The sequence below is a fragment of the Botrytis deweyae genome (genome assembly GCF_014898535.1).
Source record: "Botrytis deweyae strain B1 chromosome Unknown BDEW_015, whole genome shotgun sequence".
Lineage (NCBI taxonomy): Eukaryota > Fungi > Ascomycota > Leotiomycetes > Helotiales > Sclerotiniaceae > Botrytis > Botrytis deweyae.
In genome coordinates, this window is record NW_024066222.1 from 866523 (window position 1) to 981999 (window position 115477).

The 115477-nt window shown below is 40.7% G+C and overlaps 34 protein-coding genes across 34 annotated transcripts; 18 read left to right on the top strand and 16 right to left on the bottom strand.

Moving 5' to 3' along the window:
• Positions 1-362: 362 nt before the first annotated feature.
• On the bottom strand, positions 363-2460 carry EAE98_006968 (uncharacterized protein; the record flags this gene model as incomplete). Its single annotated transcript, XM_038954591.1, has 4 exons — positions 363-1367; positions 1417-2184; positions 2260-2358; positions 2455-2460. The coding sequence occupies 4 exons, from the start codon at positions 2458-2460 to the stop codon at positions 363-365; spliced, it is 1878 nt and encodes a 625-aa protein (XP_038809271.1).
• A 6478-nt stretch (positions 2461-8938) lies between these two features.
• Positions 8939-11480, bottom strand: EAE98_006969 (uncharacterized protein). The gene is made up of 3 exons (XM_038954592.1): positions 11207-11480; positions 9869-11147; positions 8939-9817 (listed from the first exon to the last, which is right to left on the bottom strand). Exons 1-3 carry the CDS (start codon positions 11286-11288, stop codon positions 9604-9606), a joined length of 1575 nt encoding a protein of 524 aa, XP_038809272.1. The 5' UTR covers positions 11289-11480; the 3' UTR covers positions 8939-9603.
• Positions 11481-13862, top strand: EAE98_006970 (uncharacterized protein). The gene is made up of 3 exons (XM_038954593.1): positions 11481-11860; positions 11922-12057; positions 12111-13862. Exons 1-3 carry the CDS (start codon positions 11760-11762, stop codon positions 13755-13757), a joined length of 1884 nt encoding a protein of 627 aa, XP_038809273.1. The 5' UTR covers positions 11481-11759; the 3' UTR covers positions 13758-13862.
• A 913-nt stretch (positions 13863-14775) lies between these two features.
• Positions 14776-15370, top strand: EAE98_006971 (uncharacterized protein; the record flags this gene model as incomplete). The annotated part of the gene is made up of 2 exons (XM_038954594.1): positions 14776-15204; positions 15278-15370. The coding sequence occupies 2 exons, from the start codon at positions 14776-14778 to the stop codon at positions 15368-15370; spliced, it is 522 nt and encodes a 173-aa protein (XP_038809274.1).
• Positions 15371-15910: 540 nt separating this feature from the next.
• Positions 15911-16655, top strand: EAE98_006972 (uncharacterized protein; the record flags this gene model as incomplete). The annotated part of the gene is made up of 2 exons (XM_038954595.1): positions 15911-15964; positions 16017-16655. 2 exons carry the CDS (start codon positions 15911-15913, stop codon positions 16653-16655), a joined length of 693 nt encoding a protein of 230 aa, XP_038809275.1.
• A 1225-nt stretch (positions 16656-17880) lies between these two features.
• On the bottom strand, positions 17881-19170 carry EAE98_006973 (uncharacterized protein; the record flags this gene model as incomplete). The annotated part of the gene is made up of 1 exon (XM_038954596.1): positions 17881-19170. One exon carries the CDS (start codon positions 19168-19170, stop codon positions 17881-17883), a length of 1290 nt encoding a protein of 429 aa, XP_038809276.1.
• A 2214-nt stretch (positions 19171-21384) lies between these two features.
• On the bottom strand, positions 21385-22047 carry EAE98_006974 (uncharacterized protein; the record flags this gene model as incomplete). The annotated part of the gene is made up of 1 exon (XM_038954597.1): positions 21385-22047. One exon carries the CDS (start codon positions 22045-22047, stop codon positions 21385-21387), a length of 663 nt encoding a protein of 220 aa, XP_038809277.1.
• An 802-nt stretch (positions 22048-22849) lies between these two features.
• On the top strand, positions 22850-23602 carry EAE98_006975 (uncharacterized protein; the record flags this gene model as incomplete). Its single annotated transcript, XM_038954598.1, has 1 exon — positions 22850-23602. One exon carries the CDS (start codon positions 22850-22852, stop codon positions 23600-23602), a length of 753 nt encoding a protein of 250 aa, XP_038809278.1.
• Positions 23603-23868: 266 nt separating this feature from the next.
• EAE98_006976 (uncharacterized protein) lies at positions 23869-26060 on the top strand. The gene is made up of 4 exons (XM_038954599.1): positions 23869-24412; positions 24480-24570; positions 24632-25027; positions 25081-26060. Exons 1-4 carry the CDS (start codon positions 24215-24217, stop codon positions 25470-25472), a joined length of 1077 nt encoding a protein of 358 aa, XP_038809279.1. The 5' UTR covers positions 23869-24214; the 3' UTR covers positions 25473-26060.
• Positions 26061-26650: 590 nt separating this feature from the next.
• Positions 26651-28029, bottom strand: EAE98_006977 (uncharacterized protein; the record flags this gene model as incomplete). Its single annotated transcript, XM_038954600.1, has 2 exons — positions 26651-27527; positions 27662-28029. The coding sequence occupies 2 exons, from the start codon at positions 28027-28029 to the stop codon at positions 26651-26653; spliced, it is 1245 nt and encodes a 414-aa protein (XP_038809280.1).
• A 1022-nt stretch (positions 28030-29051) lies between these two features.
• On the bottom strand, positions 29052-30592 carry EAE98_006978 (uncharacterized protein; the record flags this gene model as incomplete). The annotated part of the gene is made up of 2 exons (XM_038954601.1): positions 29052-29668; positions 29758-30592. 2 exons carry the CDS (start codon positions 30590-30592, stop codon positions 29052-29054), a joined length of 1452 nt encoding a protein of 483 aa, XP_038809281.1.
• A 459-nt stretch (positions 30593-31051) lies between these two features.
• EAE98_006979 (uncharacterized protein) lies at positions 31052-33763 on the top strand (the record flags this gene model as incomplete). Its single annotated transcript, XM_038954602.1, has 4 exons — positions 31052-31330; positions 31471-31705; positions 31791-32892; positions 32947-33763. The coding sequence occupies 4 exons, from the start codon at positions 31052-31054 to the stop codon at positions 33761-33763; spliced, it is 2433 nt and encodes an 810-aa protein (XP_038809282.1).
• A 622-nt stretch (positions 33764-34385) lies between these two features.
• EAE98_006980 (uncharacterized protein) lies at positions 34386-35642 on the bottom strand (the record flags this gene model as incomplete). The annotated part of the gene is made up of 4 exons (XM_038954603.1): positions 34386-34777; positions 34831-35244; positions 35304-35446; positions 35515-35642. The coding sequence occupies 4 exons, from the start codon at positions 35640-35642 to the stop codon at positions 34386-34388; spliced, it is 1077 nt and encodes a 358-aa protein (XP_038809283.1).
• A 1001-nt stretch (positions 35643-36643) lies between these two features.
• On the bottom strand, positions 36644-38712 carry EAE98_006981 (uncharacterized protein; the record flags this gene model as incomplete). Its single annotated transcript, XM_038954604.1, has 3 exons — positions 36644-37571; positions 37659-38462; positions 38552-38712. 3 exons carry the CDS (start codon positions 38710-38712, stop codon positions 36644-36646), a joined length of 1893 nt encoding a protein of 630 aa, XP_038809284.1.
• Positions 38713-39585: 873 nt separating this feature from the next.
• On the bottom strand, positions 39586-40749 carry EAE98_006982 (uncharacterized protein; the record flags this gene model as incomplete). The annotated part of the gene is made up of 1 exon (XM_038954605.1): positions 39586-40749. One exon carries the CDS (start codon positions 40747-40749, stop codon positions 39586-39588), a length of 1164 nt encoding a protein of 387 aa, XP_038809285.1.
• A 1356-nt stretch (positions 40750-42105) lies between these two features.
• On the top strand, positions 42106-44153 carry EAE98_006983 (uncharacterized protein; the record flags this gene model as incomplete). The annotated part of the gene is made up of 6 exons (XM_038954606.1): positions 42106-42158; positions 42216-42338; positions 42392-42605; positions 42654-42743; positions 42793-43239; positions 43287-44153. The coding sequence occupies 6 exons, from the start codon at positions 42106-42108 to the stop codon at positions 44151-44153; spliced, it is 1794 nt and encodes a 597-aa protein (XP_038809286.1).
• A 391-nt stretch (positions 44154-44544) lies between these two features.
• On the top strand, positions 44545-46275 carry EAE98_006984 (uncharacterized protein; the record flags this gene model as incomplete). The annotated part of the gene is made up of 3 exons (XM_038954607.1): positions 44545-45717; positions 45789-46181; positions 46240-46275. The coding sequence occupies 3 exons, from the start codon at positions 44545-44547 to the stop codon at positions 46273-46275; spliced, it is 1602 nt and encodes a 533-aa protein (XP_038809287.1).
• A 667-nt stretch (positions 46276-46942) lies between these two features.
• On the top strand, positions 46943-48413 carry EAE98_006985 (uncharacterized protein; the record flags this gene model as incomplete). The annotated part of the gene is made up of 5 exons (XM_038954608.1): positions 46943-47153; positions 47203-47222; positions 47275-47376; positions 47424-47809; positions 47864-48413. 5 exons carry the CDS (start codon positions 46943-46945, stop codon positions 48411-48413), a joined length of 1269 nt encoding a protein of 422 aa, XP_038809288.1.
• Positions 48414-49531: 1118 nt separating this feature from the next.
• EAE98_006986 (uncharacterized protein) lies at positions 49532-50884 on the bottom strand (the record flags this gene model as incomplete). The annotated part of the gene is made up of 6 exons (XM_038954609.1): positions 49532-49844; positions 49905-50000; positions 50062-50444; positions 50515-50594; positions 50740-50759; positions 50823-50884. The coding sequence occupies 6 exons, from the start codon at positions 50882-50884 to the stop codon at positions 49532-49534; spliced, it is 954 nt and encodes a 317-aa protein (XP_038809289.1).
• Positions 50885-52053: 1169 nt separating this feature from the next.
• EAE98_006987 (uncharacterized protein) lies at positions 52054-54606 on the bottom strand. The gene is made up of 3 exons (XM_038954610.1): positions 54076-54606; positions 52563-54022; positions 52054-52515 (listed from the first exon to the last, which is right to left on the bottom strand). Exons 1-3 carry the CDS (start codon positions 54541-54543, stop codon positions 52251-52253), a joined length of 2193 nt encoding a protein of 730 aa, XP_038809290.1. The 5' UTR covers positions 54544-54606; the 3' UTR covers positions 52054-52250.
• A 720-nt stretch (positions 54607-55326) lies between these two features.
• On the top strand, positions 55327-56896 carry EAE98_006988 (uncharacterized protein; the record flags this gene model as incomplete). The annotated part of the gene is made up of 5 exons (XM_038954611.1): positions 55327-55485; positions 55544-55913; positions 55966-56312; positions 56363-56809; positions 56858-56896. The coding sequence occupies 5 exons, from the start codon at positions 55327-55329 to the stop codon at positions 56894-56896; spliced, it is 1362 nt and encodes a 453-aa protein (XP_038809291.1).
• Positions 56897-57988: 1092 nt separating this feature from the next.
• Positions 57989-60017, bottom strand: EAE98_006989 (uncharacterized protein; the record flags this gene model as incomplete). The annotated part of the gene is made up of 7 exons (XM_038954612.1): positions 57989-58090; positions 58160-58484; positions 58727-58873; positions 58941-59073; positions 59140-59704; positions 59792-59896; positions 59958-60017. The coding sequence occupies 7 exons, from the start codon at positions 60015-60017 to the stop codon at positions 57989-57991; spliced, it is 1437 nt and encodes a 478-aa protein (XP_038809292.1).
• A 658-nt stretch (positions 60018-60675) lies between these two features.
• On the top strand, positions 60676-62763 carry EAE98_006990 (uncharacterized protein; the record flags this gene model as incomplete). The annotated part of the gene is made up of 5 exons (XM_038954613.1): positions 60676-60734; positions 60786-60960; positions 61017-61605; positions 61656-61738; positions 61792-62763. 5 exons carry the CDS (start codon positions 60676-60678, stop codon positions 62761-62763), a joined length of 1878 nt encoding a protein of 625 aa, XP_038809293.1.
• A 1766-nt stretch (positions 62764-64529) lies between these two features.
• EAE98_006991 (uncharacterized protein) lies at positions 64530-69030 on the top strand (the record flags this gene model as incomplete). Its single annotated transcript, XM_038954614.1, has 4 exons — positions 64530-64812; positions 64862-64955; positions 65014-67227; positions 67281-69030. The coding sequence occupies 4 exons, from the start codon at positions 64530-64532 to the stop codon at positions 69028-69030; spliced, it is 4341 nt and encodes a 1446-aa protein (XP_038809294.1).
• Positions 69031-74186: 5156 nt separating this feature from the next.
• Positions 74187-74575, bottom strand: EAE98_006992 (uncharacterized protein; the record flags this gene model as incomplete). Its single annotated transcript, XM_038954615.1, has 2 exons — positions 74187-74291; positions 74492-74575. 2 exons carry the CDS (start codon positions 74573-74575, stop codon positions 74187-74189), a joined length of 189 nt encoding a protein of 62 aa, XP_038809295.1.
• A 4173-nt stretch (positions 74576-78748) lies between these two features.
• EAE98_006993 (uncharacterized protein) lies at positions 78749-80451 on the top strand (the record flags this gene model as incomplete). Its single annotated transcript, XM_038954616.1, has 2 exons — positions 78749-78910; positions 78970-80451. The coding sequence occupies 2 exons, from the start codon at positions 78749-78751 to the stop codon at positions 80449-80451; spliced, it is 1644 nt and encodes a 547-aa protein (XP_038809296.1).
• A 7100-nt stretch (positions 80452-87551) lies between these two features.
• EAE98_006994 (uncharacterized protein) lies at positions 87552-89958 on the top strand. Its single transcript, XM_038954617.1, has 2 exons — positions 87552-88369; positions 88578-89958. The coding sequence occupies exons 1-2, from the start codon at positions 88355-88357 to the stop codon at positions 89643-89645; spliced, it is 1083 nt and encodes a 360-aa protein (XP_038809297.1). The 5' UTR covers positions 87552-88354; the 3' UTR covers positions 89646-89958.
• Positions 89959-90524: 566 nt separating this feature from the next.
• On the top strand, positions 90525-94864 carry EAE98_006995 (uncharacterized protein; the record flags this gene model as incomplete). Its single annotated transcript, XM_038954618.1, has 2 exons — positions 90525-92132; positions 92186-94864. The coding sequence occupies 2 exons, from the start codon at positions 90525-90527 to the stop codon at positions 94862-94864; spliced, it is 4287 nt and encodes a 1428-aa protein (XP_038809298.1).
• Positions 94865-95771: 907 nt separating this feature from the next.
• Positions 95772-96233, bottom strand: EAE98_006996 (uncharacterized protein; the record flags this gene model as incomplete). Its single annotated transcript, XM_038954619.1, has 1 exon — positions 95772-96233. The coding sequence occupies one exon, from the start codon at positions 96231-96233 to the stop codon at positions 95772-95774; it is 462 nt and encodes a 153-aa protein (XP_038809299.1).
• Positions 96234-97087: 854 nt separating this feature from the next.
• EAE98_006997 (uncharacterized protein) lies at positions 97088-98559 on the top strand (the record flags this gene model as incomplete). Its single annotated transcript, XM_038954620.1, has 4 exons — positions 97088-97104; positions 97156-97279; positions 97335-97425; positions 97481-98559. The coding sequence occupies 4 exons, from the start codon at positions 97088-97090 to the stop codon at positions 98557-98559; spliced, it is 1311 nt and encodes a 436-aa protein (XP_038809300.1).
• A 733-nt stretch (positions 98560-99292) lies between these two features.
• Positions 99293-100325, top strand: EAE98_006998 (uncharacterized protein; the record flags this gene model as incomplete). Its single annotated transcript, XM_038954621.1, has 3 exons — positions 99293-99493; positions 99634-99677; positions 99782-100325. The coding sequence occupies 3 exons, from the start codon at positions 99293-99295 to the stop codon at positions 100323-100325; spliced, it is 789 nt and encodes a 262-aa protein (XP_038809301.1).
• A 1314-nt stretch (positions 100326-101639) lies between these two features.
• Positions 101640-103418, bottom strand: EAE98_006999 (uncharacterized protein; the record flags this gene model as incomplete). The annotated part of the gene is made up of 1 exon (XM_038954622.1): positions 101640-103418. One exon carries the CDS (start codon positions 103416-103418, stop codon positions 101640-101642), a length of 1779 nt encoding a protein of 592 aa, XP_038809302.1.
• Positions 103419-103682: 264 nt separating this feature from the next.
• On the top strand, positions 103683-104960 carry EAE98_007000 (uncharacterized protein; the record flags this gene model as incomplete). Its single annotated transcript, XM_038954623.1, has 1 exon — positions 103683-104960. One exon carries the CDS (start codon positions 103683-103685, stop codon positions 104958-104960), a length of 1278 nt encoding a protein of 425 aa, XP_038809303.1.
• Positions 104961-104998: 38 nt separating this feature from the next.
• Positions 104999-107933, bottom strand: EAE98_007001 (uncharacterized protein; the record flags this gene model as incomplete). The annotated part of the gene is made up of 7 exons (XM_038954624.1): positions 104999-105570; positions 105620-105688; positions 105740-106058; positions 106118-106565; positions 106618-106745; positions 106809-107087; positions 107151-107933. The coding sequence occupies 7 exons, from the start codon at positions 107931-107933 to the stop codon at positions 104999-105001; spliced, it is 2598 nt and encodes an 865-aa protein (XP_038809304.1).
• Positions 107934-115477: the final 7544 nt, after the last annotated feature.

The following is a 115477-nucleotide window of genomic DNA, read 5'->3' on the forward strand; positions in this document are numbered from 1 at the left end:
TGAAAGAAAAAAAATAACAAGGGGTGATAAAGAAGAAGCGCCATAATGATAACGCCCAGTGCCTCCCTAATATTCTTATCCCCGATAGAATGTTTACGAAAAGGTAAGAAGAATGGTATTGTTAAAGAAAAAGGTGTTGATCTGCATCAAAATGAGTGTGGTTTTGGCTGCCAAAAAGTGTACCAGCAACTATTACCAACCCCTACAGAAGAATTGTCTGTACATCCGAAGCAGATTAAGAAAGTGTAAGCGCAAAAAAAGTAGCGATAGAACATTTCGTTCAGAGAATAGACGAGTTGTTTGTTCTCTATTGCCAGTGCAGTACCAGATACATGTAGATGTAAAAGTTATGATCAATAATACTATTGATATTCGACGTAAATAATAAGCTTGTCGTTCCGTTGTAGAGCAACGTCTAGATCATTGTCGCTCATAAGGTTGGGCTTTTCTCCGCTGGGCTCGTCCTTGTAGTATAGTGCAATTTCATCCCCTTGTGGAATCTTCAAGCGATCACTGATTTTCTCATAAAGCTGCTGGAACTGAATATCGGTAGGTACTCGAATGGCAATCAGGTCATCACCAAAATAGATCTTGACCTTCATAGCGGATGGAGATGGTTGTTGCCCACTGACATTATTGGCTGGAGATAATAATGAGTTGCTGGATGGTTGAGAGAGAGATGAGGTCTGACGTGTTGGACCTTGACCATTATTAACTGATAACGATGATTGTCCTCTTTGATGACCTGGGGCGGCTGTTAAGCCAGTAGGTGCCCCGCTCGAATAGTTTTCACCGCTCAAATCGCCCCTCGAAGATTGCCTGGATGCTGCTTGTGTTCTTGAATCGTTTGATGACTGTTGTGAACCACCCGATAGACGATATTCTTCTTCAACTGCGTTTGGATCCATCTCATAATCCCCTTCTCGAGGCGCAAAGAACTGCTTAACAAGAGTGCATCTGGAGATATATGGTGGTTGGGTCAAGAGGCTCTTGACATAGGCATCAAGATTATGTTGTCTTCCTTCGGTAATCGCGTCTGTCACATAGTTGACAGGTCCTGGCATATATGGCAAGCTTCTTTTCTGCGTACCAGTGTTTCCCGCCTCCGCTGGGAACTCTGTCAAGAGAGCAATCTGAAAATCGTAAAAGTCTTCGTAATATCTCGAAAGTTCCCAATGTCTCCCATCTTCCAGAGCAGCCTCGATCACGAACCAGTATTTATCTTCCGCGAAACAGTATCGTGGTATCCGCGCTGATATTGGAGCGTATAATTGGGACGTCGATTTGGATGGCACAGAATATGGGTTTTGCGGAACTTGTTGGACGGGTTGAGCCGCCGCTCTTGCTTGTTGTGATTGCCGTTGGTCCTGATATTGTGTTAGCTTTGGATTTCCCACTTCGCGTCTCAGTACATACATAGCTTTGACCATTCTGCTGACTCTGCCTTGAGTTCTGTTGTTGCAGACTCATTCTTTCCATGCCATTCTGGATTTGTTGTTGTTGCTGTTGTTGTGAAGAGCCATTGGGAACTTCGAATTTGCCCAAGGTAATACTGCTGTTCTTGTAATCGGCGGCCATTCGCTTCCATTCTTCCACTTTTGGCACACCCGCCCTCTGAACTGCCTCTTGCGCATTTGGCACCGCTTTTCCAGTGCCCATATCGCGTATCTCGATGAAATCAACTGGTATTAGTCCTGGGCCCCCAAGTCGCCCGATGGGTTTCGCGACAAACCATTCTGGATTCGATTGAGCAATCACGATGATTGCTTCTCCCGCCTTGGCTTCCAATTCATCGGGCCTTTCCGCCGCAAAATCGTACATAACCACTCCGTAAACCATCGCGCCGGTGCCTTTCATTGTCTTTGAAAATCTCTGACCTCCACCGCTATCTGGTGGACTCGCCAGTGTCCCTGAACCGGACATGTCGGAATAACCCGAATCATGATCCACCTTCATACCCATAGGCGACTTATCTGATAGAGATTGACCACTATCCCGCTCAGTCTTTCCTAACGCTTGAAAGTATGCAACAGGTACCAAACCCCTCGCATCTGGCACTGCAGGATTACATGCTTCATACCAATCCGTATCGTTTTCTCGTCCTATAACATGAAAGAAGTCGCCCCTCGTAAAACCCAATTCTTGATTTGATGTTGCCTCATAATCGTACAATGCGCGAATAACCTATAATAATTGCAGATCGTTAGGAAATGCGAAATTGATGCAGTTTGCGACTCATGCACACGAAATTCGGCATACCTTTTTGGGAGGGACAATTGCGACGGCAGATTTGGGCGTGAGAGAAATATGTTGAACTTTTGAATCGGGCTTTTCGCCTTTGATCGACCTACGAAGAGCCTGATAGACAAACATAATATGTTAGCGACGACTCCTCCCAACGAGGATTGTGAAAATCCTCAGATGAAGTAAGAAACTGGTTGGGTGGTTACTGACCTTCATTATTCAGATTGCTTTATCGTTATGTCGTACTCCTCGAGAATGCAAGCCAGGTAGGTGAGTAGGTGGGTGGGTAGGTAGGTAGGTAGGTAGGTAGGTAGGTAGGTAGATAGGTAGGTAAATGAATGAATGAATGAATGGACAATAGAAGGAAGAGAAAGTAAGAAAAGCTTTCGAATTTTGGAATTGTTGATATCGAGGGCAGTAGTTATGATTGTCGACCAGAATTGGTGTCAATAATATTATGGCTAGGTATCGATTGCTCTTGCTTCTTCTTCAACTTCTTCCTCTGCTTCTTCTGCTTCTGCTTCTGCTTCTGCTTCCTCTGCTTGTTTTCTTGAATACCTTTCCGTGACTTTTCCCGTTCCTTTTCCTTTTCCTTTTCCTTTTCTCAATGCAACCCTTCCAACTTTCTTTATGGCGGCGATAAAACCCCAAGCGCTACTCCGAGTCCACTACTGTACACTACGAAATAGCTAGCCTCGAGCTAGCATCCAAGAAGGGGGGACTGATAAGGTGGGGTGATTAAGAAGATGTGAATCCTGCCACGGAAAAAAAAGATGATGGAATGATGGGTTATGGTTCTGTTATATGTAGTGTGATGTGGGATTGAGAGGATAGATGGGGTGATGGGAAGAAGAAAAAATCCTATATCTTGCGCGCGTCGTATGTATGTGATGATATGAGCAAAAGTTGGTGGGAAGTGTGTCTGAACAGAATGGGATGAAGGCTGCGCCGGCTTTCTTGCTTGCCTGCTTGCTTGCTTGCTTGCTTGCAATAAACGAGGGAGGGGTGGTATAAAAGAGGAATAAGCTAGATGCCAAACGAGGTATATTTCTTCTTTTTTTGAGGAAATGATTTTCGAGGATCCGGTCGCAACGGGTTGAGAGAATCTTTTGAAGAGGATATCAACGGTAAACGGGAATGGAGGGTTTCTACTCGTGAATCATATCGTAGCTAGGATCGAGTTCAATATATTTTGAGTATCGAGATTTGATAATGCATTGAGCATCAGAGGATCGATATCGATCTTGTTGTAAGTGGCGGACTTTAATTTGGACCAACAAAAGACGATTTTGGCCCAGAAGCTCGAGATTTTGAAAGGTAGAGTAGATGATCAGGACAATAATACTAATAGTAATGGTTCGTTACGGTTCTACGACCTTTTCTTTGTTGGATCAAAGGATATCTAGCATCTATCTTTGGGTGAGAGAGGAGAGGGCAAGGGAATACTTCCACAAAAGGATTTGAGGATGCTTGGCTTGCAGTGAGGAAAGGAGAGTGCATGATGATAGTAAATGATAATTCCTTTAATAGGATGGGATTTGTGATATGTGTGTAGTATATGTGTACTAGGTATGTATATGTGTGTGTGTGTGTATACTCCAATACCTTTCTCTATTAGATATTGAATATATCGACGACAATATTGACAACAACATCGACGACAATGTCTTTACTCTTCTCATTTACTAGGTAGTTAACAAGAGATATCAGTCATTTCGATGTGAGTACTAGATATGTTTGGTAGATAAAGTGTCAGAAGAGTATGTAATGAACGATATCATTTCATCACCCTACCTACCTAGTACCTGGTATTTAGACTTAATACCCAGAATATCGGGACCGATAAAATCTAGAATTCTCTTAACTTTGTCTCTCTCTCTCTCTCTCTCTCTCTCTCTCTCTCTCTCTCTCTCTCTCTCTCTCTCTCTCTCTCTCTCTCTCTTGATTTCCTTCGTATCCATCTCCTACCCATCTCCTACCCATAACAAAGATCACTCCTTCAAATTACTCAATCCTTCTAGACTCTCTCCTTCCCTTCTGTCCAGTGTCCATCTTCATTTGGGGATGCTGGGAGGATATCCACAATTACCGTTACTAGAGGTTTGATATACACTCTCCTAAGTCAGGCTAACTGCCACTAGGAACGTTTCTTTAATTTAGATGCCGCTTTTTTGGCTGCGTCGTTTGGGATTCTGGAATGAATGGAAGATGGGAAGATGAATGATTAGGTGAATGAATGATGGGAGATTTTTTACACTTTTTACACTGTGTACACTCTTCCTTATATAAAAAGACTTTAAGACTTTGATATCACTCGAATCATTGAATTTCATTTGGGTAGTAAGAATTCTTTGTAGAGTAAGAAGTAGTAGATAGAGTAAGACTGTACAATCAATCAAATGAACCCTCCCCAAGGTTTATTTACACATGTCATGAATGAAGTCTTTCCATCTGTCAATAATTACCTTCCCGAGATGATGAGTAAAAGTATAATCATGAGTATCCGCCAATATTACCTACTACATACAATACATACAATACATTCCATTCCCAGCTCAAGAAACCCTTACTGCATCTCTACTGCATCTCTACTCCATCCATCCATTCATGTCTTCTTCTATCGTATTAATGATTAACCAAATTTCTTATCGATATCGATAACTCAATCACTCGTCACTCCTCCCTCGTCACGCGTCATTCCTTACTCATACCTCGTGCTTTGCCTCGTGCTTGGCCTCGTGCTTTGCGACTTCTCCAGGTTGACACGGACAGCTGGAGACACAGACACGGACAATTCGATTTAGAAGTTAATAAGAAGTCTCCATTTGGTGTTTCCAGGTTATTAATAAATTACAAAGTACATACCCATCATACATCATACATTATATCATACCTAAATACATCATATACAATACATAAAAAATCACACTTCAATTTTATACGAATACAATCCGATGAAATTTCTAAACATCAAATCAAATCAAACCCGATCAGTTCCCAATCCTCCATCCATCCATCCATCCATCCATCATCCATCATCCACCACACACCACACACCCATTCTTCTCTCCCCTTCCCTTCCCTCCCTCTCATTCGCTCTCCACAACAAATACCTACCTACCCATAGACCCATCATCCTTGAAATTCCTGCATGCATCAGGCTGAGAACATGCATACTACGATAGGTACGTACCTCGTACATTTACAATTTTCTCCTATCGTACACCAATTGATCAATATAAATATTGGCACTCCGTATCGTACATAACAACCTAAGCCCAACCCAACTTACCAATTACCCAGGGGGGGCTTCGGAAGCAAGTGAGAGTCCTCCGTATTCCATCCATCATTTTATGAGTACATAGGTATTCCTTTCCCAAAACCCCTCAAAAACCCCCCAGGAAAAAAAAAAAGAAAAAAAAAGAAAAAATAGAAAGCATAATCCATCTCAAATTAAACCTTTTCATCAATTATACTTTGACATCCCTATCTTCTCTTGCCAGAGTCGTCGTCATCGTGATCTACATCGTCGATACCATATTGTATAGTACTGGGAAAATGGAATGTAGTGAGGGGTACTAGGTATCTATAATAATGATGATGGAGAAATTGAGAAATTGAGTCGTAGTGTTGGTCTTGGGTTTTGTACTCTGTAAGATTATTTAATGATTGATATTTCAGTTCGAGTTGTTCGTTTTATATATAATAAATAGTACTGGTAGGTATGTAAAGTAGACTCGATAGATACTTGCTTATGAGATGGGTATATCTATCTAGTATTATCATAACTACATCTTATCTCTCTCTGTCTATTCTACCTTATTAATGTTATATATCCAAGATACTTCTTCATACATATATACGTACTCTACACCTCTCCTACCTAACAATCCAATTCCAATCCCATTCCAATCCCATTCCTCCCATTCCTCCCATTCCTCCCATTCCTCCCATTCCTCCCATTCCTCCCATTCCATTCCAACCCAACCACACACCCACAAACCCACACAATTCACCCACACACACAAATCCTCTCCCCCCCCAAACCCATCCAAAACTACCCACCCACACACATACACCCCCCCCCCCCCCAAAGCACCTGGGACCTGCATCACCACTCCTCACTCCTTACTCCTCACTCCTCATCAACATGTATATGTATATGTATATGTATGTCTCAAACACCCCTCCTCTTCCAATCACAATCACAATCACAATCCCTCTTCCATACTCTCCCCACTCTCTCAATGGCGCCACGCTTGATTCACGAGATAGCTGGAAAGTGGAAAGGAAAGTGGAAGGAAAGTGGAATCTTATTATCTGTTAGAACTTAGAATACTCGTGGAAGTACGTCGTGCCGGTATAGTATTTAGTATTTAGTAAATGCCCCATCATTTCAGGGCTGAGTGGGATGTTATTTGATGGTTTATTTGGATGTGTTTTGGTGTGGTTGTTTGGTTTGAGTGTATTTGTTTGTTTGGGTTTCATTCCTTTCGAATATATTATAATATTCATCTATCTATTTATTCATCGATCGATTATATCATATATATATATATCCCCTCATTCTCTTAATCTCACTATAATATCCATCTCAAAATACAACATTTTGACCCCCAATCCTCAATTCCTCATCTCAAAAAAGTAATCTCAATCCTAATCCCAATCCTAATTCCTTTAATCTCAATTTAAATTCCTCTATTCTTCTAAACCCCTCTACTCTCGTCTTTATACATACTATCAGATAAATAATCTTATAATATTATCGTAAAGTAAATCCACCTCCTCTATTACGTCTTAAATATACGAAGTAGATATTAGTATAGTAATACTATCTTTTTACTACGTCTAGATTTTACAGAGAGAGTAATTAATATATAAATTATTTCTTCTATATTTTATTAGACTTTTACTTTGTATGATACGGTGTAAGTATAAAAGAGAGACGAAGTTCTTATTTGTACCAGCTAAGACTATTTATACCTAGGTGCGCTAGTGTTTAGCGTACTATTGTATTTGTTTTATTTTCTAGTTTAATATATTATACTATACTTCTAGATTGAGATTAAGATTGAGATTAAAAGTATTTTATATATATAGATATATCTAATATATAAATTATATCAAAAAAATAAGAAAAAAGATATTTCAGAAATAACTTCTTATTTATATAAGAACCCTCCTGATATACATAATATATATATCCTCAAAAATCCCAATCCCAATCCCAAACTATAAACTATAAACTACAAATCCTAATTACAAACTATAAAACCTCTATACCTCTCACCTCTCACCCCTTTCAAATTCAAATTCATCTTTTTTACATCTATTTACTACTCTATATTTTCCACTCTACATTTTCCACTCCATACAAAATAGATACTTCTCCCCTGAAATTCTAGAAGCAAAAAAGTAGATATAGAATAAATCTGTATGCGATATATAGTATATAGAGTCTCGAACTCTCATATCTATCTAGATATTATATAAATAGCTTGAGAATGGTATTTAGCGAGAGGTATCTTATGATGTAATGTAATATATAGGATGAGTTGTTTTATAGAGAGGAGCAGAAGGGAAAGGGGGTTGATGATGAATGTTTGAAGGAGAGAAGGAGAAGAAGAGATTTTGTTTGTGGTTGTTGTTGTGATTGTAATATGATTTGGTATTTTATAGATAGATAGATTTCGATATTTATTTGGAACTATGATATCAGATTTACAAGTAGTCTATATATCAAAACTATACATCAAAAATACATCAATACCACCCCACCCCAATCCACTCCATTCATCCTCTACCTACTACCTATCTTCTCATTTCACACCATCTATCTTCACTAATAATTACACATTCGAACCCTCTTCTTTATTCTTTATTTTCTCTTCCCTCTCCTATCTCCTATCTCATCCCAACTTCCTTTCAACCCTTATCCTCAATTCTTATATCCTTATTACTCCCCCCTTCTAAGCTTTCCCTTCCTTCAACTCCTAACTCCCAACTCCCAATTCTCAACTCCCAATTCCCAACTTTCAATTTCTAATCCAATTTCCAACTCTCAACTTTCAATTCTCAACTTTCAACTCCCAATTCCCAATTCCCAATTCTCAATAAACTCACTTACTAGATTGCACCACTAAACCGCAAACCCCAATCCCCAAGCTTAAAAATGCAGGCCCCTCCATCCACCCTCCATCCATCCACCATCCACCCTCCACCCTCCACACAACACATATCATTCCAACATCCCAAAATTAACATCACCCAACGTCCAAGCAACCCTTTCTTCTATCCGCCTTCTCCCACCTTCTCTCCACCTTCTCTCCGCCTTCTTTCCATTTTCTTCCAAGCTTCTCAAGCTTCTCTCAAGCTTCCCTCAACCTTCTAGGCTTCCTTGAATCTCCCGTGACCCCTCACCACATCGACGCTACGACTCACTAAAAGCTCTATCTGAAACGAGCTATTTTGTCAAAATGACTAGGTATTGTTAGTAGTTGAGATAAAGTGAGCTTTGGATTAAAGCAGCTCTGCTTTTACATTCAAGGCATAAGGGTCCAGGAAAAGAATTTTCTAGGCATGAAGAATCGCTCTTCCTCGTATATTAATGGGGTCGTCGTGAAATCTACAATTATTAAAAATCGTACGATGGTGTTAGATACATACATGCACAGCTCAAATTCAATTGAAAAGACAGGGGAATAGTTTTTGGTTGATTTTCAATATTCATGAAATTTTGTATCCATCCATTGCCTCAAACTTTTGTCAGTACTACTTAATGTAAACCCTCGCCTCAAGTTGCAGTATGTACAGAGCTACGAGGGTTCTATAAGCCAACATGCGAAATAAAAGGCGGTATAAACCGCCTCGAGCACAATTTTGTGCAACGCCATGCATGCAAGATTGTATCAAACGCTCCCTCCACTGCCACCATGCAAGGTACAAAAGAACTTTGAACTCCTGTCCCCAATGTGCTTACCATTAACGGCTAGCACTCCACTCCGTCACTATACGCCAAAACCACAAACTCCACCTAGATATTCACCATGCATCAAAGAAGAGAAAGAAAGTAACAGTGCAAAGGGTTTATCCCATTCGAAACCGAAGAAGGGGGAAAAGAAAACTCGAGTGTGTTCTTGGTCGACTCGAAAATCCATTCTGTGAAAGGACAAGCGGATGAAGACGGAACGCGCAGTCATCTAGACCCACATCTCGTTCTATGAGGGGAGGCCAATCAGGAAAGTTAAATCATGTAGATTTAAGGTGAAGGGCGTCTTTGAATAACCATGGAGAGAGAAAAAAATGACGAAATGGGTGAAAGATGGCAATATATGAACCAATTCGGAAAGTACAAAAGTGTTAGATTTGGCCCTTGATATCAATCGCGCGGAAAGCTTCAGCTTTTGCAGTTTCAAAAATCTGACCGGCCTGGCCAGAAAGAAATCGAAGGTCGCCATCTTTCTCTACTAACAAGGCCTGTCCATTGTGGTCACAAATGAATTGGGCAGCATCGCCGTCGGATTCGAATCCTAGTTCTTCCGTGACGAACCTTAATTTGACCTCGGGTTTGTAACTACGATGTGTTAGTTGGCTCTTTAAATCGATTACCATTGGATTAACTTACGTTCTGCAAATTTTCGACAAAGCAGCCAAACGTTCTCGGGCGACAAACATATCCATGAGATATGCTCCCATATTCGGAGTATCGAGGTAGAGTCTAAAGAATTTGTGATAATTGCCCAATGCTAATGCCGAACGTACACTCAATGCGTGTATTACCGCTTCGGATTCCTTCTCTGCTTTTGTTAGATCCGCAATGACATCATTCAATGCCGTGCGGTTAGCTGTGTGAATAAAATATAAAATACGATATGCCTTAAACTCCACGGGATTACCACCAATCTTCTGGGCATAAAGGGCCCGAAGTTGAGTCTGGCATTGATTATACTCACCGAGATCCCCCTTCTCCAATGCAATACGCGCGTGAATTTCGTAGACAGTGACAGTAAATTCATTCTTGATACGCTGAACCGTGAGGTCCTGTCGCATAGATTTGAATTGGTCGCAGATATAAGAATAGTTTCCTTCCTTTTTCCACTTCTTTTTCAACAGATCTAGCGTTTCCCGTAAGATGTACTCAGGGCGAACCTGTGAAGCAACGGGTGCAGTAGTCAAACGGAAGTACTCTTTTTCTAACGTTGTATTCGTACCGATCAAGGGTCCCATCATTGGTTCTGGTGTCGGTGTCTTAGATTTATAGGTAGATTTGTAGCCACCATCAAATCGTTTTTGTCGCTTCTCTAGGTTTTTCTGAAACTTACTTGTACCTTTGTGGGAGAGATCGTCTTGGAATGGTTGTTGTCGCTTATCAAATCGTTGTTTGGAGGGTGTTAAATTGGCACGATCATCATTTCCCGCGCGGTTGTTAGCACGCCACGGCGGCATTGCTGCGAGGTTCTCATCACTGCTTCCTTCTATAGATTTCCTCTTCTTGGTCGAATTCGCGAGACCGGTCGTAGCTAGTTGAAAATTTAATGATTCCTGCTGCCATGCAGCGGCTGCCTTTGAACGTTCTCTTTGTATTAATTGTTGAGGAAGTGGATAATTATCCCAATCACGGGAGAAGAGTGTATCGGTATCGGATGCCTCGGTGATGGTCTTTTTCAACATGTTTTCCATGTCTGGACGCTCAATACCGGCGATGGCATGCGCGACGTCGAATGAACGTTGAACGTAATTACGAACTGACTGTGGCCAGTCTCTCTTCTTCTGGACAGGAGGTGGTATTGATTGAGGGGGTGATTGCTGGGGGATTACTGCTGGGTTATATATTATGGGTGGGGCTTGATTAAATGATTGTCGAACTTGCACTGGATGATAAGCTGGGGCAACTATCGGCGCGACTGTAGATTTTTTGTCAGAAACCAGAATATGGATTTTGGTAGAAAAGAGGATTGCTCACCTTGCTGATAGCCATATGAGCCTGTCGTACCTGGAGGCGGTGGAATATTAGAGTTCCATGGTGAAGCCATCGTATTGTACATATAGAACTTATGCTTTTACGCTCTTAGATATTAGTGATGCGATACAAGAAACGCGACTGGGTCTTTGATAAGAAAGGTTCTTGAGAAAATGGTGTGTAGAATGTATCTGAATTTTTCTAGAATAGTTTTCGAGGTTGTGAAGTGATGGAATGTTTTGTAAGAATGGCTGGTTTGCCCGGGTTGAAATGGACAATTAACCGAATGAGTTGTTCTACTATCGATCAGTCACGAGACGAGCTAGAAAAGGCGGAAAAACTTGCTACGGTAGTCCAAGTAGTCAGGATTGCCCAATTTACAGCAGTGATGATTGCATCATGATAAGGGTATGATAGTGAATGTGAATTGTCTTAACCTTCCACAAGGACCTGCAGATGCTGCAATCGTTTGTCCTCATCGTTCCCAGCAGATGTGCACTGCATTGTCCTTAGACAGATATCAGAAAAACTCTCAGTACATGGCTTGCGTGGACGAATGTTTTTAAAACATTTAGACCTCACGACTGCTTTGAGGCCTTTCTATTTGCCAGATGAGCTCAACCTCTTTGTCCAAGACAATGTTGGGCTTTATGAGGGGTAAGTGTTTGCTCAAGCAAGCAATATGAGAAAGAGGCATGCTTACCTAAATTGTAAATAGGAAATACAAAATTCCTGATCATCAGAATGGTCAGGTCTACTTGACATCTCATCGAATATGTTATGTAGACAATGATGATCCAAGAAGGAATTCTCTAGCAATAGATCTCAAAGACGTTGATCGTTATGAGTTTTACGTAAGAGCTACTAGCTATATTCTTGAGGCTATACATAGTTAACATTGTTACAGGCTGGTTTCTTGAAATCATCCGCCAAGATTACTCTTGTCCCGAAGCCTTCGAAACGATCCTCTGTCCAAAATCGAAGTGAAACATCATCTCCATTATCACGAACCGATAGTCCTTTCCATCTGCCAGCTTCCGAGCCTACACCCGCAAGTAGTGCCACATGGATTTGTCCAATCTGTTCTTTCTCGAATCCCGTCCCCTCGAATTTCGATCCAGTCACATCTAATGCAAACACGCCTTTGCCCCCATGCTTAGCATGTGGTATCAAACCTCCGTTTGCTCTTATTCTTAAGGCAGCTATATCGAGTGCGGGCAACAGACCAACTCCCACTACTACAACCCCGGTTAAAACACCCTTACCAGTGAGAGGTCGGCCAGATGCCCCTCGTCCGCAATCTGATTCTTGGGATACACCCTCAAGTCAATTTGGAGTTGACCAGGACGAGTCTCCTTCAGGTGGATCCAATGAGGCATCCTTTGCTTGTCCTAGATGCACGTTCTTAAACCATCCATCGCTCATGGCTTGTGAGCTTTGTGGGGCTCCACTACTGTCACAAGACCTCCCAACCGGAATAAGTCCCTCACAACGACGTATGTTGTCCCCAGGCCCTACATTGAATAATCTGCCAGCTCCTGGGACGGAAACAAATGAAAGCATCAAATTATCATTTCGAGGTGGTGGAGAAAAATTGTTCCTCGATCGTCTCAAATCATCCATGACACAGCGTAAATGGCTTCTTCAAAATGCTCCCCCGATACCTAAAACCAATCGTCATGTTAGGACAGACAGTGGATCAGGCTCGGGTAGTTCTACACCAAATGGTGAGCGGACGAAAACGGTTGGAATCGCAGGCCTGGAGCAAAGACGTCTTGAAGTCCGTAAGAATAATGAACTTGTTATAGGAAATGCTTTTGAGGATCTCGACGCATTGATGGCGTCGGCCAAAGAGATTATTGCTCTTGCCGAATCATTTGCCAGCAGTAATAACACGAATGGAAATACTGAATCTAATGCAGTTGCAAGTGCCCTTGGTTTGGTAACGACGAAAGATATGCTTGGTGGTGGGAGCAATTCTGAGTCATTGTATATTTCGGAGTTGTCAAGGAATCTTGCAGAATTTCTCACAGATGATGCTAGAGGAATCCTGCGCAAGACTGGAGGCATTATTAGTCTGGTTGATCTATGGGCCACTTTCAACCGTGCTCGGGGTGGCGTTGAACTCGTTAGTCCGTTGGACTTCGAAAAGGCTGCAAGATTGTGGGAGAAGCTGAAGCTTCCTGTAAGATTGAGACAGTTTCGTAGTGGAGTACTAGTGGTCCAAGGCAGTGATAGGACTGACGAAAAGACAATCAAAACTTTGCTGGCATGGTTGAGAGATTTGCACGTATTCCCACCGGAGAAGGAAGTGCCATGGGACTGGCAAGAATTTGGTCAGGGGGTTACATCACAAGACGCCGCAGAACGTTTTGGATGGAGCATAGGAGTAGCTGAAGAAGAGCTTGAAATGGCTGAGGAAAGTGGTGCTTTATGTAGGGAAGTAAGTATAGAAGGAGTGAAGTTTTGGGAGAATTGGATCGACTCAGCGCAGTCACCAGCACCCAATTTACAGCTAGCCGATGTTGGCAATCTTGCTGCCAGCTACATATAACACATATGGATTACATACTTTGAAGAGTAAATATATTAAGTAAAGCTGTGAGAGGTTTCTGTACAGCTTTCTAAAACAGAAGTCGAAGAGTTTTCAACTGATAAAGTATGAAGTATGAAGTATGAAGTGTTTCCCTCCTTCATCTCCAGTGGTGAAGTCTTCTCAAACTAATCTTCCCGCATTCTGTACACATTTCAGCCCGGCACAAGATTGCCTAACACTATTAGTCTCGTTTTGCTCTCCACTTTTCTTTTTTTCTTCAGAATTCCGGCCAAAATGTAAACCTTTCAACGATTCTCTTTTATCGATTTGTAGCTCTTTACAACAGCTGGGAAGCCCAGATTACCATACGGGTAAAGCAGATTAAATTCAACTTTCCATTACCATCTTGCATAGGTACCAGAATTTTGGATACAAATCTCCATCACAAGCGAGAGCACTTCCAGCTACCAAACTTACTAACATGGAGTTTCACGATTATTTGACGAGATCTATTTTAACCAAAACAATAGATTATTTAGGAACACATGAGCAAAAACACTTCCGTCGAAATTCACGCTCACTTACATAGTGTAGAGAGAATAGTGGAGAGTCAAGAATGATAAGCGAGGAGCTACATAGGAGGTAGGGTAGGAAGGGTAATGGATAACTAGCATTGATAGTACAACAATTATACGGCATCGAAATCCGATGAATTTGCTAGCTGGTTTGTTCTTCGTGTAATATTTCGTCTTGCAATGCAGTACTGACTTCGTACGGGCATCTACTTTGCAAATGTAGCCAGGTACGGCTAGTAAGACCATCATGTTTTTGTACAGATTTGTATTCTTCTATTTAGATCACTCTCTGTTTGTGATCTCTTACCTGTTCAAAATATTATAAAATATCTTCACATATCAAATCTTCAGAACTCCAGGCAAGCAACCGACATAACTTACATTATCCTCCATCTTCCGTCCACTATCAAAACATCAGCCAAATAACTTTTCTCTGTCCTGAAATACGCCCAAGAACAAAAATGGACGCAGATATGAGCACGCCATTCACCCCCTCATCATTATTAATGGTACCAGACTCGGATACCTTCTACCGAATCCCCCCCAACTTCGCCCCGTTGAGATCTCCAACCTCAATTTATAAACCACAATTCCAAGGTCCATTACCTTTACCCAGACAAGATACCCTGAGTCCTGAAAAGGAGCGAAAGAGCGATAGGGTCATGAAGGGATTCACTGGACTCAATTTTCGCCCGGGAGTGGAAATCGGCAATGGGGATAAGAATTTAAGTTCTGCACCGAGTATGAAACCAACTTCGACCTCCTGTCCAAAAAATTCGAGTTTAAATCATCTTTATGGGTTTTATTGGACTTGCTGTAGTAAGATAGCCGAAGAAGCCAAGGTTTTGGATAGCATGAGAAGTATGACGGAGAGTGCTGTTAAGAGACTGGTAGGTTATATTTCCTTTATTTATGGGAGGAATGGAGTGATGGGGCGAGCTCTTGCTGATTATGACTTGATAGTGTAAGAAGAAGAATTCGCTTGCGGAGAACAAGTGTGAAGAGTGCGGACACTTGGTTTGTCGAGAATGTGAAAAGGTCGCCGAGTGCGCGTAGGTGAAGTGTGGATGGGGAGTGCGGCATGTATGGCGAAGGATTGTGTAGGGAGTGGAGCAGAGAAGTGGATCGCAAAGGAAAGGCAACTGATTGACGATCAGTGATCATTTTCATAAGGTAGAATAATTTCAGCACTGCATTTTTACGAGGTTGCAGCAGTGATTCGCAGTATGGTAGAATCGAAGTCGGTATATTGCGTGTACAATTCTAATCACTACTGGAAGTAAATTGCAAAAGATGCGCTCTTGTATGACTCGAATACAACTTTTTTACTAGATGACTGTGTGTTAGGATAGATACTTAGATTGAGTCAGCAGAGAACTAAATCTTCTGACTCTGTGCATAATCATGTATGAATCCGCCAGATCAAATATTCATAATTCATATTATGCGAGCCAAGACTAACTGGTTGAATGTCCTTACCCTTCCCCAGCCCAGTCTGGAAACCAAATCAAAACCCAAACCAACAACTTTTCTAATCCAGACTTAAAACTAAGAACAAAGACCATAATTCAATAAACAAAAACCAACAGATCAACCATGCAAGCCTCTCACGAAGAAACATTCAAGTGCTCTCGAGGACACGTTCACAAAGTAAGTGACCATTGCCGCTTCCGCACAAATATCACTAACATCTATTGAACAGAAAGAGGAAACTAAAACTAAATACTGTATTCGTGATTGCCCTGACTATTGCAGATGCCACCGGCACATCTCTGAGATAGGTCACGACACACAAATGCTTGCAAGGCGCGAAAGAATGGTGTCCGAGAGGGAGATGAAAGTGGCCGAAGAGGAAGAACGAAATGCTTTTATGAACTTATATCTTGAAGGTCAGAAAGTTGAGATCTCAATAAGGAAAACTACGATCTCATTAAGAGAGGCTTCACTTGAAAAAGCGAAAGAAGAATTCGAGAGAGAGAAAAATGAGCTTCTTGCGCCCAAAAATTGGTTCGAACAGATCGAAGAATGGTCCCAAAATACATCGGAATGTGCTCAAGACGGCTCATCGTATGGCTCCGATGGAAGTAGGCCCCGTTCTAACAGTAATGGCTGGCTTGAACCAACCCGTGCGCTAGATTCGGGAGAGAGACCACGTCACCGCCGTTCATCCCACGGTGACCATCCAACGCGACCGCATGAAGAATCAAGTCGTCGGAGAAGATCCAGTTCCGCCAGTCATTATCGTCATCACCATGATTCGAATCAAACTGCTATACGAATAACACCTCCAGACCCCAATATACACTCAGTACCCAATAGCTGGGGTCGTTATGAGTATTAAGCCCCACTCAAGAAGATTTCCTCGCCACAGCAATCTGCATTGTTTCAACACATTTAAGTGATGTTTTCGGGTTTATGTTTTCTTGGAAGGGCAATATGAAGGATATGAAGGATATGAAGGATATGAAGGATATGAAGGATATGAAGGATATGAAGGATATGAAGGATATGAAGGATATGAAGGATATGAAGGATATGAAGGATATGAAGGATATGAAGGATATGAAGGATATGAAGGATATGAAGGATGTGACATTGGAGCTTTGTGATTGCTTTATTGAGATTAGCAATGAGCGAGACTTTATTAACACATTTAAATACACTACCCGCAAGTGATTGTGAGGACAGTTGAATCAATACTTTTGTGACTGCATTTAAACATATCGAGGCAAGTGATGCCATATCTCTTGCAAAGAACTGAGTATCGGTGTCATCAAATCACTGACTGACACGAATAGAATTTGGAAGTAACAACCTTAGTGATCGATGTTACTTGTATAACTAATGACTAAAGAAATCCAATAGAGGGCTGTTAACTTAGTATGAAACTTCTGGTATTCCAGAAATAATGATGCAAATCGACTTAAATGACACCCATACGCTCAGAATCGAATCCAGTGAATTCACAAGGATGGGGTGATTTTCCAAAGCAGCAGAAAAGATTACTTTCTGGATTCTGATCCTATACAAGAACTCGATGGTGTCTTATCATAATAAGATACGTGTAGTGGCATGTTTATGTTTCTTGTCGGTGTTTACAACTCTCCCACACGTATGTGGGCCTGTAAGTACTCTACTACAACGTCTCAAAGTATTGCGAAGACGAAAACGGAATCATGGAATTATTAGTCACACTTACCAAGAAACTCGGATTTTGGTTGAGTCATCGTTTCTGGGAAATTTAGAACTTGGATAGAGACGAAATGCAAGGGATAGAGTAGGGGCGATCGAGTTGAGGAAAGTTTCAAGCGAAAGCTTTGCGCTGTTAGCATTTCAAGCAAAGCTCCAAAATTGGGAGTTTTACGTTTCGGTAATGGGTTCATGAATGGAAAATCAATGGAAAATGCAGATTAGAAGGTGATTTGATTTCACTTGGAGTACGTATAATTAGAAAGAAAGTGTTTATTAGGAAATATGTGAAATTTTTTGGGTATTGTTTTACTGACTGTTTTGATAGAAAAGACTAATGAAATAAAACGAAAAGGAATGAAGGAGGTTCGACTTACTTACCAGTAGCGTCGAGAGTAGACCCACAAAGCCTTGTCTTTGCCAAATTTCTCAACCATTCTGAGATTCCTCTGTTTTTGCCGATACTTGTAGTCTTTTATGTTTACGAAAATTTCCCGGGCGAGTCTCTGTTTCTCAATGCAATGCTTACATCTTTTTGAAATTTTGGCACCAGGCAGAATCGTGACTTTTGGTATCTTGAATTTGGAGCCTGCTCTCATGGCTGCAAATTCATTATGGGAGGCCTCAACTCTGAACATCCTCATAAGATATCTACCCCAATGGTTTCGATTTATGGGCAAGTCAAACTTGTGGTAAAGTAGACAGTCGGCATCTTGAAGAATGAATTCATCAAGATCTTGGAAGATGAAATTTGAAAAAATCACAGGTTCCATTGGAAGAACTAAGCCATTGGTAAAGTCGTGCTTGGAAATCGACCAAAATTGTGATTCTGGTGTGATTTGAACTCTTTTGACAGCCCAAGGATGGATCAACCAGCTTGCCATCTCCTCATCTACGTGACGCCAAGGCTTCCAATCTGCAGGCAGTGGAATTTGGAAGTAAAGAAGGTTAGCTTCCGCTAGGTGATAATTTACCACGTCTACATCAAACCCGAGGATGTCAAAATTGAAGATATCTATATCTGGATTGAAAGGAACGGATGGCTGCAAAGGAAATGAAAAAGTTTCTTCGCGAATGCTTTCGAATTCACGGGTCTGTTTATCTATACGATAAAAGTCTGAGAATTTTGCAGGGCGATACTTTTCAAGTGTTCCTATTGGCAAATTTCCGTGCTTGAATTCAATTTCCTTGGGCACAACAGCAATGTTGTGATAATATGCAGCGATTGCGTTCCTACTTTCAAAGCAAGCCCAAAATGCAGCGGGCATACCACTGTAAGGTACAATGTTGAGAGGGCAAAGAGCTCTTGGAATCAACGGCAGTGGATCCCCATCATTCGCGTAGTTTGCCTCTTCCATAGGCAATAAACAATTCTTGGATGCAATCACACGCGGAGTTACAGTGAGTCCCCAGATCATTCGTCTAATTTCCAATGGGAGCTTAGGGAAGAGGTGGAATTTCGTGTGAAATTCTGTAGGACCTTGAGATTGTTGGGGATTGTTATTGTCAGTCTCGTCTTCGACATCTAGTGTCATATCCGCTAACTCTTGCCAGGCATTTTTGAACTGATCTCGCTTTCTGATAACCTCAGGCTCGCCGGGAGATTTGATTGTTGATTCAACTTGGAACTCAAGCGCCAGGCTTGACAAGTCTTGGAATGTATCCATCGTGTATAGTAAATTGCGGGTTTGTTGGGTAGAGTGCGTTGTGGTTCTGTGTATACTAATGATGATGCTTATTGTTGAGTATTGATGAAGTAACTGTGTAGCTGAATGATTCTGTATTAAAATGATTCAAACGGATACCCATTACTTTTATATTTCGTTTAAGGATTTTGTAGTGTTGTTGTTTTCGCGGTGAGCGATCTCTGTTCCAATTGCTTTGTCATTAACAATCCTTCATTCTTTGAGGACAGAAAAAGGAGAATAGACAGGAGAAGGAACCTTTGTTATGGTACACAAAGGAAGACCTTGGAGGATGAATCAGTCTTGAGGACAAGGCAATTGGAAACGTCCACTTGTAATTGAAAGAAAGATGAAGAAATGCTCATAATAGTCGTATAATGATGTTGCACAAAAATAACTCTCCAACTGTTGTTCTCTTTCTTCAGTTCGTTCCTTTCACTGTCCATTGCACCATCCGGTCAGCTATCTGCTAGCTTCAAATTCTGGCAAACTCATTGAGAAAAAAAAACACCTTGGCGCACTCACCGATGAGCTGCTAACTAGCGAAAGCATGAATCTTATGGTGGTAGTTGCCGGGAATGAAAATAAACTTTCCTATATCCGTTATTTTAAGGACTTCTTTGACGACTTCTTCTGCGAAATGGCCTTTGAAAGATAAAATTTCCATTTCCGTGCCCCTCGAACGCACCCGATTCTTGACATTCTGGAACAGCTGATTAGCTACTAACTGGTATGGAAAGGTACGACCTACCGATGATGTTAGATATAAACTTCCATTGCTGGCTCAGATGGGAAGATGTCCGCCAGTGCTGTCAAACTACTCACCGGTAAATTGCTCTCACGATAAACAATGTCATTATAGTGCTAGGCGACATGATAACAAAGATTAATCAATAAATCAACGAATAATCAATAAAGAACTGAAGGTATACTCAATGAAATAAGTCGCAGAAATATAGAACTTTGAATGTCTTTAATGAGGCAGTAGAAGTAGCTTGCTAGATAGGTAGAAGGTCAGATACCACGAAAGAGGATTGGAAACACCAACTTGTCATATCAGCGGAGGTTTAAATTGACATGAAAGTCTTGAGACACATTCAAAAGAAAAAGCTTGTAAATCAGATTGTGCATTGATTGGGTGACGGATGGTGTTGAGGCTCACAATTTAGTCTGATCTTATTAGTTGGGCGTCGAGGGGTTCTTATCAAAATCAACAATGCTGAGCATCATTTAGACTGTATGATAAGAGATTTATACCTTTTCTACAAGAACGGGATTTATTTGGTAGATGATGGAGATATAGGCGTGTAATGGTTGGCGTGTACAGATCCTCCTCATCCCTTGAGGTTGAGAAAGGATGAAGTCTACCAACTCATAAGAGAGAAGAGAGAAGAGAGGATAATGAATGAAAACAGCTAGAAAATGAGAAACTCCAAGCTGATCGAAATGGTAAGAAAATTGAAACGATAATTGAACCTTCATGGGGTAATATCAGATTGACTTCAGATGACATTACTACTCTTCGAAAATGGATTCGCAATTGATTGTCTTCCCCTTCCACCAGAAAGAGAGAGATTGGGCCACTTTTGGAAAGAGAGGAGAAGAGTCTCAAATCGCGAGTATTGAGCTTCGTGTGCTAATGGAATTGAAGATTGGGCTGTGATGGATTGGAGTCTGCGCGGAGTCTAGATGTATGTTTTCATAGTGTTCAGGCCGACTTTTGGATTTACTGGAATGAAAAGACTTTACAATATGCTCTGTCTGAATCAGTAATAATCCGCGAGCGAAGAGGTCGATTTGAAGCAAAGTTACTTTTCGGTTGATTATCTGACAGTATTTGTGAGTGGACGCATGTTACGTTGAAGACTTCGCGCTCCATATAAATTTTGAGTTAGAATTTCCTGCAGACTGTTCACATCTTACCACGCGGCTTCTGCTTAGGTGCAGTAACAGTTTTACTTCATATCAGGGTCACTAAGTTTTGATATACAGGAGGGAAAAATCAAGGGGAAAGAAAAGATTATAATAATGGAAAAGGAAATGGATTATGATTCAATGAAGCCAAGGAAACAGTAGAAAGAAATACTCAGAGCCAAGGAAATAGTAAGGAGAGATGCTCAAGGTCGAAACACAGGTTGATAGATCGGGGATTTGAAATATGAGACACAATCAGAAGATGGAATTACCTTCTTCTAACTAATGCCCCAACAATCTTCCTAGCCGTCTTCGTCTGACCTCTGCCTTGCAATCACTGCATTTGCCAGGTCCTGTGCGCTGGGTGAAAGCGGTAACTCTGGGAATCCTGACTTCAGGGTGTCGTCGATTCTCCTCTCGGAAAAATCCCACGACTTGTTTACGTACATATGCACAATGTTCAGATGAGAACAATCTGTGGCCTGTAACCGTGGGGTGGCAAGCAGGATCTTCAATGATACAGTGGGTCAGATTTTGAAAAGGAAAAGGTTCCTCGTGATCTTGATGCCATGCTCTGAGATATTGTATGAGGGGCATGTTGAGTCGTGCACCCTGGCTGAAACCAGGAATGATTTTGGATGGCATCGTGATGAATTCAATTTGATGCACGCTCTCACCGAGGGCTTCGACTGTATCGGTCGGATATCTTGCGTAGAGTCTGAAATCGAATTCATCTGTCAATTCTTTATCTTCTGGTGCCAGAATCTCACTCCAGATCGACTGTTGAATATCATCGTTTTGGGTGACGAAAAGACTCAGCTCTTGCTCGCCGACCTCGTCGACTTTGTTTTCATCTTGGCGTTGTAGTGACATTCTGAACAGGTCTTGAAACAAATCTGTGGCGATTTTCTCCTCTTCGTGTTCTTGTAGTATTCTGGAAGACATCTTGTGATAAATCTAGGTTGGTCCCTATTTCTGGTAGATTACTAGCTGATTGTAGAAATGGCGACTTGATCACTCTAAAATTGTATTCTCAAGTATCTGTTTGATAATTCAAATGTCAAATATGGACGCTAGGGATGCGGTATCTATAATTCTATAGCGAGTGTTGTTTCTTACTTGTTCAGAGAACAATATCGTGCTTGACCTCGAGTCGGACATAGAATCTCTTTCACATACAAATTTAGCCATTACACATGAATTCGAATTCTTTCACTCCCAAATCGTTTTTATTTCTCTTGAATATTGTAGACTGCTGAGTGTCCCTATATTGTTTCCTCAACTATCAAATAGCAAGCAGTCCAACCGAAGCCAGTTGGTCCAACTCTCACCAAACAATCTCTGAACAGAGCTTCTTTATGATGCCACTGGCTCAACTACTGTAATAAAATGCAGCCATGACGTTGTTCTGCCGAAGATCCACGGATCTTGCCTATGTAAGAGGAGATATTTCCTTGCGATGTATTAGATAAACCAAACCCTAAGAGGGTGTATTTCTTTATGCCTGGCGGGTTGCGATAGGCTTAACGACTAATTTGACTCCTGTGTCGTTTACGTGCGGGACCATATACGCCAATACTTTGAAGCCTGTTTTGATGTCCTAAACATGTGTTCTACAAGGAGATCAAGAAAAGAACAACGACTTTTTCTGTATATAAATACAATGCGTCTGAAAGCAACCCGTCTTTTCTTTTCCAGAAGATCATTCTGAACATACCGTAGAAAAGAAAAGATTAACCCATCAATCATGTCATATAACTTTGAATCAGATATGGACTCTCTCTGCGAAGCTTTTGCAAAGTTGACAATGAGAGACACGTTTAGCGCCTTCTCGAGGCTCTCAGATGAACTTCAAATTAAGATCTGGAAAGAGGCCATCGCAGAGCCTGTTGTCCATGATGTGACTTGGTTGTTGTCCCACGAAACCGAGATTAAGATTCCTGAGGTACTTCTTGGTATTAATTGGCTGAGCCATAATGAAGCCAAGAAAGTCTACAAGAGATTGACGCGCCTTGACTGTCCAGCGATCTTCTTCAACACCCAGCAGGACTCGGTATTGTTGAAAGACTCTGTCGACTTATTTACAGCAGCGTTGTACACGGACACAACAGTTGTCAATTCTGTCCAATGCTCAGCCAGAATTTGCGACGTTAGACCACCCTTGATCGATATAGAGAAATACTTGGAACAAGATCAAGGTGATTGGGTCGCTTTTCCATTCTGTCATCTGCAGACTTTCGTAGTCCAAGACCTGCAATGTTCGCGAAAGCATCGATTGCAAGATATCACGGAGCAAATGCTCTGTAAAGAAAGACTCAGGACATTCTTTGTAAAGCAAAACTGTAAATATCCTAGAATTATGATTCCCGAGATCATAATCAGAGTTCCTCCACAAGGAGACGAGTTGTGCTACGAATGCGAGGTGTTAGATGAGTGGTTGGCCATGGACCACGCATCAAGAATCCATGCGATTGTCAGCATCATTGAAGGAAACCAATAAACATAGAGAATGCGCTCAGCAGATCTTTTTTGTATGACTTGTGAGGTCTTTCAAGTATACTAAGCCCCCCGCCCCAAATGAAAGAAAATTCAAAGAAAATCCATTGACTAAATCGTCAAGTGTATCGTAATACTAGTGACTAGGTATATATCGTACCTGTAGCTTACCTAATCAGTAAACATGTGACTGCTGCTCTCTCTTCAAATTATCGCCATCAAATACCTAGCACCTCTTGATGCATGGCTTTCGATGTTAACCTACGTGTGCTCCATTGACATTCTGTTAGGATCAAAAGGACAGCGATCAAATTCAACACCTGCCGAATTACTAATATTCAGGGTCCTCAACACAGCGCTTGCACCATACCATACCATAAGCTTAACCTACGCGAAATTTCGACCCACCAGTCTGAGCTTACCCACCTCTTGGCACCGTTTCTTTGATCCTCAATTGTTATCCCGTTGTTCCTTACAAACGAAACAAACCTGACCAACCAAACCATTTCAATCGCAGGAGGATAGATTGAGGGCAGAAATTAATGGTGTAGCCCTGTACTATGAGTGCGGCACCCATTATCCATCGAAGAAGAAGAACATACCCCGCGGAAAGCCGATGACGATGAATGGTTATTCGAAGGGCAAAGAAAAGGAGAAGGACCGATATTTACCTGCGAAGAGAAGGGGAGGAGATTCGGGAAAATGGCTCGATGTGGTGGCATACGGAAGTTCTAGTGCCCTGTTGGCTTTGATTCTGAAATATGCTATCTCAGGTCAATACTGGAATTTGAACTTCTTTTTACTGGCGCTTCAGGTATGTCGGTTTGACAAAAGCTTCGTGCCTCGGGAAAATGCGCACACTGACATTGGGGTTTCAATAGTCAGGAACTGCTCTCGCAGTGATATGGTTATTGAAAAGGGGCGGATATCTCAAGGAATTAGCAGGGCTAGAGTTCCAAAAATTGAAGACTTGTATGCGTTGCGCGATCTGAACGAATTGGGGATTGCAGATGCTAACCAGAATTGTTTCCAGGGCTTCCTCTAGCTGTACTACTCCTCGTCTCAAATTACATATCTTATAAAGCGCTTCAATGTCTTTCATTACCTACGTACATACTTCTTTCTACTACGACCATTTTCACGGTCCCCTACGTCGACAGCATTCTGTTCGGGACACCGATTCCTCCGTTCGCATTTAAATCCTACCTTTTAATATTCTCCGGCATAGTAATATCAGTCATCGCGGAAAACGCGCATGCAGAAGCAAGCTATGGCGACCGACGACTCGAACAAACATTGGAACCTCAAGATCCCGTCATGATATTATTTCTTGGATATATTTTCATGGTCATACATCTTTTATTGTACAGCACATATGAAGCATGGAAGGCAAAGATTGTGCCGAATCTCAAATTTGGTCAATGGGATAGTATGTCTTCTCTCCTTGTAGGAACTTGAGGACGGCTGGCTGACATTTCTTAGTTTTCCTACATAACCATGTGCTTATATTTATCATCGCATCAGCGCTTTCCTTTCTCATCGAGGATTTCTCTGACGAGAACATGAACGATTGCTTCCCATCTTCGATACGAACATCGACCATCTGGGCCATAATTTATACCTGCTTTGGAGTCTTCCCTGTAATATTCTATTCCACCGCAATTGTTCGAAAATCATCGTCAAGTTTCCATTCGATTGTCGAAGCTTCGAGTAAAATGGTAATAGCCTTACTAGGAATGTACATTTATTCGAATCCGATAAACGTGGGCAGTGTATCCGCTATAGTGATAGGGTGCTCAGGTGGTATCCTGGGAGCGTGGTTAGAAGGAAAACAGCAGCAGGATGCGAAGGGAAAACGGGTATTACCTGTTTGAAGAAGAACTTTTTGAAATAGACCTCTGTACAAGAATTGTATTGACAAAATGGGAGGGGGAGCCAGGCGTTAGAGCACGGTGTTGGGTGCGACTTGTATACTTTCAGTACAAAATCACTGATTATATTACTTACATATTGTATAGAAATCACAAATAGAGAGGATTGGAAACGGCCTAGTTACTCGTACCTTCATCGTTTTGTGAAAATACAAAATTGGAAGGATGGGAAATACCAGCTAGGTATCTTTCATGCGCGGTAATAAATGTATATTTCATACCATCCCTATTTGTTACTTCGCCTTGCGTCGAGATAAGTGGACGGATATACTTATAGGAACTGATTGGGAGACGAATCACCACGTTCGAAAAGGAGGAAAGAATGTTGGATTCCATTTATTGTTCGCCCATATAGAAGAACATAACTTTCAGTTTGACACTTAGTAAAAGTCCTACTGGAGTATCTGAAGCACCTCCTCTATTATCTTTCCTCTTCAGCTTTAATATAACGTAATCACCGGTACCTCACCGGGGGTGTTCTTGAGTCGATAAAGTCAAGCTTCTTGAAGCCGGCTCGAGAAATATTTCGTTTATCTTTTTTCTTACTTGAGGTGGTTCTTTTACATGTATCGTTTCTATAAAAAAAACTGGTTTGAGGTTTGAAGGGTTATAGTTAGCATGTAGTTCTCTGATGCTTTTCTGTGATATTGAAAAGTACGATCAAGAAAGGGCCACTGGGAAGGTTGTACCTCGCTCGCTTATGCATTTTTCATTTGGTTGCAGTGTACTTGTGAGTTCTTCCTGAGTTAATGGGAGGTAATGAGGTTCTTGAGGTGCCGAGCTGTCATCCCATATTACCTCGTAATTGTAATTGTATTCACGATGTATAGGAACAATATATTCAGCTAATCACACAGATGTATATATATATTCTCCGTATCTATATAATAGTCCCACCACTCCAGACACACCCAAAATGAAAACACAAAGCAACGCTGAATCCCACGAGACGACAACACACGATAGCGCAAAACATTTTCGCGGCACAGTCGATCTCAGTCCAATACGCCAATCCCAATGGTGGCGTAACAGCACTTCCATTGTTCGAATACTATCTCCTTAGATAAACTCGAGATGATGAGCGCACCAAACGCCATGGGGTATCCAAACCAAACAAACAATCATGCAACCGTACCGGGCATTTCTGCCTTGCTTTCCTCCACTGGAATCTCTGTTGTCGAAACCGCAGCTGGCTTGTCGTTCTTCAAAGCATCGACTTCGAAACTTTCCATGGGTCGCAAGCCCCATCTGTTGAAGACAACAGAGTCGACTCCCCATCCAACGGCAGGTGTTGTTAACATTTTCTCGCCGGTGAATACGGCGTTGGCACCGGCCATGAAACATAGAACTTGTTGTTCTTCGCTCAATTCTCCTCTTCCGGCAGCCAAGCGTACAATGGTTTTTGGCATGACAATTCGAGCTGTTGCTACCATTCTCAACATGTTTTCAAATTCTACCTTCTTGTTTCCTTCCAGTGGAGTTCCCTTGATGGCCACCAACATGTTCACAGGAAACGATTCTGGGTGCGAAGGTAACGTAGCCACCGTCTCCAAAAGTCCAATATGATCACTCTTGTTTTCACCCAACCCCAAAATTCCCCCAGTGCAAACGTTAATACCCGCTTCCCTCACATTCTTGATTGTATTCAATCTTTCATCATAACTTCTTGTTGTAATGACTTTTGGATAAAAATCTCTAGAAGTATCCACGTTATGATTATAAGCAGTCAATCCTGCTTCCTTGAGTTCCTGAGCTTGCTCCGCGTCAATCATTCCAAGAGTTACGCATACTTCCATGCCCATGCCACGAATCTCGCTAACCATTGTTTTAACATTTTTGAGATTGGTTTTACGACCACGCATATCACGCCAGGCGGCGCCCATACAGAAACGGGTGCTGCCATTGTCCTTAGCGATGCGGGCAGCAGCGAGGACGGATTCAACGGAGATCATTTTGGAAGCTTTGAGACCGGTTTGATAGCGTGATGATTGGGCGCAGCTGGGTGTGAGGTGTTAGCATTATCGTCTGATAAATAACAGTGGATGAAAGCAAAAGAAGAAAATCCATACATCTACATGGACCGAGTAGAACAAAACGACGATTCAAAATCACAGAGAACAAAGTAGACTCACTAAGAACAGTCCTCCGAACAACCACCAGTTTTGATATTCAACAGAGTACACATCTGGATAGCTCCCGGTATATGGAATTTCCTATGCAAACTACCTGCTCCCCAACATAATTCCATCAATGGTTTATCATAAATGGTCTTGATTTCTTCTCGCGTCCAGTTGGTGCGAGGTTCAGTTGCATTGAGAGCTTCTTGGTAAACATCTTTTTGTGATGTAACAGTGTTCTCTGTAGCTTGAGGAGGAATAGATGATACAGTACCGTAGTTTTTGGAGTTCAGGGCTTGAAGACGGAGGGGGAGAGAAATGGAAGAGAGCTTGTGGGTGTTGGAGCGGAGGGGACGAAAGAGGGTAGTCCGGAGGGTTGCCATGATATTGGAGTGATTTAGGGATTTGACGTAGGTATTCACACACTCTCTTCACCTTATGAAGCAAGTAATACGGATTAAAGAAAAGAAACCAAAATCTCTGATAAATATCTACAACTTCCAAATCAAGCTACTGTCCAATAAATCCATCGCCATTACTACCTAATGTCCAGCTAAACCAAATCGTGACTCAACGAGAGACAAAAAGGAAGGAGACAAGTCAAACCTCGAAACCAAGCTAAGTGAGGGGTTTATTTACACAACTCATTCATGTAACCCCAGATGATCCAGCGGGGCAGCTCAACAAATTATGTATCCGGGAATTGTCCACTTATCAATTGTCTCGTCTGATTGGCGGGGAAAAGCGAGAAATTCCCCGCTGTCATGACAGCAAGGTGGATCGGCCCGTGCAGAAGCTTGGGCTGAGTGACCCTTGGCATTGCCGAGGTAAGAAATGGAGAAGATCTTCCGGATATCGCATCGGCGTTTGTAGTAGCACCGAGAAGGTAAACTCTGTTATATTGTTGGGAATTTGTTAGATAGCTGTCGTGGTTGATTAATGTTTCTTCAAATCGATGCAAAAGTAGTGCAAAATAGTATAAAATTCTTAGTAATGAGATTACAGTACCAGTGAGAAAATGCTAAGCGAGAATGAAGGATTAACAATCATGTGTGGGATCCGAGGCTAAAGTTCAGTGTGAAAGTATTGGCGTTGAGACCCGAGTGACAACTGGTAGATAAGAAGTCTTGGTCTATTATCCGTTGGTCTATCTTATTAATCACCCCGTTGAAGAAGCTCATAGATTTCTTGGGAAGTTTTAGATCCCAAGGTATTTTTTGCTCTAAATTTGTGTTATCCATTAGTTTGTTTCGAAAAATGAGACCTAGTTTGATAGCTGATTCGAGATCATACTTGGCTATATCCTCGGTTTCTCTTGTTTTGCTTTGCTGTATTGTGATTTTATATTGTTGTGTGAAGATCTCAATCTAAGTGTACGACGTGGCTTCTTCTTCACGCGATAGACCTATAGCTTTGCCCTCTCTGTTGAGGCCCTCCCTTTGAAACTTGCACCTACATCAGCGCTATTGATCTCATGAACACCCGCCGCTGAATTAGATATCAGCGGTGAAAAGGTCTCCAAAGTCTCATCCACTTTGCCCAGCACTTTATTTTCCATCACCTCAATCCACTCTTTAACACACTGTACCAATCCCCCCACCTCCTCAAAAGTATTCCCGGCATGCAAACAAACCCTGACTCTTTCACTTCCCTTCTTGACTGTTGGACTCATAATTGCCCGTACGTTATAACCCGCTTTTTGACAAAAAGCAGCTAGATCCTTGGGCTCAGGTGTCTGAAGAGAGAATATGGGTGTCCAGTTTAGATCCTCGGTGAATGGGTTGGGGTTTTGGTGCTGCGGTCTGAGGTAGAGAAAATGAGGCAGTTGGGAAAGTAAAGAAGTGAAATGATGTGAGAGAGAACGGACATGAGATTGAAGGGGAGCCGTGGAGGAGGACAAAAGAAGAGAGTAAGAGGCGGCGATTAGAAGGAGAGAGGGCGTGGAGAGAGAGGTGCTATAAATGAGAGGGCGTGCGTAGTTGAGGAGGTAGTGACGCGTTAATGGTGTGGTTAGGATGATAGCTATTTGGTGTTTTAGTATATTCATTATCACCTTGTGAGATTGAGTGCGCAGTGAGAAATCCAATACAAAGGAAAGATGGAGAACATACCACCATTTCCCGCAAGTGCCTTCCCAAAAGTATGCAACCTCACAAATATCTTTCCCTCCAGTCCTAGTTCACAAACCAGTCCCCGTCCGTTCGGTCCATAAACACCAGTCGAATGTGCTTCATCTACCACAATATATCCTCTTCCTCCTTCAGTAATCCCCCCTAACCCAAAAATATTCTCGACAGTGTCTACCACGGCGCGCAGAGGACATAAATCTCCATCCATACTATACAAACTTTCCACCGCCACGAATACATTTCTCTCTCCTCCTTCTCGTTTTACACTATCCAAGGCCCTCCGCAAATCACATACATCATTATGTTCAAAGGCAATAAATCTCCTAGAACGTGACCCTCTCATCCCTTCATGCACACTAGCGTGGATTTGTTCATCGTAGATGATGACATCTTCTTTTTGAGGAACACAGGCAAAAAATGCAGAATTAGCATCAAAACCTGAGTTGAAAAGAAGAGCACCAGAGCCAATATGCGGAGAGCGATGAAATGCAGAAATTTGAGATTCAAGATCAAGTGCGAGGGGAGAATTGCCGGTTAGAAGACGGGAACCTGTACTACCTAAAGTTGGCGGGTTTGATTTTGAAACTGGTGATGACACCACGCATGTTGAAGGTGATAAATGAGATCGGAGAAGTGAAAGATATTCATTATGTAGAAGTGTGGATGTTGAGAGCGAGAGAAAATCGTTAGATGAGAAGTCGATTGGTGTAACACCAGATGTAGTTTGTATGGTAGATGGTAACGATAGATTTCGGAGCGAGGATTTCAGTGCTCGGCGTTTCAGTGCCGAGGCCATTGATTCTTCCAGTGTAGGCATTTTTGGTTTGCTATAAGATAAATGTGTGATGTGTGATTAGAACCGTGGTAACATTGTACAGATGGATACAGGTAAAGAGACAATATGATTTGATTCGTAAGTCATGACTTCTCGACTCGGGTCCGATGTTCAAAATTTGTTGAAGTCTTGCCGAGAGTTCGTTTTGCATTAGCTGGTGACATACTGTATCCAAAGCCGATACATTAGCAGACTTGGAGAATACGTGCCAGCATGGATATTTCCCGCAGATCACATTAGCATGGGTTTAAGCTATTGTGGAGATAACTCAGGGGTATATAGGAAGATTGGCCAATCGGATAAACATTTATTAGTCATTCATGCAAGCGACCCCACCATGAATCACCCCTCATTGTTTGTTCGAATTTCAACCAGCGATTGACTCAACTCCGAGCTTCTTTTCACTTGTTCGTCTGTTTGCTTTCCCTCCCTTTGGTCAAAATGTATAAACCACCACCCTCTCTCCTTTCACGCTCGCTTCCTGTCTATCATCTAACGGCATCCAACACATCTTTGGGGAAGACTATCTTTTCAACACTTCTCTGTCGACAACTGCTAGCCAAAAAGCAAATCCCATATTATTTGAAGCCGGTTTCAACAGGACCATTGAGTGAAGCTGATGATGTACATATTGAAAAATTTGCAAAAGGATCGAAAATAGCATGCTTGTTCAGATATGGTGAAGCTGTCAGCCCGCACATAGCGGCAAGGGGTGTGAAGGTGTGTTTGGTAACTTTCATTTATAACTAGGAGAGACTAAATTTTGGCTCCATTTCCCAAATGTCGACATTGTTTAGTTTTGATGGTTGGAAAGACACATGATCGAAGAACCTTCCTCGCTAACTTGGAAACACGTGCAGCCACCAAATGATTACGAGATTGTTACTGCCATCTCAGATCAAGTTAAAAAATGGACAAAAAGTAATGAAAAGAGAGGAGAAGGAATGATCATAGTGGAAGGTGCTGGTGGTGTACATTCGCCAACACCTTCTGGTACAAGTCAAGTAGATGCACTGAGACCTTTGAGGATGCCAGTGTTTCTCGTTGGTGATCCAAAATTAGGCGGGATTTCTGCAACAATTAGTGCTTGGGAGAGTATGTGAACATTCCTGCTCGGATAAAATCTGAAGGAAACCGTAAAATCACTCCGGTTAATTGTGCTGGACTAATGATGAGACAGGTTTACATCTCCGAGGGTATGACATAGACTCCGTCTTAATATTCCAGGAAGAAAAGTACGGGAATTATGCATATCTGTCTAAATACTTCCAAGAAAGAGGTGTGAACACAACAGTTATCCCGCCCCCACCAAATCAATTACCAAATCTCCAGGAGGATGAAGAATCTATGTCTTCTTACTACTCGAATGTCGCTCAATCCGGCGAGATTGAAGCTCTACTAGAAGCTTCCCATCAACGAAATATAACACGAATTGAGGATCTGGAACAAATGGCCACAAAAGCTCACGAAAAAATCTGGTATCCATTCACTCAAATGAAGCATCTCTCAGCGGATAAAATACTTCCTATAGATTCCGCATTTGGAGATTACTTCCAAACTCTGTCGACACAAAATGAATCTAAATCTGGAGAGCCAGCCCGAGAGAATCTTCTTACGCCCACATTAGATGGCTCAGGGTCCTGGTGGACCCAAGGTTTGGGTCACGGAAATCCTGCCCTGTCATTAGCCGCAGCCTATGCATCAGGTCGTTATGGACACTGCATCTTCGCTTCCACCGTCCATGCACCCTCTCTGAAACTCGCTGAGCATCTCCTTACCAACCTCAAAAATCCTCGTCTCTCTCGAGTCTTTTACTCTGATAATGGTAGCACTGGCATGGAAGTCGCTGTTAAAATGGCCTTGACTGCTGCTAGTAAGCATTACAGTTGGGGAAACAATCCCGAAAAGAGTAGAGAGGTGGGAATTATCGGACTCAAAGGCAGTTACCATGGAGATACCATAGGGGCCATGGATTTAAGTGAAGGAAGCGTTTATAACGAAAAAGTACATTGGTACAAAGGAAGAGGATTATGGTTTGACGTACCAAAAGTCTGGATGAAAGATGGGAAATGGGTAGTTTATGATGGAACCGGTCAGAATATCGAGGAGACATTTGATGAATTGGGAAGTGTGTTCAGTTCTCAGAGAGATAGTAGCAAGTTGAAGAAAAAGTATGAAGAACATATTTTGGCTGAACTTCGAAAGGCCAATGAACAGGGGATGAAATTCGGTGCCTTGGTTTTGGAGCCAATCATCCTTGGGGCGGGTGGTATGTTGTTCTGGTAAGTCACACATATCCAGCTCTTTCTCAAACCCCCTTCTGACACAAATTAAAGCGACCCCCTTTTCCAACGCACCCTAACAAACGTCATCCGTAACATTCCTGAACAACTACTCGGTGAAGCCAATCCTCCTCTCGAAGGTTACAAGTCCTCGCCAAATCAATGGACCGGACTTCCAGTCATCCACGACGAGGTATTCACAGGTCTCTACCGTCTCGGACACTTCAGTCCCTCTACACTCTTACACACACACCCGGATATCTCAGTTCATGCCAAGCTATTAACCGGTGGTCTACTACCTCTTTGCACAACCGTCGCTAGCGAGAGCATCTACGAAGCATTCCTCGGCGACGAAAAAAGCGAAGCACTTCTACACGGACATAGTTATACCGGTCATGCCGTCGGTTGCGAAGTCGCACGTATAGGTCTCGAAACCATGGACAAATTAGACAGCGATAAAAATGGCGCATGGGAGGGATTTAGAAATGACTGGAATCCTGAAACCCAAGAATCTGTTTCTAAATCTGCAACCCAGGTGAAGAGTGCAAGTGGAACTAACCAGGTCTGGAGTATATGGAGCAAATATTTTATCAACTCGATCTCTCACCTGGAGTCGGTAGACGGGGTGATTGCTCTCGGTAGTGTATTAGCTATTACCTTCAAGGATGAGCAAGGAGGAGGCTACACCTCGAGAGTCACAGAAACAGTGAGAGAAAGTATGCTGGATGGTAAGGTGGCGGGCATAGATGGGGATTGGAACATCCATGCGAGAATACTAGGGAATGTGGTGTATCTTATGGGAAGTCAAGTAATGACACCAGAACAGGTTAAGAGCATTCAAGATAGATTGGGAGGGATTTTGGGGCTGTGAGTTAAGCAGAAGCAAAGTGGAATGGGTAAAATCTACCTAAATTAAAGATCAAATCAAAATTATAAGCTTGAGATAGATTGGAAAATCTTGTTCGAACACATATGGGAGTCCAGTGCTAGGTGAGATGCTGTGTCTTATCATACTTGGTGGACAACCCATTCCTTGGATCATGTAGCGCGAGCCAAATCTTGATATCATGTGCTGAGAGCTCGCGTAGGGAAGACTGAGTGAACAGTTATGTAGGTCGATTTATAATATTTTAGTCATGTAGACTTTAGTGGATGTTGATCCGTGGGATACAGGACTTGAATACTTGATGAGAATGTATGTTGTGGAAATAAGTGTGATATTGGATGAGGCTAGGAGTCGACACATCACATTTTCATTCCCCTTCCGACAAAGAACACCTATATGCTATTTGAAAACACGGTTGGAATGAAACTATCGTAAGAATGTTCAATTTTACCTCGGATATATTCAGAGACCACTGGTAAAGATAGAAACATCAGAATTTAAGACTTTCATATATATTGGATGTGTCTAGTCTGGTGTACGCCCAGTCAGACCAGGTTCTGGTAATCTCAAGGTTTGATTAATAAGATCTGACCCGCGAGTATAACAATTAGCCCAAGAGGTCACGTTCGCAAACGAAGCGCGTATCGAGCTCAATGCTCACTACGGTACCCAAGTCCTGACAAGTATTGTTCATCGTGGCATCACGTATTTCTTTGAAATTAGTGACTTGACTATGTTCCATTCGAAAGGCAATAATTGCAGCTTTAACTGCCGCTTGTGTGTTGAGTGAATGTGTCCTCATCTGAACTTGATACATCAAGTCCAGTGAATCCCAGCCCTGCAGGAAAATAAGACCAGAGAAAACGGAGTTTCTTTCGTGATAACTATTATCATAGGAGATATCTCTACATTCCTCTGCTGAAGTGACGAAGCATTTGGGAATTCGCTTCATCATTGAGATTAGAGTGGATTCTTGAAGCATCGTGGTAATTTGGAGCACTATCCGGTCATTAGTCATTGTACTAACAAATATCACCTCAGACTCTTCTTACCTTTCATTATTTTGTACATATGACGAATTCCGATCGAAGAGGGCTGTGCATGGATTATATCCCAGCTATCAAAACACGAAGCATCTGGGCAGCACTTCACCCACCAGTCTAATCTAATGCTTGTGTGCAATGGATTCGCAACTCCTGGCTCGCAAAAATTGCGTACGCTAGCAGCGAATAAACCTCCAAACATTGCGATTTGTAAATAGGGTAACATTTCTGTACGTTCGTGATATACTGCGCGATTCCGACGTCTCAAATGAATGAAAACAAGCGAACTGAGAGTAGACTTCCGATCAAACAGGTCGCGCATCTCGTCGAGGGTCAACTTTCCCCTCTTCTTGCAGAGCTCGAACAATCCAGAAATTCCTTCTGTTTTGAAGGATTCATGAAACTCAGTACGATTTTCGGGTGCTGTAAAACACACATAGAGTCAGTACAGACTATCGTTTATACAGCTTCGAGTCACATACTCTGAATAGCCCATTCACCAATTTGACGTGCGACACCAGCGATGAGGAAATGAGGCTTGGGTTCAAAAATCTCCAGAGAAGAAGCAGCAGCCAGCTCAAATAGTAATCCAGGTAATGGAGGATGTTCAGTGTAGATATTGTGCCTACACGTGCAAATAATTAGTCTTCATGGTCGTCCCTCTGCAATAAATATATCCCAATTGAAACTCACAAAGTTTTACAACTGGACGAAAGGTGAATGAAATCTTCAATGTTGTCGAGATAGTGTGGAAGAAGTAATAAAAGATCAATAGAGCCCTTCAAGAGCGGAAAGCCGTTGGCTTTACTCAAGTTTTTCATTGTTGCTGAGACTTGAAGGAGGTCTTGGAGAGTTGTTTGTTGGTCGTAGAGGATGAGAGGTAAGATGGGGAAATTTATGTGGGGGGTCTCTTAAATATGTTCCTTGTTTGATACGTGAAAGTGAATCTAATCTACCAAGTAGACCTCCACGAAAGCAATTTGGTGCTAGCGCAAAACTGAAGTGTCTCATTGGGTATGAAAATTCACTCAATCAGCAATATTCACAACATGAATCATGGAATGATGTGTAAATAGATGTCGTTCTTGTGGTACTGGGGCAGCGGGAGCTAGCCACAATCAGTATTAGTAAGAGCTCCCGTCCTCGTAGCTGACTAATACACTTAATTCAATCCATCTCCAAATGATCTCATGTTCAACGCTTACCGCCTTATCCTATAGACATTCATACTTGTAACATAATGGCACATCAAATATACTCTTGAACCGAGTCCGCTCCTTCGATTACGCGAATTTGACAAACATCTGTGTGAACATGATCATCAGAGTCATGATGAAGTATCTCGAACCGCCATGCTTCGAAGCGAAGTCATGTCAAACATACTCGTGTAAGGAACTAGACAAGCACGAATCCAACTGTGAAATCAATCTAACCAATCATCCCAGACTCACCTAAACAGCATAGCAGCGTTCATAATCAGCGAGATAGGGAAAGACATACCTTGAAGTTAAGGAATTTCGTCACTAGATACCGATTACACAAGGTTAATTTGCCAGAACTACCCGCAACATTATTCAAGTGGAATATAGTGCAAATCTAGAACAACTTTTTCAATGAAGAAGACATTGGAGATAGCATTCTTGTGCTGAATAATATATTATAAACTAGAATTTTTTGCTATCTCATTGTGAGACATCTACGCTGTGTCACAAAAGTGACTAAAACAATCAGAACGCTGTAGCCTCTCGACTGACTCACCTCAATCAACTCTTCGCCCTTTCAAACGCTAATCAAGAAGAATCACCAAAAACACCAAAGACTCTCAATCCTCGGGCCAACGACAATTATCCCTCATCCTCCCCTGTTCCATCCTCATACTCCTCCTCACCACAGCCATCAACCCCAACGGCACCAAAAGGTCCTCTCCTAACCCCGGTTCCGTCACTTGAACTCCATCAGAAGTCGTCCACGTATAATTCCTCCTCTTCACACAAACTTCCAGTCCCTTATTTCCACCATACCCAAAGCTCGCAGTTCTCATCACTTCCTCTCCATTGCTTTCTTTGCTCCAAGTATTCCACGTTTTCCGATTCTCGTCAGTTGGCCTTCGGAAAACTCTCATAAAACTTTGATACACACAATGTTTTTCAAAGAGTCCCCACATAGGAATATGCAGATCTAATTCAGGGAATTCAAGCTCCATATTCTCGGAATCGGTGGCTGTCCATGTTCCATTGCGTACTTCATGAAGATTTTGAATTGCAATCCCGAAATTAGGAACTAGATGAGAGGTCTTGTTTGAGTCGTAGATGTCTCCTGGTTTGAGGCGGTCGAATAAGACTCCTCCTTTGTAGAAAGAGGAACTGGGATCTTCAGAGTCAATGACTATAATTCCCTCCTTCATACGCCAAGAGCGATGCAAGAGATCGAAATCCAAATGCAGGGGTTTATCGCCATAAATCCCCATGATGCGCCAGAATTTGTCGAATGGCTTACTGTTCGATAATGTAGGGTTGTTTAGAGCTGTATTATTTATTCTGGTGACGTTGAAGAGATCAACGCCAGATTTGTAGGATTCGTAATCTTTCCAGGAGGGATATGGGTATAGACCAGGCGTTTGAGTGTATTGATGGTTGATGTAGATTCTCCCTTCTTTTGTTGTTCTGTTGTGAAGACCGAAGTAATCAACATATGGGTCAGAGAGTTTGATACGTGTGTCGAAGCTATCGCATGTGCCGCTTGTTCGACGACTCCAGTGAAGGCCTGGTCCGAAGAGTAGTCGGCGGGTGCGTCAGTTATAGAAGAAAAAAATGGAAGAAAAAAAAAATAATACTTACACGGCTGGAATACAAAAGACAAGAATGATGAATATAATCCACAAGATAGCAAGAATCACCCTTGCAGCGATGATTTTTGTCCTTCTCCATGAGATAGAATATGATGTAGGCACTCGTATCGATGTACTTAAACCTAGATAGATCCTGAAACACTCATTGATGTTATCTAGATTAGAGCCCCATGAAATCGAATTCAACACAAAGAGAACAGCAGCAGCTAGAAAACAAAGATTTTGCTCGTGCTTGCGATACTCCCCTTCTGTGAATTTTTGGTTTTCGAGTGGTGTTGTAAATCGCCGAATACGATTTACAGCCCAGAAAATTGCAAGGGAATTGAATATAAAGATAAGTATGAGATACCAGAGATTTTTTCGGAAATCGGCAATTGAATCAGCAAGTTGTTGCTGATCGTCTGGCTCTTGGGGTATCTCCTCTCCGCAGTTATCTGTGCATGTGGGTTTAAAACATGGTCCAGGATGACATATTGCTGAGCATGTATACATGGGGCAATTGCGCCGTTTACCACAACGCTTTTTTCTTGAACAAGACTGACCACAGCTACCTGTATTAATCTTCATAGTTTGGGAATTATATTTTTTGCACCAGCAAGAGGGTAGCGGGCGGCCCCTACGTTTAGTAGTATTACATCCAGGGCATCTCCACTCAACACTATTTGGTGATCCGGTCGAAGTGTCAACCCATCCCCTGATACACCTAGGATGAAAGACATGATGGCAGCAATGGTAGCTCCAGATCTCTGATATATCAGCTGCAAAAGTATCTTTGCAGATAGGACAGATACATCTGATAATTTAGTTTAGCTAATGAATGATTGCAAAAAGGAGTTGACTTTGAAGTTCAGAATGACCTCATACAAAGAGAGAGATACATACATTCCATTTTCAATCTCATCTAAAATCTCATTGGCCTTTGGAGAAATCAGTGGTCTTCCATTAGCATCTACTATGCCAAGTTCTATTGATTGTCTTGGTGATTGTGGAGCTTGAGGTGTTTTTCGAAAGTAACTCGTCATATATTTTGAAAGTCTTGACATCTTGAGAAACCGCGATTTGCCGCGTCGAATCGATAATGCAAAGATAATCCTATTTATTTGTATCCAAATACGTAAAAATGCAATATTTATATGTGGAGTTGAACAATTGATACAACGAATGTAAAGAAATTAGTGGTCAGAAGTAGGATTCGGGGAGAATTGAAAAGATAAATAGGGATAAACAAGCGATTAAGCGAAGGAAAGTGCGAAGATTGGGGATCATCCAAGAATTAATGATAGAAAACAGCAAGTAGATATGAATTGTCAGCCATATAGCACGTCGGTCGGTCCTGGCTAAACGATATTTTGTTCTTGCTTTCCGGACTTTCCAAGCCTCTGCTTCCTTTTTAATCACTTTGCAAGAACTCGAACATGAGAAGAAATGTGGTAATATTGTATGCTTAATCTCCACGAGAGATAGACTTTGGGACTGTATCTTTCATCGTTCTGAAACTGTTCTAGAACACACAAATTAGGTTAGACATTCACATAGTTGCACTTTCCGTATTTATCACTAGCACTGGGTTAAGTATTGAATAAATTAATGAGAATTTGACGTCTCAGTATGGAAATGGAAGGAAAGATTGAATTTAAGTAAATTATTAATTGACATGTACGACAGCGACACTACTTGGATAATGAAGTGAACGATTTTTGTTATCAGTTCAAAGATTTTTCATTACAGAAGAGAAAGGATATTTCAACGCAAAAGGAAACGAAAGTTGATTGGTCAAAATTATTGATTGAATTATGATTGATTGTTTAAATTTGTAGGGAAAGAACGAGGAACTGTTTGCGGATCAATGTGAAATTACCAGAACGGGGAAAACCCAGAGAATGATAGGCAGAAAGCTATCTTGATGCGCTTTCGCCTCAAAAGACCAATGATCCCGATTCTAATGTATCGAAGCTACTGTCTTGGCTGCTGTCGCTGCTCTCAACTATTTCTCCTGCAGCCCTGGCTGCATCTCTAGCCTTTTTCTTCTCCGCCTTCTTCTTTTTGATTGCTCTCTTTTCCTCAGCTTCCCTCTTCTCAACTTCTCGTAATTTTGTGACTTTTTCTCGGTAGAATTCAACAGTTGATTGTGGGAAACCAATCTCATTGAAAAGGTCCTCTATTGACGAATCTTTGGAATCAATGTGCTTTGAAAGAAAGATCTTTAAATCTTGACGGTTGATCTTGTGAGCCCAGCTCACTAATTCAACAACAAAAGATACCCAGTTCAAGACGGTCTCTGAATCCATACTTCCTTCATGTGCTCGGAACTCTATAGTTCTCTTGACAGGATTTGGGAAAGGTTGGAGAAGAAATTGAAGTTTAAAAGCCATGTAGCTGAAAAAGTTATATCCATTGAACATGGCCACGACTTCGTTGATGTCAGATGTACTGAAAAGAACATCGAGTAAATTCCCCTCGAATTTGTACACACCAAGATTGGAGCGTTTATGAAGGGATCCACAATAGCGACCATTGTTCCTTGACTTCCGAAGAAGGGAGAGAATCTGAGGTTCGAAAATCCAAATAGTTGCCATGAGGTATTGAAATGGTTCAAAAGATAAGCCTTTAGTTCCATTGCCAACATGAACGTGAAGACCACATGACTGGTTGACAACAACATCGAAATGTTTCTTGAAAGCAGTTAGCATTTTGTCAATTTCCTTTAAAGCTTTCGAACCAAATTTCATGACTGGTGTTACCACTTCAAGCTCGACGAACATCGAGGATCTGTCTGCATGTTCCTCTGCATGGAATGATATGGTGGCATCTGTACCAATGGCCCATGTGTTGAATAAGTCTTGCTGATGTATTTTATTGGGATCTTTAATTGGGTTGGAAAAACGGGGAGAGTCACCGTCAATCTCTGCTTCTGTCAAAATCTCAAGCCCGGTTTCAACAATCAAAGTCTCTTTGATAAAACTATAAACCTGACCCGGGCCAAGTTTCCTGTAGTCAGGAAAGGATCCTTTTTTGAAGCGAATGCCAAGCTCAAATTCTACCCCAAACGTGAAGTCAGTAGAGAGAAATGGTGTAGACATATTGACTAACCTTTTGATATAGCACTATTTTTGATCAACCTTTTTATATGATATGACACTATTGAGTGGTAGGCTTACTACTGCAGTTCGCTTGGTCATGAGTACGCGTGTGAATATTTCAGTCAATATGGAACTTCCTAAAATAGTCATCTATTGAAATGAATTACGGGAGACTTGAGAGAAGTTATCTTTGGATAGACGTTCTGTTCTGTTCTTATATAGGCTCTCTACTATGTTTGTTCTGTTCTTCATTCGACAAAATTTCAGAGAACAAGCGAAACAATCTTCAAGGACCAATCAAGGGCACAGTGTTGATAGATTTACAACAAAGAATACCTCTTGTGCCTTGTTTATCAACAATGCCTTTGTATTAAGTGTTTATTCTTACTTGTCGTCGTCGCCGTAAGGTTAACCATAAGCTGATGAGTTCAAACAACCTCAAAGCCAAAAAAGCTGTTGTGTTATTGTCATTTCAACAACATCTAGGTATCAAATCCTTAATCTCTCTTCCAAGACGGAGCCATCATTTTGGCATGGGCATTACCCTGTATGAGGGCTCTTCGACCTCGAAATCGTTTGTTTGTTCGCCTGTTTTGCAATCGATGATAATTCCAGAGCGGTCGTAATTCCGTAAAAGCACGTGCCGGGATTTCCGTGGCACGGATCTCTCGAACAACCCCGCATTTCCCCCGCGAAGATAGGATAGTTTACCTAGGTATTTCATACTCTTTTCTAAACACCATCTCATACAATCAACTCCTTCTTTACTTGGAGGAATAGATATAAATCATTGGCAATTAAGCCGGGTACGAGAGCGGAATGATTGCGCAGACACATGCTCACCTCCCTTGCCTCCCTTGAGCATGCTTGTCAGATGTCAATGACTTTTGATGATTCTCGTGTGTCAGCTCTCGAGTGATCTGTTTTGCCATAAGATCTAGAGGTAACCAAGCCAATATACACAGCCTGTAATCCACATGGATAGTGCAGTAATTACTCCTCGTGACTTCTCATTGGCCGAAAGGGCTGAACGGGTGATATTACATGCACAGTGATGACTTAGCACACGGCTGAAGAATGGATCAAAATGAAGATCATCAATTCTATTAAGGGTTAGCGTGCTTAATTATGAGGTACTAGGTGCCCCCACTCGCCTCATTATATCTTCTTCGTATTGAGGCGAGTACTATCTATCTAAGCTAAGTAAGCCTTAGTACTGTTCCAGACTCAAAATGGTTCATATAATATCGAAGATGGCACCTCTTCTAAGAGTTCTTTTGTTCCAACCTCGATTTTTGGTAACATCATCTCATTTTGCATCATTTCCCATAACACGTTCTAACGTTGAATTTCATCATGGTTATCACAGTAAAGCCAGAAGGTGCTGAATATGACTATATTATATGCGGGTATGCTCCGTCTCTCACTACTCGATTTAGTGGTCATCTCTGATGAACGTTCTTTAGAGGTGGGACGTCCGGCGCCGTTGTTGCAGCAAGATTGGCAGAAGACCCCAACAATTCTGTTCTAGTCATCGAAGCAGGAGAGCATAATTCTCTTCTCGAGAACACTATTATGGTCGGTGGATGGTAAGAGCCTTTTCTTTTCGTTCAATGAAGTTGAGCTCAAATATCATGAGTAGGTCACAGAATTTCGACACGGAAGCAGACTGGAACATTTCCACGGAACCAAATAGGGGGATTAACAATCGCCAAATCAAAGCCAGTCGTGGCAAGTTCCTTGGTGGATCGAGCGGAGTTAACGGTACATTGTGTATCAGGGGCACACCACAAGACTACGATGACTGGGAAATGCCAGGATGGAGTGGAGAGGAAGTTTTTGGATACATGAAGAAGGTAGAATCATAATTTACTTACTTTTGCCTCGTATTGACAGTCATATAGGCAGAGAACTTCCATAACAAAGACTGGTTTGAAGCAAATGATTCGGCACATGGTCACGATGGTTTGCTGGATGTTGAGCCTCATGATCTGGTAAGCGGCATCACAGGCGATCGTTGATACAATGAACTGATCTTCTTAGGCCCCTATATCTAACATGATTTTGGATTCAATGGCCGATCAAGGTCTTCCACTTCATCCAGATATGTTCTCAACTGGCGAGACTCCAAATGGTTGTGGCCATGCACCAAGGAGTGTGTATAAAGGAGATAGAACTACCTCGGCCAACTATTTCATCAACAAAGGATCAAACCTTGCGATAAAAACTAGCACAATTGTCGATAAAGTGATTCTCGAAAGCCATGCGTTCCCTCATGAGCTGAAAGCTGCAGCTGTAAAAGTAATCGAGAAAGATGGAACAGTGAAAGAGATCCGAGCCAAGAAAGAGGTCATCATTAGTGGAGGAGCCTATTGCTCTCCAACCATTCTTATGCGATCAGGGATTGGAGCAAAGTCCGAGCTTGAATCTCATGGTATTGACTGTCAAATTGACCTCCCTGGAGTTGGGAAAAATCTTATGGATCACATGGTAGCGACCCACTATTTCTCGGTTTAACATCGCTAACAGAATCCCAGATTGTGTTCATGTTTTACGAAACAACCAAGCCAAATGTTACCAATGATTACCTCTTGTATCGTCCAAATGCTTTGGGTGAAGCTTACAGACAATGGAAAGAAGAGAAGCGTGGACCTCTCTCTACCTTTCCTTTTGGTGCATTCGCATATTCTCGCCTTGATGAGCGTCTTGCTTCGGAACCAGCTTGGACTTCAGCACCACGACAACCAGGCCGAGATCCAATGGGACTAACCAAATCACAACCAAATGTGGAGTTCTTTACTACAGAATGCTACGGTGGCCCAAAACACTACACTCAATTTCCAGACGGAGAAAAATCCCATGCCTTTTCCATCATTGCTGAATTATTCGCACCTAAGAGTAGAGGTACCGTCACTTTAAAGTCCAAAGATCCAAAGGATAACCCGGTTGTCGATCACAATTACCTAAGTGAAGAGCTGGATATCGTGGTTCTCAGCGAGGCGTGCAGATATGCGAATGAGATTATTATGAAAGGGAAAGGTACCAAGGACATAGTTGAGGGAAGTTGGCCTAAAGACTTGACGCATCATGCATACACATCAAGAGAGCAATGGGTCCCTTATATCAAAGATAACGCTACAACCTGTTACCACCCTGGAGGAACAGTCAAAATGGGCAAGGCATCGGACCCAATGGCAGTTCTCGATGAAGAACTGAGAGTTAGAGGAGTCAGGAATCTTAGAGTTGCCGATACAAGTGTCATGCCACTTCTTAATCAAGGACATACTCAAATGCCTGCATATGCTATTGGCGAGAAGGCAGCAGATTTGATAAGGGGTGTCGAGGATTTAGATTTGGCGGCATTGAAGTTGGAGAGGTATGACTCAAAGCTCGATACCAATTGATTGCAAGATGATGCGAGATTGGTGAAGATAGCAGGGAGCGTGTATGAATTATGATCGTTCGTGGCTTTGGCACCATGTAGTTTTATTGTATTTGGCACAATTTACTACAACGTTCTCTTTCATTCAATGATTTCCACGGCTGTATTACATGGTTCGTTTCACTTGTTATTTATCAACTTCCTTGATTGATTTATTAATGGCAATGAAATCGGTAATCACAATCAAGAGAATGTTCTTTCCGTTTGAGGTGATGTAAGTGACGCTCATCTGACTTTCCTCGTGAATTGCACTTTCCCGATTCTATGTCTAAGATGGCTTTCTCAATTTCACTTAAGTCATCCCTTCTCTCAAATTTCATCTCGATACCATACATTCAACAAAGATCTCAACGATGTGTATCTCAGGTGTCCATCTCTCAACTGTCCTCCTCCTCCTCATCCTTTTTACAAAATTCACCATTGCCACACTTCCACCATTACACTACACCATCACTCGTCGCGGTGGTTCATTCCCCGCTCCCGATACTGCTAATCTTACTTTCCTCCAATCCACACTCGCAGACATAAATGCCAGATTCACAAATTCCGAAAGAATATTGAAAGGGAATAAAGTCGTCAGAGTGCCCAAGAGATGGCACGATGGCCAAATTACCAATTCCACAAATTTGAAACCCCGATCTGGAACACATCTCCAACCAGGAACTACTCTTCTCGGTGAAGTCGGCAATTCTGAATCTTGGTTTACGTCATTGAAAATTGGCGAGCCTTCCCAGAATGTGGATCTTGATCTTAATATGTTGACGGCGGATTTTGCGATTATTAGTACGCCGAGTGGGAAGGGAAGTTTTTATCTCGAAGAGAGGAGTGGGACCTATAGTGTTAGTAATGATAATGAAGAGGGAAAAGGGATGAATTTTCCGGGTTGTAGGCGTGGGAAGGATATTGTGGGATTACCGTTGGGGTTTGACATGCTTGCTGGCTTCAAAGGGGATAGATATATACCGGTCAATTTTGCACATTGTAGACCGCAGAAACAGTGGATTGGTAGTCTGGGAAATAGTGGTGCAAGTCTGGGGTTGGCTATAGGAGAGGGGCTGGGACAAGTTGGGGGTTGGAAGGGAGGATTGTTGGGGCAGATTGTTAAGAGTGGAGTTGTTGATACTGAGGTCTGGAGCTTGATGCTGATTAATGGACATGAAGGGGTGTTTAGTGTGGGAGGATCTTCTTTCGAGGCGGTTAGAGAGGTGGAAGAATTGATCGAGAAGGAATTGAAGAAACTCGAAGCAGGTAGGGTAAGTGAATTCCAACCTCAAAATGATGAGTTGAAGAGGGATGTAGATGCCTCACAATCTGGAAACGATGAGTTTAAGGGGAATTCAGAGATAGGATTGATGAAGAGAGATGAATTTTCATCGGATAACAATGATGTGATTTGGAAAACGAAGGATGAAAGTGTTTGGGAATGGAGTAAAGTTCGAGGTGCAGATGGATGGTGGGAAATTCTCATGAAAGGAATTTGGGTTGACGGAAATAAAGTTATTCAGAACCAGCCGATAGTATTGGATGTAAGCTCGAATACTTTACCTCCCATTTACTTCCTCATTTCGCATTTCTCACAACCCGCTAACATCCTAAGGTCAATAGTCCCTACATAATCGGTCCACCACATCAAGTCCGCAATTTATATTCTTCCATATCCGGCTCTCGTCAACTTCCACCACCTCATGATCAGTTCCATGCCTACCCGTGTTTCAATCCACCCCACTTACTACTCGAGTTTGGCAATTTGAGAGTCAAGGTATTGGATGGCAAAAGGGATGAAGGAGGGTTTTCACCCGGAGGAAAATTCAGCTTGGGGAGGATGGAGAGAGGTAGTGGGTATTGTGTGGGAATTGTAGTAGAGGGCAGGTTTGGTAATATGGATGGCCGAAGTAGAGTAGTTGAAAACGATGGTGTGGATGGGAATGGAATGGAAGATATGTGGATTTTTGGAGAACCGTTGTTCAGAGATGTACAAGTTGCTTTTGATGTAAGTTTCTTGAAAGTTTGCTTTTTCTCTGGGCTGGATACTGACTTTCTGTGCATAGTGGAAAGAGAAAAGAGTTGGCATGCAACGACTTTGAGTCTTACTTTGACAATACCAATACTATCTGGTCCTCATCGAGTTCTAAGCAATGTTAATCTCGATTAACATATTCATTTAACATGGTTTCCTCACTCGGGAGGAACTGTATATTTGTATCAAGCAGTAGTGGAAATTTTGGAAGATCATTAGCACAATGAGTACTTAGTATCACGGGAATGGCACGTGATGTAACCTTATATTATTGTCCCACCACTTTCATCTTCAACAACACAAGTAGATCAATATGATAGGTCGAGAAAGACACAATCCATATTGTGTCTGATTCTACGCCTTGAACAGTATACGAAGTTACATCAGTATTTTCTCAATCCCGACAAACGTGCTCTTGAAACGTTACAATGTGAACTCTTTCAGGCAGCTGAACTGTCGGATCGGGTACTCGAGCTAGAGTCCAGGTAGGGCTGAGATGTAAGTGCATGCAAGCCAAGAGCGAGAAATCATTTTGGTGGAATATCTTTTTTTCCCCCTTACACAATGCTTTCAAAAGGTGCACAGCCTTTCTCCTCAAGTCCGGTCATGACCGGGCTGATGTCAGACGAATTCTCAACACATTATCAGTAGCTTATGTGCCAGTCTTCAGTCAATTATTCACTTGCGATTCCTGAAATTGACATTTTCTTTCTTTCACGCGTGCCAAGTTTATTATGATGGGAATGTCACAATCCCAGATTGAGCTATTGGAAGGACCGGCTTTGACTCCTCCACCGGGTGTTACCTCGAATTTTGATAATCCTTATTCCCTTCGACCAGCAGCCGATGCGGTCAAGATAGTGACTACTATTCTAGCCACTCTGGCTATTTTCATACGTGTATACACTAAGTGGAGGATTATTCGAGAGGTACATTTGGAAGATTGTATGTATCATGATATATGATTGTTTGAATTCGGCGCTGACTTGCTTAGATATTGCGGTTGCAGCATGGGTACTTAAAACCTCTCTAGATACTCTGTCAGATGCTGAGTAGTGAACTACAGTGCGGTTATGTTGTTTTTAACGTAACAACCGGGTTTGATCCCAATGTCTTCGGACGACATCAATGGGATATTAGATTGAAGGATTACCAAACTTTTCTCTATGTATGTATAATATATCTTGTCATTTGATGGTAGCTCATAGTGACTAGGGTACTTACATTACATCCATATCATTCGGTCTTGCGATAATGTCGATTAAGATCTCGATACTGCTACAATATATCCGACTCTTTACTGCAGGAACACGAGATTTGATGTTTTGGAGTTGCCATGCACTTATGTGGATAACTATCGTATTCTATACGATCTTGTTGTTTATGACGATTTTCATTTGTACCCCTATACCAAAGTTTTGGAACGTACTGGATACCACGGGTCACTGTCTTGATGTGAATTATCTGTTCCTAGCGACTGGGACGGCGAATACTATAACCGATTTTCTTATTATATTGCTTCCACAACCCATCATTTGGAAGCTACAGATGAGCTTCAAGGAACACGTTGGCGTCTCCGCCGTTTTCTCAACGGGACTTCTGTAAGTTCATAGGTATTGGTACATACACGTCCCCCTTTACTAATTTATCTCCAGGGCTTGCATAGCATCCATGGCTCGACTATTCGTTTCATTAAAACTACTGAAGAATCCCGACGCTACCTGGTACACGAGTATCATGTGTATTCCCTCATATGTAGAGCTAGGAGCCGGTATCATCACAAGCTGTCTACCGACATTACCGAAATTCTTCAAAACGATGTCGCAGATACCCCGCGTGTCGAGAATGTGTAGTTTTGTCTCTTCGCTCTCGAAGTCTTCTAATTCGTCTGTCGAGTCTAAAGAGTCGAAGGAGAGGAGTGATAATTCTTCCTGGAATCAACATCGCAGGATGCCGTCGGGGACAAGGGGTGAGAGGAGGGGGTCAGAAAGCTACGATGTGTTAGAGGAGTGGGAGGGACATAATGCTGCTTTTTCGACGGTCAGCTTGGGGAATACAGCGACGGCTACGGGGATGAGAAATGAAGGGGGTAATTCGCAGATGAAGTGTGTTGATGAGGAACGAGGAATCTTGAGATCGGTGCAGATTTCGATTGTTCGTCAGGGTCCATTGAGTGGTGAAGGGAGGAATGCTCCTATGGTTTGAACGATTTCATGAAAGGCGTCTTTGATGGAAAAATATTGGGATTTGAGACGGCGGGAATAAGATCTGGAATATGAGATTTTGGCAGGGATGCCAATTACAGACATGGGATACATATGCTGTGAATTTTTAGAACAAGACTTTTGCAGGTAAAAGTAGTTTATTATCACAAAATAAATTATGACACGATACTTGCAAGACATTCAATATCCTATCCTGAACGTGAACCTATTTCTTTCAGAAAGTTGATTATATAAACTAACTTCGAATCTATCGTCATTCGACTCATGAATCCGTCCACTCATCACTTATTCAAAGTGATTATAAAGTGCGTTTGCTGAAATAATAATTAAATAATAATTGGAAAACATTGCAACGATGACTCTTTACGATGTCAGCTTTGTCTCCTCGGAGCTAGTAAATCGATGTTAGAAGACAAGAATCTTTTGCGTCTACTCGACTGTTTGCCAGTCCTCTTTTGTTTCGACTTTATAATGTGATTTTAGTGGGAAAAATGGAGTACTTTTGAGAAAGTAGATACTTCTACTTTTCGAAGATATGATAGATGGTTTGTATAGAGATTTCCCGAATTCAACCTAAAGCGACTGTACTTTAGGCTAGGGAGTTGTCTGTTGTGATACTTTGATGAAATCACTCAAACACAACAAATTGTAATCTTACAAATGAATTGATATTCATGCTTGTGCTTGTGCTCTTGGCGGATTCGAGTTTGTCAGTAGGACTGCATGCCTCCTCTCGTTTGAAGGATAAGGGCTTTCATTCAAAGCACTGTTGCTAACCTTGTGGTGCACGTTCAGAATTTCTTCTAACAGAACCTTTTATATACACCTTTCGCAGATATCAAGAACCTTCCGATGACATCAGAGTTTTCAGTCCATAGAAGGTAGTTGAAACTATCTAGAACATTGGACTAGGCAATCCCAAAGCTTCCCGTGATCTCTGAAGATTGCCTCACGCGAGTCCTGCGTCATTGTAGTCTATAGATCGACCAGAGCAGTCTGTGTTAACGCAGAAGAAGAAATTATGATGATTTTATCCATTAACAACACTCCATGGCAGCGATATTACCAACGAAAAATACGCGAACGCTTGGGACCCCATCACACGGCGATCACATCCAGTCCAATTCTATTCTCCATTCGCTTTTCCAAGGCGGTACGCTCAATGTCTCCAGGCGTTGTCAAGAAGTCAAGATCGGGGTAAAGATTTACTTCACCGGCTGGTGTTCGTTCGGAAGGATAACTTGAATACTGAGATTCCTTGGTTGTTGTATCTGACTTCCTGTGTCGGTCACAACGCAACCAGGACAATAAAGCCGCGCCCGCATTGGCAAAATGTTCGTAGTGTCTGCGGAAAAAAAGGAGCAACGACGGGAAACAAGCTATTATAATGCCGCAGAATAATTCGACAGATCTATTTTGAAATCAGCGCTGTTCGTCATTAGTGGAATACTCGGAGAGAGTGTGTACTGACGTTAAGACAATGACTGGGAGAGAAGTCCATGTAGTATCGGTACTCCAGTGATCGATGTAACGATACACAAAACTTAGTGCAGCACAAATGCAAGCGCTATCACGGCATTTTCAGTAAACAGACCTTTTTCGGTGGGTCGAAAGAAGTTCAGACTTACGATAATCCTATACCAAATCCTATCATCACAAAAATCTTCCTTCTCGTCGGTATACGGAGCTTACTGACCGCAATAAGCGGTAAGACAAAAAGGTATATATCAATGGCTAATGCAATACCAGTCACTGCAAATGTGATGCGTTTTAGTAGGGCAAAACGGGGCATGAATATCATCTTAGCAAATCTTCCTCCGCCGACGGGCGTTGCGGCGTAAAATTGTACAATTGTGAGCGCTAGATAAAAAGCGGTAGAGAATGTTGCACCGATGTAAACGCAGATTTGCATCCAGCGTAAACCCTGAAAGATTTCAAGGTACGTGATGAATATAGAGAGCTTCATAGTGCCCAAAGCGGGCTGAAGGAAAATGAGATTCATGTATAATGCCTAGGAATATAAGTGACAAGTTCGACAGAAAATGGTCATGCAGAAGTTGATGAAATAAATCAAGACATACCACTAAGTTCCGTTTGGATATTATATTCAATAACGATACATCCCATTGATGAAACCCAATATTACCACCGGGAATCACCACTAATTAGATGTCAGTGCATAGTTTGCCAAAAAGAAATAGAAGCGTACATATTGTCCATGTAATAAAAAGTATCACGGCAAAGAGCTGTAGGCAAATGAGATGTTAAGTTCACGCTGTGAAGCATAGTTATAGGATGCCACTTACATAGCAAACCAGTAGAAGGACTATGATTCAATCAGCTTCCTGAAACAAGATCAACAGACTAATAAGGAAAAGAGTAAACTAACAATCGCTCCAAGAGACTTTTCGCAGGATCGCCACTTTCGTATATACTCGAATGATGAAGCATACTGTCATTGCAAAGGTCATGATAGTATTAATAACGATAAGAATGTATCCCCTGCTTTCTGGATTGTCAGACAGAGCCGTTACGCCCGGCGGCGGCTCTAAAGCGGGGGTATTTGCAAGAACTTCGGGTGATAGGGCAAAGATTTCGCTGCCGTCACTCATATCGATGTTTGAAAAGAATGTCAAACTTTGGTGGGAGAAATAAATTAATGTTGTTGAATAATATAGTTATAAGAAGTTGAGATGTCTGAATGGATACGCCTGAGTAGGGAACACTTCTTAAGATGGCCAGCCATTAAACGAGCAGAAGCCTATTGAATATAGACAAAGATTCGTAAATGGCAAACACCACGATAGGCGGCTGATGCAACGAATCCCATACTTTCAAAGCAAAAACTCTTGCAAAACAATGACGACCTCGCGGAGATCTCCATAATCAAACACCCCCAATAATCCTAACATCAACGACTAGCATAGACCAAGCATGTCACTCAACCGAAAGCTTGAAATTTCCTCAAAAAGAAACAATGCTCCAAGAAAATCTCTTTGTTCTCATGTCCTCCTTCCATAGCTTGAATATGCGGCACTAGCCGTGATATTGTCTATATCGATAGCAAATGAAAGTTTGGATACCACAAGCGAAGATACCTCTGAGGAAATCAATTTAAGTCATGCGACTGCTGCGATTGTCTAGAGAAATTGAAAATATCCGCGTAGTCAGTTTTGGCCTGATCCTGACTCCAGTGATTCATGCTGCAAATCGCGACACCACCTGTAAAAGCAACTTGCCTCTTTATCTCTCACCCAGTAAGTAAATCTTCACTCCTCCTTCACTCCTTCAAAACATCAAAATCTCACAAAAACTCGATAACTTCAAATTCCAATCCAAGCATCTCGCCACACCCCAAAGCGAATGACATTTTCGCACTCAAGATAGAATCAATCATAATTAGCGTGTAAACTAGCACTAGCGTAGATATAACACGTGTTTTCAACAATGACATTGAAAATTCTGAGCGGTGATTCCCGTTCTCGAATCTAACTCCAATTCTCTCCTGGGTCACTTACCAAATTCTCCTAGTAACACATACCCAACTGTAAAGAGCAAGAGATTCTAGACCTTGATCGAAACCACACTTTGTATACACTCATACTCTTGCTCTTGAATTCTTCCATAAGAGAGTTTGTTTGTTTTATATTTGCATTAGTCAACAATGGTATGTTCTCAATCAAATCACCAATAACGGGTGTCAGATCAAGGAAAAAGAAGTCCACAGCGCCTCGCTAAACCCAAATCCATTATAACCAGAAGCCAACTCCAATATGAATACCATCATGCATGCCATAAAAATACACCAGACTAACATTTATACATTCGACAGGGCTTCTTGTATCGCTTCTCCTTCTTCGGGCGTAACCATCATCTCTAACATTTCTAATGCGCACCCAGGGATATCTGGATCAATGCCTGACTCGAAAACTAAATCATCCTCTGAAAAATTTAATCTAGCCAGACAAAGAAGATACTTTTGTGACCCGCCGCGAATGACTGACAACTTCTTTTGCATATCGAATTCATATTGAGTGACCAAGTGAAATAAAAGACGAGTTGCAAGACTAATGAGACGGGCGCTGGGGATTGTTAGTGATGTAGTCGCAAAATTTGAAGAATCTCGTACCTATCCTCACGACCTGATTTATGGTCATATAAGCCATCTAATTCATCGCTTATTAAACTGATGAGTCTACCGATCGCAGTTGGATGGGAAGCAAGTGCATTTCCAGCATAGGGCGATCGAGTCATACCAGTCATTAAGGATATGATCTGAAGGCGTAATTTAAGGACAACATCAGGATCAGCTTTAGCCGCACTGTTAGGTTGGCAAGGCACCTCGAATAGTGGGTATGTTAGACGTTCTATAATGTGACCAGCGTTTGTGGATGGTTTAAACCTCGGGTTATCGACTGGATTGCTACCAAAAGTATCTTTCAGAACACCAGTAGACAAAATTCGCAGCATCCACTCGAAATCTGCTGGTGGTTGATTTTGACTAAGCATAAGAAGAACAAAGTCCCATCTCATCAATTTCCAAAATCTGGTTATATGTTCTTGTTCAGGAACGCAGCCTAGAGCAGCGAGGTGAGTGAGAGCTAAGCAAGCGGATACATTAATGTCTTTATCATAAGGATCGCAAGGGTCGCCATTGAAACGAGGAATTGCGACAAGATCAGCTGTTTTCTGCGCCAGGGGAATGAGTTGATCAATGATATGCGGTACAATCGAGAGCGTTTTTAACTCAAGTGCAAAGGTGAGAATGTCAACAAATAAATAAATCGGAGTGTAACATTTTTCATCCATGCACTTAGACCATAATTGTATTAGGAACAAGCAAAACTCAGCCGGTACTTCGGAAATAGGCTTTTTCATACCGATCCTGGGCATTTCTCCAAGAATCAGGGATGAAAAAGATTCATCTGGGGATGATGGTAGAGAATGCTTGCCAAATGCTTCTAGAGTCCTCAAGTGATCACGGTTCGGTCGGTGATCTAGCATGGCCGCAAGAAAATCCGATCGGTCATCCTGTAGGACAAGTCTCTCTAATATCGATTCATCCAACAATGGAGCCTTCTGTGGTTCTGAAAGTAGATCTGGAACAGGTAGCATATCTAAAGCACTAGCTGAAGGGCTGTCATTAGCTTTGCGTTTCCGCTTTGCTGCTCTCGAAGGCGTGCCAGGTTGCCGTTTTTGAAATTTCAATGGGGATGTCTTGCTAGGAGAAAGGAGCTCAATCTCGTCATCATCAAAGCCGTCCCTAAATGGCATTGACTTTGTCTTCTTCGGGGTCATAACCTGTGCATCCTTAGGATTTTTTGCTTTATTTAACCTTTTGACTCTTTCGGTCTCTTCGAATAAATCTTGCTTCGTGAAATCACGCTCGATTGTAGCATTTCTCGCGGCGAGTTCAGCCGCTTCTCTATCTTTTTGTAGCTTTGCCAACTGTTCCGCGTGTAACTTCTCTCTCGCTGCTTGTGTGCGTTCATATTCCTTTTCTGATTTGTCTATTTTACCACGTAGAATTGAGATTTCGCCATTTTTCGATAGAGTCTCTTGCTCGAGAGCTTTGTTTTTTTGTTGTAACTGAAAAGTAGTCAGTGACCTTATTCAAGACGATAATTTGCGACCAGAAGTACCTCCTGCACTAGTTTTCTAAGTGCCTCATTGTCACCGTCCGCTACCGATTGAGTCGTCGGCCGAGAAAGGTTAGAGTTCTCTCGTGAGATTGGATTTGAAAATAGCTGTGGTAAGTGTTCTGGTTGTCGAGGACGAGCAGGCCCAATGTAATCTCTTGGCCTATTCAAAATATCTGTATCTCCATAGAGTTGCTGTTGAAATTGTTCTTGCCGAACAGCTTGATTGACATTGTTTCGAGGTATATAAGGCACAACCGCAGGGGCACTTCTGGCTTCATCTATAACGACCGCATCATCCAAATCATCGTCGTCAAACTCATCCCCATAATCAGAAGAAGGAGGGGCTTTAATCTGGGCTTGGGTAAATGCTATGGCATTATTCTCGAGTGCGTCTAGGGCATCTGCTGGTATATCATTGAGGAAATCATCATCGGAGAAGTTGTTTTCTCCATCTTCGTGAGGAGCCATTCCATCCCTATAATTATCAAACTATCTGAAAACATTGATGTGGCAATTATTTGTAGGTAATTTATCAATCCAAATGTTGAACTCGACTCGAATTAATATTACTAGAATACAGCCACAGCCTTGCGAGTTTCTGCCACCGCCTTTCGGAAATCGGAACTAAATTATCCATCTGCGCACTTAATTGTGGAGCAACAGCAATTTCTTTGAAATGCTGCTTTATTATTTTGCTAGTACTGGTACGGACCAGACTCGTAGACCAACAATAAAAGGTACCTGGTAAATAACACGAGTATTGATGGGTAGTATTGATGTTTGCATGAAGTGAATCTCCTTTGAAAATTTGAATGATACGAATGAACTCCCTCCCAATCCATTGTAAATAGAAAAATTGAACATTTTTTTCTTGCTTTCCTTCACTAGAATCAGGCTTCGATTGACGCGAATATCACAAGCAAACACTCTGATTTTCCAGGGTTTTTTGGCTGACGTAGGAGCAAAGAGGAGCCACAACTTCCTATCACTCCCCCAAAAAAGTACACCCACTTCAGGACCACCCCATTCTCAACTAATTTTACGAAGCTCACCATATCACTTGATTCTGCTTTCGGCGCAGTCCTACTTCAAGCATAACTTATCTTTATGAATGTGGAGTGGTGGAACTAGAAGACACTCTTGACGCATCCGGGATTTGGCGACACGGATAATTGAAAGGACGAAGAGGAAAATCGCACCGCCAAGACCTCTTTAGAATTTGCAAACTCGTACTTCTTGAGCTCTGCAAAGATGACAAAACCAAGGGGAATCAAGTTCAACCATCGAAATGGTCGCGCCGGCAGTGATGGTCGCAGAAGCAGTTTCTCAGATATCAGCGAGGCCGCCTCGGAGCCAAGCTCTCCAAAGATCTCGAAGACAGATGGTGCAAGCGATGAGAAAAACCAGGAGGTGAGATATGCGCATCTATCATTGTCTTGGGGCGCTGGCTAATGACTTTGGACCGCAGAGCAATGTAGTTGTGCCGTCAGAATACGAGAAGAAGAAGCAGACATTTATTACACGATCAATATGGACATTTGTGATGATTGGGGGTTTCTTTGCATCTATGTTCATGGGGCACATATACATCATTGCGATTGTCACCGCAGTACAAATAATATCGTTCAAGGAAGTCATTGCGATTGCAAACGTTCCCAGCCGAGCTCGTCGATTGCGTTTCACCAAGGCGTTGAATTGGTATTGGTTGGCGACGACGATGTACTTCTTGTATGGCGAGAGTGTGATTTACTATTTCAAGCACATTGTGTTGGTCGATAAAGTCTTGCTGCCCTTTGCGACACATCACAGATTCATCAGCTTTATGCTTTATACCATTGGTAGGGAGAATATCTTAGGAGAAAGAAATCGGGCAATGCTAACAGTGTGAAGGGTTTGTGTTCTTCGTCGCTTCTCTCCAGGCCGGACATTACAAGTTCCAATTTACGCAATTTGCCTGGACTCACATGGCCCTTTACCTTATTGTGGTTCAAGCCCATTTCATCATGAACAACGTTTTTGAGGGAATGATTTGGTTCTTCCTTCCAGTATCTCTCGTCATCTGCAATGACATATTTGCTTACATCTGCGGTATCACATTCGGTCGAACACAGCTCATTAAACTCTCACCCAAGAAAACCGTGGAAGGATTTGTTGGTGCCTGGATTCTGACAATCATTTTCGGTGTCGGTATGACTAATGTCCTCATGCGATACAAATATTTCATTTGCCCAGTAAATGTAAGTTGAGTCTTCACTCAGAAACTCGTACGGCCACTAACTCCCGACAGGATCTTGGCGCCAACCTCTGGACTGGTCTTGAGTGTACTCCAAACCCAGTTTTCTTGCCTCATACCTATCAACTTCCCATCTGGTTTCCAGTCTGGAAATCATTCTCCATGGCACCCATGCAGGGTCATATCCTTGTCTTTGGTACCTTTGCATCACTCATTGCACCATTTGGCGGATTCTTTGCTTCTGGACTCAAGCGGACTTTCAAAATCAAGGATTTTGGCGACTCGATTCCTGGACACGGTGGAATTACTGATCGTATGGATTGTCAATTTATCATGGGTTTCTTCGCCTACGTTTATTTTCACAGCTTCATTGCTATCTACAAAGTCTCACTTGGGGGTGTCATCGAAACAGTGATTAACGGTTTGACACCAGAAGAACAGATGGAGCTGGTTAAAGGAATTAGCAAGCATCTTTACAACCAAGGAGTCATTGCCGAGGGGGTAAGTTCATCAAAACTTTATCACACTGCACTTACTGACAGATTACAGGTATTGGATTGTCTTAACGTGGTTGTGAGCAAGATATGATGTGCTTCACAAATCATGTACTTCCTTCGATAGAAATTCCTTTCTTCCATTACGAATGATGAGTTTTAACAAAGTTTTACCAAGATGCATGGAGAACCTTTACACGTGTATAATATCCTTTTAATTTTCGGTGCATACATATCCATGTTTTGGATTCTCTATTTGGTGTATACGAACTATGGTTCATGGTCGCAGGAATTCGGTAGGAATGGTGGGCCTATCTCTTCCTGTGTCATTATCAGATGGTGAAGGTATTTAATCTGTTGCAATTGAAGAGTAAGCCAAAGGCATAGCGTTGGTTATAAAAGTGTTTATGTGGATGGATGAATGGATGGATGTATGGAATGAGTGTATTGAACTACATTTTTCACTAGCGACAATGATACCTTTTTTAAACAAATCTTCTGGAAGGCTGAGATGTGAATGCTGTGTAATTCTGTGATGATCATTCCTTCAATAAGAACTCCCGATCAAGTGAATGGGAGAAATATAAACGAACTGTGGATATTTTGTTGACTCGAGAAGTTTCGCGGGGAGATTTCAGAATACAACGATTAGGACTCAGTCGTTCAATAGAAAGTGGCCTCATTAAGATCTCCAGCAACTCGACGGAGGGTCGCCGACTGAAGCCTACCTGGTGAGGTGGAGCTTCAAAGTCAGGTTCTTCTCGAGACTGTGTATTCGCATCCAAGGTAATGTTCTAGTGCAGTTCTCCAAGTGAACAGTCAAGGCTGCAACTGAGAAATCATTAGCACATGTGCAGAAACTTGATAGAGGATTAGGTGGCTCCATGGGACCTACATCCAGAAATTCCTGGTCAAGCAGCGATGAATAAACCGCCCGCATGCCATATGAGATATTTCAACGCATTCAGAACTTCCGTTATTAGTTTTTCCACAGGGTAGGAGTTTTCAGGGAATTACCTTAAATTTAGGAAATTTAGGAACTTTAGCCTGGATTGTGATACTTATAGTCATTCATAATCACCGTAGCTCTGGTTCAGCCATTGATGAAGCTTTCACGTATACCGTCTCGGATATTTTTGGATTGAATAATGAAGGCAATTATATATATATACACGTGTTTTTGATATCATAATCTAGCATCTCGACTTTCTCGGTCGTTCTTAGCCTCATTATTCATCCCGATTTCATCCTCAGCTTGTTCTCTGAAAGGGACCCACAGTTTTTCAACCTGAGATAGATTATCAGTCTTTCATTCCATAACTCAAACTGAAATGAAGCCAAAATCAGAATCACTCACCGCATCCGAAACCCGGTATCCCAACAACCATGGCGCAAGCCCCTTATCTCTCCATGCCAAAGCTTCTCCCTCTTCTTGCTGTCGCATCTTCCGATCTCTCTCAATTTGTTCGGGGCCATCTGGAAGATGGTAGAGATATTGCTGGATGTTTCCTCGCTCGACGACGGTTTGAGTACGAGGTGCACGCAGGGCTTGATAAATGGGGAGGGTATGTCGGAGGAAGGATGACTTGAGGTTCGATGTAGTAGGAACGGTGGAGGAGGAATTGGGATAGTGGGAGAGGAGCTCACCGAGGACAGCGGCGTCTTCGAGTGACATTCCTGCGCTGTCGAGGGGTTAGGTCTTTGATGGCGATAGAAAATGAGATGGGATGACGAAACAACGATTGGGTTTTTGAAGTTCAGATCATGCACGGAAGAATTTTGGTAGTGAAAATCAGATGAGTTTCTCAACTAATAAGAGGCTAGAAGATTCAAGTGATCATTGCAAATAGACTATATTTGCAAGAACACACCTCCAAAGAATCACGGCAATACCGAGAATTAGAAAAGGAAAAATTTAAAATACCCAGAAGCAAGATAAGGAAGCGTAGCATGGACCGCATCCCCAAGAAGAGTGAAATGGCCGGAGGGATGGCTCCAGTTGTCGAGACCAGGGCGAGTGCAAAGACGCCATTTATACACAGACCCACACATGCCGAGCAATTTTGGAATTCTGGGCCAAAGTCAATGAATGAAGAAGTATCACCAAGGGCAATATCTTGGGAGAAGCCGGTAATTACCTTGGGTCCCAATCTTTGAATAGTGCACGCATCTCCTCCACGTTGCCTTCCAAGGTTGTGGCACCAGCTGGCATATCGTCTGGAACGAGAAGAACCATATTGAACAATTCCCCGCCTCGAAGGACATAGTTCACTAGTACACATGTCAATTCAATGGCATCCCAGCAAATTCCGAGATGGAATAGAGGAAGATGTTTACCAGCATGCATTTTTGGACCCATCCAATAATTCACTTGCGGGTTCTTTACGAAATCCGCCAGTTCTTCGTCGGCTAACATATCCTTAGTAGATAACAACAACCTGTAAGCCAAGTCTCCTGTCAAATGTGGCTCGTCTTCTCGTCCTAACATCACTTCTCGCAGTTTACTGAATATTCCATCCGCACCAACTACTAGATCCGCGGTCAAATCTCCCTCCTCTTCCTCCTCTCTCTTTTCACTTCTGCGTTTTTCAACAATAACTCTAGCCCCATTCTCTAGAATCTCCACGTCTACAACTCTCATTCCTACTTTCACTTTAGCTCCTAATTCCAACGCTCGTTCATACAGTCCTCTATGTAGATTCGCACGATGAAAATCCCAATACACGGAGCCCGGATATTGTGCCGCACTCTCTCTAAAATCCATGGATGAAATTAAGTTTCCTTTCCACGAAATCATGTTGACTTTTGTTGGGGAGGTACTGTGAGCAGAGAGATAAGGGAGCAATCCCCAGTCACGGAGGATCAGAGATGTGGGAGGGAGAACTTGGATGCCAGCACCCACCTGTAAGCCCCGAGGTGGAAATTAGTCAATTGATACGTTTTTGGGCTACGGAATGGTGGTTTTGGGACGGAGGAAATTATAATGTACCTCTCCTATCTCATGGGCAGATTCGAGGACGGTAACTGAATGACCGGCGAGAGATATTGCAATTGCAGCGCCTAAACCACCGAGACCAGCGCCGACTATTATCACCTTGCTTTATGTTTAGTACTATCGACAAATACTGAAATACAGGAGTCAAGATGGAAGTCACCTTCAGCTTATTCTCTTCATTGCGGATGATTTTCTCTTTCACTGGAGCTGAGAAAGACATAATGGTACTTGAAACATATGAATCTAATTCAGTAGCGTCCAGTGACAAAACAATAATAAAACGGCCAAAGCAGTATCTAATGATGAAATATCATATATATCGTATATTCTAATATCGAAGGACTGATGTTTGATGATTCTCAACGGGATTCCATAATCAAGTAGCTGGACATTCCAAAAAAGATAAGTTTCACGATAATGTCCCCAGGACTTCTTCAATATCATTAAGATATGCACGATAAATCACCGATAAGTTACATCGTAGCACAAGCTCACCAATGATCAAGGCATATGTACCCCGCCTATCTGATCGCCACAGCGCCCAGTTCATTAGTGGCGTTGCCCCTCACCCGCGCAGGACCTCTCTTGATTGGGCAAGAACGTCGGAAAGACCATGTGTTGGCATTACATGATGCACAATGCCGAAGCTTGACTCTTGCAAAATTGATAGGTGATGATGGACTCGGCGCTAAATTAGACAATCTTCCTATCTGGGGAACTTGACAAGGACTTGATTTTGATGTGCTACATTTGGGTCGTCGTTTGCTATATCTCTTTAAGCCTATGGTTAACGGAGGTATTCCGATTAAATTGAATTATCGAATTCTACTATTTTCAAAGTTATTTCTAAATAGGTCGATACGACGTTGCTGAATACCATGGATATTGTAAATCAGGTGACTGTTATCGGAGCAGGCCCAGCAGGTCTTATGCTAGCGTGAGTGAGTCCGGTAATTCCCCCTATGTACACCTCACTGACAGAACAAAGTTGTACTCTTGCACGCTACGGAATCCAGGTCGCTATTCTCGATGACAGACCTTCTTCAACTGCAACCGGCCGAGCCGATGGCCTGCAACCTAAAACCATTGAGACGCTCAAACAGCTCAGTCTTGCGGATTCTTTACTTGAGAGAGGGGTCAAGGTGTATGATATCTGTTACTGGGTAAGTACTTCACGGTTAAGTCTCTGATTGCGCAAAGAAAAATTAACAATGAATAGAAATCCACAGTGGAGGAAAAGCTTCATCGTACGGCTAGAGAAATTCATTACCCAAAAGATATAGTCGATTTGTTGGATCCGAACCTTCTACTCATTCATCAAGGAATGATTGAAGATGTATTTATTCAGGATCTGAGAGCCCGAGGAGTTGAGGTACAAAGAAATTCTTCTTTCGTTGGACTCGTACAGCCGACTTCTGAAACTGAGGATATAGTCGTAAAGTACAAAGATACCCAAACAGGTGAGGATAAGCTTTTGAAATCAAAATATCTTGTAGGATGCGATGGAGCGCATTCGAATGTAAGAAAATGCATTGATGGTGCAGATATGGAAGGAGATCAGAGTGGGAGTGTGTGGGGCATCTTGGATGCAGTAATTGAAACGAAATTTCCGGATCTATGGAGTAAGACTATAGTTCAATCGGAGAAAGGAGCGATTCTTTCCATTCCAAGGGAGCGAAATATGACGAGACTCTATATTGAGTTGCAGGACACAGCAGAGGAGGACTCCAAAGAAGTTGTTCAAGATTTTGTGATGAAGAGAGCCGAGGAGATTTTCAGTCCATATAAATTGACGTGGAAGCGTATTGGTGAGAGAGCTTTCTTCCCCTAGCGATTTTCAAGACTACTAACCTTATAGAATGGTTTGCTGTATATAAATTTGGACAGCGAGCGGCCAAACGCTTCTCAGATGATACACAGCGGGTTTTTATTGTTGGAGATGTAAGTGGCCATGCACTATCTTACTTGTTCATCTGAGTCTAATAGCAGAACAGGCTGCACACAATCACTCCCCAAAAGCCGCGCAGGGCATGAATGTATCGATGCATGACTCCTTCAATCTTTCATGGAAATTGGCCCTTACCATCAAAAATATCGCGCTCCCCTCTCTTTTGGAAACATATACGCAAGAACGACAGGCTGTTGCTCGAGATCTCCTCGCGTTTGATTTCGAACATGCCAATGCTTACTCTGCCGGAGATCCCGTAGCGCTTGCCGAGAACTTTGCGCAAAACATCAGGTTTATTTCTGGACTGGCGGAATATGGCAAGAATGTTCTGAACGCAGAAGCTGCCAATGAAGTAACACAACGCAAAGAATCTAAGCTAAGATTAAGCGGCGAGAGAAGTAGTGGTGTATTGCGATCTGGTGCGCTGCTGCCACCCGCTAGGGTGACTAGGTATATTGATGCAAATCCTGTCGATTTACAGCTTGAAATTCCTCTGTTTGGGCAATTTCGCATATTCTTCTTCCTATCAGACGTTCATAGGTGGTCTGCTTGTCTAGGGCATATTTTCCAAAGATTTTCCAATCTTACACAAACTCTCGATCACACTTCTGCAGCCGCAAATTCTTATACACCACAAGAGACGGAATCGGATGAATATATTCAACCAAATAGATACATAGGTGTAAGTAAGTTTTTTACATACGCATTGGTGACGGAGATGAACAAAGAGAAGTTCGAGATTGCAGATTTACCAATAAGCTTGCAAGAAAGCAGCTGGACAATCTATGTGGACGATATTCCTCAAGATGCTGGAGATTCTCACTCTCATAAAGGAAGCTATACGCATAAGTGGGTAGGCGACGTCAGAGATGATGAGATCGTTGTTTTGAATGTTAGACCTGATGGATATGTTGGTTCCCTCAAAAGGTTTTGTATGTCTGGTGACGGAAATGAAGATGCTGGAGCCGAGGTTGCAAAGTGGCTGGAGGACTATTATAGTGAATTTCTGAAAAGTTGATTGTGAGGTTAATTATTTGAGAAGTAAATAAAAACACTGCCATACGGGAATGGAGCAGCAGAATATCTTTAAATAGATATCAAATATTAGCGATCTAAAACCAGCCAAAAGCCTAAACAACAAACAAAGCTGCTACCCGAAGGATGAATAGAGTCAGATGCACCCTGAGTAAGAGAACACCTACCATGTGTATCTCTAGGTACTTGATTGGACCGTGAAGATGTCCCTCATGTTTTGCGGCACAAGTAGCTAACTCTGCAGGACTACGTTTCTGGGCCTATGTGTAGTATGAGATCGCAGAATAAATGATTGATCACGCTCTCATGATCACCAGAGACGTCTCAATATTATACATGTTCTATGTTTATCCTTTTCTATACAGCGAATAAAGATGGATGACTATTGGCTGAGTGGCTCACTCCTTCATGAACAGAACTTGACCGGAGGATATCTGGACAGATCCTCCGGTATCAAAGTTGACTACTCTTTATTTAAAGAACAGAATTATGCCCTACCCGACCCCAGTGGCATTCCTCGACTGAGAAAGAAAAGCCGACCAAACAAAATTCTTCGGGTTGACGGAATCAGCTCCGTTAGGGTGTCGAAACAGCGCAATCGTGGCACTTTATCGACGGTCGTTGCCAAATGCACTACAGTTGCAATGTACCTTGTGTTATATTATCTTACAATATTCAATACATAATACATGAAAGTTCACTGCACCTGAGTCCATGCTTGATCAAAAAATAGTGGAGACTACACACGGTAGACCTCATGGAGTCTGCCAAACGACTTGCGATATGAGCTGCACTCAAAAGGAAAAGTAAAGCATCAAAGACAAATAAAAGATAGTGCAGTACAAGGACTATGGCGGGCTGTGGAGAACTTTGAGATTGATAAGGTGCCTCTCATCTAAAAAGCAAGCACCACACATGTTCCTTCCCTTTTCATCCAAATTGTGGGCACTCGACCCCTCCTTGAACAATGACATCGGACTACGATATAGCAATCCATATCATTGGACTTGAGAATGAACATTATTATGGAACTTACAACTCGTGCTGCGAGAAATCATGCAACTCCGCCGCTAAGATATAAAGGTTACTCTTCTCGTAGTTTGCCATCTTGTGGTATGTGCATCTAGCTTCGGAGTTATATACTTTCTAGATGGTGCACTAGTATCTTCCGGCAGCTTTCAGGTGAGAGGGCAGCACCTCCAATGTGCGTCGCACACGACATGATGAGTGTTGACTTGGTCCTCATAGCTTTCCAAGGACATCCAGATTCCAGACTCTTTTCCATGTGGGATACATCATCTCCCAAGGAATTATTCGACATTCAAGTCAGTATATAATCAAGCTATCGTGGTCCTGCATGCACGAATGCGAGTTGATGATAAAATGATCGTTTGTGGTTGGATACGAGATGGAGTGGACTGTGGAGCGGTTTGTCGTGCTGATGGTTTTCCTTCTTAGGGGGCTAGTAGCTTACGTGATAGCCTATCGGATTGGCACTAAGCTTATCGTTCATGCCCAGCACCAGCAATCTTACTACCACCAATACGTCGCCCTGCATATACAACACCATCCATTTTGAAGACATGATCATCCATCCTCATTGCTCAACAACTTGAGTAGCCAATCCGAATTTATCAGCTGTGCAGTGCTTGATTTTGTATCAAGCCACTCGAGCAAAATGGCTTTCCAAACAAAATTCCCCCAGTCTTCTGGCTCATCGTTGCACTCGACTTTGCACATTCATCAACTATGGGAATTCTACCATTAAAATCGGAAATTCAGTCAATTTTCCAAGATTCTACATTGGAATTCTATCTAAATGGAACAAGGATAAACCTCCATAACCCAAATCCTCAATGGACACTTTTAGATTTTATCAGGTCCCAGGATGATCTCAAGGGTACAAAGCTTGGATGTGGTGAAGGAGGATGCGGAGCGTGTACTGTTGTGCTTCAAACTTTTAAAAAGTCTTCCGAAGGCCAAAAGATAAAGCACGTTGCCGTGAACGCTTGTCTGTTCCCTTTAATAGGAGGTAATTATTCATGATCACGCATCGATCTTCCAAAGTTAATGAATTACAGTCGTTGGGAAGCATGTCATCACTATCGAAGGCATCGGAAATACAGAAAATCCTCACCCATTGCAAGAACGTATAGCAAAACTACACGGGTCGCAGTAAGATACTCTACTATCACAGTATAATCTGTGAACCAAACTAATCGAAATCCTCTAGATGTGGCTTTTGTACTCCTGGTATTGTCATGTCATTGTATGCCTTGATCAGAAACTCCTACGATCCTCTGTCAAAGTCATTTCAACTATCTGCTAATGATGTAGAGTTGGAAGGTCATCTGGATGGTAACCTTTGTAGATGTACCGGATATAAACCTATTTTACAGGCTGCGAGAACTTTCATCACTGATGACCTCAAAGGAAAGCTGACCATTCCCAAGTCAGATAATGTCGATGAAGGTACTTCTGAGGCAGATCTTCCTCATGTTCCATTGCATTCGTACCTTGATCCCGTCGATGCAGGGAGTAGTGCTTCTTGTGGGAGAATTGGTGGCTGTTGTAAAGATTCACCAAACAGTGGTTCATGCGGATCTCGAACCAGTTCTCCAGGAGACTCTTCAGAGGAGAGCCCCACCCGTTCTTCTCAAAGCTCGGCGAGCTCGAACAATGATAAAACTATTACTTATGATAGCTCGAGCCTTTCTAATCCGAAAGATATTCAACATTCCTTTATTCCTTACCAAGCTCAGACTGAACTCATATTTCCACCAGCTCTCCATAACTTTACCAAAAAGCCGTTGTATTATGGAAATGACACAAATGCCTGGCTCTTACCAACAACTCTTCACCAACTTCTCCTAATAAAAAAATCATATCCCACAGCTAAGCTTGTATGCGGAGCTAGCGAAACTCAGGTTGAAGTCCGATTCAAATACTCTTCGTTCCCAGTCTCAGTTTATGTTTCGGATATTGAGGAGCTTCGAGATATCAATATTCCAGATGATGATGAGCATCTTCAATCGTGTTCAGAAATTGTCTTTGGCGCAAATGCTTCCCTGACTGATGTAGAGGATACTTGCCGAAAGCTCTCTCGACGACTTGGTGAGAGAGGTTCGGTTTTCGAGGCAGTAAGAAAGCAACTCCGTTACTTCGCCGGAAGACAAATTCGCAATGTTGCTTCTTTTGCAGGAAATATTGTTACTGCTTCTCCTATTTCTGACATCAATCCTGTGCTCATGGCAGCGGGTGCTATCTTGACAATTCGAAGCAAATCTCAGGGAATTAAAGATTTACCCATGTCCGACTTCTTCGTATCATATCGTACGACGAAGCTTCCAATCGATGCGGTGATAGTTGATGTTCGAGTTCCCTTGCCACCACCGAATGTGAAAGAAATCACCAAAGCATATAAGCAAGCCAAGAGGAAGGATGATGATATTGCAATTGTTACGGCCGCCTTTCGTGTGCGACTTGACAAGGATGGTATCGTCTCAGAAGTATCATTAGTCTATGGCGGAATGGCACCAACAACTATCATGGCCCCCCAAACTATGAAGTGCTTGCTTGGCAATAAGTGGTACAGTTCCACCACTCTTAATGAATCTATGATGAGCTTAGCCGAAGAATTCGATTTGAAATACGACGTTCCTGGTGGAATGGCATCATACCGTCGAACACTGGCTATATCTTTATTCTTCAGATTCTGGCATGAAGTCGTTTCGGACTTTGGATTGGGAAAGGTGGATCCTGATCTCATCAATGAAATACATCGAGAGATTTCCTCGGGTACTAGAGACAACCATAACCCGTATGAGCAACGTGTTGTAGGGAAACAAATACCACATCTATCGGCCCTCAAACAGACAACAGGAGAAGCAGAATACATAGACGATATGCCTAGACAGCATCGAGAATTATTCGGTGCTATGGTTTTATCTAGTCGTGCGCATGCAAAATTATTGGAGGTAGATTGGGCGCCTGCGATTGAATCAGGACTTGCTCTAGGCTACGTCGATATTAATGATATTCCAATAGATGTGAATCTATGGGGATCAATTGTAAAAGATGAACCATTATTTGCGGACGGGAAAGTGTTTTCTCATGGTCAGCCTATTGGTTTAGTTTTTGCAGAAACTGCTCTACAAGCACAGGCCGCTGCTAGAGCCGTTCGAATTGAGTACGAAGATCTTCCAGTCATATTGACTATTGATGAAGCAATCAAGGCAGATAGCTATTTTCCTTATGGAAAGATGTTAAAGAAAGGAGCTGCAATCGAAGACAAAATGAACGACATTTGGGCATCTTGCGACAAGATATTCGAAGGCACTACTAGGATAGGCGGCCAGGAACACTTCTACCTTGAAACCAACGCCGCAATGGTGATTCCGAATAAGGAAGATGGAACATATGAAGTGTGGTCTTCAACGCAGAATAGGTAAGCCAAGTCAAGTGTTCATCAGCTCAAACAACATCTAAGAATTCTCATAGCATGGAAACCCAAGAATTCGTAGCTCAAGTAACCGGCGTACCCAGCTCTCGTGTCAATGCTCGAGTGAAACGCATGGGAGGAGCTTTTGGTGGTAAAGAATCCCGCAGCGTTCAACTTGCATGTCTCCTTGCTGTCGCAGCTAAGAAAACCAAACGTCCAATTCGATGCATGTTAAATCGAGACGAAGATATGATTACAAGTGGACAACGTCATCCTATACAAGCTCGTTGGAAGGTTGGTGTCCAATCCAATGGGAAGCTGATTGCACTTGAAGCGGATATATATAACAATGCTGGATTTTCACAAGATATGTCGGCTGCAGTGATGGGTCGATGTTTGACGCACTTTGAAAATTGTTACGAAATTCCTAACGTCTTGTTACGGGGTTATGTGTGCAAAACGAATACCCATAGTAACACAGCATTTCGTGGGTTTGGGGGGCCGCAAGCTATGTTTTTTGCTGAAACATACATGACTGCCATTTCCGAAGGACTAAACATACCCATCGATGAACTCCGATTTATGAATCTCTATAAACAAGGAGATCATACACCCTTCCTCCAAACTATTAATCAAGACTGGAATGTCCCACTTCTCTTAGAAAAAATCAAGCACGAAACACAGTACTCCCAACGTCTTCTTGAGATTGAGAAATACAACAAAGAACACAAGTATCGCAAGCGAGGTATATCACTTCTTCCAACCAAATTCGGTCTTTCTTTTGCCACAGCCCTTCATCTGAATCAAGCGTCCGCGTCCCTGAAAATCTACGCCGATGGTTCTGTTCTTCTTAACCACGGAGGTACAGAAATGGGTCAAGGTTTATACACTAAAATGACTCAAATTTGTGCACAAGAACTGGGTATTCCAGTATCATCAGTCTTCACTCAAGATACGTCAAGTTACCAGACCGCAAATGCAAGTCCTACTGCTGCGAGTTCGGGAAGTGATTTGAATGGTATGGCAATCATGGATGCTTGCAAACAGTTAAATGAACGCTTAGCGCCGTATCGAGAAAGGTTGGGAAAGGACACGAGTATGAAAGACTTGGCACACGCGGCATACAGAGACCGAGTTCATCTAAGTGCGAGCGGATTTTGGAAGATGCCAAGGATTGGATACGAATGGGGAATCTATGATAAAGAAAAGGTCAAGGATATGTACTATTACTTTACTCAAGGAGTAGCTGCTACTGAGGTTAAACTCGATGTACTCACGGGTCATCATACGATTTTAAGGACAGATATTTTAATGGATATCGGGAGATCCATTAATCCAGCAATTGACTATGGTCAGATTGAGGGGGCTTATGTACAGGGATTGGGCTTATTTACTATGGAAGAAAGTCTATGGACGAAGGAGGGACAGTTGTTTACGAAAGGTCCAGGTACTTACAAGATACCTGGGTTTGCGGATATTCCACAGATTTTCAATGTTTCGTTCCTTAAAGATGAGGAGGGAAAAGAAAAAATGTGGCAGGGGTTAAAAAGTGTACAGAGTAGTAAAGGGGTGGGTGAACCACCCTTGTTTTTGGGAGCGGGGGTTTTCTTTGCGTTGAGAATGGCTGTGGGGAGTGCGAGAGAAGATAATGGATTGGGAATGAGTTCTGAGGAGGGGAAACGAGGATGGAATTTGGATAGTCCGGCTACAGTAGAAAAATTGAGAATGGCGGTTGGTGATGAGATTAGTAAGATGGGGAAGGTGGAGAGGATGGAGGGGCAGAGTAACTTTTTCGTCACTGTTGCTTGATTTTGGTATTCATGGTGGGGAAAAGGGGAGAATGAAGGGAACAGGATATATATTTGGCAAATTGAAAATGTAGGAAATGTAAAGTGCGGATCTTCTTTGATATTTTAATTCAACAGCTTTTACTGATTGCACTTCAGCCGCTTTCTATAAAAGTCAGGCTTGTAACATGTCATTCCTTCCATCAAATAGTTTCGCTGACCTCTATAGAAGCAGCTGAATGACCTCAACTTCATTTTTCGATCGAGCCAGCTCTAGATACCAACTAAGCTCGAAGGGTATCGATCTCGTCCAGTTGAATTTGCGCGAGTACTTTTCAATTATCGCCCATCACCTTTACTTGTCATTTATTATTATCATCGCTAAGACTGCCGAGTTCAGTGTTTTCGGCTATCAAAACACTCGCTATCAATACTAGCTCAAACATCTCTTTGTCACTATTCATATGTGTTCAACTCCTTCGAACTCTCTTATTCTTCACATGCTTGGAAGAAGGAAGAGACAGGGTTAGCTTGTGATTTGCATACAAACGAAACTCGTATCCTGCTCTGTACATTATACACCTGCTTGCATTCTGCGCGTCTGGTTAGACCCCATACTACACACGCTATTGGAATTGAATGGTATGTAACTTATATACTTACTTATTGCAAGACTCCATTGAGGATGTTCGAACATCTCTACCTATTGGATTTGGTAGGTAGTAGGAGATGAGTAAGTACCATATTCGCTATGTATCTATTCACATGCGTAAGAACCAGACTTTCATAATATCACTTACCAGTTTCCTAGCTTCGGGGTCGAGTTGTAATTCGATACTCTTTTATAAAATAACCATTTCTTCCAACCCTAAAACCCTCAAAAATACCAGACGATAGAAATTGCCACTTGGGAGGTTCCCTCCGAGTTTCCTGGCTCTGATGGTGATCTTGCTACTTGTTGTAACTTTGCTAGGCCCAGGAGATTTCTTGGAGGTGTTCAGAGGCTGAAGATGGACGGGGTTATTTTGTTATCGATTCGAACAGGATATCATTTTCTGTCTAGATTTAATAATCATTGAGGGAATAGCAATATTGTAGATTTCAGAGAGTTGGCATGTCTCACTATCTGTGATAGAGACTAAGAAAAGAAGGAAGACAACAGTACGTGAGTAGTATGGAGATCAAACCCGGTGTATTAGAAGTCAGACAGAATTCTTGACCCATTTGTCTGAAATGTCTTGTTTATTGTTTGAGGAGCACAGAGAGTGAAAAACACTGTTTATATACCTTACTAAGTTAAAATCATGCATGCAGACTCAAACAGGAAAGTTGATAGGAAAGTACTGATCTTTGATGTGGGTTCGTACTGTATGAAAGAGACAGAAAGAAATAATGCCAGATACACAATCGACTTGCACTCTGTGAGTATAAAATACCACATCCGAAAGTCCAAGCTATCTTTCACATTATAAGATCATGAAGCGCGAACAGATAGAGCTAAGGCAGAGAGAGAATATGTGGGAGAATATTCCATGTTGAGATATTTTACTCGATAGATCTGACCAGGTTCGAGGTCAACGGTGTTGTAAAATTTGAAACTATGTGAAGCAATTCAAAGCAAGTGATAACAATATCGCTCTGAAATGACAACGCTGGCTTTGACTCGACAACGAACAGATTTGTAAAGAAACTCGTACATCTTACTGTCTTGTCGCTAAGATCCTATAAACCAGTGGTTTAGTTTTTGGACTTCAAATGAACTGATCGTTGTCCCCTCAGATCCTAAGCTTCCAGAAAATGGTATGATATGTGTATATAAGGAGAGTAAAGGGTATGAAGAAGAGACTCAAGAGGCATCATACTCGTGAATGACTTTGGGATTTCGACACTTGGGAGCTTGATAGGGATACGACTCATGCGGGTAGAATATTGTGATACTTCAATAGAGATATCTGGAGTAAACGAGAAGGGGGTTCGGTCTTGAATATCGTAGTAATGCGAACTGTGAAGTATAAGTACACACATGTCAAAAGGGAAAATTTCTTTGTAAGAATGATCCGAACTTTTTACATACGCAGTAAGAATTAATCATACATCCATGTGAATGAATGGGTGATAGATATTATTTATTTCAAAATATAGGTATGAAGCTAAGGTCAAATCAAACTCCCGCATGGCGAGTGATGCTATCAATCAATCCGTTTCAAGTGGTGAAATTTTCCATCAACCATGAAAGAAATTCAAATAACAAAATCATGTGAATAAAAGAGACAGCGACAGTAAGGTAGACTGTCACTGAGTAAGCTAATCTTAAACTCCTATCACGTTTAACTGCTACTACTCAGCTTTCTCCCAAGCTCAAAAATTCTCGGCCCATTCTCTCTATTTTTGTTCACCGATGAGAAAAGTAAATACATGTGAAGATTCGAGATAGAATTGGGGATATTGAGGTACATATATCGACGATTCTCTCATTCGAAAGAAAACTAACCAATACTTGAAAAGAATGGCATATGGAGAGACAGGTGTGGGAGATCAGAGGTTTTGTTAAGTGAGTTAGTTACTTACAGGATATCTCATCTAATAAAAATACAGATTCCATTTCGTCTAGAAGTAAGTAGCCTCTATTAAACTTCGATGTCGCAACTTCATGAGAGATGACAGCATAACCATCTAGAGTCTAATTGATGGAAATAAGTATTGACAACAACGATGATCTATTGAAAATTCGATGAGATGGGAGTGAAGTTCCATTTACTTGCGACCATATATCGTAAACTGAACTCCTCTCTCCAGATCTCCATGACAACTTTTTAAAGTGTCCTGCGATTATTCGACACATCATCGTCCTCCCTTGCTGGAGATAGCCTTGAATAAATTCTCGAGTTCGTTTCTCAAGGTTTGTATGGGGAACAGGAGAAGAAACCATGGTAATTTTATAGGAAGAGGTGCATTTTTCTACCAAAGCTTTCATAGCCCGAAGCTATAGGTAAGGTGAATACAACTCAAGATTATCTCTTTACTCCATGAGAACTTAAACACAGAATATCTGAACAAAGGTTTCAACTAAAGCAAGTATCAACACTATAGATCTAACTCATTATATTTCCTGACGAATTCAACTTCATGCGGGATAATAGACAAAGTAAGTATGACCGTATATCGGGACATGTACATATGAATTGCAATTTATTAGAAAATCAATAATTTTCTCCAATATGTTACGAGAGGAGATACTAAACTAGAACAGATAATTTGAAGAAAAAACAAAATACAACAACCAATCTAGAAATCAATAATGATACTTTCACACTAACAACGAAACAACCAGGAAAAAAATAGAGTGACAAGTAACAAGCAATAATTAGGTAGCCGCACCAAAAAATACCCATCTTCCCTCTTACAAAACACTCCACCACTCAAGCAAGCTCAAGCTCAAAAAATCATCAAACTCCCTCCCAACCTTCCAATCCCCATAAACCACAGATCCTCCCTCTTCCTCAGCTCTTTAACAAATTCTTGTATCCAACTCCCTTGAACCTTTTAAGTATCGGAGAGCAGATATATATACCCATCCCATCTCCCGCCCACAATCCCATAATCAACGCGCCCGTATCCATTTGCAAAGTTTAAATTCACTTTCTTCATCTCATTCTCATGAAGATTCAAATCCCAAACCTGAAATAAAGGATAGAGGTTGAGTCAGCTTTTTTATTTTCCTTTCTATACATAGGAGGAGGGAGCTATGGAGGACATTCATTATGAAGTAGGTAATATTCAGAGAATGATTCATTTTCCCCCCATCATACCAAGAATTTGAGTTCCGAGGAACAACGGAGCAGGGACAACGATGAAATGATACGGAAAGTCGCACACTTGTGTCAATATGCTTTCAACGGAAAGAAATATTGTATAGTTCGATATACTGATTATCAAAATGGCAATGCGAATGACAATTCTCCTTCCTACTTTAACAACCAATGAATTTATCCGCAACAAACAGGTACGAGACCGATACAAACAGATGATGTAAGTCCTAATTAACACTACATTAGATCTTTCTTTCTAGAAGGCGTTAGTGAACCGATCAATTCACATTGTGAAATCCTTGCGCTGTCTCTGTACATCTTGATAGCTTGAGAGAAGGGGGTGATAGTGGGATTGCTGACGATGAGGAAGTCATGACGCAGCAGGGCTACGTGAAAGGATAAATCTATTAAGATGTAACACTAACAGACATCGAAAGTCCAGATCCAATGAACATATCAGTCAAAGATATATTGCCTTAAAGATAGAACAGTCGAAAATGAATGCTGGATATACGTATGGCATCGGTAGCAGATTTTTATCATGATCAAAAGAACAAAAAAAGATGACGATGAGAAGGACTATTAATGACAGTGATACCCAAGAGCGCAGACCAGTAGAAAAGAAAAGATCTCAATTTGAAACTAAGATCTCTCAAAGTGAAGAACAAGAAATTGAATAGTTAAACCTACTAAGCTGGGACTTGTGGCTCGCTCAATACCTTGTGCGCACAAGCATCGAGATTTGAATATGTTTGAGAAAAGGGTGCTGCTTATCCTCGGATAGTGTATTTATTGCTTGAGGGTACCCGAACAACAAATCCATAAATCATCTTTCGAAACCGGCAGAGAGTTTCGAGGGACGTCGAAAGAGTATGATATGACAACAATCATAGTTCCCCCACGTCTCAACGTGCAAAGAAGAAACAAGAAACTCGGCATCTCCGCTCGTAACATAGAGTCCCACGCATCACACTGCAAGAAACCATTTGTCTGCCAAGGTATAGGCTGATCGCAATCAACTCAATGCAACTCGAACACTAATTCTCTGCGTTCATATAGCATGTGGAAGGTGGCCATTGGGTATATGATAATCAGAGTACTTGATTTCCTCATATAAACCCTCCTTGCGTCATCCACGCTGAACTGCGAATATATTACACCGAGTGCACAGAAAGCACTACGGTCTCCATGAGCAGTTGATCGAAGCGCAGTACAATACTGCCCGAGTCTTCCCGGTCATTCACAGTAGAATGTAGTGTTGACTTTGTACTGCGACCATAAGATAACATCGATAAATTGAACACTTGATATCATATCATACCGTAGATCCGTCGTACTTGTACTTGTCTATTGATCGTTATCTTGTTTCCTATTCTTCTTCGCATCTTCCAGAACAACTTGGTGCACCGCACCATGATTCTCGTACGTCCGGACCTTTCGCAACGTTACTGTCCTCTACCCGAATAAGATACGGCTGAAATCGGAAGATAGATAGGAAAATATCCAAGGTCGTGTCATTGATGCTGCGATGCTTCGATTGCGATAATGCAATAATCGGTCAAAACAAAGAAGGGAGTTAGCAAGCAATGCATACTTCGCATGTGAAGAGTTCAATTTGATGAATAACAGTTGAACGATCGGTAAATTGAATGGTAACTTGCCTACATTACTTACCTGGCATCGCACTGGCGAACAATCGCGACGTTGCGCACTTCCTCGGAATTTCTTGGAATAGGAGAAAGAAAATCGAGAAGCCATTGAGATATTCTAGATCATATTTCAGTCTCAAGCCCTTTCTACTTCTAGCTTTTCCCGTGACTAAAAGATATCGCAACCATTCTTCCGAGTCCCGACGTCCACCTTTACCAAGGAAAATAATCGGTAGAATACGTAAACCAATATCCGTAAGTGATAGCCGGAGGCGCCACGCCACCAGATGAAGGGGCATATTTTGGGTCGAAGCTTGAAGCTTCTTTTGTATCCCCTGGTCCCACGTTTGAATTTTCTCCCCTTCCATTGTCGTGTGCCGACATTGTTGTGGATTAACATGATTTATTGATTCAAAGCTCCAACTCTAGAACTCGCGATATTTCAAAGCGAAGACAGATTTGTGGCTGGTAAGGAGAAAGGGAAGATTATATATCCGGAAAACACTTACATTTTGTAAAAGGAGACAACCCAGCCGTCCAATCGGCGTTGCTGCGGTGAACGGGAACTGGAACATATGTGCCGCTGGCTGCAAAGGAGGAGGATGTATTGTATGGCGGTAAGGTTGAACCAAATCCAAGGTACCGTCAGCACAGACAGTGCTTTGCAAGCTGCCCGAAAAGTACAGAGTGAGATGGCATGATTTTATATCGGTTCAGATCAGAATGTCTCTAGGCCACTGGTGGGCTTCAGCTTGGAGGCGCCTATGAATGAGTGATACAGTCATCCAGCCTCATGTCGTCGATCATCGATCATCAACCATCAATCATCAATTATCAGTCCATTCATTCAGCTCGTCAGGCTTGTAATACACTCGTGAAAGCTGATTCTCGTTCGAGTACAAAATAGAATCAGCCTTTGTCTCGTGATATGTTCTCAATTCTGAGTGAGAGGTGGGGCGGGGATCTCGGCCGACGACATTAGAAAAAAAAACGAACGTTTTGAGGTGCTCGTGGTGTAGCAAAGTGGAAAGTTGGGGGACAGGGGAATGAATAGTGGAGAAACTAATGATACGGTCTGGAGATGTCGAAGTGGATACGACAGATTCATACGGGGCCCTGGGGTTATTGAAAATTTGAAGCAAGTATGTTAAAGGGCCGATTACCTCCATATGCTTATGCGTAAATGCGGATATCCCCTTTGCTTTAAAGTAGGAATGTTGTCGACGGAGTTTGGGTCGTGTCGTATTTGTGAGGAAAGCGGGGAGTGGGGAACCTGGGGGTTCTTATTCCTTTCTTCTCTAAGTTCTCTCTGGGCTCTGGAGTGTTTGAACTCTGGAGTAATTGTGGGAAAGCAGGAAAGAAAGGGGACGGACTTAGTAGCTACTGCCTTGATCGGAGATGAGTGGGATGAATGAGTGGGTTTCTGATGGGAGAACGAAAGAAAATAGGGAAGGAAAGGCGAAGGGGAAAATTGGATGGAATAGGTGGGAAAAAGGGAAAAAGGGAAAAAGGGAAAAAGGGAAAAGGGAAAAGGTGGAAACAAACAGATAGGAAGATACTTCACACCATGATTCTCTCTCCTCTGAACAAAGTACCGTTGATCGGTAGTGATGAATAATATAATATGTGGAAGGATGGATATAACGTTATATGAACTCTAATTCATCTAATTCATCTACTTCTTTACCCTCTACCCTCCAACGACAACAATACCAAGATCTCAAATCTCAAATCTCAAATCATATGACTTCAAACGTGTGAATACCTAGAGTCAATAGACGCCATCACAAACGGAATCCATCGTAATATCAATATCTGACACTATCCCAGCGCCATATCCAGGAAACACGTCCTCCCTCGGCGTTTAACATTGCAGCCAAGCAGTTTACAAGCCCGGGGGTCAACATGCCAAGAACCACAACACGTTTTTTTTTAAGCTGGTACACCCGAGCCCACAAGTAAACAATGGGTGAGGGGGCCCAATCGTCAATGGCTCCATTCAAAGTTGGACGTGGACGTGGACGTGGTCACTAGTGATCAGTCACTGGTCACCAGGGCATTTGGTAGAATTACGGTTATACTGTGCCGGAATTGGGATATTCTTCGGGCGATTTCATTTCTTATTCTTATTTCGTTGACAGCTCATATTCGGGGTTCCTTGACAGCGTAATCTTATCTACGGGTGAAATGTTGAGAAGAGATTTTCATACATTGGTAGATATGGACAGTATGCTTCAACCACGAGAGTGTGTACTTGCAATAACCCCCCGAATCGACCGTCCACCGCCCAGAGTCCAGAGTCCGGAGTCCAGACATATCAGCCTGTTTTGCATTCACATGATACTAGATCTAAAACTTGAAGCCTCTAGACTATACTATCTACTAATAGTCGAGTGTTGGGGCATGGCATGGAAAGATTCCAGAACAAGTCAACGGATTTGCCCGTAAAATCCAGACTGTAGACTATACATCAGACACTAAAATGCTTTACAAATCCCATGAAAAAAATTGGTTCTCCATCAAATAAGTTTGTTATTCTAGTTTGAACACTAAAAGCTGGAGCAATGTGGCTCAGTTCCTACAAAGTTAATACTAATGCACTCAAAATGAGACTAATAGCCGACGCCGCTACACACGTTTGACACTTTTCAGTCTCCCACACTCCATCGAAAAATATCAAATCCCATGAAGCCGCAAAGGCCTACCGGTACCTCGCCCCAGAAGCTTGGATTTAAAAATGAAGTGGTCATTTGATTCGGAGGCGCTCGTAATGGACTTGTACCAGAGTTCAGACTATGGATATTCGTGATAACGTGGTTTTCTGTATTGATCAATTACGAGGAACTACATAGGCAGGCGAATGTGGCAGATGAATGTGGTAGGTAGGTAACTTTATCCAAGGTATTTTCTCACCCAGTCATTAGATTGAAGTATGTAGGAACAACAAATTAAGTGTACTAAGACGAATTAGTTTCACACCCAACGATTGATCACGTCGATGGCTTGAATTCCATCGCCTCTGAAGTCTTGAACATGGGGGGTTGATGCATGAAATGATCCTCAACTAGGATATCTGATATATTTATGAGATTCGGTCAATTATGTACGTCCTTTGCCTCGAGCGTGCATATCTTTATTGCTGTCGTGATGTTCTTCGACAACGTTACTGTTGAAGATCCACAAGCTGGTGTACGAAACATCTGACTCCAAGACTCCAAGTTGCCACGAAAGAGGCTCGAGAGATCTCAGGTGCATCAAACTCTCCAGATCCAAAGTTTGTGGAGGGGCCAAAAGGATCCCCAATAAGCATCTCCAATAAGCATCTATCGGCTATACCGTTGAGAGAAATTGGGAGTTGGGATTTTGGTAATTGCATAAATCGTTAAAATCGATTATCAATTATCAGTCAAGGCCAATGAGAGTCGTGATCTCCCTTCCCTGAGGGCGAGTTTGAATGGTACGAACCACAGGATTGGATCAATTCAAGACCATGAACGGGGGGGCAATCCCGAAAGAAGACATTTCAAATCATTCATTTCAGCAAATGAGATGAGAAAGCAAAAAAGAAAATTAATAATCATTAGATTTCATTCACTGACTGATTTAAGCATCTAGCACCATACAATGCCTTGATCAGCCAATCGATCACATACCTGTCTAACTCGATACCGTTAGCACATTTACACTTTCATACTGACCGCCAAGCGATACTTGCAACTCATCAAACATTATTCCCCAAAATCGAGGATGCTACCTAGTCCAGTACCTATCTACTTTCACACTCTTCTCCGTCCCTAGTACAGTTAGTCTTGATCCCTTACAAAGACGGACCGATTACTCGGGGTACTGCACGCACGGACTAACTCCTCGGCTGGGCCATAGCTGCATGCATGTCTAGACGTCTGGAGAGAGATCATCGAAGACATGGGGTAACGCTATTTGCTGTGGAGTGCGGCGTCTCCATCTGGAGTCAATTAGATCAATTAGATATGGAAGACTTTTTTTTGGCGACATGGCCGTACTAGCGCTAGCACCCCATACAAGCGTGTAAACCATGCCAATTCACTCCGTACCCCAGTACCCCATTTCCCATGGGACACAGATACAAAAGGGACTCAAAATCCCTCCCAAATACATCTTTTTTCCCCATCAGTCTCATCAACAAAGTCTATTCAATACTTCTTCGATCAATAATTGATCTCGAGTGCCAGCTTCACTCTACATCTACTCTATCCTTTCCCTCTCTCTCTTCCCTCCCATACATTTCTAGTCAACCGCAACAATGACAGCGGCTGGAACCACGGATGTTGCCCGTATTGAGGCACCCGTAACAGCAAAGGCATACATGATGTGTGCTTTTGCATCCTTCGGTGGTATCCTCTTCGGTTATGATTCTGGATATATCTCTGGTGTCATGGGAATGAACTATTTCATCAATCTATATGTACGTCATGACTTCAATTACCCCATGTCACAAACATTAGCTAACCTACTACCCTTCAGACTGGCAAACCAATTCCCGGTATTGGTGCTTCAGATGCCGAGAAAGCTGCTTTCGTTCTTCCCGCCTCGGATAAATCTTTGATCACATCTATTCTCTCTGCCGGTACCTTCTTTGGTGCTATCATGGCCGGTGACATGGCTGATTGGATTGGTCGCCGAACTACTGTCATCCTCGGATGTATCATCTTCATCATCGGTGTCATCTTGCAAACTGCTTCTACCGGTCTTGGTCTTCTCGTCGCTGGTCGTTTGGTCGCCGGTTTCGGTGTTGGTTTCGTCTCCGCTACCATCATTCTTTACATGTCCGAGATTTGCCCCAAGAAGGTTCGCGGTGCTTTAGTTTCTGGTTACCAGTTCTGCGTTACCATCGGTCTTCTCCTCGCATCTTGTGTCGATTATGGTACCCAAAACCGTCTCGATACCGGTTCCTACAGAATTCCAATTGGTCTCCAAATGGCATGGGCTCTTATCTTAGGTGGTGGTCTCTTCTTCCTCCCTGAATCCCCAAGATATTACGTCAAGAAGGGCAAGCTCGACCAGGCCGCTGCCAACCTTGCTCGTCTCAGAGGTGAACCAGAAGGAAGCGATTACATTCAACAAGAACTTACTGAGATCATCGCCAACCATGAATACGAAATGTCCGTCATCCCCCAAACCGGTTACTTTGGCTCATGGATGAACTGCTTTAAGGGAGGACTCAGCAACCCAGGCTCCAACCTCCGCAGAACCATCCTCGGTACTTCCCTTCAGATGATGCAACAGTGGACCGGTGTTAACTTCATCTTCTACTTCGGTACTACCTTCTTCCAAGCTCTCGGCACGATCAAAAACCCTTTCCTTATCGGTTTGATCACCACCCTCGTCAACGTCTGCTCCACTCCAATCTCTTTCTACACCGTTGAACGTTTCGGTCGTCGTACAATCCTCATCTGGGGTGCCCTCGGTATGTTAATCTGCGAGTTCATCGTTGCCATCATCGGTGTTACCGCTGGTCGTGCATCCCAAAACAACACCTCTGCCGTTTCCGCCATGATCGCATTCATCTGTATCTACATCTCTTTCTTCGCCTCCACTTGGGGACCTGGAGCCTGGGTTGTTATTGGTGAAGTTTTCCCTCTCCCAATCAGATCCCGTGGTGTTGGACTCTCCACTGCCTCCAACTGGCTCTGGAACTGTATCATTGCCGTCATCACTCCTTACCTCGTCGGTACTGAATCTGGCCAAGCAAACTTGGGTGCCAAGGTCTTCTTCCTCTGGGGTTCCCTCTGCACATGTTGTTTGGTCTATGCTTATTTCCTTGTTCCCGAAACCAAGGGTCTTTCCCTCGAGCAAGTCGACCGCATGTTGGAAGAGACTACCCCGCGTAACTCCGCCAAATGGGTTCCTCACTCTACCTATGCCGCTGATATGGGCATGACCGACAAGACTGGTGTTGAGCATGTTCAACACGCTGAACATGGAGCTCAAAAGCTCGAGGTTTAGATGAGTTTATGAACTCATGAGTAGCAGAAAAATATGTAATAAACAATTCGACAGAGTCGAGTTGTAATAAAGTGGCGGTTTTGTTTCAAGGGTGATGCTATCATGGTAATTCACGGTGTTTGGGGGACCTGGATTGGTCGGGTCAATCGGTCCTGAAAGGGTTTTTAGGATATCCTCACGAGTGGTCTTTTACGAGTTTATGGCACTGTAAATACGCATGCATGATACAAATAATATGTTTTATGATTTTTCAAATAAATGTCTTCCCTCTTGCAATTGGTGAATTTGATGTTTGTGATATCTCTGTTTCTAATGTGATCGCGCTCAATCTTTGGTAGTGTGTCTTCCTTGATCAATTCTTCAATGATATTTATTATGTGGACTTGTCTTCACTTAGGTACACAACACTATTGTACTCAATGCTCTCTTTTCTCTCCAACTCCTCCTTAATTCTTAAGTTCATCATTCTCAAATTCCCACTTCACACTCCATACCTATACAAAACATTTAACTATCCCCCTTCACCAAAATAATTTCCTATCATTCCCCAGTAGGTACCTATCCAAAGCTCTCTCTTACCCCCTTGCATTTTCTCTCACCCTCTCTAATATGATTCCCCAGGAATAAATTTCCAAGACACCTCAACCCATTCCCAGCTTGCGTGCGATCAATCTATAGGAATCTAAAGACTTGGAAATATTCTCTTGATCTATCTTAGATGATATGCGTTGATATAAGATTACCTATATATTACAAGTGTGTAGAAAAGAGTATAAGTAGGTACCTATCTCAACTTTTCTCCGCTTCGCTTTATTTTCTTTGATATTTATGTTTATGAAGGAGTTACTTTTACTATGAGAATTTTTTTTTATAATTTTCAGTGTTATTTTCTTTACTATATCTTCAATATCTTCAATATCTTCAATATCTTCAATATCTTCAATATCTTCAATATCTTCAATATCTTCAATATCTTCAATATCTTCAATATCTTCAATATCTTCAATATCTTCAATATCTTCAATATCTTCAATATCTTCAATATCTTCAATATCTTCAATATCGGATTTGCTTATCTTCACTTAAATATATGCTCGCCCCTTCCTACGACATTCAACCATCTAACCATCCATTTCCTTCATATCTCCTCCTCCTATCTTCCTCATCCGCCTCTTTTCACCCCCAACAATCCTCCCCTCTGCCCACCTGAACCAGATTTCCATCCACCACCTCGCACCCACTTCCCTTCCCTTTCCCTTTTCATGGGAATTCTACCCGGATCCCTATTTCTATCTCCTATCCCCCATCCCCCATCTCAACCTCACAAAACCTCCCCAGCATCAAGTTAGCTAACTAAAGATTCATCCCAATTTTTTAATCTTTTTTTTTTAAAAAAAATAACCCAGCTCAACACCCACACCTCACTCATCAATCAAACATCTTCTAGCTCACCACCATCTACGAAATACCTCTAAATGAAGTATCTCAACCCTAGCTCCTAGATACTTTCCAGCCGCACGAGTCCTCAAGCTCCTCAAGCTCCTCAAGCTAGCATGCAGATCTCCCTTTCGCCTCCACCATAAAACGCGGGGTAAACTTTAAGCATTAACCACACATACACGAAGCACAAATCCATCGATCCGAGGGAGAGGGCTACGACTTTGTAGTCTGTGGAGTGATGGGTGGGGATTAAGGTTTGGGAGATGGTAGATAGTTACTAGATGCTAGATACTAGAGAGTGAGAGGTTTAGTGTTTGTGCCCATACTTATATGGATAAGGGTATGTGAATTTGAGGAAAGAAGGAGAAATTCCGCGGTTGGAGATGGGATTGTTTATTTAATTTTTAGATGGGGGAAAGGGGTGGTGTTTTCTGTGCTTGTGATTGTGATTGTGATTGTATTGATGAATGGTTTTTCTTCTTCCTTTCGGTTTGATTTTTAGGTATTGCATGATTTTTTGGTATTCGTATTCGTATTAATACTAATGGGCATCTATTAGCTGCATAAATCAGATTAGACAGTGAGTGATTTAATATCGTTGTCTAAGTATATTTATTGTTGTGATTTGATGTATTTTTATCAAGCAATATGTATTTACTATTGTTTGAGGAAGAATGCAAGTAATGAGTTCTGCGAGTATGGTGATTTCTAGATATCCCATACATTCATTGTCATTTGTTAGTTTGTCATGGGAATCGATATCAAAATATCACAATAACCTTACAGCTATGATTCCGCATCGATTTACTTCTCGGAAAATATCGCTGTAGGTACTTTCGGAAGATTCCTATGAGTTTGAATTGTCCATTCCTTAATCTTGCTCAGGGGAAGTAAAAAGAAGAGGAGAAGGGAATTTTATACTCATATGATACTTTTTCGCAATAGACTCAGATACAGACCCACGAATTGCGGAGTGAGGATTATAGTCGTACAGTTAAACTTTCCTCGCATGTGAAATTTCCTTCTAGCTCCGTCTTGAGGGCTCATATTATGTTGGGCTCCACTGCTTTAGTATAAATAGTCATGAAATGGAAATTATATCTTCTTACCAACAAATTCTTAGCACCTCATCGTACAAAAAATAAGGCTTTCAAAAACTGGAATTGATCTACTTTTTGCAAAGCTGGTATGCGTTTCTTGAACTCAAGTTCTCTCTATTGTTAAGGGCGAGGTATGAGATAAAAGGAACTTCCAAGTGTGATTTGTGATTCGTATTATTGGCAATGGCAACACTTATGACAATAAAAGTACATGAAAGGGTGTTGAATAGAATCTTGATGATGGTTAAAACGGGCCAAAAATATCGCTGGCCAATTACGAGATAGGAAAATTATGATCAGAGGGATAAGGAGAAACCAGGAGATGGGAAACAGATACTATTCTGATCATCACACCCTTCGAGCAAGTGAAACCTCAAGCGAGCCATAAAGCTGACTCCTGACCAGAAACGACGAATTTGTTGTCGATAAACTGGATTGACCGCCGGCACTTTATCTATCAGAGCTCTTACCTACCTGTGTGCCTGGTAAATTACACTTGCAGATACACAGTTCTTGGAATTGTGAAATATGCAGAATGTGTTTGAGGGCCAGGAATACCTAAGATTTTTGAGCGTTTGTTCTTCATTCCTACTGTCGTACAGAGTAATGTGTATCTCGGGGGCTTTATATACCTAAACTCATATCTCAACACAAGGACTCCTGGCACCACGTACCATGAATCTCATCCGTCTGATTCGAGTTCGGACATTAAAGCTTAGCTACTAACCCCCTTGGAGTCATCCATCTCACTCCTCCAACAACATTCCATTTTCCCACGTATAAAAGCTCCGCTGGACCTTAAACTAGTTCATCACATAAAACTCTCAAGAAGTCAATGAGCAGAGGATAGGAGCAAGAGCTTTGTTCATGAGATGTTTTACTCTTGCATGTGCGCAGCTCAGTGCTAAAAAAACAGGGAAACTATTTGCGCCCCTCCCAACTATCTCAAACTTGACTGAGTTGCTGCTGCTGTGGTTGTTGCTAAAGTTGTGTATCAACGACGTGATAAGTTATCCTCGAGGATAATAATGATGATAATAGAAATGATGCTGGCGCAAATACATATACTGTGCTAACCTGACTTGTTATTCAACACAACAAGCAACAATAACACGAATCAAGTATCCGACAACGAAAACCCAAACAGACAAGCGAAAATGTAAAATCTAGCAACAACATTCGATGAACAACTCAGACTCCACGTTTATGGAAAGAAAGGAAAAAGAAAACACACCTCTTCCCTCGCATCGAGAAACAAAAAACTATACACTCAAGCAAATCACTCACAACATCCATTCCATTCCATTCTATTCCATTCCGGTGATCTCCCATCCATATTTCTCCTCACCACAAACAGACTCACATCGAAGGAACATTTTTACACGGGTAAAAGTACTAAAACATCCACGCTCTAGAAATCCTTGCATCTATTTCCATAATCTTGATATACAAACGCGTTTAAATACTAAGAGAGATGAAAAGTAAGGCTCCTAATTGTTTATTCCTGATTTTCTATTACTTTTGTGGAGATCAGACGACTGAGTCATTCATTCATTGATAGCCGACTGGTACATTAATCACCAACCAACTCCAGAGTATTTAAACATACCTATCTAGGTATTCAAACCTCAGATATCGTAATGCACTGCGCTTGAAAGGAAGATTACTGAGTTGCGCAGAGGAGTCGAGAGTCCAAAGCTCTATTGATCTCAGGATGACATGATGTGAAAGCCGTGAATTCTCTCGACAACCTGCGAGTTATGCTTATCACTTAATACTCTCAGGTGTAATATCGGATGATGGAGGATTTTGTCGGTGTGTGTAACTTGTTGAGTTGTCGTTAATGGAGTTCGGATCCTATCTCTCGTATGAGCGGAAAGAAGATAATTGACAATCATAAGTAAGATGTGGCGAGAATATAGATACACAAATTACCCCTCTTCATTGTTCAATGACTGATCTATAGATTGAAATGATATTATTCTCGTGCTATTCACTCTATAGTCTATGGGATTCCAGTTAGTGTCCTACAACATGGCAGGAAGTGGTATAATAGTTGAATATTCAAGATTGGAGTAAACTCCTGATAGCAAACGAGCCTTTATCTACAACTTATCGACAAGATCTCGCATCCTAGCTATACATAAACCATCTGCAGAATAACAATCCAAAAACACAGACTCCTCTTTTCTTTTCAAAACACTCTCATATCACTTTGTTCCCAAGCCTTCATTCAGCTTGAACAAAGTATCAAACCGCGCATTCTGATACTCGAAATATCGCGATTGAACCAAAACTAGTGAACATCAAGCCACAAAGACGACCAAATGGGATTGACTTGTCTCGTACAAATAATAGATGATGCACAGAATTCAAATTCTTGTTACCTACCTCGAGACACAGGGTATTTATTGATGAGCGCTAAGAAGATACGAGTCCAACTCTACCTGTAATTTTTGTGTCGCAACTTTCGTTGCTATCTGAGCAGTAAATAATTATCCATTTTTCAAATCATACGTGGCTAGAAGGTAACCAGAATCACAATTAACGTGCGAAAAATTTCAATCAGCTCTTTTCGATAACTCTGCTGTGAGCTAGCTTCTGGGGTGCCATAAACCCCAAGCTAGCATGTAACGGCGTTTGTTATGATAGTAGTAAGATCTTACGAACAACCATCATACCGATGTCGAACATGTATCGACTCGTTGCCATTTACTGACTCTCTGCACGCACGACGCGATTTCTAGGCCAATAATCTATACGTGCCATTTGGTCATCGATTTCAATAAGATAGGACGGTATAAAGGACACCGACTGACCACTTGGCAGTTCAGGAGCACCTCGTTTCAACTCACATTTATGACATACTGAGTCGACTCCGACGATCTCAAAGCCTCGTAACTGTATAAAGAAAGACAACGATGCTGAGGATGAAAGGCGAAAGTTCCTTATTTTGAGACTCTGACGCTGGTGATAAGATTGAGAATCGACGATGGATAGACTGGATCGCAGCAAGCGAGAATGAGAATATATTTCATGATCTTATTAAGAATGACTTATATTTGAGTAGTAGACACTCTACCTACTTGTGTACCATATAGTTGAGAATTTCATTTTCCTCAACTGACCTCAGAAAATCGTCTTGGTGTGTGGATTCATGTTATTTCTTGATTTTATTGAGAGCCAATAAATACCCCATAATACATACCAGCAGGCGTTGTTCATATTTTCGATAAACGGGATCGGTGTTTGTGGTTGATAGAAGTGGGAGCACTGTATGTGTTCTACCCATGTGTTCGAATTACAACCATATTTTCTTCGCACAACCGACACGTCTGAGGATATTCTTAAGAAATAAAACCACAATTCGATCTTGTAATATAACTCTGCACTACTTTATTTTCAGACAGAACAATAATATAGTCACTGACAATCAAAAGCTGTGTCTGAATCCAGTCAAACTTTTGCCAGACTTTGGGTGTATACTCAACATACGTTCTTAGTAATTTCCGGATCGAAGAGTAGATAGACGACTAATCTTGTGACAGTTTCTTCGTTTGCGAACAAAAATTTGCGTCCAAGAAAAGAATATTGGCGGGCTCACTATGCATACAATTGGAGAAATGTTCGATATAGCAATTTGAATCTGTACTCACAGATTCACTAGTGAAAAAGTTGCCCCTTGCCAAACAAACATTGATATCTTGGAGGTAGAGGGAGAATTGCAATAGATCACGAAAAAATAAGACGGGATACTATTGAAGTACAGAGTCTTTCTTTTCTTTCCTACAGACCCCAACGAGCCAAATGTGTGACACGGATAGATGGTAACAATATATTGCATTGACCCGAAGGTCGCCAAACCAACAGATCCTATCACTTTAAGTTCTGTGATATCTCCACTTGGAGATCTTGAACCCCAGATTGTAACAAGTGACATGATCGTCGATGTCGATTTACATGTTACACGGTGATTCAAATGTTTCGGACGATTTTTGACGGGTAAGAATGAGTGCGGCACATGTCGAGCAAATGGGATCGATTCCGCTGATCCGGGCCACACATTGAAAGGACTAGAGAATCCCGAACAGCTGTAAGAAGTTTAACCCCAAGCCTTCAAAGCCAAAATAGAAAAGCAGAAACGTCGAAGAGAAATCCATCATCTGATTTCTAGTTTGACATCGGGACCAAAAGGTCAAGGAGGTCAAGGTTACCGGTATCAGAACTCCCGAAGTTTGTTCAACCAGACTTGAGTTTGCAGTTATGTTATTTCAATGCACGACCTAGGCCATTCTGCCGGGCTGGGGAGATCAATATATTAGCAGCAAATGCTTGTATGAGAGAGAAGTGGGATGAACTTCTGGTTCTGTGAAGCGAAGGTTTAGGAGAGACTATTGACAGTATTTACCCAGGTAGGCAGGTGAGTACTAAGTATATCTTCGTCTTCAACCTCTTCGCTCAATTCGGTAATTGTTGTACGAAGATGCCGACCGGGTAAATTGACACCGCCCGATTGATTGAAAAATAAGGTTCTGATGGATAAATCCCGGAGACCGTTCGAGGCTTCTTTGGTTTTATTATGATTGATGCTTCTTTTATGCTTGAATTCCACTCCACCACTACCTTGTTCACCTTGTTCACATTGCTTTGCTGACCCAGGGACCGCGGACTTGTCCTTTTCCAGAATCTGGTTCTACACAGCCATCTCCATGATTGGCCAATGAACACAAATTCATTAATGTGTCCTTCGTACAAGGGAGCTAGGTGTTCTTCTTTGGAAGGGGTTTCATGAAGTAATACCAATGCCACCAATGCCATTCCTCGTACATGCCAGATGCCAGGTGCCAGATGCCAGATCCCTTCTACCTTCTACCTTCTACCCTCTACCATGGAGACGGAGTGAAGCTTCTTATTTAAAACAAACTCTCTGCCGGCACTGACCAGTCTCTTCCCAACAACCACGTCTAGCACGGCACGCACAGCACAGCCACGCTTTTAGGCGGACGATAGCGACGGGCTAGAGAAAAGATGTTAACGCTACAAAGGCGATACTAAACAACAAGGTCGAGGAACATAGGGGTCAGATATTGCATCCAATACTCCATATACTACTGCATAGCTATATATAATCGCAACTGCCGAGCCAATCTCGATCCTCCATCTACTTCCAACTTTATTCTCGCCGTTTCGGATCCATGCCCAAGGAGAGTTTACGCGTGTGAAAAATTGGGAACATTCAAATCCAAGCCGCGCTAAACAGGGGATGCGGCTATTGATAGTTCACAATCATTTCAATCAATTCAATTGCGCATTACTTGGAATGAGTAAAAATCCCCAAGACTTTGATCATTCTATAATCCATCATGTCGACGGCTGCGGTGAGTAAACAATGCTTCATCCTTTGGAAGTCGTCTTTCTCTAATTGGAGATTGCGAAGAGAGATCAAATGCCAAGATATTATCAAGCTCAATTGACATTTGACATTTGACATATGCACATGCACCACACGCCCTTTCTAGACAAGCTCTCACCATATCATCAACGATTTGTACATTGATCGATCTAAAGTCTAATTACATGTTTTAGGAAAAGGCAAACCTTGCGCGCATACGAGACAACCAAAGACGATCCCGCGCTCGAAGAAAAGAGTACCTTCAAGAGCTCGAGGCACGATTGCGCCAATGTGAGCTCCAAGGTATTGAAGCATCTTCTGAAATCCAGCTGGCAGCAAGAAGAGTAGCAGATGAGAATAAGAAATTACGAAGTCTGCTAGCACAACATGGGGTAGGAAATGAAATGGTGGAAACGTATTTACAAATGAGTTCGGAAGATTTAATGATTTCGGCGCAATATGGGAGTGAAAGTCCTTCGGTACAACAGTTAGAACAACTACTTCAGGCGAGAAAACTATGTTGTGCGGATGGGAGTATAGGTCCAACGAGCACAACAACGATGGGGCAGACGATTCAAAGTCGGGAGAGTTCTTACAGTGGAAATACTGTCCATTCGGTATGGGATCCAGTGCAACCCTCACGGAGCATGAGCGTAGGACAGACACCAACACCGACCGGCAAAGGATTTTCACAGGCGCAACAATTTATGAGTCCAAGAAGAAGCAGCGCGGCAAGTCGACATAGCAGTATCAGCCAAAACCATAGCACGGCTGGAACTGTCCACACTCGACAGCAACAGCAACAGCAACAAAGATTCAATATGACACCAATAACATTACCCAACTCACAACAGCAGAACACACCATCGAGCCTCTCCATTCAATCTCCGCCCATCTACGAATACGAGTCGCAATATATATCAAACCAATCCTACAATACACTTTCCCCACAGACCCCTCAAATGCATTCCCATCTACAATCCCACACAAACTCGAATCCCAATTCTCGTTCATCAGTCTCATCTCATCAAATGTCACCTCCAATATCATCAACATACAACACGAACATACCTTCCGAGAATAACGGAACCAACCTGAATAGTTGCGTATTTGCAACCGATATGATAACGACCATGGCCGGCGGCGACCCCGCCGTAGTTCGCGCAGAATTGGGCTGCGTGCCCGGTATGGATTGTAATGTGGACAACCAGTTAGTCTTCCATGTAATGGACCGATATTCCGAAAATGGTGTAGGCTTATGACAATTGCAGGACGGAGCGAAATCAAAATTTAGTGTAATTCTTATGTGTTCAGATACCCCTCACTTGCTACATATTTCACGGACAGCGATTGGAATAATTCAAAAAGTGTTTTACTTTTCCGTTTTTATCGGGTATCTGTCAATGAGTGAATACCTAGGTAGTCCTTACTTACTTTTACTCGAATTGCAGGTTCAGTGACCCAGCTTGATTTTTCTGGTGCAACCCTGCTGCCAGTCGAGGTTGAATTTCAGAACTGCGTCTAGAACGTCCAAAAACAAAAACCCAAAAAGTATCAGAATCCCTACAAATTCACATACATTCATCCATATACATCTCTCATAATTCCCAATTTCCATCTCCTCAAATTTTCTTTGATCATGAACCTCCCCTTTGTACTCCAATCTACTCCAATACGGTACTTCACCACTCGCAGCCCCCCCTCGACTTCAACATTCCTCACAGCCAGCACTAATCCCTTTCCGTCCAAGTATAGCTAAAGCATCAAACAATTAACCCTCTCTGTTGACGGATATGGAATTATCATCAATGGGCAAAGAATGGAGCACCACAGCAAAGAAAATGTCTCAAATTTTTCCTTTGCGTCAAACTTCCTTCAAAGCTTCTTTCATCTCAACCCTCACCTTGTTTCTCCTTCTCTAATCTTGTTGATCCCGTGAAAAATCGTGTATGCTGCATGAACTGGGTTTTGTTTCGAAGTTCACGCTGTTCATACTTATCTCGCATGCTAAACTTCCTCTCAATCGAGTACTCATCAGATTCCATCTTCTCATCTCGTACTTTGACTAGGTATCTATAATCATACAGTCCCTGACATAACCTCACATCACATCACCTCTCCACAATCCACCATCAATCAACATGACCTCCACTCAACCCCTCTCGCGCACTCCCACCCCTCCACCCCCCGAACCCGCCCCAGACCCAAAAGCCGTCATCGACCCGCGCAACAAACCCATCCTCACCGTCCCCCAAAACAAATACACCACTTATGATTTCACCCCCTTCCTCTCCTCCCCCGCAGTGCTGCACCGCATGCGAGAAAACCGTCACCAAATCCCCCTCATCTCTCCCATCCCCGCAACACGCATTCCCTCCCCCCTGGCCGAAAATCTTCACCCCTCCGTCGTAAAAGATGTGCGGGATTTTCTGCTCGGCTCGGGGAAGTACAAATCGCCATACACACTCAATTATTCCGGGGACGGACACGAGGTGTGGAAATCCTGGAAACGCGCGTGGGATATTTGGAATAATCATTACATAGAAGGACGCGTGAACGAAGTGTGGGTTGCGCGCGCCTATGCAGAATGGGAAGCTTATATCAAGCAACAGAAAAAGAAGGGGAAGCTTCCTTTTGAGGGGCCAGCAGGAAGAAGACAGCACAGGAGGAAAAAGGTGAAGATAGGGAAACCGTATCGGACGGAAGCGAAAGCGCTCGAACAATTCGAAACGAGTATTTCTGAGATAGCGCAAGGAAGGAGAGAGTGGAAAGAACGCGCCATTGAGAATCTCAAGGCGCTGTTTAGGCAAAATCGGAATTTGGGAGATGGATATATAGAGTTTTGTGAAGCGCTGGCCGAATGGCAGCGACGCAATTGGGAGGCGCCTAAATGGGAGAATTTCAAAGATTACAAGCAATGGGCGCCGGAGTATCTACCATTGACGATGGAATACGTCCGCGATGAACTCCCATTGAGTTTGCAAGAACGGGTCGAGGAGCTTCTCGGCTCGGAATTCTGGAAGAAAGATCCGAAACCTCAAGCTCAGCCGGGTTCTATCGAGTACGCTATTGCTCTCGCCAAATGGGAAGAATTACCCGAAGTGCGTCGATGTAAATTAACCAGTCGACCCAATTGGAATGAAACGTATCGACCCACTGAAAGTCTGGAGGAAAAGTACATCGAATTCGCAACGAAACGGACGAGTCCTGCCGTCGTTGAGGAATTCAAAGAACGCCTGGAGAAAAATAAGAAACTGGGCGTCGGATACATTGAGCTCTCATGGCAGGAAGCACATTACAATGTCACTGTGCAAGCGTACGCAGGAAACTTAGATCCGTCGGTTATGCAAAAGCCTGATCCTCAGGATTACATTGATAAAGCGCGGCCGGGAAAATCTGATGAGAGCAACACACCCGCGACGGCGATTGATCGTGCGCCCGACGATGGTGATGAGGAGGATGACGAAAACTTCAATCCTAATGATCTCACAAGGCCATTTCCAATCGAAGATGATGGCTCTAGCGGTGGTTTCTTCGCTATGAAAAATTTCATCGAGTACGCTGTCCCAGATGAAGACGACGAGACTTTTCAAGAATACTACGATCCCATTGAGAACAGTGTTTGGCGACCAAGGCAAGTTGGTGAACAGCATGTTAAAATTGATATGGACGAGGACCTGGATGCTTTCTTGAAGAATTCTCAGTTTGAGATTGATGGTGGTGTGGATTGTGGAAGAAGTCCTTATCCTGTATGATACACTCTCTCCTTTGGAAAGCATCCCACTAATGAAATCATTTATAGCTTCTCCGCCCCCTTTGCAGATACGCACAAAGCCAAGTCAAAGTGCCTGATGATGACCAACCTAACGTACCTTACATGCCCAGACCCAAAGACCACGGATCACTTTTGAAGATTAAAAAGTATTGGGACAAAGTAACAGGCACCATCTTCAATATTCCTACCAAAAACATATATCGACAAACTCTAGATAAAATTGAAGATCGTGATCACAGAGAATCCTTCGAGAATAATGATAGCTACCAGAACCCGGATATATTTCCCCTGGATATTCGGCGATGCGAGGCAATTTCAAGTCCGGTCAATCCTGGCGAAGAGCGTCCAAAGGCAGTTGACCGAGGCAAAGACAACATTATCGAGCCATCCTTCAAAATGAAAGAGAAGGAATACAGACCCATGAGGTTTGATGATCCTTGGTGGGTTGCACCTGAACAAAAGTATTATCGAGATATGCCACCTCGAACCTACCCGCCAAAATGCGATGAAACGCAATCTTTTCTCCCAAAAGATGTCAGGCTTTGGAATGATGAAATTGACAAAGATTCTGATTTGAAGTACAGATACTTTGTGGCTAACCTGGACGGACGACTTCTAACAATCAATGGAATCGCAGTTTGCAAAGGCGAAATTGCAGGCCCGTTGCCAGAATTCGCTATCATACAGAGTGAGGGAGGCGGAGTATCATTTTGGCATGGTGTTGGCGGTCGATTTTACTTACAGCCGGCTGGTGCTAATACAAAAGATTGGTCTCGACAATGGAGCTCATTGAGACAAACTTTGAGAGATGAATACTTTGGCGTTGCCGCCGGATACTACTGGCAGAATGCAATTGTGGGCAAGATCATGGAAGATGATGAGGGTGAAGGAGAGCAAGACCTCAAGTGGGTAAGATGGAAAAACGCAAAACCAGCAAGAAACACAAGTATGCCGGATCCCCGCGCTGTCAAACTCATATCGAACCGAGGTTTTCTGGATTGCCGTGCTCAATCTGAAGCGAATGAGGATTGGGGAGCGCCTGGACCTTTGCCATTTGAGAGCCCAGAAGCTGAGCTTAAATGGGTAGCCGCACAGCTTCATTTCCAAGAGGCCTTTCTTGCTCATTCATGGCTTAGGTCAGAAATGGTTGAACCAACTAGTGATACGGCATGGGGAGGACTCCCTCCCGGCTATGGAGACATTTCAGATGGACCCACGGACGACCAGAGAGATCAATGGTGGGCAAGTCATAGAGAAAATGCCCAAAACGTACAATCACAATCCTCTGAAATATTCCACGAACGATCCCTTGATGAAATTGAAGAGGAGCAAGCTGCATATGAAGCCAAGAGTTTGAAACGACAGGCTGACAACGATGGCTATTTCCCACCCGATGCCAAACGATTCCGACAAAACTTAGAAGAAAAAGAAAAGGAGAAAATAGCAGAAATTGAAAAGCAAGAAGGAGAGAAGCTCGAAATGGGTATACAGGAACTGATTGATCAGATAAACAAGGGAGTCAAAGAAATCCAAGGACCTGCACCTGGTTCACAACCAACGAAACTTGATCTGTGGAAGCCAGCATCTAACGCCGAAGCTGAGGCACAAGCAAGGGAAGCCTTACGAAGAGTCCGGGAATTGGAGCGTCTAAGAGTGTTCTTCAATGAACAGAGGAAGGATGTAAACGAAATCCAGATTCCGCCCATCAAAGACCCCATTGCGGGTCTCGCTCCTTCAAGAATCTTGACATTACCCGAAAACAGGTGGGCACTAGAAGCAATAGTGAGACACAGGGAGGAACATCGTTTGGATGAAGAAGTTCAGGAAACATCAGCCTTGAATAACCAAAACGCATCTGAAAGATTGAAACGAAAACGTATTGCAGAAAAACGGAAACGAGGTGCACTTGGCTTTACACCCATGACAGATGCAGATCGAAGAGAACAAGAGAGACAATTAATGATCAAAGCACAGGAAGAGAAGGATGCAAGGGATCTGAATGTCTATTTGAAATTGGCCGACAAGTACAAGTCAAAAGAGAAACAAGTGAATAGGGACAGACAACACGCTGCAGCTGTCAAAGACGGGATTCAACCTGGTGATGTTGTGAAGGCCGAAGCAGCGTCGAAAAAGGGAGAGAAGGAGCTGGCAGAACAGAAACATGAAATGGCGAAACAGCTGCAAATGCTGAGTTGGGCTCAATCCAACGGTCTCAGTTTAGATGACCTTATCAAAAAGACAGCAATCCCTGGATTTGACCCTACGGACCATAACACTTGGGTTCACGATGCATCCGACAGCAAGAGAGACACGGAAACCCTCGAGGCAGCCAATACAGCAGCTAGCGTAATGGGAATAACCATTGACGAGTGGTTCAAGAACATACACGGAGTCGCTGATGCGGATGCTTACCTTGCGAAGCTTAAAAAGCACAAGGGGCCGTATTATGAAATTTCTGTAGATGCCAAGAAAGCCAAAGACGACTTCCGGAGAGCTTTACTTGCTCGTGTCTCTGGATATGATGGAACCAAGCAAGGCGACTTTGCCAGTTGGGATGAAGTGGTTTCATACATGCCAGTTGCCCCACATTGGGACGCAATCCTGAATTCCGATCATCTTGAGGATCCGGATAAATTTGGCATGGTACCGAGGAAGCGAGAGATAAATCCGTTTGATGGTGAAACGAAATGGGTGGGTGAGTTGTGAGTTGTATTGAGTATATCAGTATCTATGGGTAACAATATGCGTGGGCTTTTGATGTATATTGGAGTTGTAAAGTAATAGGATGATCGTGTAGGGCATAGAATTTGACTTTCACTTTCACTTCCAATCACTCAATTTGCATGGTGCTTGAAAGCCGGAGTATGAGTTACCGCGTAAATTCGCTGAGGACTTTTCCGCCTAAATGTAATTTCCCTTTGTAATTTGGCATTGCGTAAGTGACAATTAGACTTGCTACTTACTGATAGCATGATATGTGTCTTCAGTATCTTGATTAAATATATGAATTGGTATTGAATTGTCGAGGAAATATTTGGCGTGGAGAGTCCTATTCCGTGTTCGCTTAATGGAATACAAAAGGAGAAGTTGTGTAAAAGGGAGGTGGTTCCTTCCTTCAACACAATTTCCATTTGATAATCTAGTGAGATGTTGTGAGTGATAGAAAACCTACTTTTCTGTGCATGATTGGCAAATGACTGACAGAAACACCTCAATTGCAAACATGTATCGGCTATTGAAAGTTTTACTCTGTAAATGCTTGGAATGCACTGCGGGTTCTGCAGAATTCTTTTTTGAAGAGACGACTGCGAGAACAATTCAAGGTAAAGAGTAGAGAGTCGTTTTATTTGAACGTTTCAAGAATGAGAAACGTTTTTCCTTTCATCTCTCGCATTAAACGGCATGCCGAGTGGAGATCTTGTAAATCCAAAAATTCCACATGCATCCAAATATCTCATTTGTTCATCCACAATATGTAGACTCATGAACCCAATGTCAGATCATACCGTACACGTGGTAGCATAATATGTACACCCGCGCCATATATACAATCCTGCCAGTACCTAATTTTCACCACCCTATAACAAAACCCTTCCGAAGTTGATCTTATCTTTCACGGTGGTTTCGAGCCCTTTTCTTCAACAGTCGACTTAAAGCCCAATATTCCTCCTAGTACACCCCCAGGTTTCGGCACCGGACACTCGCGCTTAGAAAGTTTCCTGCTTCCTTCTATTTCCTCCCCATCATCCGATTCCCCAGTATTACCACCCATTTCCTCCCGAATTTTCTCATTGAAATCTTTATATTCACTCTTTCCCTCTCTGTCTCCTCCCACAGCCTTCAATTGTATCTGTAACTGCCCCTGTTCCTTCCCTTGTTCCCCCACTTCATCAACAGGACATTTCCTCCTTCTCCTCATCGGCCTCTGTGATCCCGACCCATCATCTGCATATACGACGCGCGGTGCCGGACAAGGAAGAACGTGCGGTAGTGCTACGACGAAGAAACTAGCAAAGAGTGTGCCTGCGAAGAGGGAAGATGTAAATTTTGAGCGGGGGTGAAGATGAGGCGGCATGGTTTTTTTTTTGATTTTGGTTTCAAGGGAATGTGGTGAGTTTTGTTTAAAGAATGAATCGTGTCTGTTAACTGGTGTTAGTAATGAGGTTCAATTGAGTTTTGAAAGATTACTTACCTGTTATCTCATTATTTGTGAAAACATTGACATGGAATTTTAATTGAAGTATCTATGAGTCCTGTCTTTAAATTGACGTAGGGTTCCGCAGTTGAACATAAAAATGGTGGAATATCCTCGGGTAATTTATTAATTTTGGTCTGAGGCTCTAAATTCACCACGTTCCCACCAAGCCACCCCAGACTTTTATTAATTTGAGCTTCGATATTCACTCTTAACACTAGCGTCATCTTGAGGTATCAGATTCAGACCAGTCAGTCAATACCTTATCATATTCGAGGCTGAGGAAAATTATAATTCAACCGACAATTTCGATAACAATAATAATTAAGACATCAATGAATTCTTTAATAACAGCGATATAATCTGTTGTCGAATTCTCACTTGGAGCGGGATTTTATTTGGTCTTTCTTTCCCGAAAAGTGATTTTCTCCAGCCTTGAGATACTTGGGATATTTCGCCATCTCGTTTGCGCCCCCATAGAACCTCGATGCGCCGTTAACATTCACGCGTTATTAAGAAACGAATTCGACAAAATACATTAGGGACTTCCATATTCGAATCTTGGGGTTTTCGAATGAGCTGCGCTGCAGAATCTGAACGGCCGATAAATTGACATTGCGCCTCATCGACATCTGGAAGCTATTTACATTACATAAACTCCGTAGACGCCAATCTGATCCTACTCGATACATTGACCCGCAAAAGTTCCTGAGTGAAATATTCGAGTAAGAAAGATGAGCGATCTGGATAGGTACAGCTTCTACGACTTCCTTCAAAAGACTGCAATCTGACTTTAATTCAGAGCCATTTCGCAATTGCGAGCTTGCCGACCCATCCCAGAAGCAGAAGTGCGAGAATTATGTCATAAAGCGAGAGAATTGTTGATCGAGGAAGGGAATGTGGTCACAGTAACAGCTCCAGTTACGGTACGGCTTCATGAGTTTGCGCAAGTGATAGGTCGATATTGACGAATTTATGCAGATATGCGGTGATATTCATGGACAATTTCATGATCTCATGGAACTGTTCAGAGTTGGTGGTGATGTGCCCGATACAAATTACTTATTCATGGGTAAAATACGACCTTCTATATGGCATAGATGGCGGATCTCGACTAACTTGTCTAGGTGATTTCGTTGATCGAGGTTTCTACTCTTTAGAATCTTTCCTCCTCCTACTGTGCCTCAAAGTACGATATCCAGATCGAATGACCTTGATCCGAGGTAATCACGAATCTAGACAAATTACAACAGTTTACGGGTTTTACGACGAATGCTTACGAAAGTATGGAAGCGCAAATGTATGGAGATACTGTTGCGAAGTATTCGATTATCTTGCACTCGGTGCGATTGTGCTTGGAGCATCAAGCAGTCTTCAACCTACATCTATGCCGAATGGCGAACACAGTGCCTCCTCGACGCAAGAATTTAATGACGAGGATGTGGAAATCGAGATTCTAAATGTTGATGGAAGTATTATGAACAAATTTCTACGAAACAGGGACAAGATTGGGAAAAGAAAGCCATCTATAGATTCAGAAATGAGTTCATCAGACAAGGGTTCTCCAAGTCCCCAAAGCAAATTCCCCACCAGTCTTGGTGCACCTGGTTCTGGGGCTTCAGGTTACAGTGGAGGGAGTTCAGGCAATCCCTCCGGCGCGGTTTTCTGTGTCCATGGAGGTCTTTCCCCTCTGATCCAAGCAGTCGATAAAATCCGTCTCTTAGACCGCAAACAAGAAGTCCCTCATGAAGGCGCCATGTGTGATCTACTCTGGTCCGATCCTGATGAAATAGATGGCTGGGGTCTCTCCCCCCGTGGCGCAGGATTTCTATTCGGAGCCGATATCGTCAAAATGTTCAACCATACCAACGACCTTTCAATGATTGCTCGAGCCCATCAGTTAGTAATGGAGGGGTTTAAAGAGACTTTCGATCATAGTATTGTTACAGTATGGTCTGCGCCAAATTACTGCTATAGATGTGGAAATGTAGCAGCGATTATGGAATTAGGAGAGGATGGGACAGGAAATGGAATAATGGCAAGGAGTAATGGAGAAGTTAGTAGAGGGAATGGTGCTAATGCGCCGTTATTGAAAGAGAAAGTAGCATTGAGTGGACCTGCAAGGAGATATAGGGTTTTCCATGCGGCGCCACAGGATTCAAGGGGCATGCCGGCTAAGAAACCGGTGGCGGATTATTTCTTGTGAGGATTTCGCACGAGTTCTCATCATGTCATGCCATATCATAATTTATGGTACGTATGGTATTGACGCAATAATTGAGAAGAGTAGTGGTTATGATGTGAGAAATGACAGAACGAGACCCTCTTACATGGGTCAAATGGATTCATATGAAGTGGTATTGGTAGCATGGAAATGCAAGTGTGCACTTAAATGTCTAGATGTATTTATGTATGTATGTATGGCGTTAGCAAGATCGGGACTTGTGGATATCTGGTATGGGAATGAGAATGAAAATACTGTTTGTTCCACGTTTCCATGAATTTTTCAATTCATTTTTAAGTGACCTCAGGTACGTGTGTAGCTGAAGTTATCTGTGTGGAAACCTAACAACTTTAATCAAGTCACCTAGTGATAAAATTATATCATGAAGGCTCCTCACCGGAAGCACCATCAAAAACTTTATGTCAGCCAGACCAAAATACGCGTCAATCAGCCCGCCCACCAGTGGCCTTGCCCGCATTCTTAAGTGGTGGCCCGAGCGCTAGCTTGACAGTCTAAAGCTGCTATCTCGATCTCTTAATCTTATCAACCTCATTCTTTAATTCTTCAATCACCTCACCTTTTTGGCCTTTTCCGCCAATTTCTATTCTTCCGCACGACTGACTTCCATCGATAAGAGGTTTAATAATTTGATAGCGTCAGAATTATTTACCGGGAAATCGAAATCGAAATCGAAATTGAAACCGCGGAATAGATAATGACGGCGACGAGTCCGGATGCGAAGAGGGTGAAGAGGGAGGAAGATGAGAGGGATGAGGTGAAGGATGCACAGGGGGAAGGGAAGAGGGAGGATAAGCAGGAGGAGGTGGTGGTGAAGAAGGAAAATGACGAAGGGGATGCGCAGGATGATTTGGATGCGCTGGAGGGGTTGGAGAGTGAGGCAAAGGAATTTATGAAGGTATGTTTATTTTGGGGGGGTTGAGGGAGAGATTGGAAGAAGTTATATGGGTGGATTGTTTTTGGAGATGATTTGAAATCGACGGAGAAGTTGAGTCAATGAGTGAATGATTGATTACTGACTTTATGTGTTTTGCATAGGATTCTGAAATCGATAGGATATTAAAAGCTTTTCGTTTAGATGCGTATGTCTTCCCCTTCTCAGAACGTTATCTTGATGGAAGAAAATGAACGGCATTGAAAATAAATCGGAAGGACCCAAACATTTCAACTAACAAGAATAATACAGCTACGCAGTCCTCGACCTCCAACCCGGTGTCGGCGAATCCGATATCAAAAAATGTTATCGTGTAAAATCCCTCTTGATCCATCCAGATAAAACACGCAATCCACTTGCTCCAGATGCATTCGATCGGTTAAAGAAAGCGCAGACGGAGTTGATGGATGAGAAACATCGTGAAAGATTAGATGAAGCGATTGCCGATGCACGAATGCTGGTAATGCGTGAAAAGGGATTGAATAGAGATAGTGCGGAGGTGAAGGAACCGAGTGAGGAGTTTAGGAGGGAGTGGAGAGAGAAAACAAAATTTGTGTTGATTGAGAATGAGCAGAGGAGGAGGAGACAGGTGAAGGCGCAGATGCAGGAGGAGGGAAGGGAACAGAAGAGAGTGGAGGAGGAGAGGGAAGAGAGGAAGAGGAAGAGGGATAGTGAAGTTAAGTGGGAGGAGAGTAGGGAGGAGAGAATTGGAAGTTGGAGGGAATTTGCGAAGAAGGGGGGCGGAGCAGGGGGTGGGGAAAAGAAGAAAAAGAAGAAAGTTAAGCCTTTGGGTTAGCGAGTTGCTTTTGGTGTGTGTGGATGGGTTAGGAACTAATTTTCTGCGTGTAAATTGGAAGGACGGACGGCGAGGACTCCCTAGGTCGGAGTAATCAGTATGATATGATTAGGATATCTATTATCCATTCTACTCCGTATCGGAAGACCTCAAGTCATTTTTGACAAATAGTCATATCATATCATTTCATTCAAATATCCATACTAAGCAGAAACCCCTCCTCATCATAACAAGCCGCTCGAACTCAACCATTTTTTCATCTCAACAATTCTTTAGAGCGTACCGCGTAGAGAAATAGAAAGACGGAGAATATGCATCGAAGTAGAGCTCTATCTTCTAATAGTTGGCTCTCATAAACGGTCGACGAGTTTCTAGTCGGGGAAAGCGAATGTTTCGGAAAAGCGAATTGTCCACATGAGATTCTAGTACTATATGTACTTATGAAATTGAATTCATGTTAACTTTGACTAGGTTTATATATTATCAATAGGATTTCAATATATGATTTTTATATATTAGTTAAGTTTTTGAAAATGAACTCATGAAACACTATTTAATATATTGAGAAGACTATCTAGATAAGCACTATGATTCTGTAGAAAAATTTAGTATCCCGATCATCTAGTATACTAAGCGAGAGGCCTAGCTTCGTAGCATACTTAATAATTGCTTATTTCTATAAGTACCTAGCTAACTCTCTAGATAGAATACAATATTGACAATTAGGACCGGTCATTATAGGTACTGCGTCATTCGTATCCTCCTTAGACTAACAATATTATAATAAGAAAGAAAGAAAGTATATAGGTTTATTTCTATAGAGGATTTTAACTCTAATACTTTATATTAAGTAGATTGATAGTATTTTAAGTATATATGAAAACGATAAATTACTCTCGTGCTCCTTAAAAGTCATTTAATTACTCTTATATTCTAAAGTTGAGAGATGATTTACTTTTATACTTTTTAGATTCTATAGTATAGAATCTACTTTATTATGAAAAATATTAAAAAATATTAAAATGGAAAGAAATAATATAATTAGAATTTAGTCTCCTCTTATAGAATCTAGTCTCCTATTATAGAATCTATTCTTCCTTTGTTATAAAATCTAGTCTAAAATAAATAGAATCTAAAGGATACAAGAGTAAATTACCTTTTAATTCTAGAGCATGAGAGTAAATAAATAATATTTGAGGGGTATGAGAGTAATTTGCCGATATAGAAATTATATATTAACTATGACATCGTTAACTTATCCTTCTTATTCTTCGAATGTCTTTTTAAATTTTAACAAAGAATAAACGTTTCCGACTACAACTGTTCGTTTTCCATACTTTTTATAGCTTCTCCATTCATAATCCCTTGAACATAAGCATCACCTACAAAGATCCACTCCTCTACTGACTTATTGTGTACTTTTGCTTCAGGATCTTTTCTACGGAGGATGAACGGGGTCTTTCCTCCGAACAGAACGCAAACTTGATCACCTTCTTTCATTCCTGATGGCCCGACACCAATGTAACCTGTCTTTGTTCGGAAGAATCTTCGACCAGCGGTATAAGAATATATGGAAAGAGCAAGCTGGTTCACACCGCGCAATTCCTCTTGCCTCAGCTTCTTTAATTGTCCCTGGGCATTCTGTTCGTATTTCATCAAGAGAAATATCCACCACCATTCATCATGTAGTATCCGATCTTTGAAAGTAGCCCGCTTCTCTCCCCTGATTACACTCATATCGCAGCATAGCGTCCGCCAAAATGCATCTATGAGAGTCTTGCCGCCAGCATAGGGCTCTTCCGGTTTCTCATCAACTCCTGCAAATTCTCGCCATTCGTCGATTGACTCATAGCTAATGAGTATCGAAGGAGCTTTAGCGTGCGCAAGTTCTTCCACAGTATCAAACAGGAGTCCCTTTATAGCTATTTTGCCGGGTGATACTCGATTGATATCCACAGGAATGGATCCCGAGGTTTTATGCGTGGAGAATGCTTCCTGGCGTTTACCAGAGAAGCGAAGGACCTCGAACTTGTATTCCAATTTCCAATCTGGTACCCAAGAAGGGAGGTTCTCTGTATGCTCATGTGAAGCGTCTGAAGGATGCTCAAGAACATGGCTGAAAACGTCGAGATTACCCGTTTTCGCGATCAATGCCAATGTGGCAAGTTCATAAGCTTCAGCAACCGGCAGTTGATAATTGATGACTTTGTCATCAAGGTCCAACGACATACCGAGGAGCCCATATACCATATCATGAGGGTCAGTTGCGATGCGATATCTGTATAAACGAGCCAATTCAAGGAATCCAACACGAGTGCGACTTTTCCTCAGATTTTCAATTCTTTGAAGCTCCAAAAATCGATTTTCGAGATGGGGCAAGGTCAGAATAGGATTATTATTTTCAGGAAAACAACAGACTTGATAATGTATGTAAAAGCTCTGAACTAGCAATTCAAAAGTTTTGCCGGATATAACATGAGAGCCGCAGATGAAGGTCAAGCTCTTTGCTTTTGCCATTTCTTGCAGTGTCCACATGCGAGTCCACCATGGCTTGCGAAAGAACATGAACAGAAGCAAACGATCCACACCGAGTTCCGGTCTAGGCTCATAATCTTCTATTGGAGTGAAGTCTGCCCAGTGGAATTCGTGATTTCCAGCCATACGATGAATGAGCTCTATGATCTCCATAGTATCACTTTCCTCCTCTCCGAGCCACACGACGACCTGGTGCGCAGTCTCATAGATTGAACCCATCAGTTTTACTTGGCTATTTCTCTCCGGTATATCCATTTGATTTATACAGACAGCGTCCACCCAGAGTAAACGGCTGCGATCTTTGTACCGCAAATGCCGTAGCGCCAACTCGAGATTGCTTGTGGCTTCGAAGCTTTCTCCACAAACTTGAATTGGCACATGTCCGGCGACTGTCCCCCAAACATAGGACAATGCTTCATACTCAATATCCGCGTCGTCCAGAGAAACCAACCTCATAGAGCACGATACTGGATCTGAGGACGAGCCTTTTGTCAGTTCCAGGAGCCGGATTTCGTTAATTTGAGCGTTCATTGGCCGTTGGTAAAACGAGAGTGCCATGGTCGCGGACTTTTAGTAAAGAGCAATGTTGATACAATTTGACTTCAATCGCCCGTCTTAATTTTGCCCCCCCCAAAAAAGAGAGGTTTAGGGAAAAAGCCAAGGCCTCTAACTGTTTGCAGTAAGCGATACTACCTGCAAGCTCTCAGCTCGCCACGTGTCTCAGCCTCACTTCCTCTCTCCCTTCTTTGCAAATGAGGCTGTATTTTGATTAATCATATATTGTGCACCTAAAATAAAATCGCTGTATAAAGATCTTCGAAGATGTCCGCCTTGCATCTTGCAGCATCACACGGCAATGAACTTATATTGCGGAAACTCTTGAAAGATGGAGCAGATGTCAACCTGATCACGGAGTTTTATGGAACCCCTCTGGTATGCGCAGCAAAGAGAGGTCATACGGAAATCATGAAGCTGCTCAAGAGAAGAGGGGCAGACGTGAATATGGCGGGAAGAGATGGATATACTCCTCTTCACATCGCAGCGGTTGCAGATCAAGCAGCTGCAATTTCCTTACTGGCAGACTTCAAGGCTAGCTTTGAGGCTAAGACAAAAGATGGACACTCACCATTAATATGTGCTATTATTAAGTTGCGCTTGGAAACCGTGCGTGTCTTGTTGGATGAAGGAGCAGATCCTAATGCAAGAACAATGAAAGGGTTTTCGCCATTACATGTTGCTGCTATCAATCACAACAGTGCTATGGTTTCTTTGCTGCTTGAAAAAGGTGCAAATTTGGAGGAAAAAAACGAATTCGGGTCTACTCCGCTTTCGTCCGCGGTGATTTCAAAAAGTTTGCCTATACTGCAACTTTTACGGCGAAAAGGGGCCTCTCTAGAACCGAAGAACCTCCATTGTCGGACCCCACTCATGATAGCCGCATCCATGGGTACAAAAGAGATTGTGCAGTATCTTGTGGAGGAGGGTGTCAACATTGATACCAGAGATCAGTCTGGTGATACATGTCTCCACTTGGCTGTTGAAAGCGGGCACGAGAATGTAACTCGATACCTACTCGAGCATGGTGCAGAGACCTCGTGGCAAGATTATAATGGCGAAACGGCTCTACACAAAGCTGCCAAGACGGGGGATGAAGCACTAATACGGCTATTGATCAGTCGGGGTGCGGATGTCAATGCTATGGACTTAATCGGTTCGACGCCATTGTTCGAGGCAAGAGCAAATGGACATAGCTCAGCAGAGGTTTTGTTACTAAGTAAAGGTGCTAGTGCTGAGATGATAAAGGGTTTGTTTTTTGAGGATTTTCAAGATGAGGCCGGGAACAGGAGGATCGCACAGATCAGAGTTCCAAGCGAAATGCAGTTTCAAGACGATCATCTAGTATCAACTATCAATGGGCAGAAAGCCATCCCTGATTTGTCAGACCGAGCGGCCCGTTCAAAATGGGCTGATGGTTTCTTAAAAGACTTGTTACAGAGATTAAAACATCCAGATGGGAATGAACATCTCGACAAGGCAATCATTACTGAGCTACCATCGACTCCATTGGTTGTAAGAAAACACTTCGTATTTAATCTATAGCATGCCCTATTACAAATTGAAATATATCAGTCATTACTTCACTGCGTATATTGACCTATCCCCTTTGACCCGGAAATGATTGAAGTTTGCAGAACAGTCCGGAGATCAGTAATATTAATCTGATCCCCTCGATCCACCGCCAAAGCTTTACACGAGCCGATCACATTTTTGATCTGCCGTCCATTAAGTTCCCACGTAGCCAGCTCTTTGTAATCATCGTCTTCAATCCCAAGGCCAGGAGCCATATGAGCACCAAAATTCCGCCAAATCTGCTCCCGTGTAACAGCATCATGGTTCGAGTAAGCAAGCGTGACATGAATTCTAGAATGAAAAGCGTCATCGAAAGTTCGAATACGGTTGGTTGTCAAGAATAGTATTCCTTTATAGTATTCTAGGAGGCGTAAAAATATGGAGACAAGTGCGTTTCGTTGTAGATCAGACGTTGTGCGTTGTTCGAGAAAAATGTCCGCTTCGTCTAGGAGAAGGACCGCGCCAAATGCATTTGAAATATCAAGGACGCGCTCAAGTGAAGCTTCAAGCGATTCGGCTGTTGTACCTAGTTCACCACAGGTGACCACGTAGAGTGGGCGATGGGTATATTCGGCAACGGCTTTCTCATTAGTAAAAGCAGGAGCTTTTGGAGGAATGGACGAACTTACCCTCAGCTGTCATTGTCTTTCCGACTCCAGGCGGCCCATGGAGAAGAAGTACAAGACCCTTCCCTTTACCTTCGCAAGATGTTAGCTTCTGCCATGAGAGACTAGGGGTTTTCTACTTGCCCTTTATGAAATCGTCAAAATCTCTTCCCCTCTTGTGGTTCCGGACCAGTACACGAACTAACTCCTTCGTCGGTTCCGGAAGCACTAATTGGGAGAATACTTTCTCATTGAAGATCTTGTCCTCGATGTTCTCGATGCTTCCTTTGTGAAACTTCTTGTCTTGCAACGAGTAGAAGGGGATTTGGTTAGTACAGATCATCAAGTGGTCTTCTGTCAGCTCTCCGTCGTTAAGCTCATCGCTGATGTTAGATACCGAAATCGATTTACTGGCATTGAATCTATTAAAGGTGACGGTGTCGATGATAATGTCCGAACTTATCTAGGGAGAATTTTGTATTCAGTACATAATACAAGTTGAGAATGAGAAATCGTCTGTACCTCTGATGATTCATTCGAATCTGCTGGTGAAGAGTATCTCCCAGGTCGTCGGTAAGTGTCAACTTCGTCTACTGGGCCATTGTAGACCCTATGATTCTGGCCTTTGAGCGCTGCAAATATTCGGCCTCGGGCTATGAGATTCCTCTCTACCACCTCCTTGTTAGGATGATATTTCAGAGGAAATACGTCCAATTCAGATATGAAATTGATTCCAGGGTATTCCGGAACTCGAAATTTCTCCGATACGGTGCCAAACTCATGTCCTGAGAAATCTATGTATTCTGTCTTAACGATAAGAGTCACCTCATCAGGCCCGCCCCCAAAACTTCGTTTCACTTTGTAGAATGCTTCGACAAGGCGGAAAGCTCGGGGGTTATCTGACATGCCTTTCACGACGATATCCCCGGGCCAGAAGGCTTCCCGAAGAATCTCAAAAGATGAAGTGCGTCTGAATTTGAATCAGTCAAGATGTCTACAGCAGCAGACAAGAGGTTGGTTACTTAGCGAACATGTTTTCAATATCCTTGATTCGAGTTGAGTACTCGGTGTCTATAAGTTTCAACAACACGCCCACGTGCTTTACGGCGAGCTCGCCTTTCTCGATAGCAGCATCCTGAATACCTTTTCTCTGATCAATTCAGTACTCGCTCATCAAAAAAAGTGCAAGATCGGTTGAAAAATCGCAACTCACATATCTGAAAACGTTATCATTTGGCCAATCTATTGAATTTTTGCTCAAAAGCATCGCCCGCTCCTCTTTGACAATATCGTGTATGATGTCACGAATGAATGGGCTTTGAATATCCAACATGGTTTTCCGGAGGGTTTTGTTGTCGTTTTCGAAGACACGGCGAAGAATCAGAATCCATTTGCTGTATTTCTCAGAGCTCAATTCTTCATCTTTCGCCGTAGGTCTTTTGATTGAATCATGAGTAACGAAGACCCGCTCGCGGCTTGCTTCATCGAAAATCTAAGTAAGCTTCAATGTAAGATATCGCCCAATTGCAAGACATAAACCCATCGAGTTACTTACGTCGTCGATCTTCCAAATCTGAACCTTCATCTCTTCAACCAATGCTTCTTTGGCCTCGTATTCACTTTTAACATCATCAGATCGCTTACTGGTGGAACTACTGGCGCTAGTGGAGGAGATTTGACTAGAACTGCTCGAGCTTCTCGCACGTTTCTGTTCATCTTTGGATGATCTTCGTGACTGTATAGGTTGAGTCTTTTGAGCGCTTTCCTCTTTCACCAGAGGGTCTCCATGTCGCCTCTCCTGCACAGGTTCCTGATTAATGCTTTCAGCCGACTCTGTGTAAATCATCTCCGCTAACTCGGGAGCCGGTACAGAAGGCTTTCGCTCGGGCAATGGCTTTTCGAGCTGTGCACAGCCGGCTTCTTCTTTTAGACCATCAGAAGCTAGCAATTCTTCTGGATCATCAACCACAACGTTCTCATTCGACACAACTGCCTTTGCCTTCTTCATTTGTGCAAGCTGCTGCAGAAATTCCGTGGTGTATTTCTCTGCAAACGAGGCTGCAAAACTCTCCACAAAGTCGTTCGCTGCGTCTTTGCCGCCGAGGGCAACTATAGTGTCTGGACTTATCGACGATTCAGTTGTCACTGTAATACTATCATTCTCTGCTGACATGACCGCTGTTTTTCCTTCGTAAGGAGTAAGAATCTTTTCTAGTGAGTGATCATTTGTACCGATAGAACTTTCCTCGGCCTCGTGTGTGCAAAATTCTGCTTTCATTGTTGCCTGCGATTCAATAACGTCTGTATTAATATTCTTGTTTTGAAGAGCCGGCACCATGTTGCAAGTATTGCTGTTCAATTTAGGTCAGCTTTTAATCGAGAGACAAAGGTATAGAATGAACCATGACTTTGGGGCTCAAGGGGGACGGAATATAATTTACAAAAAGCTGTCTGATTTTATCCTGGCCCCCACGCACACGTATACCGGTTTCGATGCCAACTCAGAGCTGAATTTAGCCGAGCCATGAACGTTAGCCAGTGAAATGTTAGGTAATGACGTAGGCAGGCTATGCGGAGGTAAGGATTATAGAACCCGTCAAAAATATTCGGGCTTTTCTTCTATCTATAGGAATGCCAATCAAAAAAAATTACGCTCTTTGAAATTAACTATAACGAAGAGGAGTATAAAAATTAGATGGAAATTTATATATAATTTTTCTTTTCGATAAGATTAATAAAAAAGAAACTTAAATTATATAAATACTTAAATCATCTAATAAATTCGTAGAATTAAGTAAGATCGAATTACACTCTTCATATTGTATAATTTTATATTTATATAACTATACTATTTTTAGTTATAACTCGAGTAAAGAAGTATAAAAGCGTATATATTCTTCAAGCATATAAACAGTTATACTAATCATTTAGCTAATCTTTTATACAAATTGAAAGCTTTACTTTCAACTTCCTTTTAGTTTTCTATTAATAATTATAATCTTTAATAATAACTTCTTTTCAGTTCTCCTATTCCTATTGATTTATTCTAATTCGTTTTTCTTTTTGATTTACACTTTTTCCTTTTTGCTTTAATTAAGGGATTTTATAACGTTGAGGAGATACTAGTAGACTGAATAGTGTCTTAGACTTTATCTATAGTTCTTGAGATCTAATATTTCTAACGATTATTTTATTAACTTGCTAATTTAATCACTTTCGACTATTCTTTATAGTATATGTCTAGATTGAATCTATAAATGGTTTAGAGTCTGTTTAGACGTTATTATAGATAAATTGTCACGGGGCAGGCAGGCGGGATCAGGAAACTATATTCAATGATGTTAAGAATAATAGGTATAGAATATAGATTAAGATGTAGTTTAAAGAGTTATAATATAGAATCTTTTAATATAAAGATATATAAAGTTTTTATTTATAAGCTAATTTAATAAAATCTAGCTTATTATTTATTAATTATATATATTTATATTATAATATTTTTTTTTTTTCTTTAAATTGAATTCTGATAAGATAATAAGTTATAGTTTATAATTTTATAGGTGGGTAATTTGGTTTAAATAGGTTTAGATTTATTAGGATATTTATAATAAAAGTTGCAAATCAATTTCTATATATTTTTTAAATAATAAATAGATTTTTAAATTGGTTTATTATAATCAATTTAATAGATAATATATTTTAAATAAGGTTTTTTATAATCTCTTTTTTTTAATAGAAATTCAGGATTTCAATAGCTTCAAAATATTTTAAACTATTAATTTTTATAAAGGGTAATAATAGATTATATTATTTAGAAATAGAATTATTATATATAGAATATAATAAATTAATATGAAAAACAGAATAAATTCTTATAGAGATAAATAGTTTTAATTTATAAGTATAAAAATCTATCAAATTCAGAATTTTGAATAACTTAAAATCTTTCTAATCAAATTTTTTCTAGAAGTATAAGATTTTAATATTTCTAATATTTAATCAAATCAGATTATTGGGGGTATATTAGCGGATAGGGGAATAATGAAAATCAGTATTCTTTAAATATTAAGCTTGATTAATAATTAATTTTGTTTTTAGATATAAAGAAATTATTTTTATTTTAAAAATAAATTCCTCAATATCTTTTATAACAAAACGATTATTTTTAAATAGAATTGACTTGAAGTTTAGATAAGAATAGAATTTATAATTAAAAAAGAATAAAGTTATTCGAATATTTTTAAATCAAATATTATTAATAAAGAATTTAGCAAATAAAAGTTATTTTGTTTAGTTATCTTGTAGATAAATTTTATATAATCTGAAATATTATTCCAATATTATATTAATTTTTTAAATTTATTTATTAATCTTAGAATAGTAAATAATAAAAAGTTTAGTAGATATTTCTAAGTGTTTGTAAATGTGTTTTTAGAATTCAAATATAAATTAAGCTTTATAATTAGAAATAATTATTAAAAATGTTCACAATGAAGGAGCAGGCCAGTGGAATGCATGTAATATTGACTATGTAGATTGATTGTACTAAGGTAAAATCTAACTATGAAGTGGAAGTGATATATGCACAGTAGCGTAGCGCACGTGCCACAACTTCCAACAAAAAATAAATTATAAATTTTTTAAATATTCTTTTGAAATAGATAAATAACTTTTTTAGAATTATAGATATTATAGTAAAACAGGAAGTACTTTATTTTAATCAAATAATTGATTATTATTATAATAATATTGAAATCAGTATTTTCGAATAGATATATAATAAAATCTATTGAGATATTTTACTAGACTTTTTATGGGATTGAGAGTAAATAAAGAATTTCTTTTTGATCTTTATAATTTAAAATAATATAATAATAATTATAATAATTACAGATTTATTATATAATGTAATTGTAGTAGCTAGATTAATAATAATTTTAAAATAGTAATTTGAAGGTTTGAATATAGTATAAATAACTAATAATAAAGGACTTATAGTATAAATAGAGTAGATAAGCTTTTAGAGAATTATAACTAAAAATATATAACTTTTTTTAGTAATATAATAAATTATTATTTTTAAAGTATTTAATAAAAATAATTTTTAAATATTTCGGAAATCCTTTTTATAAGGATTTTAGAATAAATTTAGGAATAAAATCGATTTAATAATTTTCTTGAAATAGAAATAATAGATTAGTAGGTAGATCTAAAAAGGTTTTTTAATTTTTTAGGGATATTAAAAAATCAAATTCTAATATAGTAAACAAAAGTTCAGATTTAGATATAACAGGGTTGAAAGGGTTAATGGGATTAGAGTTTCTTTAGCTTTATATAATAATAGCAAATTATACTTTTTTAGTAATCTTAATTTCTTTCAAAATATTGGTAATCGGGAATAGATTAGAGTTTAAATTTTCTTTTTTTAGAATAATTCGATTTTGGTGTAGAAGGTATTCATTTCTTTTTTTAAAGAAATTCTTTAATCTTTTAGTTAGAGTATTAGGCTTAATATTTAACTTTTTAGAGTAATAAATAATTCGAAAATTAAATTAGAATAGGAATTCAAATTAGTAAGTTTGATAGTAATTTAATAATTTTGTTATTGTAAAGTATTTTAGGTTTTTGTAATTTATAATTATCTAAATTAAAGATAATATATTTTTTCAGTTTGAAATATTATTTTTTAAAATAATAAATAATAATTAGAAGTTTTTTATTATAGATTTTATAATTATATTTAATAGTTAAATATTTTTTCAAAAAGAATATAATAAATCTCAGGATTCTCTTTTTGTTATATTAAAAAAAGATTTTTATAAAAATACAATCCGATATATTAGTTTTTAGGATAATCTTTTTTTTCTAATTAAAGGAGGTTAGGATAAAGATTTCAATAAATATTTTTTTTAATTAATCGAAAATATTTTGGTAGGTAATATTTTATAGGAATAGGATATTCTTTTTAATTAGATTTATTATTAAATTAATTATTTTTAAAAAATCCTTAATAAATTATTAATAAAAATTTATAAATTCAATAAATACTTATATATTAATTATAATATCAAATAGCTTTTAGTTTATAATAATTTTTATTTTCTTTAAATCTATTTGAATATTCTTTTTTTTATAATTAAATTAAAAAAAATAATTTCAGATTTCAGGAATTTATATTTTTTAAATTTTATAAATAGACTGATTTCTTTCAATACTTATAGAACTTTCTAAATATAATAGATATATTTCTTTTAGGTATAATTATATATCAATATATTATTTAGATATACAGTACTAACGCACTGCTACTAGCCGCTCGTCAAAATCGCACCTAAAACAGCCATTTTACTACTTTTATTTTATAGTTTTAAGATTTTTCAAATTAAATTTGTTTTATAAAAAACTATATATTTTAATTTAAAATCAATTAAAATATTTAAAAAATCATATATTTTATTTTTAATAATTTTATATGTTATATAATATATAATTGAAATTAGAAAAAGAAAAAGTTATCAAAAGGACTTAAATTTACTAGTAAAATAAGCGAAAATCATGAACTTTATAAATTCATTTTTCAACAATATAAATAACAACTTAAATTATTTCAAAAAGCTTTGAAAAGTTGATTTTATTAAATGTCAATATCGAAATAATATATATATCGAAATTCAAATAAAATAATTTATTCAAAGTAATTGATTTTATATAAATCAAAAGTAGTAAAACGGCTATTTTAGGTGCGATTTTGATGAGCGGCTAGTAGCAGTGCTCGGTGACTGTATAATATAGAATATATTCAGATATTTATGTAAAAAGTTATTAATAAATTTTTGAAATATAATAGGTACTTTTATTAGTTCAAATAATATAATTAAGAATTCAAATAGATCAAATTGGGTATAAAATATAATTAGATATTTTTATTCTTTTTTAATTTTAATATTATTAAAATAAAAATAATATTAATCTTATTAAAGTATTTTATTCTCTTTAAGTTATTTAAGGATTCTTTAATTAATAATAATAAATATTGATTCTTTATAAATAGATTATTTAGGGCTTTATAATTAATATAAAAATGAAGATCTTTATTAATTTTCTTAATAAATAATATAAAGAATATAATAAATGAAAAACTGGGATGGATGAATTCTTTTTTTAGATTTTCTTTTAATTATCCTTTTAAAGCTTCGAATTTGATTTGGAATATAATATATAGAGATTTAAAGGGTAATATAATTTTTTTTTAGAATTAGATTTTATAATTATATAATTGATATAATAATGATTTATTAATATTTTATAAAAAAAATATATTTTTTTAGTTTTAGAATTTAGATAGGAGATTATTTAAATTAAATTCTTTTTTTTTATTTAAAATATTATTAATTTATTTAATAAAGATTTAGAATATTTTATATTTTTAATAAATATATATAAAATAAGCTTTTAAAAAGATTATAATTATATTTCGATTTTTAAAGTTTTTCAAATAATTAGGTAGATATACAAATTAGGTTTTTAAAAAAATATTAGAAAAGCTTTTATTTGGGATGGGTGGGATAAAATATTATAGAATTTATAATAATATAGATTATTAAATTAGAATAAATTTATTATAAAATCAATATAGAAATTATATTTTTTAAATTAAGCTATATCTAATATTATAGGATAATGGGCTAGTTTAATTATATATAAAATAATTCTTTTTTTGGTATAATTATTAATTTTAAATCTAATATGAATATAGAATATAATCTAGTTTTAAATAGAATTTTATTATTAAATCTAATAATTTCAAAAGTAGTAGATAGTTTATATTCAAAATCTTTTAAAATAATATTTAGTTTTAATTAGTAAAAGTAATTCTTTTATAATTATTATTTATTATAATATAAATTAAAAAAATATTTCTTTTTAGGAATAGGGTAATAAATAGAATTATTAAATTTATATAATTATTTAATTTATTTTTTAAAAATAATTTTTAAATAGTAATAGTAAATAAATAAAATTTACATAAAAGATTATTTTAATAATAATTTAGATTAAATAAGTTTTGTTTTTTAATTTGAATAAATTAATTAATAAATAGAATAATAATTATAATAAAAAACGAAATAGGGATTAAATAAATATTTTATTTTTTTAATAGGTTTTTTAAAATAGAATTATATTTAAAAGAATTAGAAATCCTAATTCTGAGTTGGATAGAATAAATATTAGAATATAAATAATTATAAATTAAATAATTAATAGAATTATAGTAATAATATTTTTTTTATTTCTTTTTTGATAAATTATTATTAATAATATAATATTAGAAATTGAAATCTATAAAATCTTCTTTTTAAATAAATAGAAAAATAGTTTTATTTATATAAAAAGATTGAATTATAAGATTATAGATAGATTTAAATAATAAAATAGGAATTCTTTTTCTAATGAAAATAAAAATAATAAAATAGTTTTAAAAGATTTATTATTAATATTAATAGAATTGATTATTGAATTATTATAAATAAATAGAATATTTTTGAAAATTATAGAATAAAAGTAAATTATAAAATAATATGTTTTATAATTTTTAGAAGATTTTTTGGAATAATAATAGGATTAAAATATTATTAGGTATTTTGTTTTTCAAAATTAATTTTTAGAATTTAATAAAATAAATATTGAAATTAAAATATTTTTGTTTAAATAAGTATAATTAGTTTTGGGTATTTTATTTATAATTAGAATTTCTAAAAGCATTTTCTAAATATTCCAAAAATAGATTATAATTAATAAATTATAGAATATTATAAATAATTTTAGAAAAAATTAGTTTATAAGTTTTTTCAATAAATCTTTTAATAATATAAATTAAGTAAATAAAGGCAATAAGAAAATAATTAAAATTCAAATTTATTTTTATATATATTTATTAAATAAATCTTTATAAATCAAATTAGAAATTATCAAATTCTTTAAGATTAAGAATATATTTATTTAGATAAATAATAATAAATAGAATGAATATAATAACATTAAATAATTTGAGAATAAATTTAGTAAATATTATTTTAAAAAATATAATAAAAATAAATATAGATTTAGTAAAATAATTAAATAAATAGATATTTTATATAATAATCTATTTATATAGAAAAATCTTAATATATTTTTTAATAGATATTTCTTAAATCTTATATTTAAAAGATAGATTGATTTTTTTTAATTTGATAATATATATAATTATTAATTAAAAATACTAGTATCAAACTTAAGAATTCTTTATTATAATTATATTAAATTTAGAGGTATCCTTTAGGTGATTAAGTGGGTATAGAATTAGTATTATTATTATAATAATATTGATTAAAGTTATATAATATTACAAAACAGATAAATAGAATTAGAAAACTATATTCGATAATATTAAGAATAATAGGTACAGAATGTAGACTAAAATATAGTTTAAAGAACTATAATACAGGATTTTCCAATATAAAGATATACAGAGTTTTCACTTATAAGCTAGCCTAACAGGGCCTAGCTTATCGCTTATCGGTCACGTGTATCCACACCGTAACATAAATATCGAATTGTAATAAGATAATGATTTAATCGATTTTCTTTTATTCGCATACTAATATCTTCTATTCAATTTAAGATGAAATTAATTACTCTATAAGAAATAGAAGAATTGAAAAGAAATTTTTAGTGAAGATTATAGTTATTAATAAGAAAATTAAAAATAAATTGAAAACAAAGTTTCTAATCTATACAAAAGACGAGCTAAATAACTAGTATAATTGGTTATATATCTAAAAAGTACGTATACTCTTTTAAAAATACTATTTAGAGTCTTTTTTTCTTTCGCTATTAAAA

Excerpts from the sequence above, each read along its gene's own strand:
- EAE98_006969 (XM_038954592.1), bottom strand. The coding sequence starts at position 11,288 with ATGTACAATACGATGGCTTCACCATGGAACTCTAATATTCCACCGCCT. Across the intron at positions 11,148-11,206 it reads CTCATATGGCTATCAGCAAG|TCGCGCCGATAGTTGCCCCA; the intron begins GTGAGCAATCCT and ends AAAAATCTACAG. Across the intron at positions 9,818-9,868 it reads TTGTCGAAAATTTGCAGAAC|TTACAAACCCGAGGTCAAAT; the intron begins GTAAGTTAATCC and ends AACACATCGTAG.
- EAE98_006970 (XM_038954593.1), top strand. The coding sequence starts at position 11,760 with ATGTTTTTAAAACATTTAGACCTCACGACTGCTTTGAGGCCTTTCTAT. Across the intron at positions 11,861-11,921 it reads AATGTTGGGCTTTATGAGGG|GAAATACAAAATTCCTGATC; the intron begins GTAAGTGTTTGC and ends AATTGTAAATAG. Across the intron at positions 12,058-12,110 it reads TTGATCGTTATGAGTTTTAC|GCTGGTTTCTTGAAATCATC; the intron begins GTAAGAGCTACT and ends ACATTGTTACAG.
- EAE98_006976 (XM_038954599.1), top strand. The coding sequence starts at position 24,215 with ATGACGATGAATGGTTATTCGAAGGGCAAAGAAAAGGAGAAGGACCGA. Across the intron at positions 24,413-24,479 it reads TCTTTTTACTGGCGCTTCAG|TCAGGAACTGCTCTCGCAGT; the intron begins GTATGTCGGTTT and ends GGGTTTCAATAG. Across the intron at positions 25,028-25,080 it reads CAAATTTGGTCAATGGGATA|TTTTCCTACATAACCATGTG; the intron begins GTATGTCTTCTC and ends GACATTTCTTAG.
- EAE98_006987 (XM_038954610.1), bottom strand. The coding sequence starts at position 54,543 with ATGGCTCCTCACGAAGATGGAGAAAACAACTTCTCCGATGATGATTTC. Across the intron at positions 54,023-54,075 it reads TTAGAAAACTAGTGCAGGAG|TTACAACAAAAAAACAAAGC; the intron begins GTACTTCTGGTC and ends ACTACTTTTCAG. Across the intron at positions 52,516-52,562 it reads AAATCAGGTCGTGAGGATAG|CGCCCGTCTCATTAGTCTTG; the intron begins GTACGAGATTCT and ends AACAATCCCCAG.